At 32.9% G+C, this 144,179-nt stretch overlaps 8 protein-coding genes and 1 non-coding gene across 12 annotated transcripts in view; 3 read left to right on the plus strand and 6 right to left on the minus strand.

Moving 5' to 3' along the window:
• Nucleotides 1-5,605: 5,605 nt before the first annotated feature.
• LOC143431208 (uncharacterized) lies at nucleotides 5,606-8,220 on the minus strand. Its single transcript, XM_076907775.1, is given in 4 exon segments — nucleotides 5,606-5,793; nucleotides 6,769-6,999; nucleotides 7,069-7,215; nucleotides 7,884-8,220. Coding segments are annotated over 4 exon segments (813 nt in total). The 5' UTR covers nucleotides 8,131-8,220.
• A 956-nt stretch (nucleotides 8,221-9,176) lies between these two features.
• Ak1 (Adenylate kinase 1) lies at nucleotides 9,177-16,018 on the minus strand. 3 transcript variants are annotated; one of them, XM_076907863.1, is made up of 5 exons: nucleotides 15,832-16,018; nucleotides 11,563-11,847; nucleotides 9,747-9,872; nucleotides 9,376-9,561; nucleotides 9,177-9,306 (listed from the first exon to the last, which is right to left on the minus strand). In XM_076907863.1, exons 2-5 carry the CDS (start codon nucleotides 11,746-11,748, stop codon nucleotides 9,235-9,237), a joined length of 570 nt encoding a protein of 189 aa, XP_076763978.1. In that variant the 5' UTR covers nucleotides 11,749-11,847; nucleotides 15,832-16,018; the 3' UTR covers nucleotides 9,177-9,234. The 3 variants fall into 3 exon arrangements, with proteins under 3 accessions (XP_076763978.1, XP_076763980.1, XP_076763981.1); XM_076907865.1 differs by having other exon boundaries at nucleotides 11,563-11,862; XM_076907866.1 differs by lacking the exon at nucleotides 15,832-16,018 and adding an exon at nucleotides 15,398-15,539 and having other exon boundaries at nucleotides 11,563-11,862.
• An 894-nt stretch (nucleotides 16,019-16,912) lies between these two features.
• Cct7 (chaperonin containing TCP1 subunit 7) lies at nucleotides 16,913-21,733 on the plus strand. Its single transcript, XM_076908098.1, has 6 exons — nucleotides 16,913-17,062; nucleotides 17,716-17,976; nucleotides 19,694-20,023; nucleotides 20,129-20,601; nucleotides 20,834-21,103; nucleotides 21,185-21,733. The coding sequence occupies exons 1-6, from the start codon at nucleotides 17,060-17,062 to the stop codon at nucleotides 21,471-21,473; spliced, it is 1,626 nt and encodes a 541-aa protein (XP_076764213.1). The 5' UTR covers nucleotides 16,913-17,059; the 3' UTR covers nucleotides 21,474-21,733.
• An 823-nt stretch (nucleotides 21,734-22,556) lies between these two features.
• Nucleotides 22,557-30,729, plus strand: LOC143431404 (uncharacterized). Its single transcript, XM_076908116.1, has 7 exons — nucleotides 22,557-23,080; nucleotides 23,191-23,286; nucleotides 26,425-26,598; nucleotides 26,710-26,972; nucleotides 27,057-27,161; nucleotides 27,250-27,412; nucleotides 30,342-30,729. The coding sequence occupies exons 1-7, from the start codon at nucleotides 22,612-22,614 to the stop codon at nucleotides 30,503-30,505; spliced, it is 1,434 nt and encodes a 477-aa protein (XP_076764231.1). The 5' UTR covers nucleotides 22,557-22,611; the 3' UTR covers nucleotides 30,506-30,729.
• LOC143431397 (mitochondrial protein C2orf69 homolog) lies at nucleotides 24,146-25,660 on the minus strand. Its single transcript, XM_076908108.1, has 5 exons — nucleotides 25,387-25,660; nucleotides 25,177-25,304; nucleotides 24,847-25,009; nucleotides 24,504-24,747; nucleotides 24,146-24,416 (listed from the first exon to the last, which is right to left on the minus strand). Exons 1-5 carry the CDS (start codon nucleotides 25,513-25,515, stop codon nucleotides 24,214-24,216), a joined length of 867 nt encoding a protein of 288 aa, XP_076764223.1. The 5' UTR covers nucleotides 25,516-25,660; the 3' UTR covers nucleotides 24,146-24,213.
• A 4,457-nt stretch (nucleotides 30,730-35,186) lies between the features above and the next one.
• Nucleotides 35,187-118,397, plus strand: Vha100-2 (V-type ATPase subunit a family protein Vha100-2). Of its 2 annotated transcripts, none has more exons than XM_076908093.1 (14): nucleotides 35,187-35,347; nucleotides 97,483-97,623; nucleotides 99,522-99,701; nucleotides 100,622-100,750; nucleotides 100,828-100,940; nucleotides 112,069-112,195; nucleotides 113,551-113,727; nucleotides 114,599-114,811; nucleotides 115,105-115,318; nucleotides 115,760-116,183; nucleotides 116,481-116,608; nucleotides 116,686-116,918; nucleotides 117,025-117,413; nucleotides 118,100-118,397. In XM_076908093.1, the coding sequence occupies exons 2-14, from the start codon at nucleotides 97,507-97,509 to the stop codon at nucleotides 118,194-118,196; spliced, it is 2,541 nt and encodes an 846-aa protein (XP_076764208.1). In that variant the 5' UTR covers nucleotides 35,187-35,347; nucleotides 97,483-97,506; the 3' UTR covers nucleotides 118,197-118,397. The 2 variants fall into 2 exon arrangements, with proteins under 2 accessions (XP_076764208.1, XP_076764209.1); XM_076908094.1 differs by having other exon boundaries at nucleotides 35,188-35,347; nucleotides 100,858-100,940.
• Nucleotides 72,455-72,578, minus strand: LOC143431409 (U4atac minor spliceosomal RNA). The gene has a single exon (XR_013102707.1). It is a non-coding gene; the product is annotated as a U4atac minor spliceosomal RNA (small nuclear RNA).
• Nucleotides 118,398-132,919: 14,522 nt separating the features above from the next.
• Nucleotides 132,920-134,759, minus strand: LOC143431222 (organic cation transporter protein). Its single transcript, XM_076907795.1, has one exon. It carries the CDS (start codon nucleotides 134,673-134,675, stop codon nucleotides 132,969-132,971), a length of 1,707 nt encoding a protein of 568 aa, XP_076763910.1. The 5' UTR covers nucleotides 134,676-134,759; the 3' UTR covers nucleotides 132,920-132,968.
• A 279-nt stretch (nucleotides 134,760-135,038) lies between these two features.
• The window catches only part of LOC143431159 (uncharacterized), a 17,181-nt gene continuing 8,040 nt past the window's right edge, over nucleotides 135,039-144,179 (minus strand). Inside the window, exon 3 of the mRNA XM_076907715.1 lies at nucleotides 135,039-135,330. Within this exon, the coding sequence (XP_076763830.1) occupies nucleotides 135,053-135,330 (278 nt within the window). The 3' untranslated portion in view covers nucleotides 135,039-135,052. The remainder of the gene's footprint in view (nucleotides 135,331-144,179) is intronic.

The raw sequence follows: 144,179 nt of genomic DNA on the forward strand, positions 1-144,179 counted from the left end.
AGTAACTATGAAATATAAACATTTCTTTGTATATGAGAAAAGAGACACGTTAAGGATAGTAAACTTTAGCAAATCTAGATTTATGTGTCTAGACTCTTGTTTTTCTAGTTTTCTCTTGAATAACATTTTTCTTTCTTATTTATGCTTTTAAGCCGCGAGTATGTCGCTAAGGCCAAGCACACACAGAATCTATCTGTATTGGCCCATAGAGTTGATATCAAACAATTTCAATTATTTCTGGGAAATAATATTATCTAATTATATTTAATATGCATATACATCTTAATTAGTTAATTATCAATGTGCTACAATTCGTTAAGAATTTTGTCTTTGTGAAATCGTGATTGAAATACAATAGATTTCCTATTTGAAAGCAGTATCATTTACGTAGCATCCGTCCCTAAGCTTAAAACGAGAATAGAATTTTCATTAGAAATAAACTTTATCATTCATATTGATTATATTTAAGTAAAATTTCTTTCATATAGGTTTCTGTTTTACAGTACCTATTAGTGTACATATGGAAATAATGTATATTATGTTAAATTGATAAAAAATGTTACAAATATTGTCCAAAGTTTTCTAATTTCTCATGAATTATGTCGAATAAATACAGTAAATGGACACAGTACGAAGTAAATAACGTTAAATTGATAGTCTGACAGAATTTAATTGCTAAAAATTATTCAAGTTAAAATGAATTTTCAGACGAGTATTGTTTGTTACTATCAAGTTTTATGACCTTTACGCTTTTCTACATTGCTACAAAATGTGTCTAATCATCTGATAAACAATATAGCGGTACTTTAAAAGATTAAGAATACAAATATTATATTAAATAAAGAGCAGAGACAAAAATTTTGATTTGTTTAGAAATTTATTTCACTTTGCTTTTTTTCTTAAATGAAAAGAATACTTACATTATTTATGAAACGAGCTAATATAATAAAATGAGAAGAACGCAGAAAAATTTGTGTTACTTATTGTAATTATAAGATGTTTTCTTTTATCATTTTTGTACACAATTTAGAATCCACAATTATACTTAATAACATAGTAGAGTAGAGAACCTCCTACATATTAACTAACAAGGACACATAAATGTTTATAAGTAATTACTTAACAGTACAATTACTTTCCTGTAAAATAAATGTTTTTTTTTACATTACAGTTACAGAAAATGAATAGTTTGGTTAAATAAATAGGAATCCATAAATTTATCAATATAAACAATTATATTAAATTAAGAAATTAATACAATTTCGAACATATTGTTTATATTGTCGCATATTAACTATTAATCTTAACTCTTAAACTCTTAAACATTAAAACATTCAAAAAATAGGTGCAAGTACAGGAAATTCTACCGTATACATCTTGTCTATATTTGAAGAAGATTCGTTATGACATTTAATCTTTCGTATAAATCTAGATTCCACGTATATAACTTTGCGATTAAACAATGCATGACAATAATATATTATATGTTGCCCACGATCAACTAGTAAATCTCGAACGTAATCTCGATAGATGGGACCAGGAAAACTGATTTGCCTTAAGTTTCTTTCTAAATTTTATTAAAATGAAAAGCAGTTTGCGCAGAGATATTTGATAGAAAAGAAATTTGTTGTGTAACAGTGTGAACCGTATATGTTGCTCGTTGCTTGTTCTGTATTTGATTTGTAACTGAAATAGCCGCACGCAGAGTTTTGTTTCGATGCACGCTGATTAGTGAAACATTAATAACAGTTGCTTAAACCCCAATCTTAATGCCAAATCAGCGGCTTTTGAATGTCGTCGACCAGCTTTTTATGTTCCCTAAGCGCGCTTTCTCCCAGTGAAGATCACAGAAGTGTTCGTACATGTATTGTTGATTGACACAGCCGTTAAATGGCTAGTTACGAAAATTTCAAATAACATGATTTAGAACGAACATAAAATTAATATGTACATGGGAGACGTAAACCGTAGGATTAGTGAAGATATAAGCTTAAAATTAGTATATATAGCTTTTATGCTTGTGCCTCTTGAAGGCACTGCAGAGAGTGTGCATGCGTGCGTGCAGGCCCAGTTAGCTAGTGGTTTTTAGACTTTTGGTTTTTCTTAGTTCCCTTAGTTATTCTTTTCTAACTCTTATAATAGAAACTCCTACATGGTATAATAAAACTAGGCAAGGAGTGAAATAGTAAAGATTACCATGGATCAAGCAACAGGAAACAATAGGTAGTTTCGATAGTATGATACAATCTTTTTTAATAGTCCCGTAACTCTCGATTGACCATTTTACATAAATTGTACAATTATTAAAATATTTACTAGTTTCTAGAATTTAGATATTTGAATGAATCACAAAATCGAACCACCTTTCATTTTTTTTACTTAAATCAAATGCACGAGCCGCGCCTCTGCCAATCCCAGCTATGGAGGAACGTAGAAAACGGCAGCGTAATAACACTGAAAAATCAAAATTCTCATGATACTAATAAAAAACGACCTAATATTAATATTAACAGCTAACGAATCCTCCAATTTCTATAGAATAGGTAACTGCAGAACTCCAGAACATTCAAATGTAACTGTTTCCGAATCTCTAACCAATTCAAATGATTTAACTTATACACTTTTTCAATAAAAAAAATTCCAACTCCGACGATAATATCCACAAAAATTTCTAACCCATACCAGAGCTTCAGTTTCTTTAAAGCATTACAAATTTCACGATCAATAATAATGTTTCTTTAAATTGAATTGGAAATACATTTAATATTAATTATAGTTAAATTTCAAATTTTAGATACTAATGTTCCATTCGACAGACTTTCAGGAGACAATTTCCTTTGTCTAAAACACAATAATTAAGTTTAGCAACTTAATTATTCTACTTCTACTATTCCGTTAAATGACGATTTTCTCGTTAAAATCTCTCTACTTTGCAACACACCGTAACGATCTTGTTCCACAATTACAGTTAATCCACGAACAGAAACTCTTGTTCCTCTTAAATTGCAGGATTCCTACTTCCTTATTAAACAATTAGAAAGCAACAGAAGACATTGCCAAACCTAAATGCCGTATTTCAAGTTGATCTTCGTACTATCATTACTATTTCTACTACAGTTTAAGCTATTCCAACTCCCGAGTTATATGTATATCGAACCTCTTCCAGCCGAATCGTATACATATATTATACATATATGGACTTGCTTCACATCAGTCGAATAACGAAACTTCCAAAAGACTATGTGTTCTATTTAAATGTGTTAGTCCTTGAACGAGCCCCCTCTGAGTAATACGCAAGAAATTAGGCATTACCCCTTGATTTAGCGAATGGCTTTGAGTAGATTCTTATGAATCGAAGTCACGCTCCTCAAACAGCCTTTTCGTCACCAAACGAACATTACGAGTTCACACGTATGACATTTGGGCTTAAGAATGCTCCCTCATTTCTTACTGTCTACTTTCAGATGATGCTCATTGATGATGCCACCTAAACCATTCGTCGTAATCAATCTACTGGCACACTTTAGACAAATTTGGGCGAAACAAAAATTGCTAGTACTAAATTAACGCGACTCAATTTTGTATGTAAATTTTACAGATCTAAATCGACACATAAGAACATTAATCTACACCGCGAACAAACATTGAGAATTACTATGGGGAAGAACTAATTATCTGACGTAACTACAAGCGATGATATAATACATCTTATGTCGGATGAAAAATTGCAATTACGAGAACAGTGCATCGAACCGATAGCATCAATTCCATTTAATAAAAATGATAACAGACAGATACAAATTCTTCGAAAAAGTCAAATTCAGGTAATTACCAGTACAATAAAATTTTAACAATTCGGTAGCTTTCTTGAAAAAAAAAATATTGAATTAATTAATAAATTATCGTCAAACACAAGTCGGTATTTTGATGGATTAACGATACTTCAAATTTATATAGCAATTGATTGCACTCCTAATGAAACGCAATACTGACACTGTCTTCTTCTACATCGAACCTAAACAACCATTTTTGCTAGTATCCCGATCAAAAACTTGTCTCGCTTTTTCGGAAAGATCTGCCTTTCAAGGCTGAGGTGCAAACCTGGAAACACACGCAGAACAACCAGTGGACGTACATCTTTTAGAAAACCTGCTGTACCAGACTGGAATCCTTCGGTTGGAATCATCTTGCAAAGGATTCACGAATCTTTTCGTGTTGGAAACGATAAGCAGTTCGTGCCACAACATAACAAACCATATGCCGAAACTCGACATCGTTACCGATGATTGCTGTTCTTCCACACGAAGATTCAACATTTAAGTTCTCGATCACGAATAATAGACCTTTCGGAATTTAAATATGCTAACAAGAAATTAAATGAGTTCGATAAAGTGGTTGCCTACAAGGTCTAAAGCGTTTATTCTCTTTTCTTCTGATTTACGTATATTGTTCTCGAAGAAATGGTAATAATCTATCAACGAACTTTATTACGTGTAAATTCCAAATCCTTCTTCTAGCCAGACAGCACAACCTTGTCACAGTAAGAGCACTGTGACATCACTTCCATAGTCCATAATAATATATATATATATATATATATATATATATATATATATATATATATATATATATATATTTAATGCATCAACTTATTGTAAGAAATATCGGGTAACAGGGTGCACGGGCGGTCAACGAGGGGGCCGTGTGCATTTCCCTGCGGCTAAGCCCCTCTCCGGGGCCTTGCCTAAACATACGAATGGGCCATGACGTTGAGGATGTCCTCGAGGCTAGTCGGAATGGCCTAAGAAGGCATTCTTGTACGAACCTTCGGGTGAACCAGGAATAAATACGCCCAGTAAACGTTGAGCAATCGAGTTGTTATGCCATTTTCCTCAACATCTTACATTATCCTGTTTTGTTTTTTCTGCATAACCGTAAACTATATTATATAACTATAAATATTTATACAGATATATATTTCTCTAAATGCAACTAATAAAATGCAACGTGACTTTTCTTATATATCATTTATCATCAGGTTCTATATGAAGTGTTCTAGTGTAAAAAAAGGTTAATTTACACACAATGCGTAATGAAATAATATCTGATTTTAATATGTATCTTATAATTAAAAATAATCCTAGCAAATTGGGGGTATTTTTATTATAAAAAAAAATATAAATAAAAATATGAAAACTCAAAATTGATTTTTCCTATCTGAATCATATTTTGCAACAACAAATTATATATATATATATATATAAGATATGATATATCTTACATATATCATAAATGGCAATAGATTAATTTTCTATTTACTAGCCTTTTGGCCATATATTAGTGTCACAAGTTCTGCTGGATTGATAAGATTCGGTGTACATTCCTTATTTTTTTGCATTTTTAAATTTCCCATAACTGTATAAACATCTGTAGTTTAATTAGAAAATTTCCACTAATGAGTGAGAGAGAGAGAGAGAGAGAGAGCGAGCGAGGAAAACTAGTACATTTGAATTTATAAACATAAATTGTGTAAATTTACATGCGCGTAAAATATAATTAAAATTATACTTTATTGGTACTGCTTCACTTACAAATGCGAAGGTTATCAATTATGTAAACATCAGTATAATGGTGAAATTTCACAGATAAAAGGTAACATAGTGGTACAAGGTACAACTTTCCAGAAAGGTCCGGATTCTGATTTAGGTGGTTGTACAAGTCCGACGCATCCCCTTGAGTGCGTTGGTTGTCCCTTTCCCCATGCTCGGAAATCGAAACAAAAAAGTGGTTCGTCTAAAAATTGTACGACTTTTTTCATCAATTATTTTCGATAAACTGATCGAAAATCTACTTCCTCACGCATTTGAACGGGACTCGTTTTGACCATTTTACTATGACATACGTGTATATATATATATATATATATATATATATATATATATATATATATATATATATATATATATATTAATAATATTATTATTATTATTATTAGTTGTTACAGATACGACTTTTAGTGTCAGCTTTAATAGATAATTTAACACCTTTTGATTTAATTTTTGATTACTGTATTTTTCATTTTCATATTCACATTTGCATTTACAGTTTTACACAATGATACCAGCATAACCTGATGAAATAAAGAATAACATTTGGTTTTAGTCCTGTTTAAATGTGTATTTGAATATTAGTATAAAGCATGATGCTTTCTTATTCATTGTAGTTGAATTTCAAGTTTTAGTGTCTTACTTACATCCGTTATTGTAAAAGTTTTTTTAGATATTCTATATAGACATAAATATATTAGTTATAACAAAATGATTTAAATGATCCTGTTCAAATAAAAAAGTAGCTTTTCCTAATAAGTTTACCTAATCAAAATTGATAAAAATAAGACTTGTGTAAATATATGTGGTTTTATGCTTATGCATATAATTACATCTATTGTATACACTGCATATACAATATCTTAAGCAAATGAATTTAAAGTAAAATTAAATTTTATTCCAACGGATTAAAATGATACATTTTATCACCATACACGCGGCTTATGAATAGGTGCTCAGAAGGGGGAATTGCAGCATCCTTCACAAGCAGCTTGAGCATATTAATATTCTATAACGAGCCTCTTTTTCTTTAATTCTTTCTTTAGATATAGAAAAAAATATTTTCGCTCATTTTAGTCACAAGCCGCTGCTAGTTTCAATTATTATCCTATTTTACCTTTTTTTGCTGAAACAATTTAATACGAAGATTCAATAAAATTACCAAATTCATTTTTCCAAGTTTTGTCATGATTACGGTTACTGAGTCCAACAAAAGCAGGCGTGGTCAATGCGATATATTTGGCGAGTCCATTTGTACGTTCTTCACTAATTATGTGAGCGAGAGATGCATTCATTTTTTGGCAAGCAGTTCGCGCTTGGCTGTAGTTCAAATGATTGTTCGAAAACACGAATATCCCTGTTCTAGGGACGCAGGCCAACGTAAAACTAGAACCTAATATCATTGTGCAATCATTTTTGTTGTATGTTCGTTAAATGCTTTTATTCTTCAATTCCTTTTTACCAATTTCGATGAAACTGGGATAAGCGGTATAATACTTGAAATTTTTATCTTTCACGATAGTGGTGAAGTTATGAATCTCGGGACACTGAAGAGCTTGGCATATTTTTCTTGTTATTTTACCTCTATTTTGGATATCAATATTTCGACCTACATGTACAAATAAAAACAAAATTCCTTAATTCGCATTCTTATATAATTTTTTTAGTTACAAGCAATAGACTACCCCATGAGAAATTAAAGGTATAAAAAAATGTTTCATACGAAGGGCGGTTATTACATGGTATAAATAATTAAGAAAAATAAAGGTGAGACTTCATATTCAGTTATTTCTTTATACAGTATATTCGTTTACATATTACATGACACAATAAGATTCCTTGTGAAGAATTTAACGCAAAGTCATACTAATTAATTTCGTTTTACAGAGAACAGCAAAACCATGAGATTTTATATATTTTGAGATCAAAGCATCAGATCTCGTTAAATTCACCCCAATTATATTAGAAACAAAATGATACTATTAAGTGTTTCGTTAGAAAGGATTAACTTTTTTAGTTTTATATTTTAGTTTTAAATTACTTTGGAAAATTATCGCAGAAAAATTATTTATCCTTCGTAATACCTATACCAACCAATTTTGTTAAGAATAATTTTCATAACATCTTTAGTTTTTTTTTCTTTTTTTAATTCCTATGAGATATTCCAACGTTTTCGAATTAAAAGGGATACGTACGAACAGTAAAGAACTGTTCTCAATGTTACACATACAAAGCAGATTTAATATCATATATTTTTGATCAGATTTTTTATCTTACCATTATAATCCGTTTCCACACCATAATTAAACGCCAAAGCTTTCTTCGCCATCGCAAATTTCCTACACTCGTTTACATTTTGAACCGTTGCTGTCGATAGTATCAATTGATTCGAACGGGCGTTAGGTTTAATTAACTTATAGGATGGAATTTGCCGTGAATTAATCTGCCAACAACGGTCGCATGTAATTAAGTCCAATGTTAAACATGCTGTTAAATATATTAAAAGCACAATTACACTCTCCATTGTGAAACGAAACGTAGAATCTTATCGAGTTGAATATTTTTACTAGAATTACTATGCTTGGCTCTTTGTTCAACACCCATAGTTCCTAGTATAATTCAATGTCGGACGATGCTCATTAACTTGTACGTCGACACGAAATATTGCTCGCGTGCAATACCAAGCGGAGATCCGGTTTATATAACTAATTCGCCATTTGACTTTATTGAAACAAGACCACAAGTAAATACAACTGAAAGGATATCAGAATTTCTTTCTGCCTAATTACTTTTTCTTTCGTAATATTTTGTTTCCCTACGAAAAGTCATAGCATAGATTAGTAAATTGAATTGGATTATTAAACTAGTAAATTGGATACGGCAATTTAAAATACATATATAATGTAACAAGGAAACGAAAAATAAAGACTTGAATATATTAAAATATTCCTCGGACAATATCGGAAGTTTTATCGCTATTTCCAGTCTAAACATGTTACTTGGACGAGAATTGGACATCTTAAACAGACTTCAAAATGTTTTAAGGACTAACATTTCACTCATCGTCGTCAGAACGCTGATCTCTATAAGCACATCAGATGCCGACAGACATGACTAACATCGAGTCATTTTTAAAATTCGTATAAGACGAGTTTGTGCTATGTGGATTCGAAAACGTAACTAGTTAGTAGATAGGATATTTTAACTACGAGTGGGATTAGAGTAAGGAGATAGTTTTTAAAAAATGAATCACCAAAATGACAAAATAATGTTGTCTTCGTCGTCATTATTTGAAACAATTGCTAAACTTATGAATAAAATGATAACAACAATAATAGCAGATAGTTCTTATATTATAAAGTGTATTGCTCTAACAAGTACATACTTTTAATTTACAATGTATATACAACAGGTATAGTTAGGATAAATCATCGACTACTGTTCCTAGAAATATTAAAAGCGTGTCTCTTATAAATTTGTACAAGTTCAATTTTTCTATTGATTTGGATCGATGCGAATTAAAATATTTATTTTCAGCTTCGATTTTGTCGAATTTCAGATAAACTTTTAATTATATTAATTAGATGAGTTTAAATGATGGGGACTTGTGCCGGGAGTTTTTCATGATTTAAGCTAACAAAGCATCGAGTGCTTTCGAAACTTCGCCGAATATCTCGTCTACAGTGCCCTCGGCATTAATCTAAATAAAGTGATTTCCAATTAACTCGCTATACCAAGTAAAATATGATTATCGTGCACGTATACTTACCCTAACAACTTTATCTGTATAATGTTTAACGATTTCTCCATTTTTCACGTTAAATATTTCGATCCTCTTCTTGATCGTTTCCTCATTATCATCGGCTCTTTGCGACACAGCTGCGCGCCCTAACAATCTCTTCGTCATCGTTTCGTTCGACACATCGAAGAAAATGATCAAGTCAACGGGGCATACCTAAATTCATGGAATATTTCAAATTTAATTTTTCCTTCTTTTCTTATCCTACCTTAAACTATTCCCAACTACTTGTTTATTCGGTATTGGTGTTGTTACTCCACACGTTTGATTTAATATTTTCATAAAAGATATTGATGCGTATATGATATAATGTAGATGCGCGTGGGAAATGTAACGCTTACATTTTTCTCGAAAAGGAGACCCTGATCTAATTCACGAGGGTACCCATCAATAAGAAATCCAGTTGTCGTAGCTTTCTCCGCTTTAGCTTTTTCCATCCGTTCCCTTATCAGATCCAGTACAATATCCTAGCGGGAAGTAAACTTTATGTATTTATACATTGTGTACTTTAATACGAGAAACGTATATGCTTATACGTATATGCAACGTTCATATTAATTTACAGCACACTATATATATCCGTGTCATAAATTCTATTGCATAACAGTATAAACTGTGCGTGTTCTTTTAGAAGAATTATTTGAAGAACATTTTCCATGTACATTGTCGCTACACTTAATCAGAAGCATTGTGACAATGAAAACACCGTGCGGGTTGTCCAGTGGCAGCTGAATTCAAACAGAATAGATTATTCTACAAGCATTGAAATAAAACGAGAATCGTGTATAAAATAATTAAGTTTTAAACTTCGTTTATGCTTTTTGTTTAAGGGTGCGAGACGCGAATTATATTTTAAAATGTATAAAAGATAGGAAAAAATGATTTGACTTCTAGATCAATCTAGTACAATACATCTAGTTTCATACATACGATTATATCGGTGTTTTCTGCTCGAAGCAAACAATGTGTCGTAAATGACGTTGTTGCCTCACTTGGCAACATATTATATGTACATAGACATACATTAGACGATGCAGTATGACTAACGGGATTGTACAGCGGACCATTATTTAATATCAGACAAACGAATCACACGATTGACACAGGGCGTGGATGCACAAATTTGGAAATGGCTCTGACATTTGTACAAAGAGAATTTTCCACTTAAAATTCTAAAAATTCTAGACAAGGAGACTTGACTAAGCGAGCATTTAGTATACGCGTACAACTATGGGGATGCAGAAGTTAAGAAAATTAACAGCGAATTCAAGACTTGTACGAGTCTAGATAATTCTGGCGCGGCAGGTGACATTAACCGTTAAGGACAAGTGATTAACCACCAGTAAATTATTCGCCACCTATCACCATAACATAACATTATATAAACATGTGTCTAAAAATAATCGTAAACGTAATAACACTGGATTTAATCGATTCTGGCACGACGTGCGTATTATATTATAATAATAATTTGAGCATAATATCCAAGCGTAACAGATGTTATTGATCGTTACTTGATAAATAATACCGAAAGAGCATCTCTTAGACTTGAGTATCAAGTACACTGTTTTTTATGTAATACCTTCGATTGCAAAATATATTTAATTCTAATTAGAGTGCTTAAAATGTGTTCGAATAACTTTTCTAAAAGGACACGGTTTACATGTGAATTGTTAACAACAATAATTGTGTAACGGTACATAAGTATCGTAAGGTTTTCATACGTCTGAAAAACAGGAATTAATTTCATAACCACTTGTTCACAAACTTGTAAACGCTTCTGTCGTTACGTTGCAAAATAATTTACTATTTTCTTGCCAATTATAATACGCGTATGATGTAATGTGACGGTTATATTACCCAAGGTCACGGACATACATATGCAAAATTGTATTTCTATCCTTTTATATCGAATTTTTTGGGCACATCACATGACTCTCTGACATGATTTCTCTAACATTAGCTCCTCTAAAGGATCGAAAAGCGAAGGTACAACATTGAACAGGCACATTCTCTGTTGCAATCTAATCAACTTTATGCGGCTCTTTAAAATGTTGACATTTTTCATACCCTTAACGCGTGTCCCCCTTTCTTGATATGTTTTAATTTGAGAAAAATTAATTTATAATGTACATCAGTATAATGTGTATAGTTTACCGTTGGAACAAATAGACCTTTGGACATTAACTCTTGAAGGGAAGCTCCCCTGGGGCTGCCGCTGGCAACTTCTTCTCGCAACAGATCACCGCTGCTTATGTGGTAAAATCCATATTTTGCAATGATTTTTTCACACTGTGTTCCTTTCCCGCAGCCTGGTCCACCGATTACCCAGATAGTCTTCATTTTTATAAAATTGTCCGACGATTCCAATGCGTTAAATGCAAGTTCTTCTTGAAAATATAGCTTGCAGTTCTTTTCCTCTACTCTTGCCTGCCCCTCGTCCTATCAAGAATGCAGCTTTTGTGCATTAATTCAACTTCGTCGAATTATGTACATCGTTATGGAAATTTGATTAAATTTGCTTGAACGATCGGTACGTGAATGTTTCACAGAATAACTAACAAATATAGGAACGAGTAACAAAGTAACAGCGAATTGTTGCACGTATAACTTCTGACCTATTAGGACAACGATATATCGCGACGCGACGGAGACATTTAAAGTCACAAATCAGCTAATAATTGAACATGCCTTTTACGATTTTTGAGGGAAGGCATTCTACTTGAATATTAGATGTCATCTTTAATATCAACTATGTTTCATGCAGAGTAAGTGTAATTTACGAAATACAATCTTGAAAATAATTTACCGAGTTTCTTGCGCAATCGCAATACTCGCATAAATAAGTATGTGTGTATATTGTGTGTGAAAAACCCTGTTAGAGAGCAAAGAATCTTACTATTTCTGAGTCTTTCATTGCCTGGTTAATATTTATACAAGAAATAATCAGAAGAAAATTTAAATCCGAAATATAATGTATGTATAGAAAGTGGAAATTGTAGTTCCAAAATTATAAATAAACACAGGGATAATTTTTAATTTTCTGTAATGCCATGTAACTTAGGCATTTATTACTGCATCTCGAGTTTTATTTTTTATATGTCTACTATTATATTTTCGTTACGTTATCTACGATAATATTTATACCAATACTATATATAATATAACTCTGATCGAAAAATTGTTTACGACAAATCCTTTTGTATCGAATAATTATTTTTTCACGTTCAAAGTAAGCTATCAGAAATATATTAAGCTTTTTTTAATTATAGTGATCTTTTATTTATTTATTCATTCATAAATTACTTAAAAGTGTAAGAAGATATTGTTGTTATTCAATGCGGAAGAATAAATTATTTCGCAATTTATTATCATCAGAATAATAATGCATCGAAGAATTAAAAATAAAGAATTAATCGGTCCGTTAAAATGTATAAACATTTTACGTATGCGTAATTATCTTCTGTACTGTTGTTTTTAAAAACCATAAACACTGGCAGAAAAAGACATCCTTTACGTTACATTACACTAGTTCGAGTTATAAATAACTTCCGATGCAGCTAGATAGAATCGATTGTTCGTATCTACCCACTGTGAGAGTGACCGAAGGGTTCAGTTGGTCTGCTGTCAACTGTTTTGCTTGATGCAGGTTGTATTAAAACGTTGTTGTTGTTCCTAATATCTAAAACGGAGAGTGAAAATAGTGCATATTCGTCATGTGATGTTTTGGGAATTTAAACAAGGCGATGGCTGAGAAAATATGCAGTGTATACATAGACGGTAATAAAGGGCTAATAACTGGTCGGGCAGTTAGAAATTGATTTACCAAATTCCGTTTTGGGGATACGAGCTTAAAGGATGAACGAAAAGCGGGATGTCCTTCCAACTTCACCTGAAGAAATTAGGAAAGGTCGGTCAGCAAGTTAGGAGTGAACGGCAGTTCATTTGCCATCTAACCAGTGATCGAAACACGGACACTGAAAGAAATCTTTTTTCATATAATATTTATTAGTTATATAAAGTATAGAAAGATGGAAAAAAATCAACATCTGATAAAAATACAAATAATAGTGTAAATATTAAATAATTTTTAAGCAATATGATATAAAAATAAACAAAAAAAAAAATATATATATATATATATAAATCACAGAACATAATAATAATAATAATAATAATAATAATAATAATAATAATAATAATAATAATAATAGGTTCATGTTTTATTTATTTCCTTAAAAATGTGTTCTTTATTGTTTCAAAACCTTTCTGGTTTTTATTATTTTATTGAAAAAATCCGAACAATTAATATTTAAATTACCATAGGCTAATAATTCTGCTTTTACATTTTTTTATAATTCGTTCGTTGATCGTTCATCATTCATTCGTTCTTAATATATTTAGATGGATGTTGGAATGCTAATTTTCAATTTCGAAGAAAATTAAAGAAATTGGACTGTCCGGAAGGGAACCGGTCAAGTGGTAACATTGGTGAACGGAATAAAGAAGATCGTATATCAATTGCTACAAATGCGCATTCACGGGTAAAAATCGAGTCTTTTTCAAAGGATTGCCACAGACGATGAGAAATCGGTTACCTATAACGATATCGTCAGCAAAGTATCGTCAACCACCCCTGCCAGATCCGAAAGCAAACATCCATGAAAAAAAGATTTTATCGCGGGTTGTTCAAGTGAAATTTAACGTTTACTGCGGATAGATATGTTCAGCAGCTGCGTGAATGAAAGGGTGAAAGAGAAACTCCATGAAAAGCGTCCTGCTCTCGTCAATCGTAAAAACGTCATTCTTTTACACAATAATGCGTGACCACATACAGTAAGGGTAACTTAAGAAAAAATTCTTGGTGGATGGTCCGTTTTACCACACCCAGCTTATCCTCCGAACTTTGTCTCGATAGACTACCATCTTTTCTGTTCTCTACAACATTTTTTCAATGGAAAAACCTCCAATTCTGAAACGCAATTCTTCCAGTACAAACCAAATAAACATTTTACAAGAAAGGAATTGATAAGTTGCCAGAAAGATGGGAAAAGGTCATTTATAATAGTGGTGAATACATAATATTATAAATAAATATAATTTTGTTATTTAATAAAAGCAAAGTAATTATCCGATAAAAAAGTCCGAAATTATTTATGACTCGACCTAATAACAAGAAAGCAAAATTTTCCTCATACATTCTATTGCTTTCTAATATCCTCTTTCAAATCTTTCCTTCAACTTTATGATAACTTTGATACATCAAATGTTTCATAATTAAAATTGAACGTTGTACGAAAAACTGTATTGTATATATTTATACAACTGATACCATTTATCAAATTCATTACTGATCCTATCTCGGAAAGATATCACTCTAATGATAAAAAATAAAATAAATGTCTCGTACACGCGTCTAACGAAGAAGTTCAAATTAATATATCCTCGTAGAAAATATATCGGTCAAAAATTATTAAAATTACATACGTTTAATATTATGAAAAAGTATATTCACTGTCTCTAATATCTCCATAACGGTAAACTCGAAACAGCAATTCGAAATCTAATTTAATAGTGCTAAGCCTTACAAGCTAAAAACCATTTTGTTAAAAATTATAATATTGAATAATTCGTCAGTTCGATATTGCTGCCTATATGTATACATATAGGTATACGTATGATCATACTAATAAAATGAACGGACGAATTTGTTTACCTGACGTATATAATAAATTATATAAAATTAGTTAAGTAATAAATTAGTACTTAAAATGAGAAATGCTTAAAGTAAAAGTTTAATGTATATATAATAATTGTAGTTACTACAGCGGAAAAAAAGCGTAACTTATTACGGTACGATAAAAATGGCGGGATTATAAATTTACGAAAAAAAATGATATAGTGCTTTGCCTTAAGGTTACCTCATAATTATTAAAAAACTAATTATTAACTAATTATCAACTATTTCAAATTCACGTGACTATTTACTTACTATTTAAGACCCACCAGTCTCGAGATTTCACTATTAACTGCTAAGAGAATAATCAAAGCTTTCGCGTTAAAATTTCGAACATATCGATTTGTCATTGGCTTGTCGTCATCAGGTGGGAGTCATTTTACGCATGTGCAACAATATAAGGTCAACATTTCGTACGTAGGATGAGTACAGTGCACCTAAATACTATATAATGTACGTCTGACCTTTAGCATCTCGTACTGCTTATGATATACTCGGTATGTATTAATTTTATGTCATAAAATTCCTAAATACGTATTCTTCTTATACGTAGCTGGCTTTAAGTAACAATGTCAATGTGAAATAAATCAGAGCACAATAACGAATATAAAAAAGTAATAGTGTAAAATTATTTAATAATTAACGACTGCAGGACGGATAACTTAAATGTAGAATTCGTTTTGTTTTACCTCGAAAATAAGATTTTCTTGCTTTGCAGTGTACACGAATACACAATCTGGTAGCAGTACACTTAAAATAAAAAATATTATACAACACAAAGTATACACTTTTTAGAACTGTTGCATAGGAATGACAATATCAAAAAGTTGCGCACCTCCCTTAAAAGCTGTAGCCCGACTAAAATAATTTCGGCGCTCAAGCTGTTCGCCAGAGTAGCTCGGTGTTTGTCATTACATGTATAAGATGTATAGATATATATGTGTACACTAACACAGACGGAGCTTGTAAAGCATATAGTTACAATGTTTAAAAATAAATATGCGATAAATGCCGAATCCTAGTTTCTATTCATATATAATCGGGTCACGAATAAACACTACTCCCCCGCGGATATGAACCAATATAAATAGATTTTTCACTTCTCGTTTACCTTCTCCTTCTTTCTATCCTTTTTGTAACGAACGAGAGAAATCTTTCTCTCGTAAATCAACGCCATCTATCGGTTATTCATAAAAACTTGACGATCCTACAAAGTTAAAGCAGAATATTGTACATATTGTATTTTTGTAATATATAATATACAACTACAACTATAGTACAACAACAACTATAACCTATTGGTTTTTTTTACTTATTGGTGAATTAAACAGTTATCGTGCGATACGACTTATTACTTTATTAATAAAACATATAGTAATTCTTTTTCTATTTTACTATTAGAATAAAAAAAGAAGTTTCTATACGTATACATGCATGTAATGCGGTTTAGTAAAAGGACATGGATGAAATAAAAATGAAAAAATTAGTAAAAGTACAATATATAAGTAACAAGCAGTTAATTATGTAAATTACGTTAATATTTATCATTTTATTCAATTCCTTATAAATCCGCGTGTATCTTCCTATTCAATTGTATTAGAACACTATTGTGGATATTTAAATAAATTAGTAAAAAGATCATTAATTTATACTTTCATTTTTACAGTTACGTTTCTTTTATTTCTATGCGAGAGAAAAGTATCATCTTAAAAAAATATACCAATAAATTTAGATTTCAAATTTGAACCATTGGTCAATTGTCCGTAATAAAATCTAGTTTAAGTGTGAATGATACTTAACGCTCGGTATCCTAGCAGAAACATCTCGAATACTATTTACAGGTTATCGAAGTACCTGCACCCAAGCACATTAAGTGAAGTTTAAGAAAAGCAGAAAAATCATAGATAAATTGTTAAAATGGTAAGTGGTACGGTAAATCTATATTTTGTTTTTATTCGAGAAAAACAGTAGATTTTTATTCATAAATATGAATTGAAATTTATATTGCGAATTTCATTATGAACCGCTTTCTGCCTAAAAGTATTTTACGGAGAAGTCGCATGAGTACTTTCATTAGTAAAATACAATTTTCCTTACGGGTGATAAAAAGTTATGTAAATTCGTGTCACTGCTCTTAAGTGTACAGTAGAAAGAACAGTTAAATAAAAATAAATATCGTATTATACATTGAATTGGTCTAACCTTATATGGAGATTAATTTCGGGTTACTCCCACATTGTGCATGCGGGAACAATCTAATTAATGGACGATGGAATATATCTTTAGCATTTCTGAGTAAAAATTTATCAATTTTACTCGCAATCAATACTTTACAGTGTAACGAAACAAAGAAATTTGTCTCTAATTCACTTGTTTTATAACATCTGACAGACTTCGCAAAGCAGACTTTTACCTCCTGTATTACTGTAAAAGTTACATGTACTTTTGAATATAAACCAGATACATTAAAAATGGGCAGATACATGAGAGTATAGTGTTACCTTATTACGGCATTAGTGTTACTGTTATTAATAATAATTGTACAACCTAGTTTTATATACGTTTCTTTTTAGCAACCTCAAATAATTTTAATTAAAGAAGGCACAGATGCTTCGCAAGGAAAACAACAGTTAATATCAAACATAAATGCATGTCAAATAGTAGTGGATGCAGTGAGGACTACTTTAGGTCCTCGTGGTATGGATAAACTCATCGTCGACCAAAATGGGAAAGCTACCATTTCGAATGATGGCGCAACCATTCTAAAACTTTTAGAAATTATTCACCCCGCTGCAAAGACCTTGGTAGACATTGCAAAATCGCAGGATGCAGAGGTAAATAATTAATTATATGTCATAGTAACTCTTGTGTATCGCAGTTTGATTATTTTGTATACATTATATTAATAATTATTTATCGTACAATACTACAAACAGATTTTTTCGTCTTTTTCTGGAAAAATAATTGCATAAAAATCTGAAAACTTGTATAGGATATCCCAGAATTTTACTGAAAAATTATAGTGACTTATTCTTTATATAAAACTGAGAAAAACATTACGTATGTTTGCATGCAAGTATACATGTATTGGTAATAACAGATTTTCATTGTAGAAAGTTGATTGTCCCAACTTTGTAGCATAATAAATTCCCTGTTGCATCGATGTCAAATTTGGATTTGTTCCTGGCACATATTAACATAAAATTTTCACTTACCATAAATAAAATACTGCCTATAATGATATTACTGATACACTCGATGTAAGTGTAATTAACTATCTGTAATTAGTGGCTGTTGTCGATTAAATTGTCAATTAATTAAGCTCCTTAATTAAAATAATGGTTTAGGGTTCATAAGTCAAACAAATTCACTTGTACATTGATAATAAAGCAATAGCTTGAAACTTTGCATATAATACAATCTCTATCTAAATAAATGATCAAATGTAAATGACCTTACGTCGAAACACTTTATAGACTACTATCAATGCCAATGAAAGCAGGGCCTGTATAAACAGCATTTTATAATATTATACCGAAAGTTTTTTGTTAATATCAAATACCAGTAAAAACCCAAAACTAAAATTCTACAGTTGAAATCCATCTTCCTTCTCTTTTCTTATCAAATTTCATATCGGTTAGATACATATGCTTTTCGAAAGAACGTCCCATGTCTGTATCAACATAATATTTTGAAGTGGAACATTAACAACACTAAATAAAAGTTTTTAATAGTATTAACTATCGGTGATGCTAAATTGTTATCGAGTGATGAACACAATTGTTTTTCTGCGCGCTGCAATAAAAAGTTGTTATTAACTATTTCATGCATACGATATTTGTTTGCTTATAACTTAAAATATTTATACCAGAAAATTTTTTATCCATTTTCTTTTTTTTTTCCTATCAGTTTTTCATTATTCCTATGTAAAGGTAACAGTTTTTCAGTAAAAAATCTGGGCGAAACGTCAATTATTTAAAGATGAACTCTGTACAAAAATTAAATAGTGATGTGGTTAAAGAGTAACATTACTAGCTTATTTACAGAGAACAGTATGTTAAGAACACAAAGACTGATAATATTCTCAAGATATGTAATTATTTCAACAGTGTTCAAACAAATTTTATTTAAATGTATACAAAAGTATTGTTCGTTAAAGGTTCACCTTGTATAATTGTTTTCTTTTGTTAATAATTTTGTAGCAAAAAATTTACAATTTTACGAAAATATACAATGAAAACTTATGTATATCTTAAAAATATTTATTTCATGTATTTATAAAGAAACAATAATAATGAATGTTTAGAGAGGTAACTTTTAACGTTATTTGTTGCTGTTATCATTCAGTATTGTATTCTAAATCAGTGAACCATTTCTTCTTAACTGACATGAAGAAATGTGTAGTTTTAATTGAATTGTACTTACTATATAAAAAGTGATCCATTTATATGAATTGTTTTATCATCCATTGTGTTTTGATAAAGAGAGTTTTACTGTGATTCGAATTTGTTAATATCAATTAAATTGCTTTTTTTCTGTTACATTATAAAGGTTGGCGATGGTACTACGAGCGTGGTGTTATTAGCTGGAGAATTTTTGAAACAAATGAAACCATTTATCGAAGAAGGAGTGCATCCGCGTATTATGATTAAGGCACTTCGGCTTGCGCTTCAAGTAGCGATTGAGAAAATAAATGCGGTGAGCGTAAAGATTGACAAATCTGATCAAACAAAACTGGTGGAACTCTTAGAGGAATGTGCAGCCACGTCCATGAGCTCGAAGTTAATTCATCAACAAAAAGAGTTTTTCAGTCGTATGGTTGTAAAAGCTGTTATGATGCTCGATGACATGTTGCCTCTTAATATGATTGGCATTAAAAAGGTAAACAGATCGTTTGCAGCCTGTAAATATCGTGGAAAATTTATTGAAATGAGTAAAATTGTATAATACCATTTTTAATGTTGTGTGTATAATTACGTTACGCAGGTTTCGGGTGGAGCTTTAGAAGATTCGGAATTGGTTAAAGGCGTAGCTTTTAAGAAAACGTTTTCTTATGCTGGCTTTGAAATGCAACCTAAGAAGTATCAAGAGTGCAAAATCGCTTTATTAAATATAGAATTAGAGTTAAAAGCAGAAAGGGATAATGCTGAAGTACGTGTAGATAATGTTGCTGAATATCAGAAAATTGTTGACGCGGAATGGCAAATTTTGTACGACAAGCTTGACAAAATACATAAAAGTGGAGCGCAAGTTGTATTGTCGAAATTACCAATTGGTGATGTCGCTACCCAATATTTCGCAGATCGAGATATGTTTTGCGCTGGTAGGGTTCCCGAAGAAGACTTAAAAAGGACAATGAAGGCTTGCGGCGGAAATATTCTCACAACTGTACACGATATCAAAGAATCAGATCTTGGCAGGTGTGAAACGTTCGAGGAGAGACAAATTGGAGGAGAAAGGTATTTTCTATATTTTAAACCTATCATTACTAATATACTTAATATACTTTTTATGGAAATAACCATAACCACTTGATCGACTGTGGTACCATCATCTCCCTATGGAAGATGAACCATTAAATATATCGACGATTCGTCGTCGATAAATAATTTATCTGTATACGGTATATTTTGCACTTGTCGAAGAATTATGACGAAAAATATGACACGATGTCATAATAATCATTTTTAGATTCAATTTCTTCTATGAAGGATCGCGCGCGAAAACATGCACATTTATATTGCGCGGAGGAGCAGAACAGTTTTTGGAAGAAACTGAAAGGTCTTTGCACGACGCTATTATGGTCGTGAGACGTTTGTTTAAAACGAATACCTATGTTGCTGGTGGTGGAGCTATTGAAATGGAATTATCGAAAACATTACGAGATTATTCTCGTGTTATAGCAGGAAAGGAACAACTTTTAATTGGAGCAATAGCTCGCGCGCTCGAAGTTATACCAAGGTACACGATTTCACTTTTAAAAATGTTTAATTTCCTTGGAAAATAATATAATAAATTTAATAGATAACATATAAATTTTAGACAATTGTGCGACAACGCTGGTTTCGATGCAACAAATATTTTAAATAAATTGCGGCAAAAACAGCATAAAGGCATGCATACTTATGGTGTTGATATAAACACCGAAGATATCGGTGATAATATGTTGGCTTATGTATGGGAACCTGCTGTTGTGAAAATTAATGCTTTAACAGCTGCAACTGAAGCAGCGTGTCTTATTTTATCTGTGGATGAAACTATAAAGAATCCTAAGAGCAGTCAGGATGGTGCTCCGCAAGCAATGGGTCGTGGCATGGGAAGACCGATGTAATAATAAATCGCTTTATTGGCTTTAAAAATTAACATGTATTAACATACTGCATCACGAACTTTGTTTCCACCATTACCAATTATTCGATTACGGTTTTGAATACGGTTTTTGTATAATCCCTTCTTAGATTGTAATATACGATAAAATAGATTTCATACTATTTTCCAGTAACAATTTTTATATTTTATTAGAAAAATTACAATTAATCACGTTTAATACTATCTCTATTGGGTTTTATACGAATATCAAATAAAAGATCACTCAGCTTCGCATTTATGAAATTATACAATTTAATGTTACGAACGAAAATTACTTTGTACGCTTAGAAAAAAATTAAAATAATTTTAGCTTTCATACTGCCTTGTTAAACACTTATTCATTGTGCATTAAACATCGATAAAAAGAATTCGCGTCGATGTAAAATTGCATTATTATTCAATCAACCTTTAAAAATATTTTCAAGTTAAACTCTGTAGAATTGGTAGAATTTCAATTCCTATATACATATATTACGTATAGATATATAATAATAATAATAATAATATGATATATTGCCATGTATCAATGATATTCATTCGTGAATTCTCTTAACATTGGCGTAGACTGATATTTTTTCATTCAAATTATAAACGAATATTAAAAATGAGAAAGCACAGTTGCCCCATTAGCAAATATGAATGTCAGCGGCAGATTGCTTTTAGTATTACTGCAATGTAGGTGTTTCGATGGTTCAAGTCGGCATTATTCTATACTCGAAAGAGAGAGATTCTGGGTACCTTTTTAGTATTTCCATTAAAAAAAATCAAAGCTTTTATCAAAAATAATTATTTACAAAACACCGCTATATTGCCATTGTAGCAACAAACATATATATATATATGACAAGTTCGAACATATCGGTGTATCGATAACTGAATTAATCGTTAAATCGCAGACAACTTCGTTTATGTAATGAGGTTACGACACAACTTTGGCCATGTTCAGTGAAGTTAAAGGAAATTGTGTTGTTTGTAAATAAAGCACGATGTGACCTTTGGTTAATGGAAAAATAAATATCAGAATTGGTATTGAGATAAGAACAAAAAAAGGATTCCAATTACCGATTTAAACATCAAACGATCACAGAGAAGCAGGAAATATGAAAACTGAAATATCGTGGAAACGTCGATTTTTGCGAAAAAAGTTGAAATATACGTTAATTTGCGTATTCGTAGTTGCTGTCATATTCGTAGTTCATCAGTTATTTTATTTTAAAGAACTCAATCGAGCGATCGTAGGAAAGTTAATTAGTGGATCTGTACTGACGTCTAATTATATTGTTACTAGTAAAGTGAGTTCCAAATGGAACGATACGTTGCATTCGAAACTTCTTCAGGATAAAAAAGGTCGAACTGTATCGTTGCGCGGTACGCGAAATCAAGATATCTCGAAATATCTGCCAAATGTGCGAGGAAAATTTGTTTGTTTCACTTCGAAGGACGAAATAGACTTTTTTCAAATTAACGATAATTATTGTGATTGTCCTCTGGATGGTAGTGACGAACCAGGTACTAATGCATGTAACAATGGTATCTTTAACTGTGAAATTTCGTCCTTACAATTAACAGGTATTTAGTAATTTAGACTCTGCGTCGTTATAAATTTCATTATAAATTAAGATATACCTTTCTTCTATACGATAATATTTAACTAATATACTTTTAAAAATAAATCTCAGTAAAAATACCATCTTATAAAGTTAACGATGGATATTGTGATTGCTGCGATGGATCCGATGAATGGGCTGAAGTTAAATTATCACGTTTAAGCAATGGTAACTGTACACGTGTAATTTTTAACAAATTTTTCCGTACGTACGTTATTCAAAATGTTTATTTTATATTATATACCAATAATTTGTTTCAGACTCTGGGAGTATAACTTATTATAGTACTAAATGTCCAAATAGATGCTAGTAAAACCTTATAGAAGAAAAATACCCAATTTAAATGTCCATTTTAATTATTCATTAATTTATATACGTCTTTGTATTATTTAAATTAGTAGTGTTTTTGATGATAAAGTTTTATAACGCAACGGAAAAGGTATTTCTTCATTTTGTTAAGCGTTTTATATCATCTAAAATAATGATCATAAGGGCAGTTAAATAAAAATAAGATCTTTATTAAATTTCGGATTAAATAATTTACAAAGAGAAATAAATTACGGCAGAGTTCCGACTATCCGGAATATCCAATTAACCAGTACATTCAACTCGATTACTTTTTCATCTACAATTGCTAATGTTGCGTATTTACAATTACATGCAAATATACGTTCGACGGTGCATGTAAAATAAAATACGGGGAAAAAAAAAGTGAAAATACGGCATCACATATATAATCTATGTTTAGTAATAAATTTTATATATACTTATATAACAATGGTCGATTTTTAAGTTATTTCTTAACGCATTACTATCGTGTCATACGTGTAATCCAATTTCTCGGTCCCGAGCATGCTGGATAATCAGAGCTTTATTACTTAACTAGAACTTTAAGGTTTGTTACAGTTACGGGTTCTTTTTTATTCGTTCTTTATATCAAAATAGAAGCGTGTTGAATTGAATGAGGTAACCTGTACCTGTGAAAGTAATAGAGGTATTGTAAGAAAGAAAATTTTGTACGCGATACGAGATAATACTTAACAAATTCATGTTTTTAATCTTATCATCGTAAACAATAAAGTACATATCATAATGTTACTCTGTATAATTTTTAATAGCTTTAAGAACATTAAAATGATGTTGTAAGCTTCTTGACTTATCTGCAAAATGTAAAGTTCGGTTTACGGGAACTCCCAAAGTTTGCAGAATATTATAAAATTGGTTTTCTTCTTCTTGAATCCAAGGACGATGAGAATCTTGAACTTGATAAGGTGTAACGTGAACGTTAGCGTCTATCTCTAAATAATTTTATGAATTGTTTAATACAAGATTAATGCATAATTGACTTACGCTCTTACACGCTAAGCTGGATAAGCTATACTTACTTAATTTTGCAAAAGACTTCAAAATAGATATATCTGTGATCCAGGTGTCCTTCAAACCTGCATGTCCACCATCTAACCACCACATGCTTTTAATAAGTTTTATGAAATTATTGATTTCCATATCAGATTTTGATTTATTTTGATAATAATGAAACTCGTGGAGTAACTGATTTAAAACGACACAACCTTTGCTAAAACCTATTAATGTTAATGTTGTTTTTTCAATACTGAAACATATAGGATCCTAAAAATGGAAACAGTAATTTTTTCTGTTAAAAATGATCATTCGCTATACTTTTATACTTGTTATATGGCATAACATAAACTGTGCGTATGTTCATACCTTATCCACGCTGCATGTTTTAATATGATCTAAACAAGATTTAACTAGTTCTTGTAAATGTTCTAAAGCATTGTGCGTCGGAAGAAATACTGGCACGCCGTATTCATTTGATTGTACAAAATTATCGAAACAGCTAAACATAGCATGTTTTGTTACGTACATCCTGTAAAACAAAATTGAACAAAATTGTATTAAATGTATCGTATTTAATATTGCTTCTAAATAGATCGTTCGAAAGATGAAGTAATCGACACCAAATAAGTGATTAAATTTCTATAAAGTAAAACATCGATTGTAAATTATGAATTTATAGAGTAGCTCAGGTATTACCTGGATGGTCGAATAACAAGTACATGCTTTTTAGGAAAGCATGTCGAAAGTATTTGGGCTGTATTCTGTAAACTCCATTCTACGTATTTTTTACTATCTGCATGTTGTTCCATGTTCTCCTGAAGGTCCTGCGTTTAAAGTATACATAATGTACATAAATTACTATTATTCGATATATATATGTACACGTTTGTAAAATATTTTATATACCTGAACGTCACCACCAAAATATAGAAGAACATCCTGATTTGGTGATAATATTGGATGTGAATAAATTATATCGTTACACCGGCCGATACTGCCAGGCACTTTCTTCCAAACCCAAATTTTTGATGACATGTGTGATGTCTCAATATTATTTGACTAAATTGTAATTTAAATATGTACAATAAACGATATTATTACATTCGTCCGATCTGTCCCGATACATATTCAGAAGTATCTCAAATTTCTACAATACTCCTTATACTTTTGTAATTTCATTGTGTTACGTATACATGCACATGCGTATATTTTATACGCAGCCAAAACGTAATACTATTTGCAATTCTTTAATGATAATATTTTGTATAGTTTTTAAAGAATTATTGTTTAATTGTTTATACAATTATATGCACTGGACACTTGTTTGATGCCGATGCATGTACTCTGATAATGATATGCGCAAACTTTTGTTAGACCACGATGCATATCTAAAATAGACGCAGTACCGCGGTTTGAATAATTATTTTCAATAATTTTTACATTTCAATATTTTTCATATCTTAGCCTCTATTTTACATTGAACAATACTTTTATCGTATACGTTAAATATATTTTCTCCTATTATACATCCATGGAAATGAATATACATGATTATACAATTTCTGTGACACATTTGGCAGAATCATTTCGATGGATCTCAAGAAAAAATGTGATGCCCGCGTTACAATAATGAAAATATATTCATTTGAATAAATGTCACTGTTATCGCCTTCAATTAACGTAATGTACACATATCTATGCACGAGCTATGTGCAATCATAAAAGAACTATTTTGAATCTGAATTTCATCATGAGTAGAGTCCAACAATTATTACGTAAGCCACAACGAAAATAGTGATTGTTGAGTCTAAACATTTTATTCAAATATTTTGTTTTATAGTTATACAAAAACGTTTGATATTTTTTGAAATTATTTGAACAGTTTAAATTGCGCGTCTTTATACTGTACCACATAACCCAACATCGAATATATTTTTCTTTTAGTTTTAAAGAAACGCAAATCAAATTTAATCATGCAGAGTGACCCGGACTCGTGTAAGACAGTGTGGGATCCTCTTCGAGTATTTGACCATTATGCATCTTATAAATATGCTGTTGTAATACTGAATAGCCCACTTAATTGGAAAGATGATATGCTGCTTCATATTTGGAAAAAATGTATGTTTTCTATTATTTATGGAAGTAGCATACATTAGATAAAGAAACTTAGATATATTTTTGATAATCTCTCTTCTAAACGATTTATTCAAAATTATCTATATTATTCAGCTCAGATTAATCTTACTGTTGATGGTGGAACATACAGGTGGCTACATTACTTAAAAAGTCAAGGCATCGATTTATTTAGTGGACAATACAGTGAATACGTGCCAAACTTAATTACCGGTGATATGGATAGTTGCCCACCTACCATTCTTGAAAAGCTGAAAAGTATGGGTTCGATAGTCGTCGATACACCTGATCAGAATCATACCGATTATACAAAAGCTTTGCTACAATTGGAACAATATATTAAAAAGGATAATATAAAGGTAATATAATATAATATAATATAAGGTTGTTTTAGGCACAAACAAATGAATTGCATTTAATGACCACAAAACTATTGTTAACAGATAAATGGGATATATGTATTTGTAGACTCTTCAGGAAGGTTTGATCATATCATGGCAAATATTAATACACTTTATAAAAGCGATAAGCTTATTAAACATGTACAAGTAAATTCAAAATCTCTTACTTGATTGTAATCTATTTTCTTTAAGTCTTTTAATTTTACTTATTAAACTATATTTACCAATTAATCAGGTAATCCAAATCGCAAGTAGTTCATTGACATGGGTCTTGAGGCCAGGTCTACATAGTATAATTATACCTAAAATTTTGATACAAAACAATAGCTGGTGTGGATTGTTACCAGTTGGTGCACCTGTTAATTGTATAGTAACAACTGGTTTAAAATGGAATTTAGGTATGTATAATTTTATACCGATCCTCGGATTTATTTGAATTTAAGTTTTTGCTTGAATTTTAACATTATCTACTAAAAATTTGTGTTAATATTTAAGTAAACAGGAAATAAATTATTGTATAATTACTTTCTTTTATTTAATAAGATTATATTATAGCTTTTTGTACAATTTCTTCGTATCTTTAAAGTATTTTGAAAGTTCCACTTTTTCGAAGGCCGTCAAACTTCTGTTGTTATCTACTAAAAAAACGTTATCTATATGAATATTAGTACAAACTTTTCAAATAATCCAATATAAACAAGTATTCAGTCAACATAGAGACAATCAATGGTATTTGTGACGTGTTGTTGCTACTATTTTCTTGCAAACGTCAGCAACAAGTTCATAATATGTAGATCTGCTACCGTGTATAAGCATCTCGAATCGGTAGCGCGACATCGGCAGTGTATAATGACAAATTAATGATAAAAATAGTGCAAAGTTTGCTCTTTTAGGTCCGTTTATATACATAAATGGAGTATCTTAAATTATTATTATGCTTATGTATATTTTTTTATTATGCTGAAACAGGTATACGTGGTGTTTTCTATAAATGAATGTTATGTTGTGCGTGTGATACAGCAGAGTGTTGTGTTGGCTACTTCTTGCTGTTGCTAAGTGGACATTGTCGATAAGAGGCTAGCTAGCAGACCTATATCCTAGACTCTTAGTTAGGGTCAGAATTTTTGCTAGGAACAAAGCGAGGACTTGAGAGAAACCGTATGTCTGTCCAATACTGCTGTTCGTTCATTTGGTGTGGAGTATTTGATAACTGCCCCAATGCTATTAGCAATTATTTATTTTTCCCTTAATACACGTAGATATATATTTCTCCTAATAAACCTTTCCTTCTTAGGACAAATAGCTTTACCATTTGCAGTAGTACTTAAATTATTTACTTTATACTTTATTTTATCTTCTAATACAATGAGTTTCTCTGAAAGTTCAATATGCACTAATTTGTTTACACTTCATTACTATGCGTTGTCATGTTTTCTCTTCCTTTTCACAGAGAACATAGTTAAAAAAAAGCGGTGTTTTATTTCATCATCTTCTGATCCATATATTGCTTCTATAGATTTCCTGTAGTGCCATTGCTAAATATTTGGTTACACCTACCTAGGTTAGGTAATGTGTGTACAGACTATGGTTTACAACTATCGGGTTATCTTGTAAGTATTGCGGTCTTTCCAGTAGCACAAACTAAATACACTTGATATAAAAGCAAATAGAAAATTTACTTTATTATTATTCTTATTGCAAATTTTAAAGAGTCCAGTTCGATTTTAACAATTATTTCTTTAAAATTACAATGGAAGTTACAAAAGGAATACTTTATGAGTTTAATAAAGGCAACAATGCAACAGAAGATGGAAGGGATATTAATGCAGTATATAGAGATGAGATCATAAGTGTAAGCCAGTGCTAAAGGTGGCTCCGGTAATTCCGAGCTGGAAACTACAGCCTAGAAGGTGAGTCTCAGTCTGAAAGTTCTATAGCGCTTGACGAGAATGTCCTGCGAACCTTGCTGCATCAAAACTCAATGGTAACTGTTGAGAAACTACCAGAGATTGTTAAGATTTGGCCACTCAATCATTCATTGACACCTGCATGCTATTGGAAAAGTCAACAAATTGGGTCAGTGGCTTTATGACGCACAAACTTTCAGAGTCTAATCATACACAGAAAGTGGATGTATGCTCTTCTTTGCTGTTGCATCTTAAAAACGCACCCTTTTTCAACCAAATAGTGAGTAAAGATGAGAAATGGATTATCGAAAGAAATGTCAAACACCAAAGACAGTGGATAGGCAAAAGAGAAACACTGATACCCCAAACTAAAGCAGGTATTCATCTACATAAAGCATTTTTATCTATTTGATGGAATATAAATGGTTTCGTTCATTTTGAATTCTTAAACTCATACCAAACAATAACAAAGAAGTTATGCCGTGAGCAACTCGAGCATCTTAAATCAGTATTAGAAGAAAAACAACCATCTTTAGTTTTAAGACGAAAGGTATTCTTCCATCAGGACAATGCTACTAGCCCGCGTACGGCGAAAAACGATGTCCCAGTCACCATATTGTAGTCATATTTGCCGGACATTGTTACATATGATTATCATGTATTTCATAGTGTGCAAAATCGTTTGAAGGGAAAAGATATGAATTCTACGAATAAAGTCAGAATGAAAGTTCGAGAAGTATTTTTCATCATCGATAAGTGAATTTCGAATGAGGGGCATTGAAAGTCAGTCTACTAGGAAGATGGAAGAGCATTTTATAAAATAAAGGAGAATATATTTAAAATTTTTTAAAATGTTATTTAACTTAATTTTAAAAAGTAAAAAAAGTATAAAAGAACTGCATTACTTATGGGATAACCCAATATAAGTGTGGTATATAAGAGAATTATCAGTTCCGATACGATAAGCGATTCGTATGATAAATATGTTCATAGCCCGTTAGACATTATAATACTTCTCTTCTGAAGCTTCTAATATTTACAGTTATTCTTTCCAAGTTTGCATATTTGATGTATATTGATTAAATACATTTTTCGATATCGTACAATGCTGGTTTAGTGCTACCGTTTATTCGATACGCTTGCCGTGTTAATGTCTAGCGTCAATTATATATGCATCACTCCGCATTGCGTGTCACGATATGCCGTGTTGTTCGGGATTAAAAAGTGGAAATCAAATAGAAAATCGTTTCATTTTTTAAATATTATAACAAATATTTTGCTTTTGATTATTTGTATATCTTTGCAGTAGTATTTGTATTGCTTTGTTTAAAAATGAACTTTCCTTTTAACAATGAATATATATAGAAAATGTAATATTTTAATCAGTTTAATGGTACACAAAAAATATTTTACTTTTTAGATAATGCAACTTTACAGTTCGGTGGTTTGGTAAGCTCTTCAAATACATACAACAATTGTTCTGAAGTTACCGTAAATACAGATTCACCAGTGGTATGGACTATGGGTATTGAACCATTCCAAAAAAGTATAAATAATTATGAAATACCACCAAACGTCTGTTGATAATACTTTTATTTAGTTCATTTCTATACGACTAATTTCAATATCTGCAATACCATGCGTTTCCATATGATGGAAAAGAAAATACATTGATATATTGTATTTTTAAATGTCTATTATAGAATTAATTCTACCTCCTCTACAAACTATAGATTATTTTTCATTCAGAGTTATTTGCACATTATGGTACTAAATTTTTTAAGTTTTTTAAAATTTGTACAAATTCTTTACATTAATTTCAATCACAAATATATGAAAGTATAATAGATTTTCTTAATGTAGGTATGTACACAGTGAATAACTTTAATATTTCGGCACTATACAATTTTCTTACTTTGTCACATTGTAATGATGTTCACAATTAAGAAAATAAATGTTTTGTTTATATCACCACTATGACATTATGTCTAGTTCACAATAGTATAAATTTTATTTACTTGATGTAAATACTTTATTTGTTATTTATTTATATAATGTTTGCCATACAATATGTTTTAAATGAAATAATATCTGATTTTTAAGTTGTATTGACATTTGGATAATTTATAAATTTACGTTATAATAATAAAGTAACAGTTTTCGTACAAAGCTTAAGTATTTGCATGGGTATATCTATTGTATATTGTTGGTATGTTATATTTTAAATAGTTTTATATGTTAAAAATTATACAAATTTCTTACAAATCTATTACAGCCTGTCAAGGACAGTCACACTTTCATAAATAACTCGTTTTAAGAAATAAAAAAATGAATATTTTTATAATGATAAAATTCATTTTCCTTCTTTTGTTTGGTTCTATAATATTTAATCACAATGGTATACAGCAAATCATGTTTCTACATTTTTCACATCCATACAAAATAATATAATCTGGTGTTGCACATATCTTTGTTTTTGGACTTTTATATTTTTAGGAGGTATAAAGTTTAAAAATGAAAATTATATGGGTGTATAAATATTAAAGCTAAAAACCAATGTTGCATTAACACAATAATTTCATTTGCAATGTTTTTAAAAGTCAATGGCATACATTAATATGTCTCTTCTTTTTGGAATATATTGAAATAAAATAAAATAAAATAAAATAAAATAAAATAAAATAAAATAAAATACACTGAAATAAAGCAACGAGTATGGGAAAAATATAAAAATGCAATGTGTTTAGTGTGCTTAGTATACTTGGATTTTTGTTGTTATTGTTTTGTTTTTCTTTTAACTATTGCAATACATATTTTTGGTTTAATTTTAAGACTCCATCAGAGACTCTAACTCTGATTAAGAAAATTATAATTTGTACGTTACTTGTAAAGAATTATTTGGGATGTTGAAAAGTTAAATAATTTGTATTTAGTTTGGACTGGGCAAATCTTTAAAAAATATTTTCTTTGACAACAAAATTGGGACGAGAAAGTCAGTTTTTTCAACTATAAGCCATGAAATATAAATACAAATTAGTATTATATACATTCCTTAGAATTTCATATTGTATATTATTGGTTGAAATAAATTGCATCCTTAGTTTGAAACAGAATATGAATATAATGAAGTGTACATATATTTCAACAGTTTTTATATTCTATTTTATTTTCTTGTTATTTTATACTGTTCGCAAATCATAATGTTTTTTACTTTGCATATATATATATATATATATATATATATATTAAGAAAAGTAAAATATATGCATGCATACTTACTATTCTGATATATAGCTTTTGATTAATTCTGTTAAACCTTTTTTTAATTTTATCAGATAAATTTGTTTATTACTTGTATATAAAACTTAATTCTATATTCATTTTGTAGTAGTTAAATTCAAATAAAAGTATTAAACAATCGGTGAAACAAAAATATTCATATTAAGATATTTCTTAAATTTTGTAAGTATTTATTAGTTCCAAATAAGTATATATATATATATACAACAAATGACCTTAGTTCAGTATACTATATTAATGCATTAAAAACATAATATTGAAGCTAAATCTGTACATGTTATATCCATACGAAAAATAATGTATATTTGTTCTTAACTATAATTAGAAAGAACAGTTGGAGGAATGAAAAAGAAGGTGAATGCTTCAAAGAGATATGTATATTTGACAGTTATGCTATTTTTTAAAATGGAAACGTATATGTAATATAGTTTAGTATAGATTCAAACCTGTTGTTAATAGGCATAAAAAGTATTTACATCAAATGGTTGAGAAATATTTATGTAATTTGCTGTAAACGTAGAATATTTTAATTAATTGTTTTTGTTAAGAAAAATGCTCAAATGGTTTTCCATTGCTTTTTCCTTTTTCTGACTATTGCTTTCAATACATACATACTCTCACCAATTTTTTTCAGCCATCTACGTATACAGTTCAAGATATTACATTTTATACTGTAAGTGAAATATCAGACGAGCTTATCATTTTTTGATCATTCATACAGGGAGGAAACTATTTTGAATTATAGTAAATAATTATGTTCCTGAAAATGTAATATTTTTTGTAAATTGGAATTAATATGTACATATATATTTATTGTTATCTTAATAGGTTTGTGTCAACAAACTGTAATAAAACTAATAATTGAGTATTATTGAAGTACACAATTGATACCTATTAATAAAATTAATTCAGAGAGCGCAAAAAGAAAAAAATATCTTGTTTTTTATTAGATTTGAAACTAGGGATAGAAGTAAATTATTAACAGTTGATAAATTTGTAATTTTCTGTAAATTGATTGTAGTATTTTTAGATATCAAATTAGGATATAAAACAACACAATCGTCAAAAAATTTGATTCGTGTAATTGATTATTTTATTGTTGTTGTATATTCTACGCTTTCAATTTTCAGAATTAAAGTTCTGTTTTCAATTTTTAATGTGTGCATATATAAATGTAACATATAATGTTTAAACATTATTACTGAGTTTCGTGTGGAAATTATTTTGTATATACATATATTATTCATTATTCACGGTACGATTGAAAATAACAATAATTTGAAATCAAAATATAATTGCTACATCTGTCTATGCATACCATTATTCTGTATATTGTATCATTATATGTCCATCATTCTCATTTTGTCCGAAATATCGTAATAAAATTTAGTTTTTACTGTCATTGAAAATTTATTTAATATTTAACATAACGCGATACTTGATGTTTTGCTAAACGAACAATCCGTCGTTTATACATTTATATATGTATATGTATAAAATATACACGTCGCATTTATTTTATGCGTTGATACATTGTGAAACGACCATATACATAATATTTACATTTTCTTATGAATACCTTCAATTAATCTGTACGATTGAAAAATTTCTATGCACACGTTAAGCTGAGTCCAGGTTGATGATTTTTGACGGTTCTTTAAAAATATCGGTTACGTTTTGGTGGAAAATTGTATAACAAGAGGGAGTCGGTTGGTGCCTATGGAGCGCAAAACTCTCTGCACCGTATCGTGCCTTGAGAATTAACTATCCTAAATGGATAGTTAATTACGAACTCACATAAGTTATAAATTAACAATTGTGATTTTTCCTACTTTTCTTTCATGAAGTCTCGCTTTTGCCCCATAACTTCTTTTCCCGCCGTTGAGGTTCAATCATCGTCCGGGGTCCACTAGTTCATTCCCGCCATCCGTGATTCCTTTTCAGAATCAAATCCACCCTCTAGGCCTGGTGGTGGTGGTGGAAACGACGGCCGTCGGATCATCGTGGGATTCAGATACGGAGGGAAAAAGGGAGGAAGAAAGCGTGTGGACTACATGCGATTTCGAGTTAAGGCAAAGGGTGTCTTTTAACGATATATGTGATCTTTTCTAAATAGGTGAGACTACCTAAGTTTTCCAACGATCTTAACGCGATACAAACGTGAAAACGATCAATTAGTTACGCTGTCTCCTTAGTTTCGAATTTTCTTCGCTATTCATCCAGATAGTGCCTTAACAAAATGCGTACTAAAGTCATAGAATTTCACTGTTATATATCACGAATTTCACTCGACGCTACGTTAAGCAATAACGAAATAGTCGAAGGGATCAAACGAACGAAGGAATGCCAGATGAAACACTTGTTAGATTGATTTAATTTGTAGCGACGAGAAAACAGAATTATTGGCAACAGAAAATTATTCGTGCGTATTCAGCGTAAGACTTACGGCAGGTGTTTTGCTATCGCAAATGAAATTAAACGGCATACACAAATAAAGGTATAGACGTGTTGAGACGTACAGATTAAAAGCATGTCTTATTCTATTATTTTTGAACGACAACCTATTGTTATTTTGAATAACATTATTAAACGAGTATATAAATTTTGTGTACCATATAATAGAATATTAAAAAGTATAGATTTGTATCAACGTGTTACCTTTTTATGTATAAGGTTATGTTACGAAAAATTGAATGAGTAAATTACTTTGTTGACTCATTGTATATAATTTGATTTAATCTAGATATATATTGTAATGCGTGCCTCGATGCCGTGACACGCGCATACAGACGAGATTAGACGAAGCGGGAGTGGTAAGACGCTAAAATATATGCTTGTCCACATATACTTAGACGCGTGTATGTCACAACGATCAGCTGTAGCGATGTTTACATTTGTTGGCATCCTCGGCGACGGTGTACCGCGTGGTGGGGTTGCGGCCACTGGCCAGTTCGTTGTGGCCTTTCGTGCGGTTGGTATCTTATTCGTCGTAGTTTTTTTAATTATTATATATTAGCCGCCACTAATCGTTCGTGAGTTCACGGTGAAAGTTTAACAGGGATATAAAGTGCGGCGTGGTGGATGTACCAAATGTATCATCATCGATCCAATAATCGAGCGAAATCGGTGAGTCGTCAAGATCATTTTCGAGAGATTGTCCCTATTTTGCGCGACGTTCTTCGCACAACTGTATTTCAAGCTGTTTGCCAATGTAAACTGTATGGTACGAAGTCACCACCTATTGAAATAGGAAACTTGAGCAGCGACATGCTACGTTCTCTCGTATTCCTGTGTGTGTGTGTGTGTGTGTGCGGGGCCATGCGCGCGCGCGCGCGTGCGTGTATGCTCAAGTGTGTTCTAAGATTCGAATTATCCGCTGCATTACGTGCTACGTAGCGCTATATAGTCTGTGCAATCTGTTTGTTTCGTTATGCGATATCACGCGGCACTACAATCGCTGTTTCACAGTTTTCGATAATTGAGATACGCGCATCAAACTCTTTACCGTTACCTCGTCGCGTGCGCCTTGGCGCGGTCCAACAGTCATCGACGCGATCGCTCTATCGAATAAGCATTAATTAATTAAAATTTCACAGGTTTCTAGATAGTAACTTTTCAGTTAGCTTTCGCTCGAGACAATGGATGTTTCTTTAATGGTTTTACGAATTTTAGCGAACAAGTAGTCCTCGTTTGGACCGACTGTGCTCCGCCACTAAAACGATGTCAGACACCGAGTGTAAATAACCTTATGAATGTAAGAATAGACTAGTAACTAGACGAATTGGGTTTATATGTCTGTTGCGCTGAAGAAAGCGGTCTTGTGTATATTAGGCGCACGGGAATACTTGGTACATGCTTTGGCAATCGTTCTCGCTAGATTTCGTGCAACTATCCCGAAAGAAATGTTGTAACACCTAGTTACCTAGATTTTCGGAACTTTGATAATTTCGTTTTAAGAAAAATCAATTAATACTTCAATTTCATTCGACACGATAAGATTAAATGTCCCGTCACATTTTACATTAGGCGTAACGTTAAATAACGATCCTTAATGTTTCAAAGATGCGCTTTAAATTAATGTTGTGATTGATTTAATCCGAAGAACTATTTTTTTGGTTACTCTTTTCTTCTCGCATAATTTTAGTCGCAAACAAAATTGTTGCAACAGCATGTAATCGGTAATCAATTTTGTTGAAAGTTTAAACTTGCGTACACAAGTATTAGTAAGAATTCGAATTTATTACTTACAATGTTAGACGCAATGTGCTACCAAATCGCAAACATAACATTTTTGACCTTTTGAAGAATCGTATAGATTGTATAATTGTATAGGAATATGCGTTCTACATAACGCCCTGCATAACGCCCTGCATAACGCGTACAATGCGTAATTATCTCAATTTATTTATCAACAAGAAATAAAGTTAACACAAAAAATTGTTATTGCTTCCATGTATATTGGCAAAACATGTTAGAATGTTTTATATATAATACTAATACTAATTAGAGATAACAGCAATTACATATACTTCTTAATAATAGATTATTGTATTTAAAATCGTGGATTTTCAAAATCCTTTCTCTCAAAATAAAAAACATTTGAACACAATTTTTTTCTAACATAGGTCATAGACTAACTGTGATAAATGATGGGACTTTTAAATTTGATGCTTTCTAAAACTATTTTTAACTTAACATTAATATTTCAATTGAAAATATAACTTTTAAAGATATGAATAAAGCACACTCCAAAGTTAAAACATTCAATTTTATGGAACGTAATAACATCTAAGTAAATAACACAATCAGTGAATTCCATATATTTATGAATTTATAAGAAATTTGAATGTATAAAAACTAGAGGATGCACTTGTGATATAAATGCATACATGTATATCCAAAATGGAGTTATAAATATACGTAGAGAATTATCTTTTATTTATATCTATGAAAGTATGAATTCGCACAAACACGTTCACACTCTAATAATATCGATCACTTCATTATTCGAATGTATGAATAATATTGTCTGGCGCTCGTCTCTTGATTTGTAGGAAATCCGCCGCCATCCCCACTTCTAATACGAGAACTAAAAGAGAGCGAGACCACGCCAAGGTGTGGTCTAACGCATGAACTTTAATGTCGCCTCGAATAAAGTATATACTTAATTTTATTTATTTTCGAAAAAATAAAAATTCCCAGTCTGCCTGCAGGAGCTACGAACGTTGTATACGCACGCGAACGAATTGCTGACTGTGTTTGCATGCGGTCGAGGCATGAAATCTACTTATGCACGCGTAGCTAGAGCGAGTTGGGAGGATTGCCGCGTTTTGTACACGTGTATACGCATGCGTCTCTAGCATTGGAACAAAACTTGGCGCCGCGATCTTGCATCACCGTTGCTAAAGTAATAAGGCGATCGTGAATGTCAACAGTGTCTAGACGGGTGGCAGAAATATTTGGCAAGTAGAAAGGGAAGAAAATCTAGAAGCGTCAAATTGCAAGACGTTTGTCTATACATACATGTATAGTTTCGTTCGTTTGTCCTCTCTTTTCTCCCTCTTTTCCCCCTCATTTTTAATTCGCTCACGGATAGCACGAGATATAAATAAAGCGGGTGATATCGATTTTTTCTATGTAAAGAGGAACAAAACCGAAGGGGTGACGGTGTCACCAAGAATCGCAGTGATGTCATTATCGTGTCCATTATCCGCTTGGTTGCATTTGTCTGTTAATAATTGAACAACATTTTCACACGAAAGTGAATTCATTTAATTCATTGACTAATATGTGAATAACACATGAATAACACATCGTTCATTTGCTGCAATAATAACACGATTTGTCGTTTTCGTGTTACAGAAATAAAAAAGAAACGTTTCTAAATAATATCTGACATTGAAATGACGATATCATTATACCTTTTGTTCCAATTCAATGCCTTATTATACCAATTTGCCACTTACCGTCAATACTATTTATATTTATAGCATTTCAAATGTAAAAAGTCATCATTTAAATTTGTAACACCGTCTAGCATCGTGCTTAATAGTTGGCCTCTGTCTATTTCGTGTATCACACTGTGGAATGCAGTTAATTTTACTTATGAAAGCTGACTTAAATGCCAAAGTTTTCGAAAATTAAAAAACATTTGTCTGTTGTTTGCTTCTTGACTCGGAAATGTTTTTTAACGTTTTCTCTCAGAATTTAATATGTGCTTATTTAAAATCCATTGACATACAAGTATCTTATGTTTAAGTTTTTGAGTTATTATAATTATGATTAATTTCTTACCTTTGCAGTAATTAATTACATTTGTATTACGACTACGATTGATCATAATAATTTGTTTCGGTCGGAAATACAAGACTGAATAGCTGCTTGAAATGAATAAGTTAGTTGGTAGTGATGTAATAACACTGTAACGGATACTAGAACATTGTAATCGTGAGTAAAAACGATAAAAAACGATAGAAAGTACAATAAATATATACGATAGGATGAGTAATTTCGATGCTGTATGTTGTTTTTGAAAATTTATTTCGATCGCACTTATCTGAATCCGTTCGAGGACAAACAATTTACATCTGCAGTAGTGTGCATAGACCACTTATAGTGCATTGAAAATATACCTAAGACCGTTTTGCAACCTTTCACTGCCCAGTTACTCTGTTTTCAAGCATACGCACATATACATATATATATATATATATAGTTGAATTTTCTACTTGTTTTCTTTCCGAAACAATGGTTGCCTAATTCGAATTTCCGAGTTTTAGAATTTAACGTATCGTTGAAACATTGATCGATTCTCAAAGTTCTTTGTTTTCGGCGGATGCTGTGTCTACCAGTCATTGATATCTTTCTCATTACATTTATTACAGTTAAATATCTTTTAACGATCATTGCGCGTCGCTAAAGAATTACCTTTATTTACTTAAAATAGTCGGAAAAGTAAAATTGTATACGTTATTATTTAAAAATTACGCAATAGATATTATCCAATAAATAACGGAAAACAGGTGTTTTATAGCCACGTATAGCAAGCCAGTGACGTAGATTTAGTCTGGTATAAAGGTACTTGATTCAAGTGCGGTTACATTCAGCCCTTTCTCTTGCGTTCGCACAGAGCAGTTAGTATATACGCACAGCATAAGATATACGTATAAAGCGTGACAAGTTATTTTTTCTGAAACTACTGTATGTCGAGGACCTGTTCTCTTTTTAAATTAAACGTTGCAAGGCGGCTAATCTTTTGATGCACAAAATATTCGGAGAAATTGTTTTTTCAAAGGACGGGTGAAAGTGTACGGTACTATAATTACCGTACGGTATATATAATTTTTTTTTTTTTTTTTGAGGCAACAGACCACTTGTTAATGGTTATTCGGATAACCGTTATCAATTTCTGCATAATTAAAGACGTATTGGAACACAAAAACTGAAGACTATATTTGATATAGTATACACATGAGTGAAAATCATCAGATATTTTAGTAATAGGCGTGAAAAAAGTCTATTATTCTCAGGATTGTTTTGATATATACTCTAATTGATATCCGATACATAAAACTAAATATCGGTCCACTATATTTCTTCTAATTATATAACTTGCTTCCTTCATATTTATGTATCATAAAAATCAATCATTTCTGTCCACGTGTAAGTATGTTACAGTTGTCTTCAATTAAATGTTTCGAACGTTTAATAAATAACAATAATAATAATAATAATAATAATAATAAATAACAAAAAATAGATAGAATTTTATTTAAAAAGCCATTTCGATGTAAGTTAAAGGGAGGGTGTTAGAATGCCCAAACGAGGCACCTATTGTATCCCTATCAATCCTCGAAATGGTACAATGCCACTGGTTACGATCGTTGTGTAACGAAACGACCGAACCCCCATTCATTCTTCTTGACGATTACGATAAAGGCTCCGTTTTCGCGAAAATGAAACCGTTGAGAATTACTGAGAATGCTTTACTTTACGTCCTTATACTTTATTAGTAGAACAAAGAAGCACCATCGCGTTGCTTAGAACTTTGGTACTTACTTACTTTGAAACGTAGAATTAAAGGTCAAAAGCCGAGCGAGAAACAGCCGGAGGAAAACAGCGAGGGACAGCAAATGTAGAAAATGTGCGAGTGTAGCGAAAGTGAAAACAAAGAAAACCAAGAGACATTAACTAAATTCCTAGGGCATGAGAGTCTAGAAAGTTTAGGTAAAAAGAGGAAGTATAATAGTGTATCGGGATAATGAAAGGCGAGAAATGTTAAAGAGGAGGGGGCGTAGTGCCGTGCACGTCCACTAATGTCACATAAAAAGCATTATCAAACGGACCTTGTAGCGTGTTCTATACTGCGTTTCTTGTGCCAGATAACACGCGAGACACGATTTCTAACCTCTAAACGGACGGCTTTTTCGCGTAGTTTCACCGTTCGATATTTTGATCGCGTTAAGACGTAAACGATCAAACAAAAGCGGTTTAAACAGCAGTTTTAAAAGCGAGAAAACAGAATAAGATAGGAAGGAAAGAAAAAATAAAGAAATATTTATGGGAAAAGAAAGTAAAAGAAATAAAAATATGTATGTACTTAGCCTGTCTGTAATCACTTAAACTTTTGGTCGGTTTCATTTCGATAGCTATGGGTAATTACGAGCAAGAAATTTTTTTGTTTTTCATTAAAGTATGCTTTCTCTAATTTTGTTTTTAATAATTTGTTGAGTTGATTTTGTAAAAAAGTGGTTAATGTTTTGCTATCAATAGAAAAGGTTTATATAGCGTTAATATTATTGGTTTAATTTACTGTTTTGCTTAAGCATCCTCGATTCTTCCATATGTTCCTTTACTTGAGGATGCACATGCAATGTTGTGTTGCATTATATTGAACAGAAAATTGTGGTGTACAGATGAAAGGTTGATTTGTTTGTTTATGTCCTTCATTCCTAACTCCTGAAACTATGCGTATATGGCTCGTTTAATGCTGGGGATGCGATTAACTCTTGAAAATTGATAATGACGTAAAAATATTTCAACTTGTTCTCTTTCCAAGTATTTAATCTCCCTATCGTAATTTTGTCTTGAAATCCTCCACAAATCCTACTCTCCATCGCTCAGAATACGAATATGGAGCTCTGCTCTGTTGTACATGTATATATAGTCTACATAAATTACCAAATAATAATTGTCTCGACTACTTTACTAAAGCCAATTTACATATTTACATCTTACCGATTTTATATATAATCTTTGCCTTTTAACGTATAGACAGTATAAAACAATAAAATATATTTAAATCAAGGAAGCAATATAGAAACTGTTTTTTCATTTTATGAAATTTACATAAGAAAGTTTAATATCTTATTGAAAACAGACTACAAAAAAGTATCTATTTGTTATACACATTTTTGTTTGTAAAAACAGATTAGGATTATCTTTGCTGAGAAAAGGAATATTCGTGTCGCCCGTGTGAAATATACACTTTATATGTTCTATAAAATCTGATATTACTAAAAGTTCTTTCTTTGTAAGTGAACAAAGATTTAATTATAAAAGCTTAAAAATGAAATGGAAGTAAAATCCTCTGTGTTACTACCTTTCCTAGCTAGATGTGTATACCTGTATTCTATTTGTTATCTATACAAGGTACTCTACATCTTTCGGTAATGATATTTCTAGAAGTTAACACAAGGGAAAAACATAAATATTCACAACATTGCGTTTGAAATTTCGTCTTCGAGAGAAATTACACTTAAAACGTAACAAGGTTCAATGTAACTACCGTCGGCTTTTACTTCTTCTACATATGTATGCACGAGTATGCAAACAATTTAAAAAAAAAACGTTGTTCTCAAAAACAGTGTCGAACACAATTAAATTATTCTTGATTTTTGCTTTATCTTAGAACCTATCGACTGTTCATCCGAAATAACTTGGTGCGTCGTTGATTGAATTGAAACTATTAACGATTCATATATTATTATTAAATTTATTTATCATTTTTATTAGTTTCCATGATATTATTAACATTAAAAACAATACGGATGTATTTTAATGACTTTTTCCAATTTTTAATATTTCACTTTCATTTTATCCTTAAATGTTTTATTTTATTAGTAGCAAGAGAAATCACTTGGTGGAGATTGAAAAAGTAATACAACTCTTGTCATTTAAACAAAAGAATGTGCAATTGTTTAGAATCCTATACGCTCCATCCCGTCCCTAACCGATTTCGATGTATTTTTCATGTACACCGTTGGGAATTTGGTTCTGAACAATTTTTCCTCGTATACATAATCCATGCCAAATTCTTTTAGCCTTCAAGATATTCGTCAAAAACTGTTGTCTAACTTAACGTTACCCTCCCTCCTAGGACACGGTCTCTGGGCCTAAGGCGCACTGTAGGAGATCAACAAGGCACCTACGAAGGATGTAAAGAGACAGGTTTAGTTAAATCTGTCGAAGGTAAAGCATTAAAAATATAACTTTTAAAATATCATATCACTGGCATATTTATTCGAACTTGATCTATTTAATCTCGAAAGCTGAAAGAATTTAGTAGTTATAGGAAGAAGTTGTTCAGAACTATGATTCCGACAATATATAATATTTAAAAATGATATCCTTCTAAACAATTATCCAGACTTTTTTTTTTAACAAAGAAATCTATATTACTTTTTCGATTTGCTAATTTCACTTTCTATTAATCAAATAAGCTGTTTTAATGAATTGTTCCAATGAAAATCTAGTATTGTATATTATATAAACTAAAGTTTTACTATTGCTAATAAAACGATCTACGCTGTAGCGGTTACCGTCGTCTATCATCAAGTTTAACGAGTGATTAATTGGTTTCAATCCATGTTTATAGAGTGTCCAGGGATATGTAAACAATATTGGTTAAATATATACATATATTTTTTTTAATATATAAATCAATTTGTCAAATAATGTTATTTAATACGTAATAAAGTAAATGACGTTATTTGAGAAATTGATATACATAGATATTCCACAATATTTAGTACACAATGCGCGTTTTAATAAATTATATAATAAAATGTAATTAATTTTACATGGGATACCCTACTACTAATGGTATTAGTAGTTGACCAGGTAAGAGAAATCTTTCATGGGAACAATGATAACCGCTTGGTACTACCTACTCTGGTCATTAAATGGAGAGAGTCGGTACTTGGAGACATTCTTTAAGTCTTCTCGATTATGTAACAGACAATTTTGTAGAAAAAAAAATCAAGTTATACAAATTTGACAAATATATTTAAAAATTTAGTAAATGTGTTCGTTAGTAGTTGACCACTTACACCAGGAGGGTTGCATTAACCACTGTTACACTAATGTTGGGAACCATTTTAGTATCGTTCAGTTTTAAAAATTACCGGTACAAATTATAATTAAAGAATAAAATAAGAAATAAAACAAATTAATTCCGTAAGAAGTTAAATTGGGATAGTGTAGACGTTGCAGGTTCTATCTGATTTCGTAGGCTCATTGATATGAGAAAGTGCAGCTTTCCACTCGTAGTGGATCAGCGTAACATCAGGTTTCTCTGGCCACTTCCATAATCGGTCGAACATTTCTACGGATAAAATAGTTGCTTCAGTTTTAGTTATACAAACAATTTTTCGCTGCCCTTATTGGTAATTTTATGCAACTGAACATTTTCGATGGTTGCCTTCATCGTCCCTTAGAATAATTTCTAAAGAAACCCCTGACAGAAGGTATCTCTTGATCAATAATGAAATAACTTCTGAAATACATGACTGTTTTACAACATTGTACATTGGTCGATAACAGAGCAATAGTTGACCATGTGGTTATCCACGAGAACGCAGTATGCTAAAAAATTTATAATTATATTTTGTATTTTTAATAAAGTTAGTTGCAAAACGGATACATTATAGATCGTAAACAAATTTAAATAAGTTACGTTAGTAATTGATCAGGCCTGTCAACTTCAGAAAATTGTTGGAATAGCAATATTTGACCCATACTTATTACTTATTACTTATTACTTGTACTTATTACTTGTTGTGGTTAGAACAGCAAAGAAGATGCATTTATCGCTTATGAAACGCTTTGAGAATTTAAACGGTAAATAATTCAGTGGTGAAATGTTCACAGCGTATGAATCTTTTTACCTGAGCCGCATAGCTATTCTTTAGGAATATTACGGCATATTACTACTTACCTTAATCAATTTAAACGATTGCCATTAGTAAGTATACTTTGCTTCGCATGTAATTGTTTTAAGATTTATCTGATAGATGTTGTGGCATCTGAAGTTTACTTTCGTCAAAAGTGCACAACTTATAGAAACCTTATTTTTCTGTTCTCTACCTTAATCAGTTAACTAGTATCATCTGTAGAGGTAGCATTATATTTGTGGTATGAAAACTATATTATATCTACTTATTAATATCTCGGAAACTTTTAAATTTTCAAAGATACAACTTTGGATTTGAGGTCCTTCTCCCGCTTATCCGTTAAAACTTAAAGTCAGCAGGAAACATGAATGTTGCAGAATAATATCTAAATCACCTATTAAAAGTTCATCTAAAAATTGCTGTCCATTTTATTTCGAGCATTGTTAAGCTCTAAGAAATGATTTAACGTTTCTCGTTTTAAGCAGTTTATGCAGTTTTTGTTTCGTTCTATTATAATCATAACTACACTTACGAGCAACTAGATCGACTCAGCTTACAAAAATGGTGCAACTTACAAAATATATATATATATATATAGAGAGAGATTTGTTAAGACAAGTTCGACAAACTGCTGCCAAAGTCATTTCCTTTCACGGAAAGTAAGGTATAATTGCAAAGAATTCAAAATTGAGTGACCATAGTGTCTTAAATTAAAACAGATGTCAGATATCTTCGAAATTATAAGTTTCACAGAAATTTTTGCTGATATAAAATTGCATAGTACAAAGGGGTCCATCCGTTGGCGAATATAGTTTTTTTGCAAGTAGAGGTATGTCAGACATTTGAAGGTCGCCTTCTTCCGTAATACGATAGAGCATCTTAAAACGAGTTCAACGACCTGTAATATGAAGGTATTGAAGGTCATAGAAAGTATTATAGAAAAAGGTGAGAATACTTACGGTTTTGATAGTAAATGAAACATACGTAACATGCGTAACATACGTAACAGTAGAGAAATGCGTAATGTTTACTGTTTACTTCACTGTGAATAAACACAGCTCCAAGGGCATTTTAATAGTTTGCAGGATAAGTTAAACATGATAAGATTAGTATCGATAAATCAATCAGTCCGTTCCAACTGACGCCGAGCAGCAATAAACGTGAGGTCTTCGAAAACTGAATTTATGATGCGTTCATAACATCAATGCCAATTTTACATTGGATCTTTTGCTAGAAGAATTGCTTTTACTTATACGGCGATGCACATTATTCATTGATTGGGGGGGGGGGGGGGGGGGTGGATAAAAAAACTTCGAAATCATTGAATAACACCTCGAGATTTCTTTCTGTGGGGAACGTTAAAATAGAAACTGTATAAAAAAAGTACCAACTACACCCTATGACATGCAACAGCGAATTATTACAGCCTGTTCGTCAATAAGTTTTGACAGCGATGGTCGTCGTTTCGAACACCTACTAATAAACCTATGCGTCATTTACTATCAAACCGTAAGTATTATCGCCTTTTTCTACTTTCTATGACCTTCAATGGCTTCGTGTTACCGGTCGTTGAACTCGTTTTAAGATACTCTATCGTACTACGGAAGAAAAGACATACCGATCCATTTAAATAAATGAAGGTGGCCCTCAAATGGCCGACATACCTCCACTTAGAAAAAAAAATATTTTCGCCAACGGATGGGTCCCTTTGTACTGTGCAATTTTATATGAACAAAAATTTCTGTGAAACGTATACTTTCAAAGATATCTGAGGTGCTAATAGTTACTACCCCACCCTGTATAATGAATGAAAATAAAAAGTCGTCCAATTTTCTGAGTAGCACCTCTACTCGTTTTAGTCACGAACCGCCATTGCTGTATTATCTTGGTGTACATATATTGTTGAGAGCTGAAATATAAAGAATTAGTCTATTGATATTTATCATCAGGAGTTGCTGCGGGAAACGTGCTGCTGTGAGATAGGTAAAAGTAGGTTGGGGAAAAAGAAATCCATTATTTTTTTGATAGATGGCTGTAGTGATCAAACAATTTCAGATTTATGCTCGTTGGAAAGGTGACATTTCGCACAAAACAATTCCTTTGCTGTTTTTTGTTTGGTCCATTCAGTTGTGAATTGCAGGGTATTAAAAATGGAAGTCAATAATGAGAAAATTCGGTACATTTTACAGTTTTCCTTTGATAAAAGCAAAAATGCAAGCCAAGCGGCTGAAATTGTGAATGGTGTTTATGGTCCTGATACTGTAACAGCCAACTACGTGCAATTTTGGTTTCGTTGATTCCGCTTAGGTATTTTTGATGTTAAAATCCCAGAAATAATCGAAGTTTACCGGTATATTAGTAGTCGTAGCATCGCCCAGGAGCTAAAAGTCGACCATAAAACAGTTTTAAGCCATTTGCACAAAGCTGGATTCAAAAAAGAGCTCGATGTTTAGGTGCCACACCAATTAACAGAAAAAAACATGATGGATCGAATTTCCATCTGCGAAGCGTTGGCCAAACGGAATGGAAATCGACCCATTTCTTAAACGGGTGGTAACTGGAGATGAGAAATGGGTTACACGCGACAACGTGCAAAAACAATCGTGGTCAAAGCGTGGTGAAGCAACTCAAACAGTGGCCAAACCAGAACTAACGGCTAGGAAGGTTCGGTTGTGCATTTGGTGGGACTGGAAAGGAATTATTTATTCTGAGTTGCTTTCATATGACCAAACACTAAATTCGGATCTCTACTGTCAGCAATTGGACCGTTTGAAGCTAGCGATTGATCAGAAACGGTCAGAATTGGTCAACAGGAGAGATGTTGTGGTCTATCAGGACAACGTCAGGCCACACGCGTCTAGTAGTGACTCCAGAAATTCCAGGACCTTGGTTGGGAAGTTTTAATGCATCCTCCATGTAATCCTGACCTGGTACCAAGCGAATACCACGTTTTTCTGGCATTACAAAGCTTACTTAGTGATAAGAAATTGGCATCAAGAGAAGATTGTGAAAATCGATTACTAGAGTTTTTCGCTAGGGACCAATAGGGACCAATACTTCTATGAGAGAGGCATTATGAAGCTACCTTTAAAATGACAATAAATTATAGAAACATGTTAAATAAAGTCTTGAAGTTCACGTAAAAATAATGGATTTCTTTTTCCCTAACCTAAATCTGTATAGGTAGTATATATGTGTAGGTATAAGTACATGTGCAGTCCTTATACCGCGTCCCCCTCGCAAATTGGACCTCTAGTTCGATGTGTTAGTGTCGGAACCGTACCAGAATTGATGAGACAGCTTCTTAAATAATTATCATCGATATCCTGTATGTGCGCGTTTGTACATATACATTGCGGTGGTCTTCCGACATTCGTCACTAGAGGAACAGCAACTTTTAAACACACAATAGTAGAATTTCTGAATTGCCTCTAACATCCCCGTGTCTAAGATAGATAGTTTTACTCGTAAATAAAAAATGACAAAGTTAAAATAACAATGTATAAGGATATACAACTCTGGTAGTATTTCCACAAGTAAGTAATAGATACAAAGTATTATTAAGTGCAGATGATACAGAATTTAGAAGGAGAAGAGAAAGAAATGGAAGTTGAAAAAAGACTGAAAGAAATCGTCTAAATAACAAGAGATGGTGAATAGGAAACACCAAATGATAAACACCCCAAAGATCCACCACTACTGACCACATATGGATAAAAATAAGTAAGCACTACAAATTCCTATCCAAATTGATAAATGTACAATCCACAACAATAAATTTCATATTAAATACAACATAGACAAAAGCGTGTCCACATAATGCACGACGTACTTTATGAATTACTAAGAAGCACATGTGACAAAACACAAAAGTGCAATTTCACGTGTACACAGAAAAAGAAGATAAAAACGCACGTTTATGGTAATAATACCTGAATAGCTCAATTTGGGTAATATGAACTCTAACGCTATGCGTACAAACCTAATGAAAAATAGAACCAGTCCACTGTACATGGCAACATTTAAGGCAGATATAACACTATCGCAACTGAAATAAAAACTACGCGATACATTAGTTATGCAAAAGTAGGGGCATACAACCACAAATTGTTTAAAGTGAAACAAAGTCAAAACTGTTACCAGCAAAGTATGTTGACTGCGTTAGAGTCGACCACCCAAACAATGTGACATTATGTACACTATACAAAGTATGTTAGTATGCTCACAAATAAAGGTAGAACCACTAGAGATAAGACTGGCAAAAATCATAGCATAAATCCAAGCATAAATGTCGCGTTTCGTTGCATGGAATTTCATCTCGGTTTCTTTCTCTAATGTTGTAAGGCCTAGATCTAACGTGGTTCTTCGCGACGCTGTCCACCGAATTGATTTTGGATAGTTTGTTCGTTATTTGGCACTTCCCGACTCGATGAAAGTGTTCAAACTCGTATACTAGCAACTGATTGTTTCGATTTCGTTCTGACTCATTCATTATTGTTAAAAGGCTCTCTTGTTGATTCGCTAATTTTTGTGAACACTGTTGACATTTGTCGAAATGTTGTGTCCCTTCGAGTATCGCTCACACCCTCATGTGCGACGCGCGTTCGCTTCTAGAGAGTGGAAAGATATCTGCACGGACGTAAAACCTTGCAAGTCCCTCGGTGACGTTTTGCCTTTTAGTCACGAACGTGTAATAGATAAGGTCTTCGAAAACTCCACGTTTTGTTTCATCGCTTGGAACAATAAACGACACTAAACAATTTACCAAGTTAAAAACTATTGGAACACCAATAATAAATATCTGAAGTACAAGAAATAACAAAACCTTCCAGAATGACATTGTTACAAAGAAAATGGTAGACTGTATTACGCCAATGGGAGCCATAGCTACAATCAATGAGTAAAATTTGCAGTTATCGAGTGAAATAAACAGAATAAACCAGATATGTGATATTAATTATACGCTAAAATTAATAAAGGAACTAAGAATAAAATTGGAATGTTTAGACAGGATGAAAATAGGCATAATTTTTTTTAAATAAAACCTGATACACGTGAAAGAATAAACTGAAAAAATAGAAACTACAAATGTTACAGAAAGGAGAGATAAAACTCTGCGGGATATGCGGTTCTGTTGATTCAAACCAATGTCCTTCATGCTTTAGTTCAGCTCAATAACAACCTAGAATTAGAAATGGTAGACATTAAGATATCAAGTGGTGTAATAATAACAATAGCGATAATAACAACACTCCTTAAAGGAGTTTAAATACAAAAGAGTTTAATACTGAAGTAACAAGACTTGTTGCTAACGCACCAAGTATTGGAAAAAAGATATTGTTTGTGGGTGATCTGAATGTAACGAATATAAGTTGGAATTATAATAGGAATAATACAATAAGAGTGGAAGAATACTGCTGAACTATGCATAAAACAATAACTGCACCGTAAATTTTCCTAATGTATGAACCCACTACTTAGCTAATAATACAACACTGTCTACGGTAGACACAGTGCTTAATAAGAATGTGGAAAACATCATAGACCCGATAGTACACCACAAGTTAAACTTTACTCATTATCCAATAATATTTTCCCTGGGTTTTATGCACAGCATAAAATGCATAAAAAATAAAGGATACTACATCTATGGAAAAACTAATTGGAAGAAATTCCATAGTGTAATAAAGAAAAGAGTGCAAGTTACATAAAAAATAACATCAACCCAACGGATATTGAAGTGTAAAAACTCAGAAATAATATACATTATATTATTCCATGCAATAAACAGTATCTGTTAAAAAGTCAAGTATTCAGAGAACACAGCGAATCGCATAACATTTCGAAGAAGCATCTCACATTAATATAATCAGGACTAGGCGTGTGTAACTGCGCCAAAATGACACGCGGTGCCGTTCTAGTGCCGATATTATGTGACAATGGTCGCCTTCTTAATTAAAACCAAGCTTATGGTACGGATGCAATCAACTAGCTATTTTTGAGGATTTCCAAATATTACTTACCTTTTTTTATTATTTTTTAACTTTAATTTTCCTAAGTACCAGGATTAGGGCCTTAAAGGTTTATAATATATATAAAAATTTGTAATGCTTCACACCCTTAATGCCTTAACTAATAGCTAATCACGTGTCATAAACTCGAAAAAGCCTAATTAATATGCCACTCGACCCCTACTACCGGGTAGCTACTACTTCTACATCAAAGAAGTATCAAACTGATTGGCCAGTTGCTAAACCATAGTTCGTATATAAGTTAACTAAGTTTCAACCAAACGTTACGAACGTTCCAATATAGTAATTTACCCAACTTAATATGCTAATCTATTACAAAATATTAAAGCCAAACAAAGAAGTCATCCTTAATACTCCAACCCCCATTGAGCAAGGCGAAGTTAGGAACGCGACACTACGTACCGATTACGTTCATTTTGAATTCTCTAAGCAGTAGCGTAGGATGACATTTTTCGTAGGGTGACAACCGTAGTCGAATGCGGTCGTAGATGACTATGGAAGTAATGTCACGAGGCGCAAGTGACGTTGCAATGTCTTTAACAGTGACGAAGGTGTGTTGTCGGAGTGATGTTAGTGATAGACTGTCAGCTGCAATAGAAAATTGCAATAGAAACATACAGGATGTAGTGATATTCTATAAACTAAATAGGCATATTGAAAAGGAAATAAGCGAATACAAGAATACAAGGCAGGTTAAACAGCTGCAGAAGTTGAATCCTAGAAATAACTCGACATGGAGAATGACAAATATATTTAAAGCTGAATATCAATTATATTCAGAACCCATAACAAATTTAGGGAAGGCTAACTTAATTGTGTCAGAGTATGAATATATATCTGTATCAAATAGATCTTACAAACAATAACAGATCTAAAGGAAATACCATAAAAATTGTAAAAGTTTATTTGAAACACACAACAACAGAGGAAGTAGAGAATTACATGAAGAAATAAAATAACCTACCCTCCTGCAAAGCGCCAGGGTTAAACAAAGTAATACAAAGTATAATATTTAAAAATCTAACAAAAAAAGTAATAGTACAAATAATGTATATTATCAACAAGTTGCTTAAGTTAGCCCATTTTGCTTTGCACTGGAAAGCAAGATTAGTAATTCCAGTATTAAAACCAGGGAAAAAAAGGCAATGATTCTAGCAAGCCAATTCCTTCTAATGGGGAAAATAATATTATACTTAAACATCTTAATAGATACGAGAATGCGTAAAACATCATAATTAAAGAGCAATTTGGATTTAAACAAAGGTATAATGCTGTACAACAAGTAACGAGAATAATGAATTACATCAGTATTAATTTCAATCTTGGTAAGATAACCATGATGGCTTAATTAGACAATGAAAACACAAAATCTATTAAAAGGAAAGTTAAAGCTGGGTACCACAAGACTCGATACTTGGGTCTAAGTTATTCATAATATTTATCAATGATACACCTAAATACATTAAAACAAAAACAGCATTAGTCGATGATGATTTAGCATTTTTTTGCGCTCATTTATCCTCAGCTATAATATTGACAAAACAATTACAGATACGAATTAACATGCTAGCAAAATACGACACAGATTGGAAAATTCAACTCAAAAGAGTCAAAACCTAAGTTACAACCCTTGCAAGAAAAATAAAAGATATCAAAATTTTTCAACCCATAACAGTCTACATATGATCAACCAATTATCCCAATATATGCAGTCAAATATGTAGGAGTATATTTCAACAGCAAATTAACAAAATAACTTGTTAATTTGCTTGTTAAGCATATAATTAAGAATACCTATTATGTAAACAATATGACACTACTTGTCTATAATTACCTTGTAATAGCAAAAAAAATGTATTTCATAAAATGCTATCAAGACCCATAATTGTTGGCTAAAATTTACACAAAGTCAAAGCAAATTCTTCAGAAAAAATGCCTAAGAGTGATATCGTTTGTTTTCTACCAATTATTATCTACCAATTGTATATCTTTATGAAGGGGCAGAAATTGAATACAAAGAGGACTATATCGAAGAACAGAAAAAGTTGATTAAAATCAGTTAGATTGCAACATTTTATTACATAACTTTACAAACGTATGAAATTATATCTTACCATTTTAGGAAAAACATAAACGTTACCTTATAACGACTTAACAATGTTTGATATTTAGAAAAATTAAAACCTACAACAGTTAGTATGTAGTGCGATTAAGTACTGAAAATACTATTTTGATTTTCTATTTCGGTTTCTTACCCTATAGGATAAGTATTAGTTTATAAAACTGAAAATGTAATTATAGTGAACCAAAGTATCGACTGTGATTTACAAACCAAAACAGCAGATTAAACGATTGAGTAGGAGCTAAAATAAGAGTGATAGATAGTGGATTTCCGTTTCTGAGAGCTACTGCTACAGTCTTCGCGCGAAAATAAAATTGCACGTTTGCATTTCCCGCAACGCGTGTTCAATAACGACTGTTCTGTTCATCATTTTAGTGATTCGTAAAAGTATGCGTGCGTATTTGCAATTTTTAACAACGTATAAAATTAGTATGTGGTATAAAAATGATTAAAACGAGATGCAATTAATTCTTTTTATAGCCCGATATGCGCAGTTGTGCATAGGATTTTATTCTGGACGTAAATTTCGTCGGATCTTTAGTTTGAAGCTGGAATCAACTCCGAAATCTGGTTAGAAACGAGAAATAAGTCATGAAGCTACTGGACAGTAACTATAATAATATTGATAGCTAGAACTGTAGCATTGTAGTTATAACGATGATTCTTTGGAAAATGTCTCGAGAATTAAGAGAGCCGGTTATGCGTATAAGAAAAATTGTTCAAAGTCGAAAGTGATGTTCACTGTTTACGTAATTACCAAATGAAAATATTTTGCAAAGTATTTATACATATACAGAGTGGTTCACTACTCGTGTGAGAAATTTTTACAGATGATATTACACCTGAAATGCAACAAAAAAGTTCATATAAATCTAAGTACGATTTGCAAAAATGGCAGAGAAAATTTGGATTTTTGTTTTTTCCAGAGAAACAGCAGTTTCGCTCATAATATTGATTGTATCTTCCAAACCGTTAGTCCTACGAGAAGATAACAAATAAAATTGAAAAGAGCAATAAATTTATCCCTTATATATTTAGATGATTTTATCCTGAAACTCGGAAACAGGTGAAGCAATAAAAGTTTAAACTTATCTCAGGAGGCAAGATTTGTAAATTACCGAAAATTTTGGTGGCCATGCTCTTGCAGAATACTCACAAAAACCATAAATTGGGTGTATATCAGTATACTCTTCAAAAGCGAATATAGCCATTACTTTATTTTGTGAATTCTAGTAGCTTGTCTATTAATCTAATCGATATGTACATCTGTGTTGTGTTGTTTGTTGAATGCTGACAAACTGTGTATTTCCCATCAAACACGAAATGTCTAATGGATGTGTCTTACTCTGCAAGTAGATTCGCCCATTTCAATATTACGCATTTCAGGTATATAATATCATCTGTAAAAATTTGTCACACGAGTAATAAATCGCCCTGTATATACGTGTCCGGTAGATAAATAGAATTTTAACCAAATGTAGCGATAGAGAAGGTTCTTTTTCGGATGTTGCTACAATAATTTAACTTGGTGTATCCTCGTGGAAAAAAAACATCTACTGGGCAAGGTTTCGGCAGGTCTGGTTACTCTCTCTAGAATCTCTCTGGATTTCTCAGTCGGGTCCGACTAACAGTTTTAAGTGTTCATCTCCTATTACTTCAACTTTTACATTAAAAGTTAAATCTTACTTTTGAATCGGAAATCGAGTTACAAGGAAAAGCTATTCAATGTCATGCGTTGAATAACATAGGTCAAACGTCGAAATCATCGTCATCGTAGGGACGTTCTTTAAAATAAATAACGATAATGTTAACGATAGACATTATATTTGGACTAAACATTTTTGGATTAAACATTGTAATGCGAATAAAATCTTTATTGATTGCACTAAAAATTGATTACAAACAACAAGTATTAAGATTATTGTTGAAAAAGAATTCATGTCACTTTGATTGCCGTAAAACATTTTAAACAGTTGAAATTTTTCTTGAATTTCCAAAAGATCTGTAATTCCGAAGTTGACTGAACCATATTTCATTGTGCACGGTGTTTCCATGCGCCCTCCGTACCTGTCTGATTAGTCTTCATAGGTGGTTTTCAGGCTCAGGAATTGTGTTCTAGTCCTAGTATAATAGAAAGGATGGTGTCAAGATTCCAGTGTCATGATATACAGTGGCGAAACACTACGTTGGCGCCTTTGATGTTAGCGTTGCCAAAAATTTAGTGGCCGTGCGCGTCGTTCGAGACCGGAACGCAATGCCGTCTGTCCGAATTATTTTCACATCCAGTGAATCCAAATTTCTAATACACTGGAAAATAAGGAACGAAAGTAAAAGTCGAAAAAAATATAAAATATAAAATGTATCATAATATAAATATTATATTATAAATATATTTATCACTATAAAAATGTAAGAATATAAATGTTATATTAGATAAACAACAAGAGAAGCAAAATATGAATAATGAAGAATACAAGATATATTATCTGTGAGAATTTCATTGAGGTTTGCTTTCTCTCCAGTTTCAGCTTTAGATTTGATTAGATATTTAACCGTCTTTTTCACTGTACACAAGAAAGAAAAAGAAAAAGAAAAAGGAATAATTAAATTTTAGCGTTACCCTGCGTCTTAATTCTTGATCGGGGTTTCGAGACTTAACAAAGAGAGAGTACATTTCGACTCTTTTCAATGACGTCTACGATATAATGAAAAATAATGGTATCATAACATTTGTTACTTTTCGCCTTTTGGCTTCGAGGAGAGCGTCTAGTCTTATGCATAATACAACTTTGCTAACTTTTCATCATTATTTTCTTATAGCTACTTATTTCAATCTTACAGCTTTCTATTTAGCGCCATGTAAATTTTGTGACATTATTTTAACTCTTTGCACCTTTTGCACTTTATACTCTCTGATGAGACATTGCAGGTCTAACATATCACTCGGATGTCCCCTCTGACGAGACATCAGAATTAATGATTACGGAAGTTAAACTTATCTCATCGTAATTTTTTGAAAAATCCAGGTTTCCCTGAAGTTTTCTATTCAACTAAGTTTTCTATTAATGGTGTTGTAGTTAACGTCGGGTAAGGCAAAGGCCGAGTGCAAAGGGTTAACACTTACTTTATTATCTATATTATGTTTAACTCAATTTTATATGAATAATTATGCTTTAAACTATATTATAATTACGTGAAACACTGTACAATTTACGAACCTTCGGAGGAATATCCTGCAATTTCTGTATTGTTCTCCATTAGCCCACCTCTTCCTTTTCTCATTCTTCTTATCATTTCCAAACCTCGACTATCTACATCCATTACTTTCTCCACCCCCCCCCCCCAGTTCTTTAAGACACACGATTTTAAAGAAAATAACAGCCCAAGTTGCATAGAATCTTTTTTAATATTGGCCTCTCCAATCCTCCTCCATTCCTCCATTTTTATGCATTAGATCACCCCTTTCTCCCTTTTTCCTGCACTTACTTATGTATAGCCAACCCTTCGCGTCTATTCTTATGGTTTCTATATTTCTTTCTTTCCTTCTATATCAAATCTATAGTTTAAAATCACTAAAAACAAAGAAAAGTAAAATTTTAAATATCAGCTTTATTCCTTCCATTGTTCCTACCGTTTCTACTCTGAGAAATAAGAATGTGATCGCACGTGTTTGAGAGTGCGACGCTTAAAGCCTTTTCGAAACCCTTTATTTATTTCTCTTGTCTGAACCGAATTGACTCTGCCAACTAACTGATTGTAGTTGCGGGGCTACTTCTGCTCCTGAGCGAGCGGAATTCTACAATTTCTTCTTCTTCCCTTTTTATTAAAAAACCTCAGCTCGTTTCTTTGAAAATTAATTTGGGGAGTAACGTCTTGTTTGATGAACATTTGACGACGCAGCGGGATTTAGTTACCAGTCTGGTAAAACCGTAATTTATCGTGTCCGCGTGTGCTACTGAGGCCGTTGACCAAGATTTATTAGTGGCATGCTTCGAGAAAGTTAAAAGCTAAAAACGTTTCTTCGCAAATAACTTTATTGGCGCGCATACCATAAATCGTGCTAGCTGTTTCTAGGGAAGGTCTTCTATTGTGCCTCCTTGCTAGCAGCTGCACCCCTATCCCTTTCTTCAATCTTTTCTCTCTTCGTTATCATTTCTATCTCTTTGGTACCACATTTCCCATTTATCTTCAATTTCCTGTATCCCACTTACACTTACATCTTGTCACTTTCCTCTTTTTCTTTTTTACTCTTATTAATTCTTCGTAATACTAAACGTACGTTTCGGGTGACACGTAAATTAGAGTGATTAGGGATCGACGTTTTTTTATTTCGTAGAAAACGATACTTTTAATTGTGACGGACGAAAATTAAGTGATGCGCGAGGTACATATGACAAGCCGAAGGTTGCTTGAAATTGGGAAAGTACAGGAGAATTGAGGAGAGAGTTGAAAGGTGAAGAGTTCAATATGAATAATAGTAATAACAATAAAATTAAGACTAAATAAAAGAGAATATTTGAGAATATAACACTATTATATGTTCCATATTTATCTTTTCTCTTAACAACTTTCTAATCCCGCTCCTATTTTGTTATATCCTTTCCGGTTATAATTATAAGTTTTTCCTTTTTCTTCGCGAATACCTTCACCACTATTCCGTTTCCAAGTGAACTCTTCTAAAGTCTGTTAGAGTTTCATAGTATTTCATAGGGTGAAGAGCTAATAAACTTATTTCAAATTCCCATTTAAATACGAGTCTTTCTTTTGCCTAAATCTCAATAAAGTACAATCGCAAGTACAACAGAATTGAAAAATAGCTATACATTCGTATTTCGAGTAGCAGGGACTACGATTTGTAAGAGTTTGGTATACCAAGGACAGTGTTCAAAGGCGAGACGGAGGTAGTCAAAAGGAAAATCCAGAAATGATAGTTAACGATTTGGTAATGAATGAAAGAAATATGTAATTAAAAAATCTTATAAATTATTTTTGTCCCCATCGATTTAAAATCTGAAGGAAATCTACATAAATAAGTATTAGAAATAGAAATTAAGAGCAGACATCTCTGCTCCCAATACAATATTAACCCCACTCTCTCCAACTCACATCAAATAGATGCAGAAATTGAAAAGTTACAAAACATGATCCACAAAGCATACAGCAAGACAACCCACAAAACCAAGGCTTACATAAAAACAATCATCCCAGGCTACAGCTTATTAAATTAATAAAGGAATGAAATAAGCACAGAAGAAAACTCTAAAAAACTGGCCACTCTCATTACAAACTTGAAAAAATCTCCTTACTTCCTAAATTGGAAACCGTGTATATTCCTACCAAAATAAACCCAGTAGCAACAAAAATTCTCTATCCTCTAATTGGCAAAGGAAGCTCCAGCCAGCCCTGCAGCCCATTAAAAACACTTATGAGTAAAGCGCGTACATGACTCATCCTCACTTATCCAGAGTCCAAGCCTGGGGCGCAATACCAACCTTATACATCTTTAATGCTGAAAGAGTGCAAAACAAATATCTAAGAACAATAGTCAATAAACCCACAGATTGCAGTATTAAAAAACTTCACTCCTAAACCAACATCTTATTCCTCAAAACACACATTGATAACCTAACTAATAACACCATACACAAGCCTCACTAGAACCCTTACCCCAATATCCCTCCAAAAAAACAAAATAAATCTCCCTAAACTATCATCTACCCAAATCACACCTCTGTAGCTCCATGCAAACAGGTTTTTTGAAAGTTTTCCTGTAACAACTCACGACTGTAACAAGCTAAACTTACATGATAACTGCCTCAGGAACCATATAACACTACTGAAGAGAAACAAAGAAGAAAAAAAGAAAACTAAAAGTCAATCTAAACTCTGACTGAGTCAAAGTTAAGGCATTCAGACACAAAATTAGTAAATGTTAACGATACCTTCGCAGCACCCAATACATTTACTGATTCGCTATCAGATCAGTACTCTAATAACTGGGCTACGATTTCCGGGAGAACGAACTGCACATACTTGTATATAGTACAAATAAACGAAATATTGTTACATCGTACCGTGTGTGTTACAAGCTAAACTTATTAGAAACCTCAGTTGTAAAATGGTAAAGTATCGTATAAAAGACTTTTACAGGTGTAGTAAATTAAGCATAAAAAAAGTAGCGTTCGCAGCTTCATGTTCGAGAAAAATGACCATAAAAGTCGATCAAGTACGCGCGTAACGAAATCCTATCGCGTAAGACCACCAAAAAAGAATAGCGTGTATTATATAGCGTTAGATGTAAAACTGCAGAAATAGTATGGTCTATTTCGTCTTATTGTTTTCTACATTTCGTGTCTTAAAAAGCGTAAGCGCGAAAGTAGCGCTAGTAACGCTCATAGGTTAGATGAGACACAGTCATTGCATAGGCAAGTAATTATCCGTGGAGCGTAGCAGCAGTGCTGTGAAGTGCAGAAGCGTAATATGTAGATAAAATTCATTGTAGCAGCAGCCATGTTCTTTTGCATATACATATCTTGAAAACTAAGTTAAATGTTGAACTAAGTTAAGCAGTTAAATGTATAGAATGTAGTATTTAATTAAAAGTCTTAATAAGCTGTTATTACTATCTCTGTCGTCAGTAAAGTTCTAATAAACTGCGGCTGCGCTGCTTCGGGTTTGCTGTGCTGTAAAAAGATGTAGGAAGAAAGAAAGAAGGAAAAGAGAGGGGAAGAACGTTTCGTCCTGGGCCTGCTAGTGGACTCGTCAGTAAGGCTACCTAGCAGGCCCTGCCTTAGACGCTGGGATATTAGGGACAGTTGGGTCATCGGGTACTTTCAGGAAAGTGTAAACGGTGCTGTCCCGCTCATTATCGAATGCCTTGGGTCTTCAGTTTTCTCTCTCTCTCTCTCTCTCTCTCTCTCTCTCTCTCTCTCTGACCTCCTAGAATCTCTCGTTCGAGCGTCTAGTTTTACGTGCGCATCTTTTATCGCGTAAATGTCTCTCGCTCGAAGCGTGGGACATCCCGATCGACGGCATTGGCGATGATCATATGCCAACAGGAGACAACAATATCGAGCATATTGTTCAAACTCGCTCTCATTTAATAACTAAAGTAACGGGATAATACAAAGTCATCGAGGCGTTTTGTCCCTTCAATGGTTTTCGAAAGAAGAATGTCCATTGCTGGATCGTAATCGTAAAACAGTTAGGCCCACACCTTCTAGTATATGTCGTTTTTCTTTTCATTCGACCTCAAGATGACAAAAACCATGCAACCTTTTCGCGCGTTTGTAACTTCCTCCTGTTTTTTGCAGAGAAGAAAAGGTAAAAGTGCAATTTCGATAATTTTTCAAATAAGTTGTAGACGTCGTAACAAAAATTTTGAACAATTTTTTCGTACGCGTGTAATCGTGTCGGTTTTTCTTAGTTTTCAAGATATTGGGTAAAAAATAGCAGTACAATTGTGGTAAACAAAACGCCACTGTATTTATATAACGAATAATTTTCATATCTTTTATGCAACGGAAGATTTTAATGTTTATGATAACTTCGCTCTTAAAAAAACGTTTTACTACATCCAATGCTCATCCGAGAATGCCTATCCTTTCGGATTTCCCTGGTTTTCTCTCTTTCGAACCTCTTGCTTTCGTGCCTCCTCTGTATAAACATCTCTCGCTCGAAGCGTAGGACCCGTCGCTATTACAATGAATTCCGCTTGTAAGTACATTTGTGACAGGGCATGTATCAATATTGGTTGCTAATCAGTTCCCGGTTTATCTTCTATTCATGCTTGGCCAAATTCGATCTCGCTCCAGTAAAATATTCTTTCCAAGTTTCGGATGAGACCCCCGTGTACATCTGCGCATGCGACAAGTAGTGTAAGAATAAAGACAGATCGTTTTACGGCGGTTGGATAGTTTACTGCCGTTATGGTTTCATGTTCGTTGAAACTTTGCTGTAAACAAGTGATGAACTGTGTGTGCTTGGTACCGTCGAAACATTGAAGACGGTAGATTTGGTTTGAACTCTTATTTCATTTCGCTACTAGGTTACACAAATTGTAGACTGCGACTAGTGGAGTGTTGATAGATTATTGTAAAACGCTGTCGTTGGCGTAGCTTGCGTCGTATTTTCTTTGTGGGAGGATTTTGGCGTAAAAATCGGGTAACATAATGAAGGCCATGTGCATTTCCATACTGCATCGATTCCTTTCAGGGGCCTTGCTATTTCGAATGGGCCATGGTGTTGAGAGGTGTCCTTGAGGCTAATACAAACGATCTAAGGAGGTATTACTGTATAAACCCTCGTGGCAAGAACAACTGAATAAAGTAGCCATTAATTATTGGATATGGGTGATAGAAATAAATTTAAAGTCCGATATTCTATTTAACTAAATTACTTTTATTACTGAGAGCTACACGAATTATGAGAGCTGCACGTGTTTTTATTTCAGGCCCTTCGATCTAAACTGATTGTTGATCTTTCGGACCGATAAATTTCTTCTCCTGTTTATATTCTATTTCTTAACACAAAATTCATTTTTGTTTCTACGTTCACATGTTGAAATAATCAAACATTAATTCTACTGTAATTTGCTTTGCAATTTCTTATAGTAAAAATAAATTGGGAGAAAAGAAAGGAACACTCGTGGAAAGGGATAGAGGATACGTAAAGAAAGGGGCTCTTTTTCCGATTAGGGAGAAAGAGGAAAAACAGTCCGGATGTATAAACCGAAGGAAAACGTAAAGTGAGTCTGAGGGTCGATTGGGTTGATTCCCGGTGTGAAATGTTAAAGGAAGAGCGGTTCGACACCGGCTATTAATATGCTAACGTGTCTATATAGTGTCTATATATAGTCACGGATCTATATAGTTATAAACGGAATTCATTGTTCTCGCAACAATCTTTCTCGCGACTGTCCCAAGTACTAAGGGAGATCGGCAGTTACGTGTACAGGAAAAAGTTATTCAGAATTTCGAGGTTTACGATATATTAAAATATGCAATTCCCAAAAATGGATTCTCATTTAGTCGTTTTTATTTAATTGTACCGCGATGCTAGGTTTTACTTCGATACTCGGATTTCCTCCAATACTGAAGTAAAATTTTGGCGTAGCATGTAGGAGTAGAGCAATCAAGGACCGACGTTTCACAGAAGACAAAGCTTTTGTTGCGTTGAACGTGTCACCTCGGAGGTAGCTCGGTTAAGGCACAAGGGACAACGGCTTTTAACCCATTCGAGACAAGCAACAGACCACGTGTTCTGAAATTAAACTTGAATTATCAGTCATTAGTATGAAAGAGCAGTCGTGGGGATAAGATACATAACGGTGTGTTACCAATGTATTAGTATTAAAAATAATAAGAGGGCGAGTAATTGTTGTTGCAAACAATTTTTCTACTAAAAATAATTAACACACTATGGATAATTAGTGAAATACGAAGAACGTGGGCTCTGTAGAAAACAACATGTGAACGTGGAAATTCTTAATAACTTTTTCCTGTAGTATCTTCACAACTAATAGTAGAATTTCAATGAAATTTAGAAAATAGGTAGTATATAACACTTCAAAAGTATGAATGAAATTTAAAGAAATGAAATTTTAATTTAGTTAATAATTGTCTATTTTTAAAAGTTGTAAGAGTTTACGTGGTAAGAGAAAAGCGTAATAATGTTTAGGAATATTTTATTATCCAATTTTCTATGTAGTAATATTATTTACTCTAAAATTTGTTTAGTGTATGATGATAATATCTGAATACACTTACCCCTAAGTGTTGGGGAATCTGACAAAGAGACTTCTTACACATCTAAGCAGTCAAACTTTCTGCCGCCAGTAGTAATTTTTATAATCTCGTGTTTCCGAATATATAACAATTGCTAACAATTGTCCTGGTGGATCTTTGCTTAATCTCCTCTAGTTCTTTGAACGTCAGATGTAGATGGTTGAGGACCTTCGAAAGATTTTATGCAGAAATTTAGTTCTTGTTCCAATGTTCAATTGTCCGTATACTTTGTACGCATTAAAAAGTGCACAGTTTAACAAATAATACATAATAACCCGCTTTGTCCATTTTTTTGTTCTTCGCATAATCGAGTAATATACAAGTTACTTATGGCTTTCAATCATCTCGGCTGAATATAGGGTAGCAAACATTTGCACTTGTCTTTTTGATTGCCAGCATTAGAGTAAAATGTTCTTACGGCGACGGAAAGTAGTGAAAGCGCGTTGCTTCGATTGCTGTAGTGTGAGAGGAAAATAATAGAAAAGAAAAAAGAGGGAAGAACGTTCCGTCCTGGACCTGCTAGTGGACTCGTTAGTAAGGCTACCTAGCAGACTTTGCCTTAAACGCGGGGATGTTAGGGACAGGTCAGGAAATCACCTGTATATATATATTGAAACGGAGAAGGAAATGTACACTTGTGGTGGATGTTGGAGGACCGCCACAGTAGAATCACCTCGTATAAAAAGCTAACATTTTTCAAGTTCTCAAGAAGTCCTCTATTTATTTCACTTGTTCCTTATTTTGTTTTCGAGAAGTATTTCACATGTTTGTACACTATTATAATAATTATCCTCCATGTACGAATGATGCCACAAATTTGCATATGATGTTAAAAGGGTTGTGATCGTTTGCAATAATGGTCTTCTTTGATTCTATTATGCTTTCATCAAGCTAGAGTTTGCTCTGTGATGTACGTATACGGACGTAAACTTCGATACAAGATATGAAAGAATTGGTCGAACTTTTTGGAGACGATTACTATTATAAATAATATCGGAATTGTTTGAAAAATATGAGAATGTTCAAATTTGTTTAAAACAATCGCGACTCGTCACTTTAGAAAATATCAATGTTCGTATTGTCGGATCCATGGATCAATATTCGCTTTTATTATTTTTGCAAATTTTTATGATGAACAGAACTACTCTTAAAAATTTCTTTAACTTGTCACATCCTTCCACTTTTGAGATTTAATCCCGTCTTCAACGATTCGTTTCTTCTGCCACGTATCGGAACAGATCATCCCCTATAATAAACAACTTTGTAACATCGCTAATATTTTCGCCACTATTAAGTAATACACGAACATCAGAATTTCTCATCAACGACTCGATATTAGGTGGATTATAAATTTCAGACCACTCTGTTATTTCTACGTCTTCATTTTCGGAATCACTAAATGGTAACAGAAGCACCTAATGTCTTCTGCGTCCAAAGATTTCATCGTCACTGGAATCACTTTCAGTGGGTGGTCCTCAAAATCCATTTTAAATAAAATATTTCAAGAAACTATCGAAGTGATGTGGAATGTACAAATAAGATTGACTCCAAGTTAGCTCGATAACTAAACTCTATTATGATTTCTTTGAATGTCCTTTTTTTTAGCTCGTGCCTTTCGGGCATCCCCATAAATTTTTGTTTTTCCTGGGGCAAAATACCAAGCGAGAGGTATGAGAGGACACCGAGTCCGAGAAAATAATTATTTGTTGATTTTCCACCTCATGAAGAGATTTCGGTCACAAAATGACATGTCACAAAATCGTTAAACCGTTATATAATTTGCTAGAAGCATTGAAACAATCACTAAGATTCTGAGTATGTGCGAATGGATATGCGTGAACGACAGAATATTTAAAAGGAAATAAGTAGTAGTGTGACTACGTGCAACTGGGTTCGAGAGGCCGAGGTGCGAAAGAAGAGCGTTTTCAGGAATGGATATAAGATCAAGGAGAATAACGAACAGCGACTGAGTAAAGACCGAGTTAGAGTTAGAAACTCTATATATTATAGTACAAGGCGTTTAGTGACGAAAACCGTTAGTTAATAAAGTATACACTTATTTATCAACGACAGTGAAGATTTGTTTCTCCTCCGAACACCAGTGAGAGATTTTCCTACAAATTTTGGGCAATTTTGGGACACGGGACTTAATTCTACATTTTTTATAACTTATATAATAAAAGTTGGAAGCAGTCGAGAGCCAAACCGCTTGCTGCTTCTCTTACGGAGTGGAAGCAGTCGCTACACTAGGGGGTACGTTAACAGAGAACTAAGATTGAAACGTTACATTATAAAATAATGAAATAATTACCTCTCAACGAAATTTGCAAGAACATTAGAACGTAGAGAGGATTTTATTTATTTGCACCCCCTGGATTGTTTATATAAATTTACTCATCGAACATTCTCGGAATTCATGTATTCTATTATTTTCAAACGTTCACATTTACACACTCAGTAAAATGAATCACTCGTTACATGTTACTTTTATTTCAAACTCCGATACCACAATATAAGTTCTTATTATAATCTTACTATAATCTTATTGTAATCGATTCTCCTTTATTCCTTATCGGCGTTGTTCTTATCCTTCTGTTTAAGCCATCAATGGATTTCCTATAGGGTTAATATTGTTGTACGACCCTTGCCTTATGCTTAAGATCGTTATCTTGATAGAATTTAAGACTTCTTCCAATGTCCATATTAATTGCACTTGATGCTAAATTTTCTTTTAAAATATATCAATAATCGTTCTTGTCGATGTATACTCCCAAACCATGACATTTCCTCTACTGTGTAACCGTTTTCCTTAAGCAATCGTCGAACGATTCGTGCATTGGATTTTCTACTTTCTTCTCGAAATTCACTCCCGTTTTTTTCTTCGCGATTGAAAATTACTAATTAACGAAGATTAAGTGAAATATTTTTAATTTGATATGCTATTCTCACAATAACGGATTACATATAATGACTACACTGTGCAATAAGACGGGCTAATTAGTATTTATAAACATTTCTTAAAACTATTCAGGTACTATTTTTTAGTTACGAATATCTTTATAATGCAAAACGTTACTGTGATCTCATTTAATGTCTGACATTATTGCACACCAAGCGTTGGCATTGTAATCTTGGTTTCAAGAACGCAATTCTAAAGATTACGATTTACGACATGGTAGCAATAACAAAAACCATCAGATTCATCTAATAATGCATAAAAGCAAAAAATTTTCTCTATTTTTTTCTAGTTTTCCAATATTCTCGGTCCCTTTATGTTACTATTTGTACCTCCGTGTCCATTAATCAGGGTACTATTTTTCGTCTTCCCTTCTGACATACACGTGTGTACACGGTATGTACCAGTTCTACCTTATTTGTTCGTAGCCTTTAACCCATGAGGATCGAAGTCATCCTCTCTCTTGGTAATATCTGCCATATCAGTTCAGAAGTCAGAAACAGCGTAATCTCGAGACACTTGACTACATATTATAATCCGTGTCGAACTTATACATGTATTAAACATATGCATATATATGTCTCATTTAAAAAATCTCAAAGATTTCGTGTCGACACGATAACTTAAAAGATGCTTCTGAATATTTTCTCTTTTTCAGACTTTATTTACTCTAACTGTATAATACAAAAACTTGCCATATTTCGTACTTTTATTCCATAATCCCTATTTTTATAATTGTACATACACCGTTAGGTACTCGAACGGTTATTTTCAATAAAAAAGCACAAAACATTAAGGTAAACTGTTATATCGACTGAAAGTTTCGTTTTCTGCCCGAACAATTTAAATCTTCTGCAGCGGGCTTAAAATGAATTGATTCGTTGATTTTTTTAACGAATAACAAAATGCATTTTTACAATATCTATCTACAAGTTCTATATACAAGTTTTGTTGTCGGTTAGAAGTATAAACTGAGTATGAAGTTGGTTTCGTGTGAGGATAAGCGGATTCGTGGATAGCAATTTTATGAATTTGGTAAGGGAAACAGACGTCGAAGCTAATTGGTCAAGAAAATTTGATTACTAATTTTTACGTGTCCTAGCCTTCGACCGTAGCAAGCAATAAATCAAAGAAGCGCCTTGACTTGATCGATGCAACAGCGTGACAAAAGATTGGAAAGTGAAAATATGGAAAGCAAGTACATGTGGACCGAAAGAAAAAAAAAAATAAATAAATTATTCGGTGAGACTGAACAACTTTGCTATACGACTATATTATAATTTCATTTATTCTATTCAATTGGTTGCCTATGTTTGCATATAGAAAAGTCTACAACATGTATTAGAAGTTCACGAGTAATTTCCTCTTTGCTGATACGTACAGTTTACAATATATGTCATGTTCGTTACATTTCAGAAACTCTAACCATATCATTGCAAAGTAAAAGTTAACACACGTGCAGGTATATGTATATATCATTGTCGGGAATATATACATGTGCATTATGCACATATACATATATTGTGTATTATGTACGTATATTGTGCACATATACCGTATATCATGTAGGATTCGCTAGGGATGTTCTTGCGAAGCAGAAATAGGATTTATTAATAAGAAAGAAATAAATCGAATGGTATATACCGTAAAAGTCCCTTTGTGCTGAATGTATACATGGAACATTTGTAAAAAATACTATAATTTAATGATATTTCCATTTCTGTGATTAGCTATAGCCTTGGTTTTATGGAAATCCTTTTGTGCTGAATGCATATATGAAAGATTTGTAAAAAGTATTGTAATTTAACGGTATTTCCATTTCTGTGATTAGCCAAAGTCCTGGTTTTATGGAATACCGTAGAAATCCCTTTGTGCTGAATGGATTCAGAGATTCATCGACATGGAATTAGAAGAAGAGAAAAAAATTAATTTTTAAACGAATTTTTGGCAAGAAGACCTTTCATAGGAAGCTGATTTTTATGACATGATTTATGCGCAGATGTTTGTTGCTTTCGCACTAGCTAATTTTAAAAATTCCATAAATGACAATTGGGTTTATTTATTAACTTATTAATTTACATGTACAATATACTTCTCAGAACAAGCATTTTTGTTTGGTTCAATTAATACCATTAGTGTAACTTATGTTAACAGTATATCGCTTGTACGTCAGATTTTTTCTTTTTTCGCAACTAACAGACTATCAAAGTGTTAAAATGTTTAACTTTGTAGCCACGGCATAAATTATTCTCTTGGTAATGTAAATTCTCAATGTTTACCGAGTTACTTACTATAATTTCGGTGTCTGAAAAGTTGATATTCTTAGTAGTTGCTATGTCAGGAGTTATGCTTTTATGAAGTTATAATGTTAAAGTCTTATTTAATAACGTTTCGTTTAAACTTTTCCAGTCTGATTTCTTTATTTACTTTACGCAAACACATTAGTTCGATGGAATGAAAATATTATCTTTCATTTAAAAATCTATAATTCATGCAACAAATATTTTCAATAACTCTGTTTAGATTTCCATTTAACATTTAAATTGTGTAAATAGTGTGACGTCTGTTCGTGAAACTTTGTAATTGTATTATTTATATATAATATTAACGCTATTTGTCGTTGAATAGAGTTTACATGTCACATCTATACGTCTTTCGGTGATGCACAGAAACTGCACGACTGCCGCTAATCTGAAATGCAAATGGCAGCTGCAATCAGTTTGCATTTTGGTAATAATGTTTTGTATACCATTTTTATGCTGTACTTTAAATGACCTTTAATTGTTCGAATAGTGGCAAACATTCGCGCTGAAATAGATTTCCGTATGAACTGGTAGCAAATCAAGTTACCAAGATTGTAAATAGAAATCGTAGAGCAAGCTATTAACAACTTTTTGCGCACGTGTAGACATTTGAACAGACAAAGACGGTGACAGTATTTATTCGTTATCGCCATTTCTCATTGGTTAATGCCATCCACGTGTTTCTGTTAACTAGACAGGCAGCAGAGTAATGGTAATAAAGGCACTGCCTTGGACGTATTTTATATCCACAGTAGTGGATTAGCCATTGCCAATGTAAGTTATTGTTCATAACTATTTATTAATGCTCGCGTCCTTGCCTAGTAAAACGGAATTTTGACAATTAAAAAGAAAAGAAAAGGAAGGAAAGGGGAAAAGAAAAATTATACTGCAGTACAACTACAGAGGCGATCTTTGGGTTTGGGAATAATAACATTAGGATAGGATATTTTTTATTGTTAACGGGAAAGTCGTACCACACGGGTCCAGAATTTGAAAAAAGAGGCTAGAAATCGAATTTTCATCTGAACACGGACTTTTTAAAAGGTCCAGTATACAATGAAAAAAATGATACCTGAATGTCTTTTAGGGGTTGGAACTGATGAAAACTTGTACGGAGAGGATACTGAATTTTTCTATAGTTTTAGTAAAAAGTAATTATAAAAATAATACAATAAAACTTATTTTTATATGATAACATTTTTGTTTCAATTACTTAAAGAGTTTTCATTATTCAATGAATTTTATTAGTTTTAGAGGTAAATGTCATTTATATCTAAGTCGGAATTAATTTCAAGCTCTTCGTCAGAATTTTCACCTTTTTCCTGCGTTCAGGCTAAACTGAAGGCTGACACTTCTAAAACTGTCAGTACCTCGGACAGAAATGAAGAAGTTTTTTTAACGTAGAAATTAAGAAATCTAACGATATGAAAAACCTATTTAGAAGATCGTAGTAAAGAGATTCGTAGTAACTTTACATAATTTTCCATCGTGATGTTTATGACGATAAGATGTTAAATTCTTACTTCGAAATTCTTGAGTCTGTTCGTGTAGATAATTGCTCTATGGGTAACAAAGGGAATTTTATTATGGCAGAATCATGCATTAGGATTTCGTAGACGGTAGTTGGCATATGAAACCAGGGATACATCGAGTCGAACAAACATTCGAATATACATTTCTAGTTTGCGCACGAGATAAAGATACATCATACGCAATCAATTCCTTGCATTTGTACTATAATATCACTGCAGATGGGTTATTCGAACGAAATGGTTAAAATTTCAGCGTATGGATATACTAGTTACAGATCTATTCAATAGACATGCAATATAAGGAAGTTATTTAACAAAGTTTTCTTTTTTTTATATTAATGGCCAATTTCGGTGAGTTTTAGTGCGCACAGTGGCACAGTGTGCCAATGTCGTGTGACAATACCGAAACAGCTGCTGAGAGTATCCACAATATATTTTTGACTTTTTAAAACGACCATCAAAAATGAAACGTTGAAACGTTCATCATCCGTCTTATATCTCGTAATATCTCCGAGTAATATCTCGGTTGAAAAGAACTATCTAACGATTTATTAAGTTATTATCTTGTTATTGTCCTTAATTGGTAAATATCTTACATATTCATACTCATTTAATCGCGGAAACATGAACAGTTGCGCGTCAATGAGCGTCGATTAGGCGAATCGACTTAATAATTAGTTAAATGAAAGTTTGCGACACCTTCGACGATAGAAAACTAGACGTGGTTAGTGAAACAATAAAATAGCTAATGTTCACGCGATTAGAAGTATAAAAATGAAAAATACTTTTCAATCGGTTATTTTTACAAGTTACAAAGAAAACCTGATTTTTATGTAACCTACGTTAGCGATTGGTGATGGATGAAAACATTTCTGTGCCCGCAGGTTGAGCTCCAACGAAAGTAAGGAAAAAATGATCAAATAAAATTCGAGCATTTAATTGTCCACAATAATAATTCGCCAATAATTACGAAAATATCCTACAAGTGCTCTAATCGATACGTACGTATACCTTCGTATACCTTCGTATACCTTTATATATAATATATAATATTATAATATTATAATAAAATATCAAACACGTTCCTTTACGAATTATTTTCTTTGAATAATAATCTAAATAGTAAATGTTACACGTGTATGACGAAAAATTGCATATTTCAAAATAAAATAATTCGTAACGAAATTACGTTGGCAGAAACGAGGATTTTATACATTATCGTGCATGTACAATTCAAAGTATAGGTAAATACTTAATTTATTTTATAAGTTATTCAAGACTTTCCATGCTTCTTCTTACCTATATATTACGAAGTAATAAGTTAATTTATGTAAAAGTTAATTCTAAAAATGAATGAAACAAGTTGAACGTCGAATGTCTACTTGTTGGTTACAAGGTTTTCTTCAGAAACGAACGTAAAAATTCAGAATACGAACGTAAATGTTACGCGAACCATTAGCAGATTTAGTGTTAAAGATTTGAAAATAGTCTCGGCATATTTCCCGATGTGTGTTATGGACATTCATCGGACAGATGGTCTGTACGATCATTAAAGTCACTCAGCTGCTGATTGTCGTCCAAGGTTTCTTACTACTTAAGCATTTCATGCGGAGTAGTCGGCGTAGGTTGTTCGCCAATCACTCGTTTGCCCGATTCTGTGTTGTATCTGTCTTTCTTACCCATTGCGTTATTCCTGTTAACTTTTAGATATTAAACGCGTAAACGCACCTTGAAATTTCCCGATTTAAATTGGCAATAGCTGTATCGTTTAAAAATAATGTTTCTTCTTCGTCTCTGCAAATCGAATAAGATTTGCAGAATCGTGCAATTATGCATCGATCTTACGCCATAAAATTGATTCGTGTCAGAAAAATATTCCGACATTTAAATAAATCTGATATATTTGCTTGTTTAGCTTTTATATTGAAAATTCTGAATATCATTAGTATATAGCTATTTTAAGATAAATTAAATGTAATATGTCTTAACGTCAAGTCTAACGTTATGCGCCAATTTTTTAAGTGAATAATAACGGAATATTTTTTTACACGTATAATAAGAGAATTTCACTTGTATCCCGGTAATTAATTGACGATATAGCACTGTAGACTGAGAAAGACTCGATAGAGACCTCTATGGCAAAGTGTTCTACGCCTGTGTTACACAATATAACTGTATATACAAGCGATTCATCGATTATTACTTCACTTTTTTTCATTTTAATATTCACTTATTGTTTCGGAATATCAGATTTCAAAGTACAAAGTAGATGGGGCATAAGTTTGAAAAATTCACATTTCCACAATCCTTCTGTTCTAAACGCTCTACGCGAAGCTAAGAAACATTTGTTATAGTACTATGACATACCGAACATACACAGAATTCATTCTTTTTTTTGCTGCAAATATCGCGAGAAGCTAACGTGCGAAGTGTTAATTTCGACAACGTATTATAAAAAATCCTCGAAATTAACAACGACCTCCAGTCTCTCCGAATAATTGCTAACCATTTGTCAGACTATTTTGAGAGTATGTAAGAAATATTACGAAAATTGTACCTTAGAATGATGTGTAACGTAACGTATATATTGCAGGCGAAACGATCATTTTACTTTATTAAAGACCGTTTTATTATAGTACCGAGTACCCTAATACACAGACGTATGATATTACAAATAAAAGCCGCAGACCAAGGACTGGTTTCTTGACCCATATTTGGCGTTAACTTATCTATTACAACAGTCAGAATTTCATTGCACGGTGTATACTCGAGTAATGAATATTCAACTCTTGTACGAACGCTATGCACACGTTTTCTATGACGTCCGTGACAATAATAATGATTCACTGAAAAAAAAAAGGGAAGAATTCTACACGTCGAAACATTCTCATAGTTGAAACTTTCATACTGGTCTTTGTTTACCATCTTTTCTCATTCTATTCCCTTAGGTATTCTATATTAGTATTTGTGTCATGCGAATAACACAAATTTACGATTAACAAGATAAACGAGAGCTGACCGCATTTTCAAGATGAAATTCCTCTAGAACTATCGATAAGGGTTTATATGGTGAATAAGAGTAGTTATTCTGATTATGTATATTTAATGTAAATTAAGCTGTTTAGAAATCTTGAGCTCGATCAAATTAAATGAAAAATACATATATACTTATATAAATTATTATTAAGTATAAGTATTTTCAATTTTCTTCTTACACGTTCGAAGGAGTTCTCAACCTCTGTGTCCAAGCCTATTCTTTCCTTATACGCTACACGTTGTATTTTACAAACATACAATATTTATTAATTAAGCCTCTTGTAAAGTAAAGAGGCTCCCAAAAATTGCATCTCACGATGTATTACATGGATGCGGTTTTCAATTTATAATGGGTTTCAGCAACAGTATCCTCACTAAACGATCATTGAATACTTTGCTCCCCAAAGACAAGGATGGATGATTTCGTCTGACGGCAGTCTTATATAATATCAATTGGCAAATGTACTTGCGAGAATATTCTGCCACCTAGCGTTCTCTATAAGAAGCTTGCTAGTTGTACATACGTATGCGCTGTACAATTAATTCATCCAATACGGTTTCGGTTTTGTTTCAATTCATTTGCAGTCGTAATTACAATGTGAATTATTTCTGTTCTAAATTATGATATGGTATTTTTTTTTGTAAAAACGATTATATATGTACTTATATGTTTCATTATCGATGATTATATAAAGTAATATATTGGTGATTAATAGCTTGGATGGCTTTTCCTGTATTTCGCTTCATTTCAATTCTATTGTCATTTCAATATTTCGAAATTCACTGTTTTCTACGAAGAACCAACCGAGTTTAGTATATCATAATTTGAAGCAAGAGTACTGGTTTATCGAGTTTTAATTCGAAAAAGTACCTCGTCGCCGATTGACGTGAAACTTTTGTAGAAATAATATTTGTAGACGTTGAGGTTGTTTAGATTTCAAGTTCAACATTTTAGATATAGATGGTTACAATTATGGGTAGAATCGTATAAACGTTGAAACAATGAACATCGGATCGTTGCAACAACATGCGTCGTTTTCTATCTATGTATAGAATTAGTTATGCACTCGTAAAGTATTGTAAACGTGAACTCTGTTGCCATTTTTGTTTTTCTATGAAATATATATATGTAACATCTTATTACCTAGCATGGATACCTGCCGCGTATCGGTACAGAGGAAATTGGTAGGAACGAAACTAATGCTTGTGTGATTTCAGCTCTCTGGCATCCGCTAAAATTTGCGCAGTACACTATACTACTAGACTGCACATTGTCAGCGTCCATTGTGGCATTCATCATTTTAACCTGAATAAAAGTATTAGAATTAGCGGAGCTGTGTAGATGTATCTCGACCGCTGTAAAATGTTCGATAATACATGTAAGAAATTATCGAACACATTAATTTGCACGTCCATGATATAAAATAATGTTCTGCAACTTTGAGCACATAAACATAAGTTTTGCTGTAAATAAAATAAAACTAGAAAATAAAATACGGCAAGACTTTATAAATAATTGCCAAAGTTTTGGCAAATGTTTTATATCATTCTATGTATGCATTTCGACGTACTAAATATGTACATATAATATAAATCTTTTGATATTTTGTCATGTTGGCCAGTTTTATGTAGAAAAATGTTTATATGGAAATGCACGCCGCGAAATATGCAAACAAAATTAAATATATGTATATATGCATACGATACGTAGTTGTAAAATCGCTGATCAATCTCTACACTTCTCTATCTCTGGTTTTCATTTATTTACATATTATCGAAACTCTGCGTGACCGTGATTCTGCATGCGTTTCCTTTATCATCTATTTCATTTCTGTACTCTACTTCGCTACGAAAATATGAAAATAAAAATTCTTTTATCAGAAGAGAAAACAACGTTTTCAAACTATAAGAACTTTAGTGATGACGCAGTTTGTATGTTCTTTTAATTAAACCAGCTGCGTTTACCGCGTAAATTGACCGTTAATTAACAAGATATACAAATTATAATTAAATTATGTTGAAATTTACAATAGACTTCGAATTATATTAAACTTACGTTAGAAACAAAACGGAAGTTAAGATTAAGTGGAAATTGACATATATTCTCACGTGAGAAAGATAAGAGCTGGCTTCGATGACGAGCGGTAAAGGTTAGAAACGTTATTCCTTCGTCGTATGTTCTTCCCTTTTCGTCGTGTCCTTTCATCTTTGAATACAAAAATTATGTAACCATTCGTATAAAAAAAGATTTCCGTTATTTATCCGCAACTGGATGCATTAACTGACCGCAAGTGGATGCATTATTGTATCAGAAGAGAAAGAAAAAAAAAGAAAAGAATTTTGATTATACTAATAGACTTTCCTTTTCTTTTGTTCGAGTTTCCCGAATTGTTTTTTACATGTATTGTATTGTATAGCCACTTTAAACGCGTCAAAGTATGGAAGAATTAATGTAAAATATATAACGAGCAGTAAGATGGAAAAAACAGCTTTGCAATTGTGCCTAATTGCATGTGTTTCTACTTTAAAGCGTTGCTATGTTTTGCGTATATAAAGGAGAGCTTAAAAAATAAAATGTAAAGTTAAAAGTCTTTGTCCAGACCATTTATTTAAGGTAGCAACTGAGTGTCGCGAGACAGAACTATTGGGACAGTTGGGACAGTGGGAAGTGATCTCGAATCCTTTCTATTACATTTTATTGGAGTTAATAGTACAGGAGTATAAAAATATTAAGTAGACAAGCTCAGGCCTGCACTGGCCACAGCAATTTCAGGTTAATAAGGCAGTAATATTTATATTCGTACTATTATTCCGACTGACTGATTCTAATCAACAGCTATAAGTCGCTCTGTTTAACAACGGTGAATGGGAGACGGAAAGTGTTCGGTGTGTAGAGTTGTTTAAATAGGTTGAAAATAATTTCAGTTTTGGTACATAAAGATAGACTTTGATTATTAACTCTCATTATATACCGGAGCATCCGTACGCATCTCTTCTATCTGTTCGTCTCTTCTATGTTTCTACATATTTAGAATTTTGATCGCATTATGCTGCTCTATTGTACGCACGCTGATCCATTATATTATTTGAAATTGAAAAGCGCACGAAAATGCTGAGAGAATTCAAAAATATAAAAATGGTTTCATTTCAAGGATACAGTATGTAGCTACTACGGCTATGAAAAGAACTCCTTTTTCTTTTTCATCAACTATTTTTTTATGAGCCTGAGAAATGTATCGATCGAACACCTTACCCCCTACACATTCGCGATCATAATATTCTATCATCGCTAGATTTGAGAATTGCCATATTGCTTTCAATTTTTCCACGGGTTTATCTAACGTTGAATCACGTTCAAAATCAATCGAATTTAATGCCTTGTAAAATTGCTTGTAATCACGCTAATCCATCTATCAGATAATAATCTGACTTGATATGATTACATTTGAACCGGACTTTTTCTAAAAGAATAAATGTGACGAGTGTCTGATTGCGCGGCAATTTATCTTGTTCCCTTCCTGTTGACGACGCGGTCAATCTTGATCTCGACGTGCTCAAATCGACGAAAAAAAAATTCAAACTACAAGAATTAACATACGAATATTTAACTAACGATCAATTGTTTGTTTATAAGTAGAGAATAGATAATTGGGAAATTTTACTTGAATTTGGGATTCTTAATTGAAATGTAATAATTGAAAAAAATCAACTTTTTATTAGAAAATTGTGTGAAACATTTATGTTTATAAAATCTTCTCGTTGTATCTTTTGGTAGTTTTTGGAAGGCTTGTTCTAGCGGATGTATTTGATATTTCTAAACTTAATCATTTCTATTTCTTCCTTTAAGAAGGAATAAGAAATATGCCTTTCCATTCTATAAAAGTCTGAAGTAATTTGATTAAATATATGAGATGAAGTGTATTTGTTTCAATTTCAGTAATTTAATAACGGAATATTCAAGCGAGCTGTAGGTTCAAATATATTCAATATTAATGCATACTGAAAGAAAACTACTATTACCTTAGAATAATTATAATAATAAAATATTGTAATTGATTGAAACAAACACATATCGATTTCTTCGTTCAAGAAAATTCAGTTGCCCAATTTGAATAAACAACTTATTATATTGAAAAAGGAAAAAATATCTATTTGTTGCATGAAAATCGAATGTTTGAATTTAAATGAATATCTTTATTTAGTTACAAGAGAAATTTAATTAAAATTATTTAGTTAAGAGGAATTTTTCGAATTAAATATCTTTATATGAGTAAGATTGTACAGTTTCGAGCTAGTTATTTTATTTTATTTGAAATTTGTTAAAATACTATTTGCAAATAATTGAAGCGTAACATTTCTTTAATATAAAGAAAGCGAGATTAGCTTAAAAATATTGTTAGTTTGTTGTTAAAAGAATGAGTGCGATTGGGTATGATTTTGAAATCATAATAGTGACAACGATATTCCTCGATATTCCCTAATATTTTTCAAGCTCCCGCAACGTTCAACCGGTAAAAAACCATTCTGTCGCTCCACGCGAACAATGGGAGATTCGTGTAACGAAATCATCTCTAGGTGAGAAATAATTTCGTTCGATTTGTATTCGATGGGCCAATTTCATGATTCTGAACACGTGAACAAAATAAAGCTATCGCTTCTTTGGGAAATTGAATATCTCGGAATGAACAGTGAAAAGTACAGAAAAAATAAGATCTTAACGAGTTAAATTAAAGATTTGGTAGGTAGTTTTAACGTTGATATTATATATATATGATACTAGATTGACAATCACTTATAGATAGAAATATATTATATTCGAAAGTCGCCATTGTTATTTGCGTCAGAATTTATGTGAAAAATACCGGATACAAAAAGAAAAGGAAAAAAAAAATAAACGCTATATAATTATATACATTTTGCGATATGGCGATTACACGAAGCAAAAAACTTACGTTTCTCTTATCTCAAAATAAAAAAAAAGAACACACACACACACACACACACACACAAATGCTTTTAAAGTCTCGATTGGGTTAAGCGAGTAACTTGAAGCTATTTTCTATTATACCCTTGGCTTGAAATGTTGTTTCGTGGAATTATTATTCGAAAGTTATACGATTGTTGTTTTTTTGTCTGACCACTTTCTCTATAGGTATTAAATACTTGATATGCATGTAACCACTTATAAGAATAAAGGCAGAGCAAAAAGTTCATACGATCGTGTTTCTCAACTTGTTCAAGGGTACCCGATACGTATCGTTCATTTGCTGCAAAAATGGCACGACTCCGTTTATCACTTTTGAATTATTGACATAGGAGGAACATCTGTTAAGAATATATATATATATAGCAACTGAGTGACTTATTATATAAATTCAACGTTTTAATAGGATGTACTTCGAAAATATCTAAACGTCACGATGATCCAGCATCGATGATGCTTTACTGTACTTAATGTACTTAATGACCAGAGGAAGTTAATAGAATCTAGGCAAATTAGTAAAATCGACGCGATTGTTGCGCGTCGTTGCGAAACAAAGTTTCGGTATCTGACACGACGAATTGATTTGAATAAGTGTATCTTTACCGTGTACGATTATGTACAACGAACAGAGCTCATCACGAGGTCTGCTCCTCTGTCGTGTCACCCCACCACATACGAAACACACGGAGCTGGGACGTTGTGTCGAGCGGTTGAATTAGATTCAGTAAAGTAAGTCGGTGAGTGCGCGCCAGTCAATCCCGTATTGTGTAGAATCGAGCCAACTCATTCAATCGTGTTTTGTTATGTAATTCTATTTCTTTCCTGCCCCTCTTCTACCTCCTGCCTCTCTCCCTCTCTTTTTCCGGTCGGACCGTTCCGAATTCGCCGTTTTTCCCGTAGGAAACGCGGCTTCGTTCCTGAGTATCTGCTTCAACAACCGGGTGAGTTGACATAATATTATATAATATAATATACTGCCTAACAAGGTTTATTATGCATACGATGTGATATTTCTCGCGTACTCTCTTATATTGGAAGCCATTCGATCGTACACTTTGTAACTTGTGTCATTTAATGAGTTCAGAAATTACGTCCGGATGTTTGCTCTCCGCCAAAATCTTACGATTAATTTCTAACTTCTACGAGACATAAGCTGCTACGACAATAGATAATCTAATACGCTTATGCAGTGATACAAAAGTTGTTTTAACGTTACAATGTAAAGAAGGAAAATGAATAAACAATTTAGTTATAGGTTTTTACCAACAGAGTATCGATACATTTCTTGTATATAAGTATGGCGTTAATATTCTATAGAGATATTCTATAGAGATAAATATAATTTGATATAAAGTTCATAATAATCCTTATAATCCTTTCGTTTCGTGTCCTCCAATGAACCGAAATGAACTTTTTAAAGCTCCATTTCTCCTACTCCATCCATTTATCTATCTATTTATTATATAGCTATGTATCTATCTACTTATCTATTTATCTCACTATCTCGTGTGAGATAGTGAGATTGGTTCGTTCAATTTGTATCCTGTAAGATTCTAAACGGTAATTCAAACAAACAAACGGCACAGTTGTGATACAGCCGCGTTTTTAATAATGGAATATTTCGACGCATACGGTCGTGCGAACGTACTGAATTAATTAGTACAATACATAGTCATGTATGTACACCAGGTAGGATGTGGAATTTGCATCCGTTTTTCCTCCTCGTTTTCATACCGCGCAACACGAACTGTAACGCGTTCAATGAATCATACATTGTTCGCACAAATTTTTCTAATCGTTTCCGCCATAATTTGATTGATGCACGAGTCACGTGTTGGAAAATACGAGCTCGCCAGCATTCAGTTCCAGCCAGTCGGTAATCATCTTTTCCGCACGTATTATTTAATTTATCGGTAACAATTAGAGCGTGCTTTGTTAGTAAGCATGAAAAGTGATTAAAATGATTAAGGTCAGAGAAATTCGAATTCTCTTTGGTATAGATACATACATGTATCTATACATCATATGTATGTATGATATGCAATTCCCTTGATTAGCTTCCATTTCACGGAATGCTTCTCTTATGCGCTATTTCTGCTGTACAAGACGCTGCTGGTATCCTTTGTATGCAACAGCATTTCTTCGAAAGCGTATTAGGCGTGAATTAAGAAAAACGAAACTAATATATCTAACTAGGCGTTAATACATTTCTCGTGATACACTACTAACGCCGGAACGGCGTTAGCGGGACAGTCATCAGAAACCTAACCTCCGTTGCGTTCCCATAATTTACAGAAAGGAAACGTAACGCTCGTTCTGCTAATTGACGCTTAAACTTACTTTCGCACGCAATCGTTGCGTTCTACGTCCAACGCCCTTAAATACCTAGGCCTATAACTATAGAATTTTCTTTGTATCGCCATCGTTGTTCCCTTCATCAAACATTAACTATTCAACCGTTATGTCACTAGCCACAAATATATTCTTTTTCTTTTAACGATTTCGATCATCCAAGATCGAACCAAACTCAAACCTGTTTGTCTTGTTTGAGAAATTTCCTTTAAATGACTCTATCTCTCCTTTAAAAACTCTACGTTAACTGACGTTTCGGTAGAGTTCGTGATTTTCTCGTAAATCTAGACTTATCAACTTCAAGTCTCTACGATTACGCAACATCCGCGAGTTGAAACAATAAAATTGATAAAATTCATCTCCATATCGTGCTATACAAATATTTTGTAAAGATAGTCGGAACTCGGTCGCGATTAATGCATCTGACATTGATAGATGTATTGTTAGCGTCGACCCACTCTCCCTTCGACATTCCATATCGGACCCACTTCAACTTTTCCTCCAATTTATGCATCCCGACCGTTTTCCCCTTTTCTCCCTAATCAGATATTCTATCTCATCCTTTGAAAGGGCTCCTTTTCCCGCGACATTTACTCGCGTCCTATCCTTTTAACCTTCCTAATTTTTCCGACAAAAAGAACGGCTCAAGTTGCGCCAATGACCATAATTGTTTTAAATATATCTTCTTCGTAATCAGCTGATAAAGTTTTGACGAATTTACTTGTCGGTTTATTCGAAACGATCTATACTCTAGATTCTAGACGATAATTTTTAGCTGCACACGTACCTAACATGTTTTGGGCTGCGTGTATTAGTATTTGTCTGGTTAGAGGACGTTCGTTTTCCATTTTTAGTCACGTTTTCATGTGATCGCACGTTGGGTTGTCAACTATCGGTCACAAGAATTCCACCGAAAGCAGATCGTATTTTCTACTATCTCGAGAAAATATTGATAATACGCGACAGATATATTTTATCGTATACGACCAATTAATGTCGTTTCTATTAAGGTATCAGGAGCACGGAGACATGCGCAATTTGTAAATCTTGAAGGCACGTGCAGGCTTAAGAGTTAGCACAATAGTCTGGCAAACAACACCAGGTTCCGCTTATACGCGTATAGGTACGTACATATATATATATATATGTACACGGTTGTTTTAAAATGTATTGTTGTAAATGACATGTTTTACATACATCATTAAAGGAGGAAATAAGCAAAAAGTTTTTATTTTTGTACAAGAGAGAGAAAGAAAGAACCAATAAAATACGTTATACTCTGTAAAATTGCCAATGGCGTCCTTTCCTTAAAATCCTAATCTAAAATCTAAATAATAAATTTGAATATTTATGTTGTATCTATTTTAAAATCAAAATATTTTTGTTTATTTTTGTCACGTTTAGTAATTGTTCATAACTCTTATGGAAACACAGAAAATCGTGAAAAAAATAGGATGTTCATTTCTCATAATTTCTTGAACGTTTGCAATTCTACGAGAATAACAAACATTTAGATGATTTTTTATTTCGATTTTATTTCGATGCCTAAGAAGGCTGAAGCGTTTACTCGACGTTACTGTTTGGCTTCTTTATTTCCTTCTTGTACATTATCTTCCTGTTGATTTTTCTTTATCTTGCTATTCTTTATCACGATCAAATGTTAGATCATCGTTGTACTCTTGGTCAAAAATATTTATAAAATAGACATCTCTTGCAACATATATTTTTCTTGTCTTGGGATTCCAGATTCTATATTCTACATTTGAATAGCCAGCTAAAGAAAAAAATGTTTGTATGAATGCTGTTGCTGTAGAAATTCTATTGATTAAATACAAATAATAAACAACTTCAGTAGCATTTTGTTGCTCGACTGATAATCATGCAACATTGCTTTCATTTTGTTCGTCACAGTCAAATTGACTCGTCCAGTAATTTCGTTTAATTATGGACGATCCGGTATGGTATAGTTTAAAACAATCCCTTTTTCTTTTATATTATCTGAATGGATCGTCTCAACTTTTAGGTTGTATTACGCTTCTCCTTCTACGATATATTCCTCGATGTATTCTACTTCAAAGAATGAAGGAATTCTTCGTTATTATAGGTTGACGGAGCAATTGTTTCACACAAATCAGTGTATCGTTAAAATTGCAGTTCTGGGTATTCGATAGGCAGCAATTAAAACAATTATCTGTTTTTAAATTTTTAGCCTATATATTTACACAACGTACAAATGTTCTTAAAGTTTTAATAAATATAAGGAATGCTTGACCGCGTGATTTAAAATGAATAAGGAAGCGAAGATGCGCCTGATTATACGCGTTCCCGCTGATGTTGTCAGGGGTGGAGATTGGAAGCCAGTGACTGGCAAAGATTCTAGTCTAAGGGTGTGTCGAGATAGTTGAATCGATGAACGAAAGAAAAGTACGGGAAAGTGCAGAAAGTGCATCATAACATGGATGAGAAAGTTGATCGTGAATTTATTGGAAACGTTCATGTGGTCATCATCGTTTGTGTGTATTCAGTTTCAAGGATTGTTGTTGTCGAAGGTGGTGAGATTTATGATACGATACATGCTATTCAGACAAAAGTGAAAGCTAAGAAATGCAAAATATATGTTAAGTCACGTACCATCTTAGTTTTGGCACTTAAAAATAGCAGTCACTTGGGCCGTAGCATAAATCTCATGATGAAAGTCAGTGGTTTCGGGAACCAAACAATCGCTCTGAATTATCTGAAGTGGCCTTGTTGTTCTTTGTCTAATAGTGTTGAAGGGTGTTCTCTTACAACCTTCACATTTTTCTAAAGATTCTGACACTCCTTGACACAGTTCTAACACTTTTCTTAAATCTCTAAAATTACGTAGTCCATCTTCTTATGCCACTGTGTTGCCTCTTGCTGAGTCAAAAGTGTTTCATACAGATATTGATTATTCAGATCCATTTTTCATTCTAGATTTGTCATTCTTCATCCCTTCAAGTGAAATATATTCATTTTTTATTTCCACTTCAGCATCTTAATACACTTAACACAGTTTTATTATTAAATATCGCAGTACCACCTTTGGATTGGTAAATTTAAATCTGGTAGATCTGTTACATTGATCAAAAGTACATTTGTTGAATCAATGTTATTATCCCTTATATTTGCACTCAAGCTTTGTTGCTTTTTGCCACATTGATACGGTGTTCTTTGGTCTTGTTAATATTTGACTATTTTTCTTTCATGAGTGAGATGAGTATTGACATCTTCAGAAACATAACTTTCCGCAAGGTATGCTGTTTTGTTGTTCCTTTTTTAATCTTCTTGCTTGAAACATTTTTCAGGGGAATAATTTCTAGCATTTTATAGTACCTGCATGGAGGTAATTTCCATCTGTCTTTGAAATAACATTCGTCACTGTGAGTCTTTTGACAAATACTGCATGATGGAGTCTGTTGATTCTGAAAATCTTATCGTCTTGTTTTCGTTTGTTGCATTCATTTGCATAATGGTAACTGCCGCTACGATTGTAACACTTGATATTTTTCCTGTCACGCTTGTTAACGTGTTATTTACATCTGTTTGGAGGAAGAGTGTCGTTGACGTCGAATAATCTCCAACTAGGAACTTTTGCGATACAATATATTTATCGAATTTTTGTGTCCGCTTATAAATGTCTTGCTTGACCCATTTGTTTCAGTGATTGGCCACCATCATGGTACATTTTTTTGGTAAGCAAATCACTTTATTCGTCTGTTTTGGTGCCGCCCTTCTCGTCGTTTAGGCAGGACGAAACGAACGTTGGCGCGAGTGTCTATTGCTGATTCTTAATTTTCCATTTGGGCCGCAGATCCCAAGTCCCCCGTAATCCTCGGTTTATGGTGTTTGGACGTGCTATCGAGGACGTTGATTAAAGTTTATATCTTATATGACTTCTCAAAATATTAAAAGTTAAAACGTCTCCTCAAAGGCTATTTCTGCAGAGAGTATTACTTTATTGTTATTGTTGCTAGCTGCTACATTTGTTATTATTATATTATTGCAGCTGGTAGAAACTTTGTAAGCCATCTTCTCTGCCTCAACCAGCAATTTAGACTTCGGTTTGCCGATTTTCTTTTCATCCTTTGATAAAATTCGAAATTATAATTATAATTATTGCTAATATTAGGTCTTGTCATTAGCATCATGTCATCGATAGCCTTATCCATTTGTTAAACTTGAAACTGAACAATTTCAATCGAGAGTTGGCTTTTTGTAAACTTGACACAGAGTTTTAAATCATTATGCGAACCATTGCTTGCCAGTATACGAGACCTGACTGTAGATTCTATAGTTCTCAGAATGTAGTACTGAGCCAAGGCGTTTTTCGACTCGCATTCTTCAATTTTCTTGTTATCTTCTTTGAGTTTTGTCCCTTTACCAGCAATGAATTTGATTAATTTATTCGTTCTGAAGAGGATTGTTATCTCTTTCTCTGACAATGAAACCGTAGCTGCATCTTTCTGCCTAGAAATATTTTGGATTTGTTTTTTGGTCGCCACTGTCCTTCTTCTTGAGGGCACTCGAGTCGTTTGACCGCAGCACACAATTACATACTAATACTTGGAATTATCACTATTTGAATAGCCTCATATATAATAACAGTTGGGCCCATAACCTGCTAATTCATGATAATTTGACTGACTAATTGTTTTTCTCTTAAAAGCTACTAACTTCATTGTTGCTTTTATAATTATTGGTAAAAAAAGGTAAGGTTTTTTTGCATTATCGACTTAATTAACTTTAATAGTGACGTGACACTTTTCTGGCTGCTGGTCAGAATTTGAATATTTAAGGAGACGTTTCGGGTCAGTGGTATTTTCATTTTAGAACACTCTTTCCTTTGTGAATAATAAGATAAATTTTATTGAGAATGTAATTTATTAGACGCTTTTAATTTTTAAACATATGAATTTAAGATTATAATTACAATTGCTATAAAAACGAACATAATTAAATGAACTTTATTTGTAAACGTTCTCTTCGATATCAATGGTTCCCATGACGGTGAACTTGTGATATCAACAATTTAAACAAGTCTGCTTTATAGTTAGTCACCTTAAAACGAATATAAGCATCTGAATTTTGTGTAGTTAGTCTGCTCCTGTTCTTACTACTAAAATAAATTTCCAATTTTTTCGAAAGATGAAAACTTCATAGAAATTGATGCCCAACATTTCTGTTTTTCTTTTTTTTCAAATCCTTCCTTGATGTCTTGAATTTTCAAAATTTATCATTTCACAACTAAATATGTCAATTTTAAGATATTGAAATTACTGAAAATCTAAAAGATTTCCTTCTGTTTCGGGCTTTATTATGAAAGTAAACATTCTGAAAATTTTGAAATCGACTTTCATATTCACTTTGACGGAACAAACCCGATTTATAACAATTTGTCCCGCGAAAGATTAAGTCTTTATCAATTATGTGTCGTAAACTTATTGTCGAAGAATTGACTTACTAATGTTACTATTCGATAAGTTCATCCTCTACCATCTTTAAAATTTCATTTATAATTACTTATATGAGTTGCAAGATAATAAATCATTTCCGTTAAATGAATGGGGTGCGCAAACAATCTACAGACAAATTGCAATCTGCGAATTTTTGTAGATTGTTTATAGATAATTTTTTGCTTTTCATTTACTGAGACTTAATGAAAAAATTTTATAACAAAAAACGAAAGAGATATCTTCTATCTCTAATCTTCTCATTTGTAATAAGATTGTAAATCTATATTGCTTGACAGAGGAGAAATGAAATGTGGAGACAGGGGAAGGATATCTATCGAAAAGTACGAGAAATTGTAACGCGTTGTATCCTTCACGATTATAGCGAATTAAACATCGACGAAAGCAATCAAAGAAAAAGGCTTGAATCGAATCGATCGTAATTTAAACTTGCATTTCAAGCTTACTTTTTTAAATCACGTGAATCGAGCAAGTCTAGACTCTAAACTCTATAATTTAAGGCATACTAAGGAATACTAAGCGTATTCGTATCGATGCGCGATCTTTTTGTGTACTGTGTCGAGCAACTCTTCACTTATCTCCGCGTTTACATTTATCGCGGTATTTCGGTTCTCCTCTGTTTGGATAATATACGGTCACGAATTGCAAAGACGCTTGCTCCCTGATAAGATTATATTGTTAGAAACGTGTGCATACATGCACATATTCGCTTGCTGCGAAACTTCCTCTCGAACGGAACGACCCACGAGTGGAAAGCTGTAGGTATCCGTGAATCATGATTCGATCACGTGCTCTATTGTCAGACTATACTTGTTACAGTATTTTGTAAGTAACGAGCAAGTTCGATTGAACCACGTTATAAGTAAGAACAATAAATGGTGAAGTAGCTGGCAACTATTGCCGAATGTAAGAAATTGACGGGCATCGCAACGGAGCTCGCCTCGCTGGCGACCGTAGCCGTCAGAAATTCTCAAGGTCCACTCGAGTTTCCCGGGAACGACGGGTCAATCTTCCAAGTTTTATTCGAATAATGTCTTCAATTCTTAATCTAATTGACACTTGAATTTTGCTCGACTTATATATTCCAGTGGTTGGCAAGAAAGCAATTCTACTTTAAAAGGTACGACGCATAATGTTATAATTTTTTTTTCTTTTGACGGTTGGTAGTTGACAGTTTTAAGTTTCTCTAGGAAAAAATTCCTTGTAATTTCGTTTACATACGGCTGAGATTCCCCAAGAGATACGTGGAGTTAATGGTATCGAATCGTCATATAACTGTGCAACAGATATTCGACTTTTATAAGAACATTAATCGAAAGCTGAATTGCATCAGAAAAAGATGATGCCGCCAATTTGATGGGATTATAAAAGTGTTGTGTATTTTGAGCTGGTTCCAAGCAACTAGTCAAGAAATTCAAATGTTTACTGCCAACAACTTATGAAATTGGGGGAAGCAATGAAAAAGGAGAGGCTAGAATTAGCTAATCGCGAAAAAAAGGGATCGCGTTCCACGATGACAATGCGAGGAGCTTTACTTCGAAGTTTACCAAATTTTGTAAATGGTACAAATTTCAATAATAACGATAACTTCAAATCGCACTTGTTCGCACTTCAGTTTTTTTGCTGATAAGGAGCACAAGTTCTATAGTTCTATATACAACTTATTGGAACGGAATGGAAAATATTTAACTGATTAAAGTTGTTTTTTTTTTGCTTTTTTTTAGAAATAATTGAATTTTATTTCACACCAAATGATGAAAACCAATTTGAAAATGAACTTAGTTCAGATAATAAAGAGCTAACTAATAAATGTGACCATGAGAAAAATGTGCTTCGGAATAAAACATTGATTATATTATCAGAAAGCTTAAAGCTTAGTGAATAAAGAAGTTTTTGTAAAATTTTCTGCCCTCCAGGTCTAAAAACAATTATTTAAGTGGGAGATCAAAGTTTTCGTAATTTACAAATATTGCCTCCTGAGATAAGTTTTATATTAAGTTTTGTATTACTCCACCTGTTTTCGCGTATCAGGGTAAAACAGGGTCTATTATAATAGCAAACTTATTGACTAACTTTTTTGTAGCATTCCAGGTGTAGTATCAGCTGTACAAATTTTTTTGCAAATATCTCGAGAAAAAGTCGGGTAGCAATTATATCATCTTTTCGAAGGTATAACTAAACAAAATTACTATTTTAGTTAATTGTCATAATTAGTTAAATAGGAGAAATATTAATTTAATATAGCATAAGGATTATCACGGGTTTAAAGTAACTGAATAATTATGAGAAAGATGTATGAGCCGTTTATTTTGAAAGTGGTCTAAGTTCACTTATATTAAAGTCGAGATATTTTAAGAGTTTGCGTTTGAATAAATTTAAAAATATTAATCAAGTTTTTTGATGGCTATTAATGGACTCGAATTAATTTTTCACTCTCCAAGTTTTAAAGCTTTCGAAATTAAATTTTCAAAAATAATTTTAAGAAATAACTTTTAAGTCCATGAAGAGAATAAGTTTTCCTTGAAGTAAAAGGAAATGTATAAAATTAATGATATTTTGCAATTAATTATTCATCTTTCTCCAATTCGCGTGTACAAGAGGGGTTTCAAATAATTATGTAATTAATTATTTATTAATGTTTCTTGGTCTTCTCCACGGTAGCAAATCCAGAGTATTGAATGGTGCACTCATTTTCTCGTTTCGTTTCTTTTTCACAAACGATAAATTGTTTTTTCTTAACGTCGTTAGGTAGAAACGAATGCCCTGATAATAGAAAATTATGGTCAATAACACGTCCACACGTTATTTTATTATTTTCCTGTATTATCCTAAACATACATATCACTGCAAGTTATAACGTGCTTTTCATTCTTCACATTCGCATCGCTTGTTCGTGTTGATATATTAAATTATTTAAAAATAAGCCTGCAAATTCTCAAAATGGGACTCGAGCAACTTTTAGAATAGAAATTTATATCGTTCCATTAATATTAATTATTACTTAAAATTTGCTTCGCTTGCTTCAGCTTGATTTCGATGGGTTTGGTACGAAAAAAGCAATTATTGTTTCAAGAAATGAAACAATTGTATCGAGAAATCTTGTAGAATTAACTTAATCTTGTAGAATTGTTGAGTGCACCTGCGGTTAGCGATAATTTAACAAGATTAGCCACGTGGATACAATGTTCTACTCTTCAATTACGTAAAAAAAAAAAAAAAAAATTAGAACGATATTAAATTTTCTACTATACATTGTTACTTTTATTGCGCGTATTACCACGATCCTTGTATAAATATAGATTACATGTACGTACACGCGAACAATTCTTTGAATCTTTCCCTGATACACTATCGATAAATATAATAATTGTTTCGACGTTACATCGAAGATTTTAGAAAGAACGAAAGTTTATTTAACACAGATAACGTATGCACAGCAAACGTTTACTGTTTACAATATTATTACGAATGATTGTTATTTATTTGAATTATCATCCCGATCGTGTACATCTTTTTTTAAAGCTGTCCGATAATCACTTATCGTTACGCTCTTGAAAATGTTTTGTTTCGTTGATATCCAACATACCTTATCGCGTAGGTATTGTACTTTGAAGTTATTGACGCGATCGTGCAAGAAACATTATCGACGATTCTTACGTTGATTGAGAACGATTAAAGGATTTCATTACAACTGTAAATGTAACGTAAATGCATAAATATAAAAGTAATGAAAGCAAAGTGTGACAATTATTGGACAGCATTTTTCTCATAAACGGTATCTCTCGAACTGAGAAATTTCTTCTTCAAAGACAAGTAAATTCTCTTATGAAAAATATGTAATTGTTAAAGCTATAATATAATACATAGAAGGGAATAAGAATGTCGACATAGTCGGACAAGACGACAAGTAATCGAAAGAAAAGGGGAAGAAGCGAGGTTGGACTAGATATGAAAAATATTCTTTTTTTAATAGAATATAAGAAGAAAGAAACGATAAATTAAATTTCCAAAAGGAGGAACAGAGAAGAAGTTGATAGTTGTACATAAAGGCGTGACTTTACTCTCAACGTGGAATGCAAGGTTTGACTGTTGCAGAACAGGTGGGGAGTAAACAGTAAAAGGTTTAGTAAAAACTAAAGGCAAAATAATATAATAAGAGTCAGCGTTTACATGTTTCATAAAGGGAAGAACAATAAATTGGAGGAGGGTAGGAATGAGAATGGAAGGCAGAGAATATATTATACACGTTTGAGAAGGTCGGGTGGAGAATAATTTTTGCAGGACAGTCATAATATGGTATAGTGGGAGGCATTGTATAGGGCAGTGTTGGGGGGATGACAACAGGACGGCGGAATGGATAACATCGAAAGGAAGTACGTCAAATGAATAATGGCATTGTTACGTGTATGCCCGAACTTGATTGCCGTGCTGTACTCCCAAACAAGCACGCCGAATCAACTTTGCGCGTGGAATGAGGAAGTAAACGAAAATTGCAAATTTTTAGCAATTATTTTAATATATTATAATTTGATTTGCGATCAATCATAGTTTCCTTAGACTTGAACAGTTTTACCAGTCTTACTTATTCAATTATTATTTACTCGAACTTTACTTTGTCGATAGCAAAATGTGTGAGAAATGTAGTTTCCCACGAGTAAGTATCAATTCGACTTCTAAACGACGAAGATGAAAAATTAGTGAAACACACGGTAATCTAAAAAAATAAAAAAGGACATTAGACATTCTGACTAAAGTAAAGGTTCCTTCGCCATTGTTATCAAGCTAAATACAATAAAGAGACGATCTAATATATTATACGTTTGCTTCGAGAGCTACAATAATAGTTTAGGTATTAAATAGCAATAATTTAGTAGAAGAAAAGTGGTAGGTCGAATAAAAAATTGACAGTGTATCGTGTGGAAACGATAGAAAGAGAAGGTGAGATCTGAAAGCGGTGAGAAATTGAAATGTCTAAGTAATATTTTAAAGTTTAAAATTTATGCCGACTATCTAACAGTAAAAAATAAATCTAATTTTAAGTAATTACGAAATAGAACTATATACCATTTACATTTGTTTAAATAATATGATGTTATGATATATGTTTAAAGTCGATTGTAACGGTTTGTACGTGACTCGTATAATATTATATACATATTTCACCTCAAATTTGAAAAAACTTTATTCCGTTATTCCATAAAGCTGAATAAATTCCAGCAAGAAGTATTTATTCCCCCTAAAAAGTTATAAGTCGTTAAAACTATATTAAAAATAGAGAAATTAAAGTATTTATTATCTAATAACTTTTTTTTCAATTTGTAGAAATATTTTAATTTAATTCTTATTTGAATTTCTTAACCGATACTTTACAATATCGCTTATTTCTCATTTAAATTGCCAAACGATTTAATTATATAATCGATCACAATTACATTTCATACTCCTCGTCTCCGAAATGTTGAGTGCATGTAGTATTATATAATAGTTTAACTCCCTTGTCCACTAAAGATCATAACGTTCTGGATTAAAAAATTTTTTTGATTACTCGATTTGCGTATCTTTTTTTTATCAAGTAAACGTAATTCACTAGTTTCATTCACCTCATTCTTGAGATTACCAAGAAGTAGTTGTTCAGAATAACAGTCAGTTAGCGACTCTCTAATAATTTTATATATCGTTTTATAAAATAAAAGCGGTGTTTCATTTATTTTTTGCGTACTATAATTGATATTACTTAATGTCTACTCATTTCTAATGATACTGTCTCTTAATTAAAACCAAGTTTATAGTACGTTTTATTTATTACACGTAGCAATCAACTAACTCTTTTTGAGGATTTTCAAACATTATCTACCTTTTTTTTTACTATTTTAATTTTCCTAAGTACCAAGCTTAATACCATGTGCCATAATTATTAAACTAAGTTACAATATATCCAACTTATAATCCTAATCTAAAATACTGAAGCGTGTTGCTTCGGATGAAAGAGAACAGGAAGGAAGGAAAAAGGCGCGAAGAACGTTTCTCTCGTCGTGGGCTTTTTTTTTCTTCTTCCCCCGGAGGGGAGTGTGGTCGACGAGATAGGGCTGGCTCACACAATTTTCTTGTCCGTTGCGATGCGTTTCTCCCCAATCGTACCGACCGCGGACGACACACCCGTGCAAATACGAGTGTCGTCGACGCCTCGGCAAATGCCTTAGACGCGGGGATGTTAGGAACAGGTTGGAAGATGTATATATTGAAATGGATATTTAATCGTGCATTTTCGGGAAAGTGTAAGCGATGTTGTCCCTCTAGTGGCGAAGTGGCGAGTGTCGGGAGGCCGCCACAATATTAAAATCAAACAAAAAGTCGTTCTTGATTTACAAATACCGAGGCTCTTCAATGGGAACTGCATCGCATTGCCATATTTCTGATAAAGTTTGGCACAAAGTCTTGTTGTACAAAATAAAGCAAAACTTTCATACTATTATATATTCTATCAGCCAATAAAATAATATTATTTAATTGTCCTAAAAGTTCGTATCGAATTTGAAGGGAAATTGAAACGCAGCGCATTTATTAAATCGTGTAGGTGCCATTTTGTTCCACAACCTTTCTCCATCTCTCTGGCAATTTAAACATTCCGTTCTTTCAGAACTTTTCAGGTTTTTCGGAATAAAACTTCTTTCATTAAGAGAATTTTGTAATGGTCGAAATAGGTGAAAATCTGATAGGGTAGAAGGTGTGCAAGAAGCTCTTACAACTTTTATCAGGACAATGCGTAGCCTCTAATGTCTTTGACAATTCGATGCAACACGGCGACCTTCTGATTCGCTATTTCTAAACGGTTTTGTACTATTGCTATCTTCTCTCAATATTAAATAATAAATGATCCTTGTTGCATTTGGAGAACGAGTCGTAAGTGAAAATGCGAACCATTAGATTTCTCTCTGGTAAATTGTTGTTAGGGGAACCGATATATGAAAAGAATTTACGTAGCCAAGCTTCTGTTAAGTTAAGTCCTTTAATCTGATCTTGATCTGTAGTGGAGGGTCTCCCCCACCCCATAGGGGTATTATTTAGTGTATTCTATAATACACTAATTACTCGAAAATTCTTTGCAAACTTATTATTCCATATGCTACCATAATTTACCAATGTCCGTCCATCTGTGTGGAGAAATTGGTAAGATTTCTTCGGAACTTTCGACGCGAAGTTGTAACTGTCTGATGAAGTTATCGAAAATTTTGCAAATTTTCAGACAGCCTTATCGTACGTTTAATTCTACTTAAGTCGACCAATCGACTCATCCATGGAATAATTTTTTGCGATCCGCAACGATCGCTTTATGCGATGTTTTCAATGTTGTTAAAAGCTTATCGGTATCATGCTCTTAATACTTTTTCGTTACCTCTCTATATTTTAGCAGACTAACGTTTGTGTTTTGTGCTGTCCCGAATACTAACGGGGCTACTGTTTTTTTTCTGATAATACCTGGAAAGATAACTCTACTGTTAATGGATATAAACGTTTCAGGTAATTTGCATGTTGAAAATAAAAATCTCGAGATTGTTACGTCTTTCGTTATTTTATTCTGCGAAAAGCAGTACAGAAACGGCTTATCTTTATATATTCGAAGTATCATAAGAAATGGAACAAAATACTGACCATTTCCTCCAACAAAATGTTTTATGAGATTTATACAGCAAAATATTCACATTTTTAATAAAAATGTTCTCGGATATATTCTGTCTATCAACAAACGCAGGTAACTCAAGTAAACTTCTAAATAGTTAAGTATTAGGTTGATGCAAAAGGAATTAAGCATTTCTTTGAAGCTTTGAGCTTTGAAGCTCTGAAGAATCGAGGGAACCATCATTGTATCGTTGTTGCACGTTCGTTGTAGCAGTATCTTGGCCAAAAGCTTCGTTAATATTTTCAACTGAAAATTGCTCTTAATTGCTTTTTGTCTAGTGTTGCTAAAATGATCAAAATATAGCTAGAATTCAGATAACCATATAAAAATCAACATTCCTTTTGCATCAACCTAATAGCTAGTAGGGGGAGTATTAAAGTAGTCCTGGTCACTTTGACACCATTTCGATAATATTCGTGGTCCTCTCTTCCTCTTGATCGATAAAATTAGGCTAAACGGAGCTAAATCATGGGACGTTAAACTTGTCTAGCTTACTGGACATAACAATTTTTAAAGTAACAAGCGTATACGTTTCTTATTTTATTTACATAAAGTTAACGCTTTGCATTCCTTTGTCGAGTGCGACTCGACATCAGCAAATAAAAAGAGCAAATGTAACTTCCATAAATATAAATTGCAAATTTTCGTTTGAAATAGATTTCAAACAAAACACGTTAAATAGTAAGAAAAATAATTTAGTGTGCAATTAATATCAATTCTAATAAATTAAATCATCTAAATACGTCATTTTATATGGCTACAGCTATGCATATGTACATTTATAACAAATTCTAAAACATAAAGAATACAGAAATAAAAAAAGATGTAGAAACTATCCATCTGATATAATGTTTAAAACGCGAAACAAGCCTTTAGTTAATTTTCATTTCTCTATTATTTTTCTTTTTATAAGGCCTCAAAATGAATCAGAATGGCTCATAATTAATAAAGGGAATTGTTTACAAGTAGCAGTCGAGAAACTGTCCTATTAAGTAAATTTTAAATAAAACACTATAAATAGTAGAAAGTTTTTGCTGCTGTTCAGATACCAAAGTGACCCTATAATAAAGTCCTTAAAAAAAATTCCTGTTTAATTCCCTCTCTTTCTGCCTGCTTAAGAACTGTAGAAAGTAAACAAAAAACCGTCTCTTCCATCCAGAACCAAATTATTTCTAGTGACAACTGATAGTCTTCTTGAGCTAGTTTTTCAGTTAACAGTTCCCTATAATTAACATAAAACTTTTTTCATCCGTATTCCAAAACCCGGATGCTTTCACAGAACCTGTTAAAGTACGATAGCGATAGATAGATAGCGTGTTCGCGATGTATATGCGACGAGGCTTGGTTTCTCCGATTCCACTATTTTTTATTGTATCTTTATATTATGTATCATTTATGTCATATATATATTTTCATACCATACCCTGTGGTTTTAAAATCAAGTGCAAAATTCTTTTCTTTTTCTATTACTTTGGTGCAAGTCTGACTATTATTTTAGCACATTCTTTGAAATTTTTTAGAAATTAATTGTTTCAAAGAATTAAATAAATTCTTTTTTTCATTTTGTGGTAACACCAATATAGTAAATTGAATCCATTATCAGTCCAAGAAATTTACATTCAGCTGGCGGAATGCTACAATATTTCTTCTTGTTTATTAAATTAATAATGTTAAATCTTTCAGCAATTTTACCGTCTCTTTAACGTTTCCTTCGCATTCCTTAAGATTCCCATCTATACAGAAATAGTCATCCATATATACCATCGATATAAACTTTCCCAAAAAGTCCTTGGTACACTAACTAGCAGCAGTTTTAACAGTTTTGTGAATAACGATAAGTTTGGGTTTAAAGCCTTCCATCTGCAAGTATTATAAGTATTATTTTGTGAATCTATCATGCGAATACGCGATAAAATTAATCCAACTACCGTCTTAATATCCTTCGTGTTTGATGATTTTGAATAACTCTTCTGTTTAACATCATGTTGATTGTTTTCTGAATTTTTTTAATTTTCAGGTGAAATAAGCTTCAAAATTAGAGTTTTCCCTTGTTCCATTGTTTTATAAAATCGAATTCTATACGGTTTACGATAAACTTATCTAACATCATTTTCTCCTATTTGTTCTGCAATTTTATTTATAATTACTTTGATCCGTCTTGGTTCCTTGGATAGATTACTTTTCTTCATCTCTATTGTACTTGATACCTTTATTAACCTTTCTTATTTCAGTCGGCGAAACGACCTCTTTCCCCGCACACTATTGGAGTTTAAATTCTACTTCTGTACAAGTGGTCTGTTCTGCTTTCTTCTTTAAGGAATTTTCAATTCCTTAGGAATCTTTTCAATTGACCTCTTGTCACCTCCTCCAGAAGAGGAATAGTTCATCTGACTTTGTATTATTCGATAAGGTTCTCGTGCTTCCGTTTACCTCTGTTAAGGTTTATTCCATTCTCAATCTCATTTTCCTATGCATCAATTAAAGCTTTATTTCAGTTATACAATCATTTTTACACGCATCCGGCACGTATTCGCCACGCTGCCATTTTATAAATATAAAATAACAAAAAGAAACAATCTATGCGGTGAATGGTTCCTCGTTGTGTAAAATAGTAACAAAATTTAAATAAAATGTCGAAATCAATACATGAAATAATAAATAATTCGGAACCGGGTTTGTTGCCCGGTCAGCCAAAATATTAATGCAGTTATACAAGGTAATATTAAAATCGAGGCCTCGTTTTTCCCGGGTCTCACTGACCTTCGAACACAGAATGCTTCCACCTATGGAGACGACTGCCTCAAGGAATATGTGATGGTACAAATAAAGAAAAAGGACAAATAAAGAAAAAAAGAAAGACAAACAAATCGAACAACCAAGAAAAAGATCTGAAGTCAACTTCTGTTTCCTCCTTTGGGTTTCTCCTATTTCATTACTCGACTTCTCTTCTCGGTTTTTAAAGTCTTTATTTGCTCTTACAAGTTTGAATGTCCACTTTCACATTTCTGCTCGTACTCATTTTTTCATTTTACTTAAAAAAATTAAAGTTACAATGCAATTCTGAAAACCAATCATTTCCTTTAACATACAACGAAAAACTATGATCAAATAGGGAAGTACTATTTCATCTGTAGTATCTCGAGAACATAGAGAATAAAATATAATATATATTGTTTAATAATGAAGTTCTGTACTGCTCGATCCTTGCGATTTATCATTATAGACACCAACAGTATATGCTATTATGTTACTTGAAACAATAAAACGTTATCTATACTTATAAGGCAATCATTTATTTACTTATCTCAAAAAAAGAAAAAAAAACAAACCGGATGCTGTCTAGTAACTACATTTTACGAAAGATGCAATTGAAAATATTTGAAAAATTTGTTCGGATGTTCAACTAAATCGAATCCGTCGCCGATTAACATGAAAACAGAGATCGAAGTGAAACCCAAATCTAAAACTCTAGTTTTTTACCGGTTTCCGATACGTCAATAAAAATATTTGTATATCCTTGAGGATGAGGTCAAAATGAGACATTGAAAATAAGATATTGCATAATATGATGTAATATATTTTTAATAATGTAAAACTACCTCTAGTTGAAACTCGATTGCCTTCTTGTATGCTTCGTAGGTTTCTCGTTGTCCTTTGCGGAACTATTCCTTAAGAGATGGAGGGTGGGGGGTCGAAACGTTAATGTCGTAGCATCACCTTGTGCCTCGATCCTCGAAAAGAATTCACTTGCATATAATATTTAAAATACTACCCATACAGACGTAGTTATGTAATATTTTCCATATGATATGTAATTAATAATAAGTACTGTCTATGCAGACTTATCGAGTAACTTATGAGTCAAACAGAGATATATGTACTAAATCTTTTCATTAACTCTCATTCAAAACTGTTGCAAAAATTGATTTCTATATTAATATATTGATATTTTTTATTTCTGAGCATATGTAGTACTATACCAGTAGTAGTAGTAGAGCATATGTAGTACTTGGTGAATTAACGTCTGTATAGACTGTTAGTATCTTGAAAATTGTTCAAAATCTGAAACTAAACTTTTGGACTTGGAATTCGCATTTCCCGCCACGAAAAAGAATTTGACACTTATTTAGGAAGTTAAGGCTCACTTGGATTTCGATGATTTTCCTATATGATGTAGAACTTGATATAGATACTTGGAAAAAAAGATCGTTGTGATGCATACTGTCTTATAGACGCGCGTTTATAGGCAAAATTCATTGTAGCGATGGTAGTATTTTTTGCAAATATCTCGAAAATTTAAGTGGAGAGGTGATTATGTACGAAAATTTTTTTTATGTAGGAAAAAAAAGAGGAGAAATAATTTTTCGCTGTCGCTAATAAATGAGTGTATACTTTATTAACTAACTTTAATTCACTCTTTACTCACTGTATCGCTGCTCGTTAAACACTGACTACTTTCGCTCCTCAGATTCACCCTGTCCTCCTGTGATTCATCATGCATCCATTCATCTCAGATGCTATTTATCATTCTTAGTCACACAATCCTGTCGCCAGGTCCTGTCGCGAGGTTCCAAACATTCTTTTTTCGCACATAATCAGAATCGTTCGCACTCTACAATTATATGCATAGAAAAAAAGTTACTTATAAAATGTTCATTTCTACAAAATATTCAACAATCATCGCTAATCGGTGAGGTGGTAGAGATATCGAAAATTATCAGAAAAATTTATTTATTATTTCCGACAAGTTGCTCGTTTCAATTCATTATTCATTATATCAAATAATAAATAAATGTGCAAATGATCTTGATTGCAGGAAAAAACGTAACTCACCTTCAGAATGGGAGCGCTGTTTAGGAGCGAGGAGATGGCTCTCTGCCAGCTGTTCATTCAGCCAGAGGCGGCCTACCTTTCTGTCTCCGAACTCGGGGAGACCGGTACAGTGCAGTTTCGCGATGTAAGTTTTGACAGGTGACATTTTCGTTTATCTGTTGTATTATGTTCTTATTAGGTTTCAGAATGAAGGCTTGTGGGAGCGCTACCTCTTCTCTGATTTTGATTATTTCCAAATATATACAATTAATTTCCAAAACAAAAATCTCGAAAATTCGTAGCGAAAGATAATGCTACCACTACAGCAAATTCTGTTTCTGACTTCTAGTTTTCAACGACCATGTCTTTCTTTCAGATACGTTTACGTTTATCGCGTATATATTTTGTGTTTATACAAATTATAAACAGAAGATGAGCCGCAAAATGCGACAACTTTTTGTAAATATCTTGAAAATAAAGATAAAAAATAAAGATTCGAAATATTGAAGTTTTACAACATACTTGAAAATCCTCGAAATTGGAAAAGAAGTAGCTATCCGACAATTTTATCTGCAGAGCGTGCTATAGTTTGTGTGTGTGCACGCGTGCGTCTGTGAGTAGTGAATGCATGGAAAAGAAGAACATTTAAGCCCTTGGCCTACTATATAGTAGCAAGAAGTGTGAGAGGACTTTTTGCGAGGAGGTTCTTTCATGTCGACGATCTCTGTTTAAGGAAGCATGTATACGAACTAGTTCGATAAATTAATGTAACTCGATCATGATATAAGATATTCATTGCGCGTTATATCATTCTGATTTAACTTTGATTTGCACGATTAAAGCTACGACGTACACTAGAATTAAGTATTTGCACAAAGAATACGTTTCGTTAGTTGAACAGTGCCATTGAAACGTTTATCACTTTCGAAATCTTTACCGATTTCAGGGACACGATTGTCGACAATTTTTCCTTGTACGTGTTACCACAGCCCAGCCTTAATTTTTGAGATATTCACAGAAAGCTGTCGCACGTCCGTGACGACGCATGTACGTATCAGTATAATAGATAAGATAATAATGGGTGAACAATAAATTTTTTAAGTGCACGAACTTCGCATTCATTGCCAACCGTTATCAGAAACCCATAGGAATATACTATCCTAGGAAAATGGAAACATTCATAATTCATATTGGAATTGAATTAGTTTTCTGGTTGAATCACCATAATGGTGATACTGAACCACAGTCGAGTCAAGGTAGTACGCAGTTGTATACAAAGTTTTATCCAAACTCGTCCAATTCACATTTATATATTATTAGAAAAAATAAAAGTTAGATTCGGCATAGGTTGTTTCATATCCATCTTCCGTTCCGGGTAACTGGCAATTAATGACGATACGTACACTGCCACGGACACACATTGTACACAAAATTACATAACTGCAGTAATATCCACAGTTTACTACGAATAACACCATAACTGAGGCCGCGCGGCAGTAACACGTATAAGGAAAGTTGTTCAGAATCATGCTCCTGGCAAGGTATTAAAAAATTATTGATATCGGGGAAGAGAGTATGATAGCGAAAACAATTTTACATGCAACGAGTTCCTATAATTTCTAACAATCCCTGATCGTGGATTACGTTACATTTCGCTCATTGAAATCGGTAGAAATTCAAGTCATTCAAACAGCACCCCCTATTTTCACTCAATATTGTCGGTAAAATTTAATATAATGAGTAATTTTTTTTCTTAATTCTTTTTTCATACTTGTACAATAGACAATCCTTAAACTTAATGTCACTAATCATCCCCTAATTTATGAAAGATACAAAAATCTTAGTATGGAACTATGCAACACCCCCACTAATTTTAATTATATAATTCGGGTCAACAGGTGAAATCGAATGTTTACATCTTTTTCACAGCAAGTTTAATTCCAGGAAAATGAAAAGAACACTCGTGTGTATAATTCCCGGGCAGAGGTGTTAAGAATTCGTTTAATAATGATTTTTTTTTATGTACTGTTGACTCGTTCATAGCTTAACGAAGGTGTGAATTATTTCCAACGAAAATTCGTCAACGAGGTGCGTCGATGCGATGAAATGGAACGAAAGCTTCGGTACATCGAAGCTGAAGTGAGAAAGGATGGAATGCTGATCGTTGACAACCTCACGGAACTACCACGAGCACCAAATCCGCGCATGATCATAGATCTTGAGGTAATATTTCGTTTACTTTTTTACATCAGATTACGCTCATTTCCTATTGGCTTCTCTTTCATTTTTTAGCTCTTTTGTTAAATAATATGTTTGCTACGGAAAGATAAGATAACTGATAACAGTTTTGTAGGTGCATGAACAGTTAAAAATTTTTTTAATTTGAAAAAATAAAATTATTACGAGATTCTCGACATCGATTTCAATAACTCTTGGATAAATTAGATTAAATAGAAAAGAACACGTTGAACAACTTCTACGTATAAATATACATATAACTAGCGATCTCTCTTAGTTTCCGAAGTTGACAAAAACGAACGAAGTTACAAAAAAGATCGCTAACGACTACAATCGATTCTGTCTATTAATACATAGCATGTCATGCGGCTCTGAGAGTCTATGCGTCAGTTTGGTTGTCGCCGTGTACACAATGGATTCTTCGAATGAAAGCGCCGTGCACACCTGTGCTGAGCTTTCACACCTGTGCACGAGGGTGTACTTTCACAGACTACAGTATACTATAGTCAGAGTATGTCACTGTATTAACAGCAATCTTTTCTTGCAAATGTGTCGAAACTTAAGGGGAGGCTGACAGTTATAGGAAAAAAGTATATATAGCTGTTCAACAGTTTTATCGTCAGTTCTAACGCAAAAACGGATAATAATCAGATTTTCAGGGATTAATATTACTTTCTAAAACTCTAGACGTTTACAGAGACAGACCCTCGAGGTGTGTCGCGTATGGCGCGAGGCAACTCGATTGAGACGGCCTCGAGGGTCTCGGTAAGTAGTACGCAGAGTCCAAGAGCAATGCGCCAAACGTGTAATAATGTTAGATCGGTTGTAAATATTGTAAATTTCATTAGAATCATCATCATGGGACGTTTATTTAATACTTTTAAAGGTGTCCCGTTTTATTACAGGCCCATCTCGAGGAAGTGGAGAACGATATATTAGAGCTGAGCCAAAATGCGGTGAACCTGAAGAGTAACTATCTCGAGTTGACGGAATTACGGCACGTGCTCGAGAAGACTCAAGTGTTCTTTACGGAGGTAGCTAAAGTAGTTCAACAGCTTTTGCTCATAACGTCCTCCTCCTTCGTGTAATCGATGTTACCATTCTGTCGAAGAATCAAGATTCGTATCTTCTATATCAACAGGAAGAGGCCAGTGATTCGATCACCAGAACGCTAATTAACGAGGAGCCGCAGAATCCAAGCCTAATGGGTCGGGGCCGTCTCGAGTATGTTTCCTAATTAATAATACAGTAGATACATCGATCCGAAATACACAGGGTGTTCGGTAACTGGTGGTACAACCGAAAAGGGGGTGATTCCACATGAAAAAATAAGTCGAAAATATAGAATAACAATTTTTCATTTGAAACTTGGTTTGATCATATTTCGATATAACGGATCTGACTGTAGATCATTGTCTCGATTGAAGTTATATCGACAAACACTTGCAATATCACGGAAATGTTTTCCTAACTATGAGAGATTTTTTAAACCAACATTAGCAAAGTTGGATTGGTCGTGGTGGAATAGCTTGGCCACTACGCTCTCCTGAGCTTAACTCCGCTTGACTTTTACTTAAGGAGTCATATTAAATCACAGGTTGCGAGCAATTAAAAGGAAAGATCATCGTAGCCTTTCATACATTAAAACCAGCCGAATATCTTAGAAAGCGTTCATAGAAATTTAATTAGAAGAGCAGAATTATGTTTTCGGCAGGATGGACAACATTTTCAGCAATTTATGTAAGAATAAACTTTGTTTCAAACATGCCAATTCATTACGTGTTCGTAATTTACGTGTCCCATCGAGATAACGATTTACAATGAGATCCGTTCTAACGAGACGTGATCAAACCCTCGAATGAAAAATTGTTATTCTATATTTTCGGTTGTACCACCGATCACCCTGTATAACTAAAAGCTACGTATTTTTATATAGTTAAAAAATTACAATCGAAACGTGGGTATACGCAATTATGTATTACAATTAAATGGCTGCTAGACATTTATAGCTTATTTTCTGCCTATAATCTACATAAACAGAGTTCGAGACAGTTTCGGCTCGAATGAAGGTCTTGCGTGCACACGCCCACGTGTGAAGTTGCAAGAAATGTTTGTTATCATAAAATATAGCAACCAACCCCCGCAAGACGACGAGGAATTTGGAAAATGATGCAACCTTAATCGAATACGACCCGAATTAATACGCTAATCGAATCGACTTGCGAATATTGGATTAGGATGGGAACACGTTTAAGTTTTTGTCGCCGTAAGATTGTATTTATAGAATCTATGATATTCGTAGTAGCTGGTAACCAATCATTTGACAGACGCGCAATTATTGACGCACAGGACACAGAATTCAGAGAAAGAGATAGTCGTTTAGAATTGTGTTTCCACACCACACATCCGAAAAGTATGAAAATAGGTGAGGGGTGTATCTGTTCTATTATTTCTTCGATTTTCACCGACTGATTTCTTTATAAATTTCCATATAGTAACAAATATTCAAAATTGAAAATAGTTACTAAAATGCAATTTTACCAATATTTTTTTAATAACATATTGATAAGATTTTTCTAATTAAACTAAAACTATAATGAAAGTATAGGTGTTTTTTTAAATGAGATCCGTCGCAGATCAATATGAAATCTGGAGAGGATATACAAAGCTATGGTGGAATACAAAGCTATAATGCTGCCTCTACGTACATTAATAACTGGTCTGGTATTAAGTGAGTTAGTATTTATAAGATGCTCCACGTAAAATCGATTGTGTGCTCAAAGTTGCAGAATATCACTTGATCATCCATGAATGAATAAATCAACGTATCAAAATAATTCTGAATGAAGATTACGTAAGGCGACCAGAAAAATATGCAACCAGTGCTATTCTTTTTTTTTTTTAGATAATCACGGTAGTTGATCACGATAATTACTACGATGAAAGCAATTGCATTAGTAACATTGATATAAACAATGTTCAAAGTGTTAGTTGCATGTATATAGATAGCGTTTTATGTACAGTATTAAAAGTTTTTTCGAAAACCTATCACGTTTGATTTTGTTGAAATTGTGAGAGAATTTTGAAAATAGTTTAACGCACTGTGCGCAGAAATGATATTTTCAAGAAAGATTGTTTGCGACTCCAAAGTTGTTTTTATTGCATATTTACAACCTACTCGTAATCAGTAGGAGTAATGAGTAAATTTATTGGATGATAGGAGATTCTAGTCGTAGATCTTCCATTTATCTTATCGTAGATCGTTGTATTTAGATTGGATACATACCGCGGTACTTTTGTTAATATTCGTGGAAGTTTCGATTGAAAAATCACATATGTCCAAATTGGAACTTTTATTATCTTATAAAACAATATATTATCTTCAGTTGTGAGTTGTGATTTTTCTTCCTATTGGCCGGCCAATTCGTCTGTTTCGTCTTTAATATCAGCTACTGGTTTTTAGTCTTAATATAGGTTTGTTCCCAAGTCAGTTGTTGGTCTAGATGTTATGATCGGGGACAATTGACTTCAGTCTTGACCAAAATGGAAGAATTGTTTATGGTTATACTTTTTGGGGCAAATATTCCTTTTTAAAGTAAATGCTATGTGACTGAATTTTTTGCTGCTCATTTTTATCATCCACTTCTTAATCTATGTAGATGGTACAGAAGATATTGAAATCCTTCTGCTGTTTGTGTGCTAAAAGCATAGCAGTTCTGATAATAGTCTTGTTCGAAATCAGAATATCAGCTGTGAACATAAATTGTAGGAAATGTCCTAAGACACTACCCTAAGATATTCTTGAGATATTCCTACCCATTGAATGGTAATTTAAGATTTTGTTTCAATGGATATATGTTAATAGTGACTTCAGTTTTATCCCTGTTTTTAATTAAATTTTAAATTAAGGGAGTTCTTCATCTGAGCAGGTCCAAACTGTCGTCAAATTTCTTTATCAATGGGACGATTAAGTAGGCCTTCTGACCTTTTTTGTGCCTTTCCATGTTGAATAATCGTGTGGCAATAGATTGGAAATATAATGTTTATTTACATGTTGTTTGTCATATTTGTTTCTAGTTCTGTGCCATCTATCGTAAACTTTATATTTTCTATCAACTAATTCTTTACAATTAGTTATCTTTATTCTTAGTTAATAGCTATCCATCCAGTTTTCCGCAAGATATCGGTCGGGTACTCAACAGCGTCTTTGATTTCTGACTTTCCATTTGGTTTTATTAATGTGTATTTTATGCATGAGCTTTAACTGCCCATGATATCGGTATTTACTGTTCTGATCGGATAGGCTATTGTGGATCAAGCTTAAATCGTAGTTTGCTTTAGTTTGTATATAGATATGAGATATATCTCTGGTGACGACAACATCTAGAAGATCAGTAAGTTTATTTAGATCGGTTGGCCAGTAGGTGGGTTGATCAGTGTAGACAGGAAATTTAACTTTCTAAATTAAATTGCTTGCATCAGACTTGAACCTTTTGATGTAATGATTCTATATTTGTCCTTCCAATCATGTCATTCCATAAGATTATTCTATCTTCAATCATATCGATGCCATCCGATCATGGCGGAAAATAGGTGAAGGTTACAGCTAAATTCTACACGTAATGACTGTTTTCAATTTTGTATGACTTAGAGCCTTTTTTGGAACTATTGCTGAAGCAGCGCGAACTCAGTCATCAAGATGGTTAGCGTAATAAATTGGAATTTTGATAAGCGTTCGATTCGTTTCGCGGCTCATGAATATTATAAGGAATATCAATTTTAATAATTTTTAAAAATGTATAATTCCTTAAACAGGGTTTATAATCATTTATAACTGTTAATTATAATATAATGTAATTAGTTAATATTTTTTCATTGAAGTCCCAAATGGTCATTTTGATGTCATTATTTCAATTCAGGTTATTGTTTATGAACTTTGCATAATAATTCGTCCAATCTAAGTAGTATTAGTTTTTGGTCTGTTGCAACAGTTTGATCAAGATCAAGAACTTTTGTATTAACAGTTATTCAGGCAGAGACACTTTCAGTCCATTTTTATTGTATAGCAAAACAGTGCATAATATCCCAATGGCAAGATTTTGTATTGAACGATTGAAAGAATTCCTAGTATTTCTCTTTCACTATCTTGTGTTTAGTGGACAATAAAGTGATAAGATGTTTATACCATAGGTGTAGTAGTTGATATTAAACAATATTTACTACTATTATTTGAAAAATCTCTTATAATCTTAAATCATTATAGCTTTTGTCATGTTTATTTTACATGTCCACTTTAATCAATGCCTGACAAAGCTGAATTGAATGCACATGGCTTTAAATTCATTGAAGAAGTTTGCTAGTTTATTCCTTAAGTTATTATTTCCTATTTACATTAAGACTTATCTTGATTATAGTAGATCCTCATTGTATAAATTAATTAAAAGACAAAACAAGATTGTTGACACAACAAGATTTATCATATAATAAAACAATAAACACATAACATTCAGTAAAATTTGATAGTCAAGATCGTGTAAATTAAAATGAATACAAATTATTTACGATCAAAAAGAAATAATATTTTTCTTTAATAAAACCAAATTTAAACGTATACATTTTTTGCATAAAATCACATAATTTCTTTAAAACGAGTATATTTATGTTACATTCCTTTTAAGTTTTGAACCATCTAAGCTCTGTTTCCAAAGCTTAAAGTGCTTTGAAATGAGATAGTACCTGTTTGTCACTGTTACCACTAATTTTGTTTTGCCTACCCACAAAGATAAGTAATATTTATCTTTGTTTATAGTTCTGTAGTAGGAATACTGTTTATATGATAGAAGGTTCAAATAATAGAGCATTCCTATAATAGAAGGTTCACATGATAGATGTTCATATAATGGAGATTCTACTGTATTCAGGCATGAGGTGGCTTATTTGTTTGTTCACTGTTATGTAGTAATTCACTGTTATATCTTATCTTTGTAAAAAACACAATCACCTCAACTTTCTATTTTTTTTTTCATGTTTTTGAATTACGTGGTTAACCACATTTTACATAGTTAGATAGTTTTTAATAGTTAGATGGCATTTTAAAACAACCATGACCTTGGTATCTTATATGATATATTATATTACCCCTTTTCCTGAGTGATTAAGTTAACAGAAAATATAGGAACTGATTCCTTACACGATATTTGATATTGATAAATTAATTAATGATTAAATTTTTTTTTTATTAGTTGATCTGTCATTTCACTTGTCAGTATACAATGGTGAAAATATAATTATATTTTGCTCGTATAGATAGTGAGTTAGATTTCTGTATGTGTAAGAGGTAATTTGGTTAATTTTTACTGTTAGTGCTTGATATTCTGTCAAATTTATTTCATAGATGTATATCAGTAGGGACATAGAAGTTTTTGGTTCTATTTCATCGCTAATAAAGTTATTCTTGTTCTTTTCCTCCTGGTTCTGTTCATTGTTTACATCTAAAAGTGATTTGTATTTGTTTTCTGTTCTGATTATTTTATTTTTTCAGTGGTTATAAAATTTCTGTATTTCTTTCCTTTTTTTTTAATACTTTACCAGAAGCATTATTGTTACCCATTATTAGAGATGCATTCTGAGTCGTTGGGACATCTGAATCAATTACTGGAATATTTTCAAATTAACTAACATTTATTGCAAAATTTTATTTGGCTAGTTAACTGTTTTATGAACCGATTTTAAATCGGTAACATTTTCTTCTGGTTTCTAGCACACAACCAAGATTTACCGACACGACCGATATTACCTTGATTGTTAACCAGCGACCCGTGGCTCGCGGTGATGTAGGTTAGAGAATCATACAATATTTATTTTCTACTATTTCTGCAACCACTACACAGATTTTAATGCCTTTTATATGAAAAAAATAAACCATGTTGGACGCGCGATACTCTGTGTTAATAGTTTTGAAGCTCACCTCTGTTTTACGTACATCTCCGACAGTTTTTACAGAGCAACTCGCGTAACGATTTCATCATTTGGCGCCATCTTGGGTAAATGATTCGATCGTTCTAGGGTGTAAAGGACAATTCCACCGATAAAACTTACAATAGATATAATATGTAGATACGATAAACATACTTAAAAACATCACCATTTTAACCGATACTGTTAGCTGTCAAACCTGGTAGCTTCCTGTCTTCCTTTTGTTGATATCTCGAGAGCTATTAAAAATGCGAAGCTAGAATTTCGGATTTAGAGCCCCCCTTCCTCTATTATTTTCTTATCTCCTTCAAACTTCAGGTCAATTGGAAGTATATGTTATTGCTGGTTATATTTAAATCGTATTTAAATATAATTACCTTATTATGGATCTAGCGATAACTTAAATACATCAGAATATTTTCATCTTTCACCAATTTAATAATGTGGAATTTCTTTCCTCTTAATTGCACGGAATAAAAGATTTCATGTTACTTTGATTAAACACATTTTTCATGAACATACGAACACTTCCGGGTACGATCTTTCTTAGATCGAGTTAGAAGGTGTCTAGTTACAAGCCACCCAAATTCGTTTATTTTATTTTTTCTACCTAGCGTTGTCTTCTTTTTATTATCGTGAAACCAGTTCTAAGAAATGTTTATGCTTTTATTTAGCTAAAGCAAAAGCTTTCGGATGCATGTACATGTTGCATCTGCGTTGCTTTACTATATTTAGTATTAAATGGGGCGATTCCAAAAGTTAAAATAAAACTAAAATAACAAATAGTACGATAGCGTTTGAAATTTCTTTTTCACGAATAGTGAGTCTGTAAGGAACATTGCTAGAAGTAGAAGGAAATTGTTCATGTACGGAAATTCAGAAATGGCAATGAGAGCACAGACTAATGCAGTACAATATTATTTTCATAATTGGAGCTGCATAATTTCAGATAAAATTACCTTTTCCCTATCGTAAGGAAATCTTGTAGCAACGCTCCTCTCAAGATAGTACTCGTAAGATATGCTGAGTATACGAAGATTGAAACATTTTGCTAGAGAGTAATTAATCTGATAGATATTATTCGTAAATTATTCTGTATATATTCTCCCAGGATTTTGTAGCTATTGTTGTTGAAAAATTGAAAGTGAAGCAGTGATACTCTGCGGATTTTGATAGAAGATAGATTTGCTTCGTTTAGCCTTGTTACTGAATTCTAATTTGTTCAGCTTACTTTTCTTCATGGAGTTATAGATCATGGATTTTTAATTAAATTTAATTTCGAGTAAAATTGTTGCCAAATTTTTTTACGGTTATCACTTTCATATGTTTCATAACATATTAGGCCAAGAAATCAAATCTCTTGATTCTTTTGTTCAGTTCGTAATTTTTTTAGACGAAGCTTTAATGGCAGCTTGAAATTTTTAGTTACTGTAAATTTTAGAATGGTTATAGATATATAATATACAGGGTGGGGCAGTAACTATTAGCAGATATCAGAAACTTCTCTTAGATATCTTCGAAACTATAAGTTTCACCGAAATTTTTGCTGATATAGAAATGCACAGTACAAGGCCAGGCGGACATTTGAAGGTCACTTTCATTTTCGAGTTTATCGACCTGTAACATGAAGCCATTGAAGGTTATAGAAAGTAGAAAAAGGCGATAATACTTACGGTTTGATAGTAAATGAAGCATACGTTTATGGTAGATGTTCAAAATGATGACCATCGCTGACAGAACTTATTGACGCACAGGCTGTAATAATTCGCAGTTGCATGTCGTAAGGTGTAGTTGGTACTTTTTTGTACAGTTTCTCTTTCAGTGTGCCCCACAGAAAGAACTCTAGAGGTGTTATGTCTAGTGAAAGAGCTGGCCACGATATTCGTGCAATTAATGAATGACGTGCATTGTCGTATAAGTAAAGGTAATTCTTCTAGCAAAAGACCCAATGTAAAATTGGCATTGATGAAGACCCCACATTTATTGCTGCTCGGCGTCGGTCGGAACAGATTGATTGATTTATCGATACTAATCTTATCATGTTTAACTTATCCTGCAAACTATTAAAATGCCCTTGGAGCAGTGTTTATTCACAGTGAAGTAAACAGTAAACATTACGCATTTTTCTACTATTTGCAATACGTATGTTTCATTTACTACCAAAACCGTAAGTATTATCGCCTTTTTCTATAATACTTCCTATGACCTACAATAGCTTCATGTTACAGGTCGTTGGACTCGTTTTAAGATGCTCTATCGTATTACGGAAGCAAAAAGGTACCGATCCATTTAAAAAAATGAAGGTGACCTTCAAATGCCCGACATACCTTTACTTACAACAAAACTATTTTCGCCAACGGATGGGCCCCTTTATACTGCGCAATTTTAAATCAGCAAAAACTTCTGTGAAACTTATAGTTTCGAAGATATCTGAAATGCTAATAGTTACTGCCGCACTCTGTATATACACTTGGTGGAATTTGAGTGCTGTACTATTCAAGGAATAGCACAGTTAGAGATTGCGCCAATCCTCGAATAACACGGAATTCGAATTACAAGAAATCGCGAATATTATCATTAAATCAATAGGTATCCTCTACTCATTCCAGGAAAAATAAATCAATCTTTGTAGTCTGTGTAATAGTGATCGAACATACGTAATTAAAAAATGATTACGTTTATCAAATTTTACCTTTTACATTTTAAAATTTCACTTTTCTAAATTGAAGGAATTTTATATTATTTTTGAACAATTCTAATTTTACTTTATATAATTTTTTTGTAAAAAAGTTGTTATCTTATTTTCAATGTTTCTTAAATTAATCTTCGGAACCAAATGTACAAATTTATATGGATCTCGAGTTTCGAATTGCAGGGTTTGAATAGCGTGGAATCAATTAACCGTGTTATTAGAGGAATGCCTGTATATGTGGTCTCAGACAGCACAGTATGTCGACACACGATACAGACGGCGTGTCGCAGACCCGTGCTATTATAGTACCGTGCTAGCACTGGAACAGCATGCAGTATTAGCACTATCATGGTATCAGCGTGACACGGCGTGTCGTGCGTTTCATTCATGAGTTTTGTCATAGCTAATATTAAATACAATGGCAAGTATATTTACCATATACTTACTTTATTTTACATTAAATTACATATTATATTATACTCATACGTAACTGCATTATTCATTAGATTTCTTTAAACATGTGGCGACCCTTCGACACTCGCCACTATAGGCCACCTATCCATTTCTCTCTCTCTCTCTCTCTCTCTCTCTCTCTCTCTCTCTATATATATATATATATATATATATATATATATATATATATATATATATATATATATATATATATATATATATATATATATATATATATATATATATATATATATAGGTTCCTGACCTTTCCCTAACATTCCCGCGTCTAAGGTAGGGTCTGCTAGAAATGTTCTTCTCTCTCTTTTCTTCCTATTTTTCCTCTCTCATTCTCTACAGCGAACCAAAGCAACACGCTTCAAACAATATGATGCTATCGTATTTAGTTCGAAGCTCTGACAAAATTCATGAATGGAACGTGTACGATACGCCGTATCAAGCTGATGTCAGGGTAATGTTACGATAATACGGATGGGTATGGATGTGTTGATACTCGTCAGTGGTGGTAGCATAGTGTCGGTACCGTGTCAATTGTTTGGATATCTGGGTGTCAACACACCCTGAGTCAGAAGTTGTGATGTTTCAAGATTATTGTCAGATGTTAATTACAAAATGTTATCAGCAAATAAGGTTAATTTAATTCGTTTTGGTATTATAGGTACTGCATCGTTAATAAGGATAAAAAGTAAAATTAGATTTAAGACTGATCCTTAAGCTACTTCATCAGAAATACTTTTTTTTCGCTTAACAAATTTGTGATAAAGTTAAGTATGTTACCTCTGATGTTGTGATTAAAAAGGACTCTAATAATTCTGTTTCACCACAGCATATCATAAGCTAGAAAAAGATCTGAGACAATAGGCTAAATGCTTGGTAGACTGTTTATTGGTTGAACGGTATTATCTGAATCCATTTCAATGTTGTGATAAAAGATATTTTCTTTGAAAAATCGTCTACATTTTTTTTCTTCTAGTTCTACCTGTTTCTAATAACTTACATAGGCATGAGTTAGTTTATATAGTTTTCTCCCTTTCTTGACTTGAAGATAATTCTCTTCCTATTCTGCTGTAAAATATCTGTGGAAATAGAGAAATGTTTGTCATTGTGAAGATCGGAATAAGCAGTTCACTCGAGGTAGCTAATCAGAGATGAACTACGGAAGGTTAAGTTGCTTGAACTAAGGAAAACAATTAGAAGGATTATGTGAATAAATTATATGAATATATGAAAATCTTTCTTCCGTTAATCTTATTATTATAAATAATGTCGAAGAATCGCTACGTATCTCTATTTAAATTGTCAATGGTATCTTTAAAATATTTTAAAGATTATGATATCGTTGAGAATACATTAGAAAGTATAATACTATTAAGGCACAAATCCTGCCGTTAGAAATTCTTAGCAGAACACATAATTTCTTTTGGGTTCATAAGTTTTCCAATAACTGCAGTAGGATCTTTAATGATATCTTGGAAAAAGAGTTGTTTTTGTTATTGTAATACCTTCGTAATTGGGACATTTGTTTTGTCGTTGGAAGTTTTCTTTTAATTTTTCTTAACCGACAAAACGGTAACTTGTTGGCGCGTATTTGAAGAAATTTGAAAATCATCCTTCTCGAAAAAAAGAAGTAACTGTCTGTAACTGTCTGTAACCGAAAATTTTGTACATTTCACTAAAAATTCAAAGCTCTTTGGCTTCTCTTGTATCGAACAGTTTACTTATAGTGGAGTCAATGGATATAACTTGGATATCAAGATAGATTGAAGTATAAATATAGTAAATATAGAAAAAATGTATTTTATCGATCGAAAAATGTATATTAATTTATACATCAAATTCATTATACATCAATATATATTTACGGGCCTGGGATGATTCGCTATGAGGAAACAAAAAAAGCAAAATGGAATAAATTATTTTGTTCCGATTTTAAACAATGTTATTGTTATTTCCATGAACGATCAGTTTCCATTCGAGTTCTAGTTAGTACCGCGATAGTAATAAAATTGATAACAACCTTAATTCCAATAACTTTGCCGTATCGCATGGCAGAAATGTTATTCCTTACCGGGAATTGAATTCGAACGTGACAGATTTCTAATAATTTTCTTAAAGAGTCATTCTATGCCCGGTGGAATATGTTATTTCGCTGAAATTTTCACTTGTCAACTTTCATCTGTTTTGCCTTATTCGAGGAACGATTTTTTTCTCCAGATTCGTTGCTGGCGTAATAAACCGAGAACGAGTTCCAGCGTTCGAGAGAATGCTATGGCGGATATCACGTGGAAATGTATTTTTACGTCAAGCTGAACTTGAGAAGCCACTGGTAGATCCAGCTACTGTTAGTTCACGACTAATTTTTTTTATTTTTCATTATTTATTAATGTTTGTTTTTTATACGATGTTGATAGAAACGCGTGAAAATGACACAGTTATCTATGTAAATATGTAATTTCGTCTTACCAAAATATTGACTTAATTCTATTAACATATTTTCGTTCTGTCCGTTTGTTATAATTGCTGTATTTGTCTCTAAAATCACATGCACAAGGACTCAAAGGATTTGGTAAGATTTTATTGTTGATACTTATGTATTACTTTTTCATCGTCGGTTACTCGGTAAAATTTCATTTGCTTGATTGGACGTGATCAAATATAATTATTATCATCCAGAAAATAGCAAAACATTTGATATTTAACTATTAAATGTAGATTATATGTTTTAACATATTCACATTATTAAATTTTTGAAATTTCGAAGTATTTCATTATAAGGAAGTAAATTCAAATTGGAAAATAAAATGTTTTCTTTTTTTGATTTTTTCTTAGAAATCTGAGACAAATATTATATTTACATTCATGTTATTTATTTGTGCTTGTAAACATTAACAACAATGTTATCTACAGTATTTACATAACAGATAATTCATACAACAGTCAATAAGAGCAACAACAATAACAACAACAACGACGACAATAACATTAACAATTATAAAAATAATAATAATAATAATAATAATAATAAGTAAGTTATTATACATATACTTTCCTTGTTAAAGGCTTTATCATTGTTACTAATTTCGAAATGATTTTTTGTAACATTCAATTGCTATATCAGCATGATGTACATCGTCATTTTCATCACATTAATGGTTGATGTTTACAAACATAAAATGCATTTAAAAAGCTAACAGCTTTGCGTTTTTAGCTTGCTTTTACGTGGCAGATTAATTCCTTCGTACCAAATTGGACTTATTTCACATATCATAACATTGTACTGCACCAAATTAATTGCATTGCTGTATGTATGCGTATATTTATGTACCTACATAAATGTATGACTAGAGAGTTGTAGTATATATACATTTTCAAAACTCTAATCTTGAATTTGACTCTATCGTGCTGGGTGAAATCAGATTTTTGGAATGTTTACACACTTGTTCTATTTCTTATGAAATCAAATCCGATAACTTTTGACAATTATTTTTGTTAACGCTGCTTAAAGATAGTTCTTTTTTGTCACGCCTTTATAGTTGAATTTAATTATATCATATATTTTACTTCCTGTTATTTGATGAAAAATATTTTCAATAGAAGCTAACTCTTCTTTTACCCAGAATGAACGTTAAAATAGACGCAATTACGTGTAAGTACTTTTTTGCAGTCATTCTATATCAGTTCTGTGAACTGTTACAGAACAACCAGATTTTCAAAACGGTCTTTGTCGCGTTTTTCCAAGGAGAGCAACTAAAGAGTCGCATCAGGAAAGTTTGCAGCGGTTTCCACGCGTCTTTGTACCCATGTCCGCACAGTCACGCTGAACGGCAAGAAATGGTCAAAGGTGTTCGCACGAGACTGGAGGATTTAAATTTGGTGAGTTATTTATATTAAAATTGTCCAATTATTTCAACGTGTCAACGTAGAAAAAGAAATGAATCTTGTGTTAAGAAATAAAATCCTGTATATAAACAGAAGAAGAAATTTCTCGGGTTCGAGAGGTCCCCAATCAGTTTAGATCGAAGGGCCTGAAAGAAAAACGCGTACAGACTTTGCGTCGTCATTTTTCTTACAATTCGTATAGCTCTCGAAGCGTAAAGACGTTCTTTAATGCTTAGCAATAAAAGTATTTAGTTAAATAGAATATCGGACTTTAAATTTATTTTTATCACTCATATTCAATATTAATAATCAAATAATTATCGAGTTAGAAGAGTACTCTTCTTTGTAAATAATCGATATCGATTATAATAGTTTTTGTAATTTCTAATTATTTTCGATTCTAATAACTTGCAACATACCTCAAAGTATATTATATATAAGTTGCAACTATTTTTATAACTTGCAAGACTAAGATATGTGTATACCCTCATTGTTATTTAGATATTTGTTATCTTAAAATTTTTGCAAAATTTCTGAGTTTCCCGTAATTTTCCTAAATAAATAAATAAATAAATAAATAAATAAATAAATAAATAAATATTTATTGTAACTTAGTTTTGTATGAAACAGTACAAAATATTCTTATTTCTTTTTCGTTGAAAAAACATTAAATAGTGTGTTGTACGTCTAACGTGTCAAAATGACGCGTTTACCCATAAAATTTATAGCTTACAAGGTAATTAACTGTTCGTTTCGTAGTAAGATTTATTACTTTCAATAGCGCTTGTTAACAATGAACATCATATATATATATAATACTACAGGCATCGATTCGCCGTTCAATTTTCTTTTTCTCATTTCGCAGGTTCTAAATCAAACTCAAGATCACCGTCAACGAGTGTTACACAACGTTGCCAAAGAATTGCCCAATTGGACCGTTATGGTTCGAAAGATGAAAGCAATTTATCATACGATGAATCTGTTCAACATGGACGTGACGAAAAAGTGCCTAATAGGAGAATGTTGGGTTCCGGTTGCGGATCTTGCCATCGTTCGAAACTGTCTTACCGAAGGATCGGTTGGTTTACATATTAATTACACTCCCATGACACAGTGGTCGTTACGATCGCTGATCCGCTTCCAATGCGAGATGCTCGCATTTTCACTCTAGCAGAGTTTTCAACAGACACTGTTTTAACTTCATCGTTCGACGGCGATTCTGAAATTTTTTGGAAACGGGCTGGCGATCAAAATAGCACTGTAATTAGAGGGAAACTATTCCGTTCGAACCTGGTTTACCGCTTAACGAGACGAATAACTCTTATCTGTTTCTGTCTTTCTTCGTTTACGATCAAATTTTACTTTCCTTAGCGTCTCTGTGGTAGTTCGATACCATCTTTCCTCAATGTTATCTACACAGACGAAAACCCACCGACGTTTAACAGGACGAACAAGTTTACCAGGGGTTTCCAAAATTTGATCGACGCTTACGGTGTGGCATCGTACCGTGAAGCCAACCCGGCTCTCTATACGATCATCACCTTCCCTTTCCTATTTAGCGTCATGTTCGGTGATTCTGGACATGGTAAGTGAATTTCAACTTATTTTATATAGGATATAATCATATCCTTCTCGAAGAATAACTCTGTAGAATATAACAGTAGTAAGCAACTCGACGATGTATTTTTAATTTCCAACAAAAATGTATATTTTTTGTTTTTTTTTTTAGTATTAGTAAAACACAGCCTTTGCTTGACGAAGTGAGTCTAACGCGAAGAAAGCGTCACTCGCAAGCAATTCGCGATATGTTCTGTATAAGGATTTCGTTCAAATATTTCCCGTGGTCACGATCGTATTTCTGTGAAGATTGGAAAATCGTTAATGTAATTGTTTAGAAAATACATCAAAGAAACGTTTACATCATTTTTATTAGCAACATTATTTGAAAAGTAGTTTGTTTAACACGTATGGTAAATAGGAGCGAATACGAGTTGGACGCATTCGTAGTGATAACTGATTGATTTAGGTTTGCTTATGACCCTGTTCGCCGTGTATATGATCTTGTCGGAGAAAAAGTTTCTGGCCCAAAAGTCGACGAACGAAATATGGAATATATTTTTCGCCGGACGTTACATTATCCTTCTCATGGGTTTGTTTTCCATTTACACTGGCATCATCTACAATGACGTGTTTTCAAAGTCATTAAACATATTCGGGTCTAGTTGGAAGATAACGTACAACGAAAGCACAATCCTCAATAACTCCCATCTACAATTGAATCCGGGCACAAAGGCTTACGATCAAGTGCCTTATCCCATGGGCATGGATCCGGTTTGGGTGCTGGCCGAAAACAAGATTATATTTTTAAATTCGTACAAGATGAAGCTGTCGATCATATTTGGCGTTGTACACATGATCTTCGGCGTCTCCATGAGTGTTGTCAATATTATGTAAGTTCCTCGCGCGACTGTCGCAGTTTAGTTTTCATTTCTAAATCAAATTTTTCTACAAATTTCTCCACAATTTTTTCAATTAACTTTGAAAATTCATTCGAGCAGTAGCGGATTACTGAAATACATGAAAGTGTAATGAATTTTAACTTGAAATCACGGTCGGAATAATCTCTTCTAAAATATATTTTCTAACGAACTTTTCTACCAATTGTTTTCTTTTCTGTACCAATAATTAGTCCGTTGAAAAGCATAAGTTACATAATATAATGATTTATTTGATCATGTTCTGCACAGGCATTTCAAGAGGTACTCGAGTCTATTCCTCGAATTCTTGCCACAAGTGCTCTTCCTTATTGTATTGTTCTTCTATCTGGTAGCGTTGATGTTCGTCAAGTGGGTTTTGTACGATGCATCCTCGACAGGTGGCTATACGTTACTTCTAATTATTTGATCTTAAATTTAATTGCGAAATTAACCAATATCCAACTATTTTGTACAGACCACGCGTTCAGTCCCACGTGCGCACCATCGGTTTTAATTACATTTATTAACATGATACTGATGGGTCACACCGACATGCCGGAGGGTTGTTCAGAGTTCATGTTTCCTGGTCAAGGCGTTTTGCAGATGGTTTGCATCGTCATTGCCGCGCTATGCATACCCGTAATGCTTTTTGGGAAACCGATACACTTTTTGATAACAAGAAATAAGAAGAAGGAGGGAAAGGTTCTCGTAAGTGAATGATATTTCATTTTACAAAAAGTAGTAAGAAAGTAAGTAATTTCGTTTTTGTATCGCCGCTTATAACTTCATCCTTTATGCGTCCCCTCTATTTCAGAGTAACGGAACCACATCCCAGGACATTGAATTGCAAACAGAAGGGCTGCAAAGCGGACCTTCCACTACCGAAGCTGCTGCTGTGCATGAAAATGATTCATTCGGCGAAGTTATGATACACCAGGGTATACACACGATAGAATATGTTCTTTCAACGATATCGCACACTGCCTCTTATCTTCGTCTATGGGCTTTGTCGTTGGCCCATGGACAACTTTCCGAAGTATTATGGACGATGGTGTTAGCGAAGGGTTTAGGCGCAGATGAAGATAATTACGTGATCAGCGTTGTGCTGTTCTGTACATTCGCCGCTTGGGCCTTCTTTACCCTTGCTATCCTCGTCATGATGGAAGGGCTCTCAGCTTTTCTTCACACCCTCCGACTCCATTGGTACGTAAGAAACTATTAATCAAAAAATATTAGTTAACGAATCGACTCGGCACTAAAAAGTTAAAGATGGCGTTTGCATATATGTAATTGAATATCTTTAACGCGTTCTTTGTTACGTTATGAAAAATATTACACGTAGTATAGTTAATGTGTTGAAAAATAAATGCTATTCGTTTTGATTATACTATTTTAATTTGACTCTCAAAGAGTGTAAAAATTTGTTTTCTCAACAACGTTCGACCTAAATAGTTTGACCTAATGCACGCAAAATCTTCTTACGGTTGAAGAATAGAAGAAAAGTATGCTTCTTCTCTTTGTTCGATACTTTTGAATTATGGCATATAACTTGAACCATCCGGAAGAATCGTATGGTTAATGTTATTGCGATAATTGGTAATTTGCACTTTTTCAGGACGGATTTTTGAAAAATTCTCGACGTTTCCAAGATATATAGTAATACCTACGTCGTTCGTTTAAAAATACATATAATTCACTGCGCGAGACGTTAAACGTAGTAACGATCTAGTTTAAAATCTGTTTAAAATCAATTAAACAGAGAAAGATTTCGTTAATTTCTAATAAAGTCCCACTCTAACTTTTAACGCGCGAATATTCAAATATAATACTTTATTTATGGGTTGATTGTTTTCGTCAGTTTTCTTTTATCTGTTTCTTTTCACTTTCAGGGTGGAATTTATGAGCAAATTCTACGATGGTCAGGGCCACCCGTTTCAACCGTTTTGTTTCAAAACTATTTTGGATGCGGAAGATGCCGAAGACTAGGCAGCCACTGATCCTCGGCAATAATTATAATTAGTATTATAAAGTTTTATCGCAATACGCGGGAAGGCTTGTTTTCATCGTTCAAAACAATTCAATCTCGATAACAAACGAAATACATTGGAAGGATTTAAAGTTTTAACTAATTTCTGTAAATTGTCTTCGGCGAATTTCTCAATAAACCAGATCATATTTTCGACTAAAGATATTTCTATCGTCTCTTTTTAACATAGTAAGGCGCAACAGTATTCGATGTGTATCGTATCAATTACAAAAATTTATATATTTTATTATATTGTATTTAGTATAGAATTTTAATATTTCGTTTGAATATATTTTCGAAACCAAGATATCTCAAGTACATCTTGCATGATTTACTTGCATTATGCTAAATTATTATTATGCTAAATTATTATTATGCTTAAACGAAGAAAGAGCAACGAATGAAAAAGACGCTTCGCGTGAGAAGAAAATGAAAAGAAAAAAAAACATTTATTTTTATTGTCAGTGTTCAACTGCTTTTGTGTTCATAGATGGTAATATCCAGAAATGTGTTACTAAAAATTACAAATGTTATTCGGGCAAAATTAAACCAGATTCAAAAGAAGAAAATTGCACGTGTTAACCGATTTTTAATGTTTAACGATAATATCAAAGTTTCCTTACACTTTTCTTCTTTTAATACGATTATTACGGATGTAAATTTTTATGGAATTTCCCTAACTTATAGGTAAAAATAAGAATGTTGTTATTTGTCACAGAAACTTATAACAACGTTTTTCATTAATCGAGCATATCGTTGATCGATACACGTTTCGTTCATTCCATTGTTCATTGCGAGAATATGACGGTACGATAAAAATATCAACTAATACGATGTGATACACGTCATATTATAATTGCACATATATTGTTTATACATATATACATATGTATATATTAGAGATGTAAAGTAAAGAAAGCGTGGAATACGAGAATGTACATTCTATGTTACTAGAGTACAAATTGTTGCGAGTGATTGCGAGAAGTATTCATCCTTCAATTAATAAGCAGAAGCGCCGTTAGAGACGTGTGTATCCAATATAGGTATTAATATATAATATTATCTAAAAAGAGAGTGATGTATGCAAATAAATACAATCATATTTTATCAATATATCAACTTTCAATCATTTAGCCTGGAAAAAAAGATGATTTATTTACGTGTTTATTCAATATTCATAGCGAATAGTTTGTTTAACAAACCACAGTTGATAATATTTTCTGTTGCTGCGTTGTTCTATGTAAACAATCTCTGTATCGTTATCCTTCCCTGTATTTTTACGAATATCTCGAAATCGTGCGAATCATGACCCACCGCAACAGCTTTAATTGAGACCCATGATTCTTTCCAGACCTTTTCATGTTTCCGATTTATAGCTTAGCTTTTCTAAATTTGCAATTTTCCCGAACCGAACACAAAACGTGAATAATTCACGCACATATTCGGATTGAAAATGAAACGTAAACGTTGTTGAAATGTAATCACCTGAAAAATATAGTTATACACCTGATTTGCTTGCATTTACTTAATTCCTTAATTATTTATTTGGGAATTTATTGGGAATATATTTCGGGTTCTTGCGAAATCTATTTTAATTCTCTTAGAAAATTAATTGCATGTACACTTACGAGCAATAGAATTAATTTTTTCAAAAATGGTGAAACGCATGGACGAAAAACATATTAGTTTTTAATTATTAGGTATTTAGCTTTAAATTAATACCAACATCATGAAAATTGCTCCACTATTTTTTAAATTATGTAACCTACCATCAAGTATTGAAATTTAATAAATTAAATAAATTTTCCTATAAGAAAAGGATATTTTAGCTTTTTTTATTCACTGGAATTCAGGTCACATAATTTACAAAATAGTCGATCAATTTTTATGATGTTAGTATCAATTTAAAGCTGAATGCCTAATAATTAAAAACTAATATGTTTTTTGTCCATTGACTGCGACGAATTTTTGGAAAAATTTACTTTATACGCGTATTTGTAAGTGTATTTTGTCGCATCGGTGAAACTAGCCCTGAAATGGTCGTGTTCACCCTTCACGCAAAGGTACTTTCATGATACCCTTTCTCTACACTTGGAGGGTTGCTAATGAAACAGCGGAAGCCTGAAACTTGCGCTGCGGGCAACAGACAATCAAAGGCATTTTTCAGGCTCCGCCATGCTATTCGGATTTGTGTTTCACCATGTATTCTTCGCGTAAAAAGTAAATCAGATATCTGAAAAATAATAAGCTTTTTAATAAGTTCTCATATAATTTTCATTATCTTTTAATATTCTATTTCAGTATTATTCTTCCAGTATATATTATTATCGAGAAATCGCGTAAAAGCTATATACGTAATACTCGCAATCGGTTAACTTTGTTCTCCCACTTTTACGCAAACGTTATTTAAAGACAGGTTAAAAGACAGGTGTACAGTTTGATTGAAATCAACTATCGATTCGACGTACAACATAATACCTAGTTGCATGTTACGTTTGCTTGAGAAAAAAAGTGATGTCACAAAGCGGTCGATTCCATTAAGTCATTTAACATTTACCCTTATCGAGTTCCGCTACTTTGCGTTTAAGTAAGTGTTACAGCTTCTCCTTCTCTTAGCTTCTACGGTTACTGCTTACTTTAAGCTGGATACAAAGAAATGACGCGTACTATTTTTGAAGTTGTGATTATGTTCAAATATAGTATGTGAGGAAATACCATAACTTTTGTTTTGGCAATTTTCGAAATTTTTAAACAAATTTTATCTTTTATTATCATCGTAGATCAAAAAGTAGATATAAATTCTATGCGAAATAGTATTTCCATTTATTTTTTATCATTAACATAAGTAAAAGTTATCATTCCAAAGAAAATATCGCTAATAATGTAACGAGAAAATAGTTGATCAACGCGAGAGAACGTGGTGCAAAATTTTCACAATTGTTGTGATTAAAAATGTTGTTTTACTTTGAAATATTTTACGAATATTAATATCAATATTAAATATGAACTGAAAAGATTTGAAAAAATTGTTAACAATTTTCTTCAGTCTTTATCCTCGTTTCCTAATATTTCTTAACTTATATTATTAATAAATAGTAATTTATTAGTTTTACATATATTAGAATACTAAATAAAAATCACACGTATGCATATATATAATTTATAATATGCTAAATTATGCACTAAAAATAGTAAGCATTTTTCTCTCGAATATAGGTAAATAAAGTATTTCGTCTTATTTACAAAAAATAATGTACTCGATCTTTAATGGATAATTCGTCGATGTAAATCAATTAAAAATAACATCGTAGATAAAATCTAAGCTTTTATAAATCTGTAGCCCATCATAATTAAAAAATTACAACCAATTGTTCAACAAACTGTTAAAATCATTTCCCTATTCTTTCCATTGAAAATATTTTCAATAATATATATTTTTATGAAATAATTTTTTCGATTCTAATCGAGAAAAAATGAAAATTCCAGTTTAAACACGTAACGTAAAAGTAAAAAGAAAATTCAGCTTTTCTTAAAAGCAGAGCTCAAATAAATATATGAAATTACAGTTTAAATTGAAATCTTATTAAAACTTAGCCAATGACAGCAGCCAGAACATTTTGTGTTCGTTCGGTTGAAAGAAATAAAACATTTGTTCGAATCGAGTGAAAAGTTTAGTTTTTCAACGGACTTTTCGGCTTTTTTGGGAATTTTCGATCGTAAAACAGTTTCCGTTGACAGCGGGGCTCGCTCGAGGGGAGTTGCGCGCGCTTGTGCAACGATTTTCCGCGTTCCAACCGGCGAGTGTGCGACGCGGCATGAGTTTAGTTGTCGTTGCGCGTTCGTGAACAGTGCGCGAGTTCGCCCGCGGGCCGCGTTTTCCTACTTTCTCGCGTGTTCCGCCGCGCGTTCACCTGCACACAGCTGAGCGAGTCTCTACGCGATCCACGCATCTGCACGCAGCCAACTCGCCAAATTCCCCACTGACAAACGCCAAATTTACTATTTTTATTCAATTAACTAACCGTAATCGGAAATAAATTACTTAGAGTGAGATACTTTCAGAAATAGAAATTATAAAAGACAATCAACGAATTTAGTTGAACTTGTAACGTCTTGGAGAAAGTCGTCCAAAACATCGATCCAAAAGTTGGTAAGCATTGCGAACTGTTCATTAAAAGTCATTACCTTAACTTTGAATATTCGAATATTCTAATCAGTTTTTTTTTACTTTGCACCGATTTGCATTAGACACATTTATTTGAAACGGCAAAAGCTTTTGACGGTATCAAGATTAAAGTAAGCAATAAAGTTTAACCAGTTGTTTTGTATGTCGTCACTGTTAAAAATATGAACTTTCGAGTAAATCTATCCTTATTGCTCTTTGTTTGAAAAATTGATCGAAGAAGCGATAGGTAAGAAAGGAGGTATCGTGAAACTTGGAACCGCGTCGTAAACTTTCCGTGGCGCGTTTCTTCACAGATTCTTGCGAGTAAACAGAAATTTCAAATCTTCGCTTCTTCTACTAACATTCAATGTTTTGTTACTCGAAGTAACTAACAACTAAACGAATTTTTAGTTTTTCTATTTGCCTTAAGCAATTAAATTATTATTTATACATTTTTTATTGTTAATAATTAGTTTTTAAATCTTGAACCTCTTATTATTTTCTTCATAATTACACAGTTCAAAATATATCTTATAATACCGTTAAGGCAATTTAAAAGATTACAGTTAAATATACTCTCTTAGTTAGATACATATTTATTATTTTTTTTCACTTCTATTTGTATCGTTAATGGATAAACACGGTGTAATTAAAACCTCGCACTCTTCAATATCGCCTTCAAACAACGTGAAACCGTAGAGAACGCGAATTTTACCTTTTTCCATTAACCGATATACGCGCGTACATATCTCGCTCGCGTCTCACCGAATTTTGATCGACACGGTAAAAAGGTTATCGTCGATTAACAGCGCGAACCTCGGTCGTTCACCTTTAAAAGGGATGCATCGATGCGAGATTCTAGAGGATTATCATACAGGGTGCGGCCGAAGTGCTGATACAAAACGGCAGCTGCTGACTCCCATGTCCAATGAAAACAAACAAATACCGAACCAAAGGTTTATATTCGAAAAAATCAATTTCATACATTTTTTACGATAAAAAAAATACCCAACTAAAATCAAATATCATATAAAGATTATTAAAACGATTATTTGTAACAAGGGAGGAATTAAACAAAAATTATGTTCTTTTATATTTTCGTGACATAAAAGAGACAGCTGTTTTTGTAATAAAATGATACGTAAAAACTGTTTCTGGAATGAAATGAATCGTATTAAGAAACTTTTCTTGCAAAATCTGTCAGGAGATACGATTGAAATTATCAATTTTAGATGAAAGTAATGTTTTTTGCTGTTTCTTCTTTAAAGATACATCTCATGCAAGATCATAACCGAAATTTAATAACAGAATAATACAGTAAATTCGGTAAATCTTTTAAATATTCAACAGAATTTTTCGTTCGAGAGTTATAGTATTTATCTTTTGATTTGTCAAACGTGTAATAGAACACGTGTGCAACGTGTTCTTGCCGACTTTTTCGGACTTTATCAAACTTATCGGCGGGACAAAAGTTTCGTTCTTGACTTTTAATTGTCGATAGATTTTTAAGCTTTGTATTGATTTAAAATATAAAACGTACGAACGAAAATGCATAATTAATATTATAACGAATATATTAAAGTATAGTTGGTAGATGTCGAAAACGTATAAAAACTTTCGATTTATTATGCGCTACTTTTTAAATTTTAGAATAGACAAGAACAGAACACTGAAAAATACTCGAAGACCATAAATTTAACTCGTAAAACTAAAAATAATAATTAATGTCTATCGTCGTTCTCGTCATTTTTTAAATAACTTTATCTTTTTTATTACATATATATTTGTTAAGCCTTTCGGCTTTTCCACGCGGAACGTGAAAATTCATCGCTAAAAAACCTTGCCCAGGACAGAGATTCTCAATCTTTTTGTGGTGCGGGCGTATTCGAGACTAAAACAAATAGATTGCAACAACAGTACGCGGTGATAACTAATGCGACTCTATTAATCGCATTAGTAGTTAATTAGAACGCCTATTTATCGACAAATAGGATCGTATCGAGGCTTTTTAATAGAGTCTGCTCTTAATTAGACTAATTTTGTCAGCACACTAATTTTTTACTAATTTCGGGCTCTTATCGACTCGGTTCTTTTAATGTATATGTTACAGTACATGTAATAAACTGGTAATTATCTATAATTGCCAATTATTATATGTAATCACCGCTAAGTTTGGTAAATCTGATAAATTCTTGAATATTTATCAAATCAACCGATGATTTTATATGTGTAATTTCCAATTTCGTGATGGCGAATGTGATAAGTATCTTGACCGATTGAGCCAGTGGAATACAGCGTAGTTTTTTGGGTAGTTACTGGTCTACAAGAGGCTATGACTAACAATATTTTATAATTTACAATGGGGAATTTAATAAATGGCTATTTTAAGTCACATGAATGTAGCCTGAACGAAATTTGAATAAGGGACTGACGTGTCTTGTCAAATGAAATAGCTAAGTAGAGAAAATAATTTTATTATTAGAATTCGTGCAAAGCAGTTAAGTATCAAAAACAAACAAAACCCATATTCTAGAGAAAATACATTTTTCCAAATAACATTTATTGTTACCTCGATCGGTCAATTATATATATTTATCACATTCGTCATTACGAGTTGAGCATTACATAAACTCGCCAGTTAATTTGATAAATATTCAAGAATTGTTCGTATTCACCGAACCTAGTAGTGGATTATACAGAATGTTCGGCAACTGGTGCTACAACCAAAAATATAGAATAATAATTTTTCATTTTTTGGCTTTATTTCTGAGAAAATTAACTTTGAATTTTCGCCGGGTACGGGTGCTCTTTAATACGGGTATATTGAACAATTAAACGTGGAGTTTTCTAAGGCCTCGTTTATTGCGCGTTCGTGACTAAAAGGTCATTTTTGAGAGATTTTTTTAAACCAACATTACCGAAGTTGAATTGGTCGTGCTGGAACAATAGCTTGGCCATCGCGCTCTGCTGAACTTAACTCCGCTTGACTTTTACTTATGGAGTCATCTTAAATCGATTGTGCATTTTGAAGATAAAAAGCGTTCATAGAAATTTAATTAAAAGAGCAGAATTATGTTTTCGGCAGGATGAACAAAGTTTTCAGCAATTTCTGTAAGAATAAACTTTGTCTCAAACATTCTATTTCGTTGCGTGTTCCTAATTTACGTGTCCCATCGAGACATAATCAAGTGCAGTTCTCGAAAGCAAAGCCTCAAATGAAAAATAGTTATTCATCTACAATCACCTGCTTTTCGGTTGTACCACCAGTCACCAAACACCCTGTATATAATAACCGGTAACTATACATACCAGATTAATCACATTTATATCGTAACATGTACAATTTAAGAATGAAAATGTTCTTCGAACAATACTTATGTTAGAAAGTGCGGCAGCTAATTTTATGATACACAATTTAGTAGTTTTAGCCATTCCTTAATTCTCAAAAGCAATTATCATATCGCAAAATAAGGCGTTTAGCAAACTTCTTTCTGGTCACTAAATGTTTGGGCGTCTAGCAAGCGGTCGCGGCATAACGGTTAACCGGACAGATGTCGCCACCTTTGGAACCAAGAGCTTCGTCATCTCTTCCTTACATCTGTAAAGAATGTTAGAACGTGAAAATCGGAAGGCGAAAAACCATAGTGAGAATTACCTCGAGTAATAAACTGGCGAAATAGATAGTTTCAAATGAAGAGTTTAGTCCTATTTTTATGTAGCAGAACATCGCGTTTATTCAGTCCCATAGTTGTGGGTGGTCCTTCAAACATAGGCACGTTTAGGTCCAATAGAAAAAAATTCGATCAAGGGTCGAGTTCTCGAACAATACCTTTTTGTCATTATGATTAGTTAGAAAATTAAAGCGAAAAATCTGTCATTTTATAAAACGTTCGAAATGATATCTTCGAACTTCCAAGCGCTTATCAAAGCCTTTCACGAGAAACTGTACTCTGTCGTACATTTGAAATTACCGAATGAGTAGCCAAAAGCACGAACGGTACATATTCATCTTCGTTTCGTTTTCCAAAAGTCCTACTTCAAAATAAATTTTTCGCTACGACTTTGCTATAGTAAAGAAAAATGAATATCGGTAACTGTTTTAAGTGGATTGTCCTAAGAAAACGACTTGCAACATTTCCTTTGGTGCATTTTGTATATTCTTATTTCTCCTTGTGCATTTATTCAAAACATAAGGCTTACGGATGCAACCTTATCGTTTATCGTACAACGAACTGCGTGAGCAGTATTGAAAATACATAAAAATCGCGAATCTATCGCTTACTTCGTTTAAAATGACATTGCACGTTTCTACCTTCGTTTTTAGTACTTGAGTCACTTTTCTACCCGAGTTGTTTGAGTCCGAGTGAACTAGAAACTGCACTTGATCGATGTGAACCAGTTATATTACTCAACATAATAAAATAGTTAGCCTTTAACTTTTTTCTTTTTAACGGCAAAGTAGATTTTGAACGACACAAAATGTCAGTTCTACTATACGGTTAATAGAATTGGAAACAAGCTACCGCAAATGCCTCTTGCTTAACAAAATTTTTCACCTAATTGTTTCCTAACGGTTTTAGAAAATAACCGTTTTTAATCTTCTGAGGATTCCTGCACCTTCTCAATTTTTTTTTCTTCTTTCTTTCGTTTATATCTTCTTTGATTCTTCACCCGAACCAGCAATAATTCCAAGGAATTAATTCCTGTTTTAAAGTCCATTTGCTCGCCAGAAGATTTAGATTTTGCAGTTGAGTTCCTTAAATTTCCATGATCTATTCTTTAAGACAAAACAATCCTTGGTTTCATCGCAGGTGCCTTTAGATTTTGGCACACGCAGGATTTCCGCGTACGTCTCTCGAGGATACGCCACTTTTCTTTTTGCAATTTACAGCGCTTGCATTTTGCTTTCCACATTAAACACTCCAAACAGTTTGCACAAACGCACTCAAAACTGTTGAAAATAGGTGCATGAAATAAAAGTTTCTTCGAATCCTTAGACACAAATTATTCTTTATTCAAAGACTATACGAACAGTGAGGACACTCGACAGAAAATCTAGGCGCCACTCAATATCTGCATATGTTTTTCTTTCAGGCCCTTATTACATATAAACAGTTGGAGGCCTGCTCGAATGATTAGGTTTCTTTCACCGTTTATGTCCAGGATTTTATTATTTAATACAAGTTTTATGTAAGAAATACCAAGTAACAGGGTGCACGAGCTGTCGACGAGAGTCATATGCATTTTCTTGAACATTTGAATGGGCCATGGCGTTGGGAATGCCCTCGAGACTAATACGTACAGCCTAAGAAGGCATTCTTGCACGAATCTGTAGGTCATGAGCAAGCAAATAAAAAATACACCTACAAGTTACTTAGTCATTCATTCATTTCTGTTTTCTTAACTTCTTATATTTATTTTTGTTTCTACGTTGATATGTTGAAGTAATCCAATAGAAACATTCAATCTTTTCTAATAAGAAAATGGTTTTATTTTAAAGTAAACTCCAGTGTCCAACTGAATTCATTCTAAGCAATGCTAATACTTTAAAACGAATCAAGACGGAGTTTGACGATTTTTATTGATTTTCGTTGGAAACCAAATACAAAAATTAATCTGTTATACTCGAGTGAGAAGAGTTTATATATAATAAAGGTATAAGGAAATAAAGAGTATTGTAGAAAATAAATCGATATTAGTTATTTCTAAAACCCATTTCCAACAATTTTTGAGGACTCGGCTCTTCGCGAGCGTAGCCGAACAAAAATCTAACATTGGGGCCATTAAAAATTGATCGCTTCGACTATTTGAAGTTATGTTATATTTAATTATCGATTATTCGAAGTTAAGTTATTTTTCATTACATTCACAGAAGCAAGTAATTTGAGGTCAGGTAGCTTGAGGTCAAGCGAGATGAAAAGTTTGATTGAGGCAATTCAATCGATATTGAGTCATATGACTTGACGTGTAACAAATAACGTTAGCGTGGGCCACTTAACGTGACGCGTTGAACCGCGGTTGATGGCAAAGTTTACAGTCGCATAAACTTGAAACGCTTCCATTGACCCGTGCTTGCATAAGATGTCATTCCTGCATTATCCCAATTGTTAGGTTAATTCGCGGGAGAATAAATTCTATAAACTTGCTCTAGCGCTCTTCCAAACGATCACACTTTCAATAAATTAGTAGAATGCGAAATTTTTTAAATTGACTCGTTTCACCTATATTTGCTTTATATATTTAAATAAACTACGAAATGTTGTAATGTAGTAGAATTGTAGTAATAACTATTCAAAACTAAAAATACACGAGTACATAACCCTCTACGAGATTTGCTAGTATTAGAAGGCGTTCTTTCTGAACCATTATAAAAAATTCGTAGTTCCCGAAAGTAAGGTTTTTTTTTAATTAAAATCCTGTCAATGCCGTAACTCGATTTTTAGCGATAAAATTTTGTAGAAATATTTTAAAAACAATTTCTATCTCGCGCATTGCATACGTGATTGTCGGGCTTGAGAATATTAAAGATGCAAATAGCGTTTCATATGAAACGAATATGTAGGGGAGGAATTATTACCAGATGCAAAGTTCTGTTTACCATAATTACGATTTTGGCATCGTTCGTCAATTTTTATATACAATTTATTCAGAATTATTGAACAAATTTAGTTGTAAAATATTAATACTCTTCATTTTAATAACCCAATAAGATGTAATCAACTACAATAGTACTACCAGCGAAGATGACGGATTGGTAACTTCCCTACAGACGATGTTCTGTTATGAAATACAAAAAGTTTTTTCTAATTGTTTTTTCTAATTAAAATTAAAATATTAGATTTAGATTCCATTCGCTTCCGCTCCCCCTCTCAAATTTTTTGTCGATTGGTCGTTAATCCTCTCCAAAAACACAACTGGATCTGTTATAAAAAAAATACATTAATTCGAATGCTTCTGCATCGCACGACTAGGTTCTAGTATTGGTTGAAAGCTTTTCGCGAAACGTTTCCCCGATATTTGGGGTATTTTTTCTAATTTAATCCGAATCTAACTCCGCACAGCTAACTGACCGGTAATGTTTTCTATTTAAATGTGCCATTTCAGAGTATTTTAGGTTGATAGAGGGAAAAATCGCGGTTATTTTGCATAGACACGAGCAGTTCGACAAATATACGGTTCAAAAATGATAAGAAAAAATATGTAAAAAAGTAAAATATTTGTAGAAAAATATGTGAATAAATACAATACATAACGATATATACGACATTTATCTGAACGCGTTGTGGTTTTCGCGAATGTTATAAAGGTCAGTTGAAATCGTCTTATATATTTTTATAAATAACATCGAATCGCCTATTTTGCTTAATAAGTTGACGTTATCGCTGTGGTGGCGCTAATCTCTGCCATAAGCCAACTTAAAAACTGAACAACTCAACAGCAGCTGCTGAGCATGCACGTTTTTATAGATAGGGTTTTACAAAACGGTTTGATGTCGTCTACAATAATATTTAATAATAATTATAAAGTTACGCACGAAAATTTTAAACATTGTATAACCACTACAGATCTTTCTCAAGTCATACTGTAAATATAAAAAATGCCAATTAAAAAAGTTTTTAGTATACATTTACATGTGTGTGCAAAGACGAACAAGCAAAATATGTTTATAGTTGCAGAGAAAATTGAAAGACAATGCATTTCCGTGTTGCAAACAAAATTTTGTATCTATCGTGTATGTATGGAAGTGCGTAATTCTTTTAAGATTAGGTTAATTCATAATTTCTGTTATGCACGTTATCTTTCATTCGAATCCAAGATCGAAATTTCGCGGTAATCGTAAAAACTGAAAATAGGAAAAATGTCCAGAATCATAGCTTCAGCGCGTATTAAAAAAATCATTAAAATTATAATACGGTTATTTTTGTTACCTTGTATCGAGTTTATAGAAACTAATTATAAGTTGTGATAAAACAGTGTGTAGATCGAAAAAACATTTCTACCGCGTCGCGACAATGATCGTTCATTTAATTAAAACCAAGTTTATGATACGGACGCAATCAACTAGCTATTTTTGAGGATCTCCAAATATTACCTACCTTTTTCTATTACTTTAATTTTTCTAAGTACCAAGATTAGGGCCTTAAAGGTTGCTTTGGAATTTGTAACGATTTCCACCTGTAATGCCTTAACTCAATAATAACTAATTATATGTCATAAACTCGATTTTAATTAAGAGGGCGATCATTGTCGCGACGCGACAATTTCTTTCTACTTCGCAATGTTTTTCTATTTTTTTATTTAAAAAATCGCTTTAAGAATTACTGCTTGAAATTATATTATGAAACATTTTTTCACTCTATCATGGCAAGTAAAGGAATTTAAAATCAGTATACTGTATGCATAATTAGTGTTATTACATGATATACGTATCAGTATTTTTTAAACTACTAAAGCATATAAAACGTTGAAAGTATAAGTTCAGGTCGGTAGAAACATGTCACCGATGCTGATGAATATCATCAAGATTCTGTACTATGTAGTTTATAGGATACTGTTTCTGTAATATACACGTTCGTGTAAGGATAGAAAGGAAGAGATCGGTAATCGTTAATTCGTAACTAAAGGAAAGGAGAAAAGATGTACTTTTTTCAGAAAATTTTCAATTACGAAATGTAGCTATAATACTTAGGAAAAGGATTACTAAATTTGCAATTACTTCATTACAAGATTTTCAATTCAAGACACGCTAAATAAGGATAATTTATATAGGAAGTTTTGCACGGAAAAATTTATTCGTTACATCTTTTCTGTTTTCCTATTATCTTATTTATTCGAAGAAATATGATCATCTCTGATCATTGTCTTGTTTAATTATCCAATCTTTCATGGTCTCTTTGCATATGCAAGGTATTCAATTATTTCCGGAAGAAATTTTTGAAAATTATTGTAGAAACCAAAATGAAACAAAACAAAAAGAGTAACGAAATTGCGTTTCAAGTTTCATATTTTAGTAAGATCACTTTTTATATCAATGCATTAAGTAACGGGACGATGAGAGCACACAAGTCATTTTTGCATGTTATTTGAAAAATTAATCGCTTAACGCCGTTTCCGTCTTTTGTTTTCGGTGTGAAATGTCATTGAGCATCAATTTAACTGTATACATTGCTGACGAACATTTGAACGTTGCAAGGAAAAGACTTTTTTAATCACTTCAGATTTTACATAACGGCTGAAAATTCCTCGCGAGTTATACAATACCCGAGCTTCGATTTACGCGGAATATTGGTACCGCGTAGTTTCCTTATTTTAAAGATATTTCTAGCAATCCAACTAAGCAGCAGTGCGACAAAAGTTCAGAGTAACATATTTTAACTTTCTGCGACTCATATTTAATTGTGGTATTATAGTTAATATAATAATTTTATATCTGATGGTGAATATATTGAAGTATTCGATGTAAAATGAATTTCATCCGAGTATAAGTCTATTTTAGTTACTCTGACGCATTGGCGTAACTTCGCTTCAGATCCTTCCATCGTAACTCTTTAATTATGCAGAATAACGAGAAACGCATTAAGCGTCTGTTATTCATTCGGCTTTACAAGTGCTATTTCAATAAATCGAAATTAATATAACATTTTATCAAAACAAAATTGGGCTGATCCTCTTGTTCCTCTTTATAGTTGTCACAGAAAGACGTCCTAAAAACATCCTTTGAATGTACAAACCTGTTTACATTTGTTTATTTATTTTATTCACATTATTCTCTTATATTATTTGGTTCTAACACTTGTTACTTGGAAAAATTTACTGTTTTCAGTTAAAATTTCCTTTATTTGTTTATAAAAATAGAACCTGATAGATATTTTACCTAATTTCTTCCTCTTCCATTTTTTAAAATACAGATTCTTGTTAATTTCAATATGAAAATTATTTAATACGGTATCTCCTTAAAATAAATAAATGTTAACAGAAAGAATTGTTACATAACAGCTAGAAGTTTACACATTCGTGTTTGACAATATGTACATAATAACTGTTAGTTTTCGAGCGTGCGATATGAATTTTGATAATGTTATCTCGAATATAACTCGTTTTTTTTAGTTGCGTAGAATGTAAACGAGTAAAACATATGTAATTAATTTTAATAATATAAGTTTTTATTACATTACGCTGTCTCATATTCGGTACACTTGATACCGAAACATCGAAGTAGAAGTAACGATCTTCGAAGAAATATTCTTTAAGATGTTGTAGTATGTTACTTCGTAACCCAGCGTAACTGCAAAACAGTTGAAACAAGTTCCAAGTCTTCTCAAATTATTTCCAGGAAACACGATTGTATTTAAGCGTAAAACGCACGGTAAACATCGTGGTCACCGTGTCGTAATCACTTCCGTTACGCAGCTGACAGAGACATCTACGACGCTAGATCTAACGCTGTCGTATAAGTTTACAAAACAATTCTGCACAAGTACAGCTGACTATCCGATATCTTCCGACTCGCCGGATCTAGCGACCACTTTACCCATTAGCGAACCACGATTAAACCTTAATCTGTAATTTAACGAGTATTTTCCTTCCCGTTCTCCCCTTCGTTCAATTTCTCTTTCTCTTCTTTATCGTCCAGTCGATTCAACGTGACCTCGTAGCTGGCGTTCTTCTTATCGGATCCCAAACACGTATCGAAGCACGTCTCGCGCTTTCCAAAATTCTCACCGTCCTCGATGGTCTCTGGCATCGGTTGGTTCAACGTTTCCGGTAGGTAGAACGACAAGGAACCGGATAGCAGTGCGACGAAACCGAAAAGCACCGCGGGCACTTTGGGATTCAACGAGTCCAACAGTATTATCATAGGGGTCAGAGCCCCGCTGAGACGCGCGCACATCGAGCCAATCCCCAGGGCAGTGTTTCGTACCACCGTGGGGAACAATTCGGCGGTATAGTTGTAGATAACGGCGAACGAGCCAGCGATGCAAGCCTTGCCGAACAGTACGATCGTCACGACCGCTACAGCGGCCGCGTTCGTGTCTTTCGGTATTGTAGATGCGATTACGCAACACAGGCCGCCGATCAGCATAAACGAGCAGACCGTACACCTTCTTCCAGCGCGGTCCATCAGGAAGCACATCAGGACGTACGACGGCAGCTCGACCAGGCCGCTCAGAAACATCATGAGGAACGGATTCCCCACCAGGTTGCCCGCGTTCAACGACAACCCATAATAGACGAGAGAGTTCGCGAACCAGTTGAAGCATACGTTCAACGTCTTCTTTCTGAGATTCGGTGTCTTGAAAAGGTCCGAGGCTCCGTAAGAGCGTTCCTCTTTATCGACGTGTCGTATCTTACCTTCGCTGATCACTTTCGCAGTGTCTATCTCGACGTCGTTCCCGTTCATTCTCAGCCCCTTTTGTACGATCGCGAGAGCTTCGCTGACGCGACCTTGAGCCCAGAGCCATCTCGGGGATTCGTCCATCAACCACCAGTGACCGACCAAAACAGCGCTGTGAAGACCGTACACGATCTGCAGCCATACGCGATCCTTGACCACGGCACCCCAAACAGCTACCAGCATGAACCCAACGGCGAACGCCAGCTGAAACATCACCCCGCAGACTGTCCTTTTCGACGCTCCGACCAATTCCATCGTCAAGACGAATCCTGTTATGTAGGCGCCCGCGGAGCCGAAGATGCCGTATAAGAATCTTAGAACGAGGAAAATGTAGTAGTTGTTCACCAGAGCAACGGTTACTCCAAGGACAAGCTGGGCGACCGCAGACACGTAGAATATTATCTTTCTACCGTACTTGTCCGCCAGACTGCCCAACGTTACCGCTCCGATGAACACGCCTAGCATGTAGGAGGACTGTGCCACTGCGCCCATCCATCGTTGCGAGCAAACGAAATTCCATTCCATTCCGCGCGACGATTGGAAATATTGCGTGTCGTAGATCCACGACTCGCAATTCTTCGTCGTGTTGTCGAGGTCTAAATAATGACAGGCGTCGATGGCTCGAGGATGTTTTTCCAGGGTGCTCGACGAATTCCAGGTTGCAGTGGACGCGGTGTAATTCAACGAATCGATCATGGACGTGGATTTGGGAACGTCGCACACGTGTGGCGGGACAGCGGCGACTGTCAGCAATGTCAGCATGTGCAGGCCCGCTGTTAAAGCGCCAAGGATGTGCAGAGAGAACTGCCAGCATTGATATTTGCCAAATTCGCCGAGATGGGCCATCAGCTGCTCGAGATTTCTGTCAACGCTCGCCATGTTTTCCGTTCAGTCTTAGGGAACTCGCTTAGTAGGTTACTTACTTTCTCGCTCGCCGATGAATCGTTCGATCCGACTCGCAGATCCGACTCGCTTTCCTTTACTTTTATCGCGCTTCTTTAACGTTAGACATTTGTTAACGTTGTTGAATGTCTGTCTACTTTCCAGGTTTGAATATCATTTTTCTTTTAACGTCACGTTTAACGTCACGTTAGCCGTTTAAAAAGCACCACAGTGGTAATTATGTACTTCCTTGAACTACTGATGGAGACAATTTTTTTGTACCTCCTGTTGTTGTTGTCGAACAATGTCTCACTATTTCCACGAATTATCGCCAAGTGATATTTGCAAGAATGATGACTCAACGAAACGAATTTTTATGAGAAAGTTGCAACTAATATAACCGCATGAACGACGTATGAACTGCTCGTGTCTAATGCCCACGGAGAACTGGATAACTGTCTGCAACTGCCAACGTGACTGACTGGGACGGATTCTTCGTATCCCAAGAATGTGTTCGACTTCTTTCTTGTTTTCAGAAAATCTACGGTCACGGTTGCACCGTTAACTGTTGCATTTTCTCCCTCGGACGTTTCATTTGGCACTGATTCTATCCATTCTACGTGAAGATATTCGGATTCTGTATATATTTCTGCTATTCTGAAAATAAACACAATATAAATACAATTATTATCATTGAAATGTATATTTGAAAATTTAGTATGGTTTCGTTTGATAATTGTGCCGAAGAATTACACGCGTGCAAAGGGATTTCCGTTTCTGCGGAATAATCGAAATATAATATACGATTATAGGAATAAATAGCTAACAATTTTCATGCGAGAAAGTTAATAGCAGTGAAACGTGTGTGTTTCAAATTATTTCTTTGCTAGAGTTCAAATATTTTTTCGGTTTGAGACATTGCTATGATCGTATGCACCAAACAGAAATTTGGCTGCAAAAATTGATTATAATGGCAAATACGTTAATTTATTATATTAATTTAGTTTTCGTTTGTAAAACAAAAAAAAAAAATTCGATTCAAAATTGACGCTTGTTAGCGGTAGATTTTTGTTACATGATTCATTTAAAAGTATTTGAAGTCCAGTTAAGATTATTAAGCTTGCTAAAGTAACCTTCAACAAATTGAAATGTGAAAGTAAAAGTACGGAGACACTATTCAAGTAATATATTTCTTTTTTACTGGATCTACCACACACACACACACACACACACAAAGTCATGTATCGCGGTAATTTAATATGACGATCTACTATCGTGTAAAAATATTTAGACTGTGATCTTAGCCAAAGTTAAAGTAGTTTTTGGAAATTTTAAGAAAAATTAGTTTTTGTAAAATCGACGGAAATTGAAATGATTAATAATATTCCCCTTTTTAATATTCTTATAATATAATTTTTGAATGTTTGATCTATACAGTTAATTTAATAGGTCGAAGTTACATTATATTGCTATAGAGAAATACTATCCTAGCAAATATGAAAAGTATTAATCAACCTAATGCAAAGCATATTTACACTTTTGTGCATGTATCACATGTCGCGAATAGACGATTGATTCGTCGAATAAAGTGTAAATATAGAGGTGTGGCCGTGGGTAGCGGTTAAAGTAATCAGGTATAGACAACAAGTAAACAATCCTGTTGTTTTCATTTTGCCGAAATTGTTCCAAATCATTTACAAAGGTGGCCTTTTTCAAAAGAAATATAAAGAATATGAATTGAATTTCTTATGTATTGCTGTTGGTAACGTATAACTTGTACAGTCTCCAGGCACGATAAATTACAATCTCGCTAAATATATTGCAATATCTAAAAACGGAAGAACTCAAGTTATTACAAATGTAAATTTTACATTTAAAATTTAAAAAGCACCTCAGAACGTATCTTTCGTTTAGCGCTAGGTTTGGGACAGCGAAAGCCTCGCACGCAGGTGTATACTGTGGTAGGAGATTGCAACGAATGACTGATAAATATAGCACAAACGACCGCTGTAAGACCTTAAGGTCAGAATTTATTTAATAATCCGATATGACATCACCAGTTGAATCAATTAGCGTGTTAGTTTAGGGTTGGGACATCTTCCGAGTCCCTAACGCCGTAAGACGTAAGAGTATTCGTTCTAAGCATACATATATCGTATATACTGTTGTGCATTGAGTCTTCAGCTCAATCCGATCCGCGTTACAGACAACGATACATCTTTATTTAGATAGAATCTCTTTGTTGAGAAATATCTCGAAAATTACGAGAAATCCAATATATTATTAATTGTATAAATCATCGGAATCAACAAAGAAATACCTAGTCTACAAGTCCATCGATTTACTATATTGTATAATAGTTTACATTTTTCAGGAGCGAATCAAAGACAACCCACAGATGACACAATATGGAATAATTTATAGTTCGCACATAAAAATTCATAAATAATTTCTGGTCTCGCAAGTTTTCATATTAAGATATACAGGTAACCCTCCTGTAACACAGTAGTTAGGTTCATAGAAAATGCCGTGTTGTGTGAAACCGTGTTGTACGAGACCCAGAACTGATACAAAAAGGGGGGTTACGTTCCAAAAACTTAGTAAAAACTAATAGTTTTTTTGATTCTACATAAACAACTTAATTTTTATTAAAAATATAAATGTATGTATAACACAAAGCAAAAAAAAAAACAAAAAATATTATTTTAATCTAACGCAACTCTAATTGAATGAATTTCTTCGTCGTCACTGCTCAGTATAAAGAACGTTTTTTCGGTGGAATGATATCGCCCATACTTTCAGAACTTTTTTCTTTATTTAAAGTTTTTGTATCTTCTCCACTCTTAAAAAAATCTATAATTGTACTTTGCTTGCTGATTCTTACCAGGTCATTGTAAATTCCTCGGTATCGAGCTAGACAGTTTCGCAGCTCCCTTTTGAATTTTTGACTTCTTTCAGTGGAAAGGTCTGTTGTTTCAAGAATTCAAGAAATTCAAGAAAAATGACTCGAGATTTTCAGCTAAGCTTAGGCCTTCTTATAATTTCTTTTATGTTAAATTATTAACTGCACAATCTTTAGGACAGCAAGCCTCGCCGCGGCTGTACAAGTACAGTGCTGTACAAAGGATTTTGTAGTTTTCGTATCGTGTTATAGCGAAACCGTGTTATGAGATGCCGTGTTGTATGAGGGCTACCTGTACTTATTTCTTGTTTCTTCGTGTTTAAAAACAATCTAATATCGTATTCTCATTACCATTATAAGTCGCCATCAAATTAAATTGCAAGGAAGAGAAGAATGACAAAATTGATAAAGGAAAATCATTGTTTTATGTGACGAAAAATGAACTTGTAAATTTACGATAATATTTTTCTAATTTTAATAATGCAATATCAAAATTTCTCTTCAGTAACTTCGCCCACTTACTTTTTACATTCACCAATAATTTGTGCTACCGCGATTTAAGCTATACACACGCATTACCTTATAATACGATATTTCCAAGTGTAGCGTTCAGGTTACTCAAAGATATATATATATATAATGTTTCGTACGAACCGACACGATGTTCCTATTATTATTAGTTCTTATCTTTACTTTTGAGATCGAATTGTAGACTGGTATACACTCTGAAGTATATGATGGAAAACCATCCCATAGTATACGCGGTACAACACTAAACGCGAAGTCGCGTTCTAATCTTGGCAGCTTGGCTACACTCGCGACGCCTTATCTTCAGCGGATATCACTGATTTCCGTTGCTACAAGAGGCAACTTGGTTGGTTACTCGTTTGAATTCAAAAGATTTTTCATTATCGAGTACCCTTTCCCTCCAGATAAGCTTCCATGGATCCAAGTTCTGTCTACGCGTGCATAATGCCGTGCATAGTTCATCCGACGATAACGATATCATCCATATTAATTGCCACTTTATATATTGATTATAGTTACTATGCTTTAGAAATAATTTTAAACGGCATTAGCGTAATCTAACTATGTAACATGTGAAATAAACATTCGAGAGAAATTAAGTAATACTATTATAGTAAAAGTAATACTATTATAGTAAGCAAAATTGAATTAAAGCGATTCGTAGGTTAATGGAAGAGATATTATATAATAAATCAGGTTTCTATCAGAATCTTAAATCAGAAGCTTTGCTTAAGACGGAAACATATATATGAAAATTTAAGCATTTATATAATTGGTAATAAAATTTGGATTTGTCGTGATAGTGCAAAAATTGATTTTTAATTCGTTGAACAAACAGAATTTTTTCTTCTAAGTAACTAAGATAATCTATATCTTTTTTACACACGCTTTTTACTTGAAAAATATATTTAACAAATATAAAACATATATTTTCAGTTAGAGTAACATTAAAATTATTACAACAGAAAATTTAAAAAAATTGAGAATTGAATTTATCATATATAAATACGACTAAGATATTATTAATTCTTTATCCTTCCACTTTTCCTCCTATTTTTTCCTTTTTGCAAAGAACGTATTGTTCGAAATTTATAAAATAGTTGTTATTTCTTGTCTGTTTCGTAGAGCAAGAATTTATAGAATAATAAATATATACGTTAGAACTATTAAAGTTTTGACGATTTGGAGATAGTGTGACTTTTTGAATTTTTCACTCATGGAATTATGAAATTAATTTATATTCATTATTATTTTAAAGTATTTATATGAAAGTTTACACTTATATTTATAGAATAATTAATTAGTAATTAGAAATAAAGTAATTATACCGCTACTAAAAGTGTACACTGTATGACTAAGAAGAAGAAACATAAAGCTTTCAGTGAATTGCATAATTCTAAATCGACAACATTACAAAATCTAACAAACATTACAAAATGCAGCGGTTGTTTCGCGTATTGTCATCGTTCGTTTAATTTAAATAAAATATATTTGAAAATGTTATTATCAAATTTCATTTCGAGTTAATTTTAACTCACCGCCATTTCACGGTATCTCTATAATTGTATATAGGCAGATAAAGGTAACTGGAATATTAACAAAACATTGAGATAGTAATTTTTCTGTTCACAAGTCACAATCAATGCAAACAAATAAAAAGTTTGTATCGACACTATTCTTGGAATACAATATTCTTCAAATAACTATTCCTATTCTTTTTTACGGCCGTAGATTATTAATAATTTCTTTACGCTAATTTTTAATGATCTTTTTCCATCACATTGAGTTAAAATCAAAGAGAAAAGTGGTAAAAACGCAGCAGCTGTTGCATGGAACATTAATGATGCATTTGGTAATGATGAAAAATTCGAAACCAGAGATAAAAGCTTCGAAAATGAACCTCGTGGATAACCAGAGCAGAGCGTTATTAACGAGCAGTTTTATAACAATCCTATAATTTCGTTGAGTTCCATGCGAATTAAATGATCGACAAAAGTTTCACCGTCAGGAAATACGCAATTCGTTACTGATTCGAAATCATAGCGAACCGTTTTTGGATCGCATTATCACATGCGATGAAGAATAGATTTTATACGACGATAGAAGACGTACTGTCCAATGATTAGACACGGATGAACAACAATACATCAAAAAAAGACGATATTTACTGTTTGGTGGTCAATGGTCGGTGTGAATCGCTAAAATCTTTTGAAACTATGAGAAACCATAATAATCGAGAAATACTGTATCGATATTGAAAGAATACATCAGAAATTAGAGTACAAATAACCGGCTCTGGTCAATCGAAAGGGGCTAATTTTGCTCCACGACAATATCCACTGCACGATCACACGTGTCACAAATAACGATGCAAAAGTTGAACACGTTGAATTATGAAACTCGATCTCGTCCTCCGTATTCGTTGGATCTTTCACCGACGGATTTATCACTTTTTTAAACATACAAGACACTTTCTGAAAGAAAAAACCTTCAGAAATCAAGTAAACTTTAAAGACACTATTAAAGAATTTATCAATACTAGAACGTCCAATTGTTATTTTAAAATGGAAACTTGTTGTTGGGTAAAGTTTGTAGTATCGAATGGTTGTTATTTCGATTAAAAATATTGATCATTAAAGAAATAGTACTCATTCAAATTTAATCCTAAAAGTCAGACATTTATTATTTTTTAGCTTAGCTTTTTTTCTTTCTCCAATACGATTAATATTATTAATGTGTATTAATCGAAGGTCATATTGACACTTCTATCCTTATCGCAAGTGTATTATTTTAGTCACTTGAATTTATTACCTATATCATTATACGAACTGTTAATGCAATCGTTATGTTTGTATCACACGTACGATTTTAATTAATAAGACGCGTAAGGCGTTCGAACACTTCCACGAGCGAATGCATTTAAGAAAGAGAAAATTCTGTCATTTCTGTTTGTCTCGAGTAAGTCGATTTCCAACGAACCGTTCGTTTCAAGCGTCTATATTTAAAGTGCATACCGCAAGACGTGAGACGAAAATTCCGTAAACTTTGTAACCCGTTCGTTTGCTCGCGTTCTCAGAGAGACGCACTCGTGTGATCAACAGAACCTCGACTGATCGCGTTCATCACTTTTCCGCGGTTATTCCTCTCGACGTTTGTTCGCGTTCGCGGTATCCCCGTTACGAGGATACAGATAAAATAAATGCCAATGAATGCCAGCAAACCAGTACGATGAAAGTAGAAGCGAAATGAGTAAGATGTCTTGTACGTGTAAATTATTGGTTTCATCTACTCGTGTACTTGTTTACACGTATATCGAAAAGTTGAAAATGTGCCCAACTATTAAAAATAAAGTTCCTTTTCAATTATGTTCCATTGAAAATAGTAATAAAACAGTAAGTAAGAAAGTTAACAAATTATTTACTAGAGAAACACTGCTGATAATATTAATATTATTTTATTTGATAATTACTGCTTTCTGAATATCGTAGCATAATTTTTAATCTGTCCTTTCTTTAAAGCTCTTTTAGAAGTTTAAAAACTTTGCTACCTTATACATATATGTATTAGTTCTATAAAAAAAATCACACGGAACTAGTATGAATAAATAAATAATTAAATTGAATAGATTGTGAAACGAAATACATATAAGTATATCTATATGAATTATACCTCACTTTGAAATTGCTTTCGCGAACATGGACGATGGTATTATTCGAATTCAAATGTATCAAATGCAATATCGGATAGGATAATTCCGTTCTCGTGTTTGCTATAAACATGTTTCACTTTTTGCCATTTCTAATAATATATCGAACATTATCGATCAATAAGCAACGCTTGGTGTGGCCCACATTAAATATAAGGCACGAATTAAAATCTAGACTAGACAAATTTTCTGTTTCCTCTTCGAATTATAATTTACTAACATTTTGCAAAAAACAACCTGTTCTTTTCAAAATGCAATGCATTATTAAGTTCGTAATATATTCGAATATAGATGCCATGAAATATTTTTGCACCGTTATTATTAAAAGTTATTGCTTTTTAAGATATAATAAAATATTTAACAAATATTTACCAACTTTATTTACTTAATTGTTGACGTACCAGTACATTATCGGTTATACCTTTGCGAGTTTAAATACATAGGAAATAAATTGTTAACTATAATTTTCATATCGCTTCATACTGAGCGAATCTCGAGTGACAAAAGCAACGAATCGTGCTAAGAATGTGGAAATATTTGAAAGTTAACAAATTATTGGTCATTCATTTTCTTTGAGTGAAAATCATTTATTAATAAAGTCATTAATAAAGTGTGTTAAAAATTTGATTTAAACTTGCGCAACTGTTCTGGAATAATGTTTTATGCAGCAAAAGAAATAATTTCCTGCTAAAAAAGTTATACATTACTTTTAACCAAATTATATCATATAATTTCCTCGTAAATTACAATATCACTTTATGTTTATTGTACGGTAAACAAATTATGTTTATTAAGGAAACTGTAGTGCACCATTTACATTGTTTTATAACTCTTTTCATTACTTATAAACTAATCATCCCCTAATGATTATTCGAATTCGATACGGTGTCGTACAAAAAAAATCATTCTGTGAATTGTATCTTAAATTTCAAGGCAATGGAACGAAAGCAAATTTTTAAAAACTTAATTTTTTTTAATCTTTCAGTCAGTTAGAAATGAATAAAACTAATATGGGTAAAAATTAATAGATATTCAATGACGCATAACGTGGAAATAATGTAATATTAATGTTTAATTTTCCTTATTACTAGCGATAGAAAAAGAAAGGTGTATACGTCAAAGATGCACCGCGGGATCTTCAATTCTCGATGTGTAAATACGATGTTGGCATTTAGTTACACAGTATTCAAATGCAGTAGACACTTGTGCTATTTATTTCCAATTCGTTTGAATATCGTACAATAGTTATAGCTATTTATTTAATAACACTTTCCTCTCGCGAATGGAATTTTTGTTCGTACACAGCTTCGATACTTAACTTTCCGTAACTTAACAGTTTAAATTTAATCCAACAGAAACGTTTGAAAAACTTACATCTCCCAAGTGGTAGCTCGGATCACGCGGCTGTCGTTTGTGCTGGCTGTTTACTGGTTGGTAGGCAGAAAGTCAATTAAACGATGTGCAGCGCCGTTAATTTTCTGAGCTGGTTGTCGCGTGCGTCTCCCGCATCCCTTACCCACCTTTTACAATTATCAAATGTTCCCAATTTTACTCTTCGGGTTAATCGACGAAAAAACAATGGTACGCCGTCTCACGGTACGAGTAACGCGTTGCTTGTTGCATCGAGAAGCGTCTTGTGACTGATACAACCGTTTCGTTCGATGCAAGATGGAACAAATTGGAACAAACCGTTGTGAAAGTTTTACGCGTTACCACGTCTAATTGCCTCGTTCTTTACTCTTCAAACACTTCAAAGATACGAAATTCATGTTGAATTATCTATAAATGTACCGTGGAGGGAAGATTCCGTACCTATATTTCAATCCACCAAAATATTTGATTCGAGTGATATGGAAGCTCTATTGTAATGCTCGTAGCGATATGCGTGATAACAAACAGTTCCTACTGTTTGTATTCTCAATTTGGCTGAAATTTTGAAGATAGCGTAATTGTTTTGCATAGAAATTAAATAATTTTTATTAGGCAATTATGAGAAGTAACTAGCATTTCACTTATAAAGATTGTCGATCACCTCGTGGCGACTGGTTTAAAAGTATTTAACCCAAATCCAACCTACAAGATGTTTGGGAACAGGAAAATCCAATTGTTCGCGTGCTAGAGTTAACTTGATGCTTTGCAAATGTTATTGTTAAAACATTCACTGCTGTCCATCGTGTAACTGAATTTACAGTGCTCCGTTTTTGACCTTATCCTACGCTGAATCGGTAACGCAGGAAGCAACGTTGCTGTAGCTAAATGTTTTCCGTTCGAGGTCTTTCTTGCAAACATTCTCATCATTTTTCATGTCAAATAAAATTGCACACATCATTTCATGTATAATTCTAATAATAAACTATTCTTCTTT

This window comes from Xylocopa sonorina, chromosome 17 (assembly GCF_050948175.1).
Source record: "Xylocopa sonorina isolate GNS202 chromosome 17, iyXylSono1_principal, whole genome shotgun sequence".
Lineage (NCBI taxonomy): Eukaryota > Metazoa > Arthropoda > Insecta > Hymenoptera > Apidae > Xylocopa > Xylocopa sonorina.

What these genes read in the sequence shown, in the direction of transcription:
- Ak1 (XM_076907863.1), bottom strand. Translation starts at nt 11,748, where the DNA reads ATGAAGACTATCTGGGTAATCGGTGGACCAGGCTGCGGGAAAGGAACA. An exon ending in GTCTCCTTTTCGAGAAAAAT is followed by an intron (nt 9,562 to 9,746) that starts GTAAGCGTTACA and finishes CCATGAATTTAG; the next exon opens with GTATGCCCCGTTGACTTGAT. An exon ending in ATACAGATAAAGTTGTTAGG is followed by an intron (nt 9,307 to 9,375) that starts GTAAGTATACGT and finishes CACTTTATTTAG; the next exon opens with ATTAATGCCGAGGGCACTGT.
- LOC143431397 (XM_076908108.1), bottom strand. Translation starts at nt 25,515, where the DNA reads ATGTCATCAAAAATTTGGGTTTGGAAGAAAGTGCCTGGCAGTATCGGC. An exon ending in ATTTTGGTGGTGACGTTCAG is followed by an intron (nt 25,305 to 25,386) that starts GTATATAAAATA and finishes CTTTAAACGCAG; the next exon opens with GACCTTCAGGAGAACATGGA. An exon ending in CTTGTTATTCGACCATCCAG is followed by an intron (nt 25,010 to 25,176) that starts GTAATACCTGAG and finishes TTTGTTTTACAG; the next exon opens with GATGTACGTAACAAAACATG.
- Vha100-2 (XM_076908093.1), top strand. Translation starts at nt 97,507, where the DNA reads ATGGGAGCGCTGTTTAGGAGCGAGGAGATGGCTCTCTGCCAGCTGTTC. An exon ending in CTCAAGTGTTCTTTACGGAG is followed by an intron (nt 100,751 to 100,827) that starts GTAGCTAAAGTA and finishes ATTCTGTCGAAG; the next exon opens with AATCAAGATTCGTATCTTCT. An exon ending in GACTGGAGGATTTAAATTTG is followed by an intron (nt 113,728 to 114,598) that starts GTGAGTTATTTA and finishes CTCATTTCGCAG; the next exon opens with GTTCTAAATCAAACTCAAGA.
- LOC143431404 (XM_076908116.1), top strand. Translation starts at nt 22,612, where the DNA reads ATGAAAACTGAAATATCGTGGAAACGTCGATTTTTGCGAAAAAAGTTG. An exon ending in TTCGTCCTTACAATTAACAG is followed by an intron (nt 23,081 to 23,190) that starts GTATTTAGTAAT and finishes AATAAATCTCAG; the next exon opens with TAAAAATACCATCTTATAAA. An exon ending in AGCTTATTAAACATGTACAA is followed by an intron (nt 27,162 to 27,249) that starts GTAAATTCAAAA and finishes CCAATTAATCAG; the next exon opens with GTAATCCAAATCGCAAGTAG.
- Cct7 (XM_076908098.1), top strand. An exon ending in CAAAATCGCAGGATGCAGAG is followed by an intron (nt 17,977 to 19,693) that starts GTAAATAATTAA and finishes TACATTATAAAG; the next exon opens with GTTGGCGATGGTACTACGAG. An exon ending in GCGCTCGAAGTTATACCAAG is followed by an intron (nt 21,104 to 21,184) that starts GTACACGATTTC and finishes TATAAATTTTAG; the next exon opens with ACAATTGTGCGACAACGCTG.
- LOC143431222 (XM_076907795.1), bottom strand. Translation starts at nt 134,675, where the DNA reads ATGGCGAGCGTTGACAGAAATCTCGAGCAGCTGATGGCCCATCTCGGC.